This window comes from Staurois parvus, unplaced genomic scaffold (genome assembly GCF_062004578.1).
Source record: "Staurois parvus isolate SC_StPar_1 unplaced genomic scaffold, SC_StPar_1.0 ptg000662l, whole genome shotgun sequence".
NCBI lineage: Eukaryota > Metazoa > Chordata > Amphibia > Anura > Ranidae > Staurois > Staurois parvus.
The window spans coordinates 71446-215624 of NW_028318458.1; the positions used below are offsets into that span (position 1 = coordinate 71446).

Consider the following 144179-nt stretch of genomic DNA (forward strand, 5'->3'; position numbering starts at 1 on the left):
CCAGGTTAAAAGGGAAAGGCGGTATTTGAGCTATGCAATTTGGGTCATAAAAGGAGGTGAGAGTAAATATATATATATATATATATATATATATGTCTCTGGTGGAGGAGCACCTATAGGAATATATGTGGATATAAGCAATAAAGAGCACCTGTTTTGTGAACAAATTATAAAGGCACAGATCAAGCTCTGATTGTGGACTTTTAGGTTATATTCAGTGTATTCACCGTTTTGGCATAATAACATGGTTTGGATGCTTTAATACAACTTTATTCTAGTTTTTTTTCTACACGTACTGTAAAAATGCTAATAAAATGCTAACACTTGGAAAAGGTACTAAAACGCTAATACAAGCCGGCACAAAAATGCTATTATCAGCATTTTTCATCCAGCTTTTTTATCTAGCATTTTTTGAGCTTATAAAAAATACAAGTGTTCATGGAGCCCTATAAAGGCTCAATTGTAGGGATATAGCCAGTGGTGAAGATTTTGGCCAGAGGGTGTCCTACTTCAATAAGTAAGTAGTTTGGGGGTGAACTTCTAGGTCAGAAAGTCTAAGCATGATGGGTAAGTGTTTTTTTGAAAGTACATATTCCCTTCAAATAACGATTTCCTCTTTTCTTTCAGGACAGATAGGAATAACTTTTTGGTAGTGTCCTTTACTGGCTCAGGCACCCACTATGAGTGCTGTCCAAAACATATGAGTGGCTGACCTACAGAGTTACATGTGAAAGGATGCATACTCACAAGTGTCCGATGAAGAATTACACTTTTACATTGGTCAGATATGATTTCATGTATTAGGTGCATAGAAAAGCATTAGTCACTCTAAGCCACATGTGTCAAACAATAAGCCTGCAGGCTAAATTTGGCACCCCAGGCCATTTCATGTTCTCTTGCAGCTGTGGCACTCCCCTGGTCCTTCCCACCACCTTGTCTCAGCAGTAGGCAGCAGAGGAGGAAAGTACCCCTCTGCTAGATCCTGCGCATATCCGTGCACTCACAGAGAGGCTTGTCTCTCCCCCCCCCACCCATCTCAGCAGTTAGCAGCAGAGAGGAGGACAGGACTCCTCTTACAGATCCTGTGCAGCCGCAGCACCCCCTCATGTCCACCTTCCCTGGTCTCAGCATTCAGCATACTCCAGCAGCTGACTCCAGTCCTCTGCTGGTCCTCCTCCAGACCTTGTACTGTCTACTTCCTAGCTCCACCCCTAGCTTCTTCCCAGCAGCACAAGATAAGGGGGATGCACTGTAATGTAAGGGAGGATGGGGGACTCTTGACTTCTGATGGTGGGGGAGACTCTTGACATCTGATGTGGGGAGGGGGGGTGCTCTGAACATCGTCTTACAGATACATCTGGCCCTTTGAGGGCAACTATAATGCTCATGCAGCCCACTATGAAATGTGACACCACTGCTATAAACTAACTACCTGGAGCCAGTCTTCCCAGCCACTATGCAAGGAAGCATGTCCAGAGGACAGTCAAGCAGGAGCTTCCTTCTCCCGGGTTATTTTACATGTCCCTGTAACCCGGAAGCCTATAAACAGTTTTTGTGGTACTTAGAAGTCAGTGGGCACTCTCTTCTAGGATTTGGCAGTCTCTAAGCTCCTCAGTCCCTGGAAAATATCTTTTTGTAACTTGGTAGTGTCTATGTCATTTGCAGAGCTTTGTTTTTGGCAATTAAAACTTGGCATGGTTGATTTTGGCATGGAAGTATGTGTGCTAAAAAAATTGTTACATTAATTTCTGGCACCAACAAAATTGTCACTTACATATGTCTAGTGTTGATGCTTTTACCATATGTGATCTTAGCTCTCAGAGCAGAACAAGCTACATTGAATGAAATTGATCCTGCAACTTGGCAGTCTCTAGGCATTCTGTGGAAAGCTAATTAGGCAGTCTAGAAGTTTATCTATAATAATACAAATCTATATTATATAAATCTATACCTGGGTATATATAGATATTATTAGAGACACCTCTAGATGAGTGTTGCAGCAAAGTCCACTTGCAGGGGCCCCTGAGGATGATCATTGATGTGACATTCATCTTGGTGTTGGAGACCTGAAGATAGGATGTGCAGTGATGATAAGAACCTTCAACAATTATCCAAAAAGCCTGGAATGTAGTTTCTCACCTGCAGAAACTGTGGTGTGGCAATGGAAATCAGAGTCACCTATCTACCCTGCATCTTAGTCCCCCCTAGCAATTTCTAATTTGTCATGCAACCAGACCTCTAACTACCAGAACATGACTAACCTGGCTCTAGTCAATGCTGGCTATTTTGCCCTAAGGTAAAGCTAGCTATAGAATCCAAGACAAGATGGGACAGGGTTAACTAAAATATCAGAAGCTGTATATAAACTCTATTGCAATAAACAGGTTCACCTGCTAATATACTGGAAGGTGACCAATTCATACAGTAGCACAGACCTAGTTATCTGGCACTGTGCATATAAGATAATAACAACAGGGCAGAGATGCTTCTATCACCAGTATATAGATATACAGTATATATAAATACACCCATAAACTATGGGTAACAATAGCAAACTATTAAACATAGGAGCACTTGCCTAATATTCTCTGCATTCTGGTCTGGGTTCAGCAAAAATTCTCTAATGGAGAGAATACATGTATCAGACTTACTCTCTCTCCATATCCTCCTTTTGTGTTTTTTTTTGTAACCAACAACCCAGAGACGGGATATGCATACATAACATATTTACTGGCATTTACAAATACAGACAGTAGAGGGCAACAGATCCATACAGCCTGTAAACACATCCCTCTGATGAAAATGTGCCCAATAAAATCATAATTGGTTTTTTAAAGAACCATGCGGTTTTCATGTTTTGTAAAACATAGCAAATGGCTTACATCTTATCAAGGGTGAAAAAAGTTATAGGGTACTGGATACAAACTCTGCAGACTGGGTTTGGGGGAATAAGTGGGTTACAATTGGAGTTGGTTGCAGGACTGCAGAAGCAGAACCGCACAATGCTGGCTGTTTCTTGCCACTCTGGCCTTAAAGTGGTAGGTACTGGGTTACAAGCCCACCAAGGACATTGCGTAAATAAAATGTATATGCCCTTTCCTCTTTTGTGTGTGTTTTTATTAGGGACCAAATCATTGAGTTCAGGTTTTGGCTTTGCAAAAACAATAAATAAACTGACATACAAAACATTGATTTTCAGGACCTATCTAGAATGGGCAGTCAAGAAGCAATTAGACTCCCTGAAATAACACAACAGGACATAGTATGGCTGAATTCATGATCATGTTTTTGCACCTATTGGACAGATATAGCAAAACTATTTTAATGTAATATGTAAAGTGGTACTAAAGGAAAAAGCAAAAAATTACATAAAATGCAGTCTGTCACTAGCACTAACAAAACAGTCTTTGTTTTTCTGAGTCTCCCTGTAAATTAAAGTTCTACATTGTAGTCACTCACCTGGTGAGGCAATCTTGAAGGCTGTGACCTGGTGTTGGTTTGCAGAAAAAAATAAACTGGGACCACTAAGGTTCCATGCTTATTTCCTCCATGAGAAGCTCTGGTGAAGATCAGCTGCCACTTGGATTCCATGCCTTTTCTCATCCCACCTTCCTGCTGGGGGCACCATATCCTTATTCTATTGCAAGAGTTACAAACGATCCCTATTACCAAAGTACACATTACACGTAATGTAAATCAATCCCCCACCTACCACCTCACAATGTCTTGCTTGGTAGCCTGCATTAAATTACTGGGAATTGGCTTGATCTTTTCAATGCAGGTACTCTAAAACTTAAAAAAGGCCATCAAATTCAGCAAACTTCATATAATGTGTGTTTACCGGTAAACTATATCTTATCTGGAGTTCTCTTTAAAGAAAAGATGTCAGACAAGTCTATATAGGTTTAAGAAGGTCTTTGGTCATTTTCTTTTATGTAGAACACCATTTCTTTTATTTTTGTTCTCTAAATTAATTTATGCAAGCAGTTTTTCTGTGTTTATCTGTGCAAGTAACATATTCCTATGAGGAGCAATAATTTTTACGCTCAATCCATTTTAATGGACCGACTGTTGACGTTTCCCGTGATTATATTTTCTGAGTAGAGCACAAATACAAGTCTCCACAGACTGATAAACTGTTACTGCTGTGTGTAAGTATGGTAGGTCATGTTTTATTCATAAGCGTCAGAAAGACCCTCTTATCATTGCTCAGAGGTGATGAACAGTATAGCTTCCACCCTTCCCTATTTTGTGAAGACAATCTGTGGGGTCCTTTTGAAGGACCCCATCGGGATTTCTCCACTCAGAAGGTCCTCACAGAGGGCTTCAGGGGTAAGTTGGAAATGTAAATCACCAAAGCACAAATTAGGTCTCTTACCCCCTACCTGGTAGTCACCCCACCATGTTGAGTGACTATGTGGTCCCATTTCTAATCCCTATTACGTGCTGATTTCATACCCTTGCACACAAGTTCTGTTATAGTGCTCTCTGAAGATGAGGAATCCTGCCACTGCTCCATGCTTTAAAACAATACTGCAGCTTGGATGGTAGAAGAGATATTATACCTATCCAAAGATCAGGCACATACTAAAACATAGCAAAACAATGTTTCAACAGCATTCTCGTCTGGGTCATTGTAAATCATAGGTTGGTGTAAGCTTTGCAATATAATATAAAGCAAAGTCTCTCAGGATTCCTTTGGATCACCCAACAGCAATCCTTGGGGAAACCCATTAGGGGGAGTCTCTCCACTGTTCACATGACTGGCCTAATTGTATCAGGCATCCGGAAATGAAAGTCTTCTATCTTTGACTGCCTCTTCATAACTCCTTTCAGATGCAGCAACCAGCGTCTTTCCTCCAAAACAGGAGGAACATTTAATCCAATTTAGGAGGTCTAAGATACTGTGAGATACTTTGTAGGGAAATAACTGATGGGAATGCTTTGGTGCTTCTTTAAAAAGTGCTGCAAAAAGGTTTAAGTGCCATACAATCAGTAAATACATGAATGACTGTGAAATATACACAATCACAGACTTTGAGAGATGGATACATACAAGTTGTGTTTGTGGTTGGGTTGCTACTTACACTTTAGAGGAGATAGCTTCAATCGTATTAATGGGATTCTGTAGGAGCCCAAGAAGGGTGGAGATCAGGCTCCAGCAATTTCTGGTCACTAGGCATACTCTTGAGTTGCCTCTCTGAAGACTACAGTCACATTGTGACCTCTCCCAGGTGGAGAAATAGGTATACACAACAGCCATGGTCACTTCAAGTTAGGTGGACACTGTCGAGAACCATTCTGTAAAACGTCTTGGGTCCATTCACACTTGTGAATTGTGAGTACAACCCACCATGCAAAGCAGCACACCACAACATGCTGTGTGTTGTGGTGCACTGCTGTGTTTTTGATTTTTTGTTGTGTATGAGTAGGCTGACTTAACACAATGCACATTAAAATATGGAATATTGCGTGTTAATGTACATGCATTATTGCATCACAGCAGATCGTAGTGCGAATCAGCTCTTAGAATTATAACTGTCATTGTGGATAAAAACTTGCTTGATTTATTTAGTAACCATATCCACATGAACTGTAGCTTACTGTAACGATATAGGTTTTTTGCTTAGTAATTTATCTTTGATTCTCACTTGCGGGGCGGTGGTTACCTGTCTTCATTCTGCTTCCCTGCTGCACATTTTGTGGAGCTGGTGTTTTGATCACCTGGAGAGATTCTAACATTTCTATTTTTTATCTTTTCTCTTTAAATTTTAAATGGTTGGCTGTTAAGGGCTGGCTCAGTGACCCCGAGGCCTTACTAAAGCTGGATCAGAGCATTACTCCAGTTTCTGGTTCCATGAAAGTACCTCATTCTTATTTCAATGGGTTTATTATCTTTTAGTAAAAAGTCATATAAACATAAATCTTTGCAGTCGTACTTCTATAGCACTTATCTCATAAAGTAGAAGTAAAATATAAATGCATATAATAGAGGCAGAATGAAAGGCTATAAAACAGAACTGGGGTCTAGAAGAAGGGGAATGTGCCATACAGTTGTGTAGGAAAAAAAAACAAAATAATGCGTAGATCCAGATCTATCATGTTAGTGGTGGTATTGTAGACTCAAAATTAGTATATAGAAAACTAGAATATACAGTGTATACAGAAAGTATTCACAGGGCTTAACTTTGGCCACATTTTGTTATGTTACAGCCTTATTCCAAAATGGATTAAATTAATTTTTTTCCTCAACATTCTACAAACAATACCCCATAATGACAACATGAAAGAAGGTTGTTTTGAAATATTTGCAATTTATTAAAAAAAAAAACAAAAAAAAACGCATGTACATAAGTATTCACAGCCTTTGCCATGACACTCAAAATTGAGCTCTGGTGCATCCTGTTCCCACTGATCATCCTTGAGATGTTTCCACAACTTGATTGGAGTCCACCTGTGGGAAATTCAGTTGATTGGACATGATTAGGAAAGGCAATAAAGCTGTCTATATAAGGCAGGATTGTATCAAGACACAGATCTGGGAAAGGATACAGAAAAATTTATGCAGCATTGAAGGTCCCAGTGAGCACAATGGCCTCCATCATATGTAAATGGAAGAAGTTTGGAACCACCAGGAATCTTCCTAGAGCGGGCCAAAATGAGAGATCGAGGGAGAAGGGCCTTAGCCAGGGAGGTAACCAAGCACCTGATGGTCCAGCACCAGCGTTTCTCTGTGGAGAGAGGAGAACCTTCCAGAAGAACAACCATCTCTGCAGCACTCCACTCATCAGGTCTGTATGGTAGAGTGGCCAGTTGGAAGCCACTCCTCTGTAAAAGGCAAATGGCAGCCCGCCTGGAGTTTGCCAAAAGGCACTTGAGGGACTCTCAGACCATGAGAAACAAAACTCTCTGGTCTGATGAAACAAACATTGAACTCTTTGGCCTTAATGCCAAGCGTCATGTCTGGAGGAAACCAGGCACCAATTACTACCTGACCAATACCATCCCTACAGTGAAGCATGGTGATGGCAGCATCATGCTGTGGGGATGTTTGTCAGCGGCAAAAGGAAAGATGAATGCAGCAATGTACAGAGACATCCTTGATGAAAACCTGTTCCAGAGCGCTCTGGACCTTAGACTGGGGCGACGGTTCATCTTTCAACATGACAACGACCCTAAGCACACAGCCCACATAACAAAGGAGTGACTACGGGCCAACTCTGTGAATGTTCTGGAGTGGCTCATCCAGAGCCCAGAGAGATCTGGAGGGATCTGAAAATGACTGTGCACTGATGCTCCCCATCCAACCTGATGGTGCTTAAGAGGTACTGCAAAGAAGAATGGGAGGAATTGCCCAAAAATAGGTATGCCAAGCTTGTGGCATCATACTCAAAACGACTTGAGGCTGGAATTGGTGCTAAAGGTGCTTCAACAAAGTATTGAGCAAAGGCTGTGAATAGCTATGTACATGTGTTATTTTTTTTCATTTTTTATCTTTAATAAATAGCAAAAATTCCAAAACAAACTTCTTTCACGTTGTCATTATGGGGTATTGTTTGTAGAATGTTGAGGAAAAAAATGTATTTAATCCATTTTGGAATAAGGCTGTAACATAACAAACTTTTACAAAACTTAAGCGTTGTGAATACTTTCTGGATGCACTGTACATTACCAAGTACAATACGTAGCCTTGGACGTTGTGAGGGACATGTAGATGAAGACACTGCATAAGCATTTCCATAAAACCATTTATTATACATAAAATTTAAAACCACGTATAGTACATGTCCATTCTAGGGGTTCACGCAATTTTTCATCCAATAATCAACATGTAGACTTAACGTGATTCAAATGATCATCCTCAGGAACACTTGTGAATGATATCAATATAATGAAACCCAATCTCTTAACATTGAAAGGTATACATAATCTGTGGGAACCAACTGAATGTGAGAAATCTTTTTTAAAAAGGAGGGTGACCAAGGAGAGACAAAATATCAAGGAGCATCAAAACCTTACCATGTTGTGCTGTCATAAGTACACAGCCAAGTGTACAAAGTACAGTACAAAGTGACTTTTCCATTTATCTAACAGTCAACTAGTAGCACAAGGTTTCCCATAGGAGATCCAAGGTACTCCAAGCAAATAACTCAATAAAGAAGTAGCAAGTCATCCAGCATGTCCAGTCAGTATTCCACAGTGGGCTCGAACTAGGGATGAGTTTCTGTCAATGATTTCACAAGTATCTCTTCCCCTTTGTGTATGTACAACTGTGGGTCAGGGATTCCTCCACCTGCAACTTGTTAGCCCAGCACTGACAGCTCCCCCCAGATTTGGCCAGAACCTGGAGATCCTTACTCGAAAATCATCCAAAATACATTTATTAATATTGCCTTCATAATAAGCAAACTTTCCAGCCAGGAAACTAACCCAAACCCCCTTCAGTATTGGGCTTAATTGGGAGACTGTATGTAATGTATCTACTAGTTCCAGACTCTCTCAAGCATCCCTTACCGGCCCTGGAGGAAACTAATCATTGTTTCATTAGGCATGATCAAAGAGATCTTATTTTTGTTGTGCTAATATCAACCACAGAAGATTTCCAAACCTTAGCGTTGGATATTTTTGTTTCCAAAAATATATAAAAGATGAGTGTCTGGAAATGTTAGCAATTGGCTCATTTAAGGAAAGTTCTTCATTCCTATTGCCAGTTTTGTGTGATTACTATGAAAAACAGTGAAGGTATATAGCTATTGTTTAAGCATTATATCCAAAACACAACCTGTTTCCATGACAACATAATCGACATCTACTGCAAAAAAAAGTAGTGTCATGCACACTGGCAGTGTATGTGTGTGTTTTTGGATTGGGTTGCTACAACAGCTCTCTGTGCTGTAGCTATCATTTGCGTACATTTCATAAAATAACCTTTTATTAAAGGAATTATTTGGCAGCACTACCGTCTGCAATGTTTCAGCATTAATTATAAAAGGCATGCTACACTGGTCTGTGTGATGAGCAAAGACAAAATGACTGGCCTACACAACATATGCTGCTTATAGATACCATAGCTTAACATGATTTATAAAAAAAAATGGTTTTTGGTCTATATAGGTACAAGACTGAACAATAAGCACATTCAGTGCTATACAGTATATGTGGCTCGGATGTCATTATTTACTTTTTCATTATTACATTCAAGTGGTCTCATTGGAGAACATTTTATTATGGTCTGATTCATTACTGTCAGTACACAATGCTTTTGATTAGGCGTATTCAATAAAGAAGGGAGCTCTGTGTCAATGTACTGTCTCCAAAAACCACCAGTTAGAAATAAACGATGAATTAGGTTATATCATTTACTGCATATTGCTATTTGCTGTGTTGAAAAAAGAAAATAAAAAAAATGAAAAAAAAACAGGTTTTTGTTTTAAAGTATGGAGCTATTGAGATAACAGAATATATCCACAATTTTTTTTGTATTTATTTCCTGCGCAATGGAAGAACAGCTGGTATGCAGTCCGTGAGCTAACACCCAATAATTTTAATATCTGTCATGGGAGTGTAGTCAGCATCCCTACATATGGACCAAAATCGTAGTAGTAAAATAATAAAGAAAAAAATCATATTGTAGAATTAAATGGTTGTGGCACTTTCATCGGTTTACCAAATTATAAAATTCAAATATTGAACATCATAAATAAACTACAAGAAAAGCTGCTAGAAAAATTGGATATATTTACTTTAACTAGTAATCACAATGCAGGTCAATAAAATAATAAAAATTACAACAAATGAAGACACTTTTGTCCACCTATCTCGAGTGACACACCACATAAAATTACAGTGACAATGGAAAGGGGGGAGGGTGGTGAGCTTACTGATGTGCTGTCAATCTCCATCTGTCAATTATAATGGTCCTACAGCTCTTTAAATACCCCTGAGCATGCAAACAGGACTTTTGCTAGAGGGATGTTGAAGTGAAACTATATGCAAAAATAAAAAATTACATTGTGTGTGTGTATATACAGTATATATATATATATATATATATATATATATATACAGTGGGGCAAAAAAGTATTTAGTCAGCCACCAATTGTGCAAGTTCTCCCACTTAAAAAGATGAGAGAGGCCTGTAATTGGCATCATAGGTAGACCTCAACTATGAGAGACAAAATGAGAAAAAAAATCCAGACAATCACATTGGCTGATTTGGAAAGAATTTATTTGCAAATTATGGTGCAAAATAAGTATTTGGTCAATATCAAAAGATCATCTCGATACTTTGTTATATATCCTTTGTTGGCAATGACAGAGGTCAAACGTTTCCTGTAAGTCTTTACAAGGTTAGCACACACTGTTGCTGGTCCGTTGGCCCATCCTCCATGCAGATCTCCTCTAGAGCAGTGATGTTTTGGGGCTGTCGCTGGGCAACACAGACTTTCAACTCCCTCCAAAGGTTTTCTATGGGGTTGAGATCTGGAGACTGGCTAGGCCACTCCAGGACCTTGAAATGCTTCTTACGAAGCCACTCCTTCGTTGCCCGGGCGGTATGTTTGGGATCATTGTCATGTTGGAAGACCCAGCCATGTTTCATCTTCAATGCCCTTGCTGATGGAAGCAGGTTTGCACTCAAAACCTCACTGTCAGGAATGGACTTGCCAATAGTGGTGGGACTCACCTGCCTTGTGGGCTGTAGTACCAGGGCTGGCCAGCGGGTGTACCACGCTGCCACCACTGTTACCGACCCGGCCTGCCTGACGCTGCTCTTGTGACCTCCTCACATCAGACTCTCACCTGCTATACACCTCCAACGGTGCTTCTACCACAGCTGGGTGAACTCAGGGGCCGCGACCTGGTCTCGGCCTGCTCCAAGTCCATCCCCACCATCAGGGGCCCTGGTGAACAAGCAGGTAGGGACTTAGATTCCGCGCCTTGGGGGAATCCGGTCTGTGGAGTGCTAGAGGCTACCGCTGTAGGATCCCTGACAGTTAGCTTGTTTGCACTGTGTTTGTTTATTTGTGCAGCTAATAATAAATATTATTATTATACCATACCTGAAGTCTGCGTTTCCCTGTGTCCGTCCACACACCTCTGGTCATACCCGGATCCCTAACACTCACGATACATGGCCCCATTCATTCTGTCCTGTACATGGATCAGCCGCCCTGGTCCCTTTGCGGAGAAACAGCCCCAAACCATGATGTTGCCACCCCCATGCTTCACAGTAGGTATGGTGTTCTTTGGATGCAACACAGCATTCTCTCTCCTCCGAACACGACGAGTTGTGTTTCTACCAAACAGTTCTATTTTGGTTTCATCTGACATTCTCCCAATCCTCTTCTGGATCATCCAAATGCTCTCTAGCAAACTTCAGATGGGCCAGGACATGTACTGGCTTAAGCAGGGGGACACATCTGGCACTGCAGGATCCCTGGCGGCGTAGTGTGTTACTGATGGTAGTCTTTGTTACGTTGGTCCCTGCTCTCTGCAGGTCATTCACTAGGTCCCCCCGTGTGGTCCTGGGATTTTTGCTCACCGTTCTTGTTATCATTTTGACCCCACGGGGTGAGATCTTGCGAGGAGCCCCAGATCGAAGGAGATTATCAGTGGTCTTGTATGTCTTCCATTTTCTAATTATTGCTCCCACAGTTGATTTGTTCACACCAAGCTGCTTGCCTATTGCAGATTCAGTCTTCCCAGCCTGGTGCAGGTCTACAATTTTTGTTTCTGGTGTCCTTCGACAGCTCTTTGGTCTTCACCATAGTGGAGTTTGGAGTGTGACTGTTTGAGGTTGTGGACAGGCATCTTTTATACTGATAACAAGTATTACAGGCCTCTCTCATCTTTTTAAGTGGGAGAACTTGCACAATTGTTGGCAGACTAAATACTTTTTTGCCCCACTGTATATATATATATATATATATATATATATGCTTTATATATATATATATATATATAAATATATATACTGTATATATATATATATATACACATACACACAGGGGCGAACTGACCATTTGGGAACTCGGGCACTGCCCGAGGGCCTGGGGTCAGAAGGGGGCCCCATTAGATGCCCCTGGTACCTTTCATAGGCTTTTTTGGGTGTGGTTTGAGTTTGGGGGAGGACACAGGGACCCCATGATCCCTTACTGCCCGGGGGCCCCATGATTTGTCAGTCCACCCCTGTATATACACTACTGTGCAAAAGTTTTATCCCCATGTGAAAAAATGCTGTAAATTAAGAATGCTTTCAGAAATAGAAGTGTTAATAGTTAATAGTTTAGTTTTATCAATTAACAAAATGGAAAGTAAATTAGCAGAAGAGAAATTCAAATAAAATCAATATTTGGTGTGACCACCCTTTAAAACGGCATAAATTCTTCTAGGTACACATGCACACAGTTTTTGAAGGAACACAGCAGGTAGGTTGTGTGAGATGGGGAAACAGCTATCATTGTTTGAACACTGATTGTGTGGAAGTAAATTAATGTTTTGGTTGACATTCTGCGGTTTAACCACAAGATGTCACTGTTTTGCTAACAAAGCCTCAGACTGCATAGATATTTGTATATTCATGAAGAGGTGGAGTTTTCACACAGAGTTGGAGTGAACAGGAAGAGGAGACTGCAGCCATGTTTTGAATGGTGCTGAATGAAGGGGCCGTGTGAGCTGAGAATCAGATGACATCCAGGTGTGGGAGCTTCCCTCGGTAACCAGAGCTGCAGCTAAGTGAAGCTGATCATGTCCAAGACCCTGATATGGTTCAGAGAAAGGAAGATTGCTGCCAGTAATGCTGATGAGAGCAGAGGAACAAAGCAACATACACTGCGATACCACAGCTTGTTGGAGAGACATTTGTTCTGTTTAGAGTCACCAGCGGAGGCAAAGTAGACCTGGGTCGGTAAGATCGTGCATGCACCTCATTTCAGTGTTGGCACCTATAGACTGGGTCCAGACCTATAGTTAGTTAGTTAGGGTCTCTGTTTGTGTCAGGCCACAAGTGTTGTTACTGATTATTGGAAGGACTCCACAACTTAAAGTGACATTTCACATTGGAGAGCTGATAAAATCCTACAAACTCAAGCCAGACTGGCGTTTTGCTCAGAAGGAATACTCAGGCACGTGCTACAGGACCAGTTATGGGAGGGGGAATACTGTAGATTTGTGTAAGATTGTAAGCTGTTGTACTGCACCGCAGGCTAGCCCATACCATACACCCCTACACTGATTCCTGCTCTCTTAGGGTAATAACAGGTAAGGTGTGGCAGCTTAATTGTGCCCGCCAGTAGGTAAATTACTACACTTTCTACCTTCATCCATCCGAAGGCGCCGAGCTGTGCAGCACAAGGGTCTCAGCCTCTGGGCTGGGTGTGTGTAAATTTATTGTATGTTCCCACATGTTGTGGTTGTGTTTACTTGCCACATCTAAGTAAAATTCTGTTGTGGCAAAAGCTGGTGTTGTGGTTGCTTTCCTCGTTCTTGACTTTACTGTATCCTGGGGAGCCCACCCCGATACATGGCACACAGTTGTTTCAAACATCTTGAAGAACTAACCACAGACCTGCTGTGGTTGTAGACTGCTTCAAATCCTTCTGTCTATTCATGTAAACCCAGACAGACCTGATGATGTTGAGATCAAGGTTCTGTGGGGGCCAAACCATCACTTCCAGGATCACATGTCTCCCTGATGGTATGGCATGATGGATATGACAGCCCCAAAATTGCAAGGAATCTCCACCATGCTTCCCTGTTGCCTGCAGACATTCATTACTGTACTGCTATCCAGCCCTTTGGTGAACATACTGCCTCCTGCTACAGCCAAATATTTCAAATTTGACTCATCAGTCCAGAGCACCTGCTGCCATTTTTCTGCACCTCGGTTCCTATGCTTTTTGCATAGTGGAGTCACTTAGCCTTGTTTATGCATTAGAGGTATGGCTTTTTGGCCCCAATTCTGCCATGAAGACCACTTCTGGCTAGACTTCTCTGGACAGTAGATGGTTGTACCTGGATCCTACTGGTTTTGTCCAGTTCTTTGCTGATGGCACTGGTGGACATCTTCTTATGACGAAGGGAAGTAAGCATGATGTGTCTTTCCTTGGCTGGTCACTACGTCTACGGTCCTCAACATTGCCCGTTTCTGTGCACTTCTTAAAAGAGCTTGATGAAGTGAATTGCAGACCTCAATGATTAAGCCCATGAGGGGGTTAAAAACGTTTGAGGAGCTTGGCTTGGGAGGAGGCAGAGCTGAAGCCTTTCTGATACAATTAGAACTGGTCAGCTGCTCAGTTGCGCTGCCACTTTTCATTTTCATAGGTTTATAACCTGTTATTTTTGCAAGTAAGTCTGCTATTTTTCATCTTTTTTAAACAGATCAAGCAGTCCAACAAATGTAGTAGACAAGATAACGAATTGGGACAAACCATATACCCAGGGCTTTTTTTTCAGCGGGAAGGTGGGGGAACGCAGTTCCGGCACCTCCCACACTGAATTTATGTAATGGCAAGGAGTGCTGGGGTGCTGCAGAGTCTATTAATGCTGGCTGCTGGGGGATCTATTGTTGCTGGGGGATATCTTGATGAAGGAAGGTCTATTGTTGCTGAAGGATCAAATGCTGCTGGGAGGGATCTACTGTTGGGGGAGGGGTCTGTTGTTGCTGGCTGCTGATAGATCTATTGTTGCTGGTGGGGGTCAATTGTTGCTGGGGTGGGTCTATTGTTGTTGGGGGTTCTTTTGTTGCTGGTAGCTGGGTATCTTTTTTTTTACTGCTTTTTATGTTTTCTTTAGCAAATTCCATACAAATTACTTAACACCACAAAATTATACTTGATTCTGTATTCACTAAAAGGGATAGTACTGGTAGGTGGGTAGGCAGTGGAACCAAAGGATGGTGCTCATAGGCAGGGGGCAGAGACAAGGGTTGACTCAGAAGGAGGGAGTTCCTGCACCTATTCTCTGAGAAGAAAACCCTGCATGTACCACTGACAAGGATGCTTACAATGGTCAGCTTTTATTCATATAGTTGAAAAATGCTATCCTAATGAGAAATGAAAACCTTTTGCTATCACTGCCTAAAACGCATTAGCTGGAGTTAGGATTTAAAGCCCAACTCTTGGAAATACAAAAAACTACCTGTGTAATGGGGCCCTCCCACATTACAAGGGTTAAATGCTTGTTAACTCTAGGGGATGAAGAATCAAGTGTACTACTTACCTTACTCCTTGCTTCAAAAGGGTCCATCTTTGTGACCAGCTCTCTAAAGGCTAATATAAAGGTCTCCAGGCCAAGGTCACACAATGATGTCATCAAGTACAATGCAGGGTCAGCAGCCACTGCTTTTGCAGCTTGGTGGTGGTGGGGCCTAAAAATGCAGCTCAGCCAGCAGTTTTTAACACCCCCCAAAGCAAAAGTGTAAACAAGGTCTAAGACAGTAGACCAGGAGGCAACATATCACCTCCTCACAGCCTGTCAACAATTCACCACAAATCACCTTTCAGAGGTGTGGCAGTCCTTGTCGCATATATAAACAAGGTCCTACAGTACCTGCTAAGTCATTAACCACATAGCGTTCCATATGTACCAGATTGGAGGCTAAAAGTCTTCAGAAAAATTGTGTGAACTGGTGTTTGCTCTGAATTTAATTTTGGTTATGTAACTTTAGATAAAAATAATTCTTAAATTACTAAAAGGGTACATTTCAAGGAAAAATGCACTCCTAATTCTCAAGTATAAGAATGCAGAATTCAACTTCAAAGATCTGTGACCTACAGCAAATTACTGATATGGTCATGGATTTCCTAATGTTGCTATATTTCATGCTAAGGAGTGCATTATCCCACATGATGGTTTAATAATGTATATGAATAGAGGCTGGTGTATCTGGACACAATAATAAAGTATTGTCAAGGCGCAATGACTGCTTATAAGAAATTACATGTCAACAAGCATTAGATCACTGTTTCAAATGATCTGCACGGCACCGGCCTTATTAGGAGAGCAGTCTCTCAGAACAATGGTAGCCATTCTACTGGGGCAAAGATGCCCCTCCAAAATTTGTACCTTACCTATAATTTTTTCTACCCTCTAAATATGACAAATTCTGTAAAAAAAATTACACTTGTATAAATAAAATTAATCTTTTAAATAGCCACTTGCCTGCTGACTGCATAAGAGGACATACAGAATGTAATATTGGTTGTGTCGCCATTGGATTTGGTCGCACATTCACAGTTTGTGGCGGAGTCCTCCCCTAGTGGCCTGGGTCATTGTATATTTACTGAGACTGATTGTCATGGTAGACACAAGCACCTTTTACTTTTTGTTTTAAAACAAGAGAATGCTAAAATTTTGTGGTGCGCTGCTAGAATAGCTACATACACATCTGGCATAGTGCATGTTAATGCACTGCAACAGTGTGAATGGGCCCTAAAGCGGCACTTAAGCAAAAAAAATAACAAAATATGAGAGCAGGAAGGGTTTTTATTGCAGAAAAGACATACAATGTCTCCTTTGCATTAAATATGTCTTTATTACTGTTCAAAAGATTCTTTAGCATGTACATTGAGCAAGGATGAGGTTCGCAATCGCTGTTATCAGGCAAATCCAGGGGGATCGAGATTCACAGTCCCTACAAATTTATGGGCAGATTTGCCTGGTAGATTTCTTTTTAAATAAAAATGCACTGCATGGCCCTTGAATTGTGGCCTGCAGGCTTAGAAGGACCAATAAGGGGTCTTTTGGCTAAGCCAACCCCTTACTGTATAAGATGGGGGGGCACAGAGCAGCCATGATGTTAACTCATTAGATGTCCTGTACTGAAAGTGTAGGAAAAGCTGACAAAATGCATAGGGAGAGGTTAGGGTCAGTTAAGACAATGTCATTTAATTCTGATCGCTTGCTCTTTGGGCAGTCAGTCCCTTTTCTGCCGGCTCTGTTCTATTGTTGGAGCACAGCATTTACTTGTTACTGACCATGTGTTCATGGAGCTGTCTTTTGTTTACAGCACGCAGCTGCACCTTTAAAAGAAAAATAAAATTAAGTGCAAGAACAAGGCACAACTAAACCATGTCACATTACATCAGTCAAGAGATTCAGGGGGGATATGATCAACATATCAGTGGTTCATATAGTGAACTTGGTGTAGAGCTATTCACCCTGAGCTCATCACAGAGGACATGGGGGCACTCTTTACGTCTGGAGGAAAAGAAATTTAATCTCCAAACAGGGAAAGGTTTCTTCACAGTGAGAGCTGTGAAATGTGGAATAGACTCCCTCAAGTGTTGGTTCTGGCCAGCTCAGTGGATTGCTTCAAAAAAGGCCTGGATTCTTTCCTAGATACACAGAATATAACTGGATACTAACATTTATAGGTAAAGTTGATCCGATTGCCTCTCAGGGGATCAGGAAGGAATTTATTTTCCCAGCAGGAGCAAATTGGATTGTGCTTTGCTGGGGTTTTTTTGCCTTCCTCTGGATCAACTGTGGGAAGAGGATTATAACTTTTTTCTCTATGGTTGAACTGGATGGACTTTTGTCTTTTTTCAGCCAGATTAACTGTGTAACTATGTAACATTCACCCTACCCCATATTCCCATAGTAAAAATAAAAGTTAGGTATTCACTGGTTAGGCCTGTGATTGAAACTGTCATGCTGCTGGTCAATTTTATACTGCTGTATCCTCTGCAATATCTTAATTCGTGTAGAAAAGCCCTAGCCTGTGCTCTTTATTGCTAGTACGTTTGGGCCCAGCTTTGCTCATTAAAATTGCTGGCCAGTGGTACACTGTTATATCCACTATAGTATTTTAATTCCTATAGTAAAACACATGCTTCTAATTTTTCTCTCTAGTACAATTTGGCCGTTTCTCTCTCAGGAAATGTTCTTTTGCTGGGCATCGTTATACCACTTTATCATTTTCAGGCTTCTAATTCCTGGTGGTAAGACAGTTCTGCAACAGTGAGAACAGCCTCAGCAAACTCCTGGCCAATTTCTATCTGCTGATCAAAGCAGCTTATTAATGCTTAACGAAAAAACATGTTTTGCTACAAAAACTACCTTAAAAAAGCATTTTTTTTTTAAACTTAAACTAAATACAATGCTAAACAACATTCTATTGCACAGACAAGTATGTGCTACCAGTGTACTCAATTGATGAGACCAATGCAAATGAAAATTGTACTGTTCTGTAACACCACATAGTGTTAGGTCATCCTCCAAGCATGTTATTTAAGCCCCATGTACACGGGACACTTCTGAATGGAGGAAACTGACTGCTGGAAAACGTAGGTTAAAAAACGTCTGTTTAGCCGCGTTTGCATACCGCGTTTATGCACGTTTATGACCGTTTGCATTTAGAAACGTTTTTTAAAGATAACCGCAGGAGACCTTCCAAAATGCCAAGAATGCACTGAAAAACAGTAAAAAAATAGAAATAGAGAGAGCAGAAGCGGAGAGACCAGTATTTGTTGAGATTAGCTGTCTTTTTTTTGGTGTTTGGATGTGTTCCAGCTCATTTCTGTGCAGAAATTATTGCAGCAGTGTCTGACATTTTACTTTTTTGCATCAGTACATAACCCCCCCCCCCCCCATCCCCTCCAATAACAGTGATTCTCCTCCCATTGGCTTCCATGGGATTCACCACTACATTTGAGCTTGTCATATTTCAAACAAGATTCTCCAAACTCTTGCCGAATTGAACCTGGACAGTATTGCTCCTGGGCAGTATTGCTAATCTGCGCAGATCAATGCGCAATATTGCCATCTGACAAGTGGGATGAATCAACTCATATGGCAGGCATGGGCGTTATGTCATCCAGGCCAATCAAGATGGCTTAAGATCCCCAACCTGGAAGAAGACCAGTTGAAAATGTCGGCACTGGTGTGAGAGCTCATGGACGTAGCATTACTAGAGGAGAAGTGAGTAGAATTGGTTCAACTTTAGTGGCTCATTGAATGAAATGGAGAGTTCCCTGCAAGGTTATTTCTGTTAACTACTGGAAAGTTAGATTCTGAGAGATTTGACAAAATCTTCTTGTATTTTGCATTCTGACTGTTCATTATTAACAATATAGTGTGGTGCCAGTTCAAACAGCAGAACATAGCTGTTTACAGATTGATATTTACCCTCTGGATCTCCTAAAAGAACAGTGCAGCTCTCTCAGGACTCACTGCTTACTGTTTCCCTTCTATAAACTGTAAAACTGTTGCATGACTGAGCCAACATTGATTGTACTGTGTTACATCCCCAGTGACTGGCCAACATTATTTTAAACATAATCTCATTGAATCTGAGTCCTAGGAGAGGTTTCATCTTACTTCCTGAAATACAGGTATTGTCGTTGTGCAGGCTACTAAATAAAATAATGCCTTAATAAAAGCCAACGAGTTTCAGCATTACTTTTGCATAATACTTTTGCATTATTGGGGCCTTTCCATTCTGTTACTGTGGGAGGCACTTATTATAGAGTTTGTTTGAAAGCCAATCCCTCATTCTTCTTTGGAATGGCTGAATGATACAAAGCCTAATATTTGCATTTAGTCAATGGTGGGATCACAGTGAGTCCTGTGCTCACTAGATTTGCACATATGAAGGAAGACCGAGGGCTGGGCCCACAGATTCAGAGGGTACATGATGCCACACAGACAGCGGTGCTTTTAAAACAATTATGTTTACTGAACAGTTATAGTGATCATGTAGTTGAGCATACGTAAACAGAATGATAACAGCACATAACCATACAGTAAGAATAATACTGTCTAACACTAACCCCGTACTTGCGGACTTTTCCCCAATGTCCAGAAAGCAGCCTGGCTGCCCCCTAATGTTCCTTAGCAAGATATAACGTTGGGGTGCACCCTAAGTATTGCGCAATACTATTTGTAATCCAAAGGAAAGTGGAGTGTGTCTCTTGTAACTTTCTGGTATATCCAAAATGTCACTGACCACGTGTGGTGCGATGTGCTGTGGCAAAGCCACACTTACAGTTCCCTGGCAGGCTCTTGGTGCTTTTTCCAGATCCACTCCAGAACCGGACCATACAGTCACTTGTTTCCTGGTCTCGTTGTGGTGAATCTTCCCTAGGTGCCATCGCCAGATTCCACTGTGAGCCGTAAATCCTCTTCCAGGCCCCACACAGATTCTCCAGACGTCCTCAGCATACATCAGCCAGACCCAGACTCTCTGTCACTTCCTCCTCTGCACCAGAACTCCTCCCCTTCCCATAGTGTTTGTGATGCAGTAAGTCATTTCTTAATTGCAGCCTCAAACCTGCATTTACAGTTCACTATGACCCTTCTGAGGGTCCTACTCGGCCCCTAAATTAGTATTCATTAAACTTTATAGGGTAAATGAGCATTTATCTTGTCTTAGCAAAAGCCACTGCAAAATCGATTGCCATCTACTGACCAAAGAGCATATTGCAGGCATATTACAGTTTAACATTACACATAAGTATTTCATGCCTCCACACCCTTACACATACAGGATACCAAAGCAAACCTTAGGGCTTAATGTGAACCTGGACATTGCCTATAAAAGGGAAAACAGCGGGTTCACTCGTGTTCTTCCCCTTCCCTCCGCACATACTTACTTACCTTTACTTTCTCATTGCTTCTCGAATTAAAACATCTTGTTGGTTCTTTTGGGCTTAGGGAACCGTGTGACTGTCCTCTTCCTCCCAAGATGCAGCACTGGGTGACCCTGGGGCCCATAAACAGGAATGAGTGCTATCAATGTGGAGGTGAATTAGGAGTCTTTAACCATGTCAAGGACTGATCAGTTTGACTGAGAGCTTACACAGGTCTTCTTTCAATAGTAACCCTGAATTTCTGGTTTTATTTAGCAAACTATTTCTTGAGTCACCAGTTTTTATATAAAACCACACAAAGAATCAGCAAGCGCTCAGGGAACCAATTGCGCCAGCCGCATATACACTGAAAAAAAGGAACCCTTATGCCTATTCTCGTCTGCAGCGCTGGCTGGTGTAGTATATCGAGGGAGCCGTCTATGGTATAGTGGCGCAGTGCACGCTGGGATACCCCCGCCTAGTCCTCCCAGTTTGTGCTGCCTGAGGTCCGAGTCTTGTAGCAAGATGGCGGAGCTGGGCTCAGGGTGACAAGAACAGAAAGAAGCGGCCAGCTGTTGTCCTCCTCTCGTTGGACACGTCGTGAGGCCATGCACGGCTGTAGCTGAGCATAGCTCCCCCCACCTAGGCTGCTGTCAGCATGACACCTTGTAGTAGGAGGGTGCCCCGTGCCACACTCATTCATATAGGCAATTGGTGCAGCCTGGATGCGTGTATGGCCCGGGGGCCCCCCATGCTGGACTAGTTGTGTTACTGCTGGATTGTGCCGGGTTCTCGCATGAGTTCCCACAGACCAGAGGTGGTGTCAGGAGAGAGAGGGAGTCCCGGAGCCCGAGAACAGGACACACAGCCCCTGCAGCAGCCCGGAGAACAGCCCCGGGGGACACAGATCACCAGGAGATCCTAATTCTGAAAACCTAGAAAATAGCCGAATGACCCCAGTGGAAGCATGGTTGCAGAGGAGGCTTGTGTCCAGAGGAGGGATCCTGGTTCCATGCTGTCTGTCAGATCCATTTAAAGGGGGCTTCCTGCAAATTCTTGTTCAAGATATTGCGCTTTAATTATGCACATCTGGTGAGTGCGCTTTTCTTACAATCTTCTGCACGGATAAAGCCACACGGAATTATTGGATACCACTTGTGCATTAGGCCCTGTTTGGAGCACTGTATGCTGACCTGATTGTGTCAAGCCTTCGCTATTTCATGAACACTTTTTTGTTATAAGACTTTTCATAGTTTCACATACTTTTTTGCGCCCATCATAACGCTTTTTTCTGAGTTTTTGATATGTCATCGGCTAAAATTCTTTGGAGGGTTCTCCAAACCACAGCCCACTCCAAGATTTTATCCAGCCTTCTGATATAAGAAAGAACTCTGATGGGGACCCTGATGTAGGGGGGAAATATGATGTAAGGGGGATATATGGGGTGCTCTGTCGTAAGGGTGGACTTTGATGGGGCATCTGATATAAAGGGGCTTTGATGGGAATTTTGATGAGGACTCTGTACGGGGGGCTCTGATATAAAGGGGTCTCTAATGTAAGGAAGGAGTTTGATGGGAACTCTGATGTACGGGGGTGGGAGGAACTTTGATTGGATTCAGGTTTATTTGGGATTGCTTTGCTTTGTTTTACTTACATTTTTTTTCTGAATCATATCATGTGCATTACAAAATAACTCAAAGTAAATCTTATTCATTCATTTGAATTTGAGTCATTCATTTATAAAATTGTTTTTAATCTGGCTCACAAATATTTGTAAAATATCAAATGTGGCCCTTGTTGTCACAGTCAGGGGTCATGCTCAGTTACCAGAGGCTTTAGCAGTAGAGAGACTCCCACCGACCAGCAGCATAGGTACAGAAGCAGGTCACCCTGGAGGATTACACAGGCTTACCCGAGGTGTGGGGTCTAAGCACTAATTGGAATTTACCAGAGTTCCTGATTGTGGAGATGGGTTTTGTTGTACCAGGTTGCCATCCTCAGGATCGCCCCACCAGGAGATGAGGAAGCTGGGGTCCAGTAGCAGATATAGGGATCAAGCTGAAGCGTCATCAGTAAAAAGGCAAATGTTGGTAACAAGTGGCTCCAGGTACGGATCAAGCAAAAGCATAGTCAAGGAACAGTCTGAGGTTGGTAGTGAATGATTGCAGGTTGGGATTAAGCAGAAGTGTAGTCGAGGAACAAGCTAAGGTCAGTAATGAGTGGTAATGAAGATATGGATGGCAGCAGGACTGAAAGGAGCAAGATATTAGCTGGAGATGACCACAATAATCTGGCAAACAGTACAGAAATATGGCATAAATCAGAAAGTCCATGGGAGGAGCAAATAGTTCAAGTGTCACTAGAAACAAGACTCAAGGCAAGATTGTCCTAAGGGATTAGACAAGGAGCTGTCTAGCAACTCAAGCGGCACAGCGAGATGTGAAATAGCCAGACACTGTACAGGTCTCAGGTTCAGATCCAGACCCTGACACCTGCACTGAAAAGTTTGGAAACCATTGGTCAAGGCCATATAGATGGATTTGTCTAGGTGATTTCCATATAGATGTGATGGGGAGCAAAAGGAAGGTGACTATAGGTAACAGGGGCCAAAGCAAAGGTTTACTTAACTATACTATATGCAGGGGTTACCCTTTTTAATGGAATCCTAATTTGCAATACACCGAGTTCCATCTTCTGCCAGTGAGGTGGTTGTCGACAAAGAGGTTAACCTCAGACTACTACATGAATCAAAATTTCAATTCTGTATTCATTATAGGGCTTCAGTTCAGCCCTAGGTTTGTAACAGGGAAAATATAAAGAAAATGATATGTCAAGTGCTGGTCTCTTGAGGAAACTTAATACACTGCAGGCAGTTGTAATTTCCCCAGCAGAGGACAATTAATGCCTTGAAGGTGGCTGTAATTAGGGATACTGTCATGATGAAGAAAAATACTCGTATAAAGCTACAGCAATCACAATAAATATATGTTACGTTTTAGCCAATGACATAACAAAACCCTGATAACTCCATATGAAATAATAAGCTAAATAAAAGAAAATTTTGGGTTACTACTTAAAAGAGATACTAGACGGGAAAATTAGACTTGCAGGTTGCCAATGATTAATGTTATAGATGGAGATATGTATTCTAATCTTTGTCAGATGTGCTAAATATGTTTTGTGCATCCTCCTCCTCCAGCTTTGCTAGTGGGGATAATGTGCAGTTACTAAAACAGAAATGATAGGGAGGAATTCTATAGACCAGGCAGCTGGAGTTTATTGCGGGCAATGACAAAGTGACTAGCCTGTAGTAAGGAACGTAAGGGAAGCTCTCTCTGTAAAAAAGAGAATCTATCTCTGTTTCACATATAAACTTAGCTTTGCTAAGAAGAACATTTTAAAACACTGCAATGCATTTCAAAGAATGTGTCTTTTCTTCAGCAGTCACTGTAAAAGGATGCAATGTCCAAAACGCAATGCAGTGTTTTAAACCTACCTTTCTACTTGATCAAGATGGACTTACCTGATCAGAAATTCACCTCAGCGGGTGAGCTGGTAAATGTTTGGCTTTGTACTGTAAACTCCCTTTGTATTGCTTTTAGTTGTAACTAACATTATTGGGTATAGAAGTCTGACAAACTATTTAAAGCAGTGGTGGTCAGCTTTCTTGATTTGCGGGTCCTCAAGTAAAATTCAGTGAATATTCTTTATCAGAGACAGCAGACACTCAATAGGATATAGTGAAAGACTATGGGAATGATACATGAGATGACCAGAGACTGTGGATATTATACACAAGATGGTCAGAAAATGTAGACATGGTACAAGGGATGGTCAGTGAATGTGGACATAGTACAAGAGATGGTCAGAGAATGTGGACATGGCACAAGAGATGTTCAGTGAATGTGGACATGGTACAAGAGAAGATGGTCAGAGAATGTGGACATGGTGCAAGTGATGTTCAGTGAATGTGGACATAGTACAAGAGATGGTCAGAGAATGTGGACATGGCGCAAGAAATGGTCAGAGAATGTGGACATGGCGCAAGAGATGGTCAGAGAATGTGGCCATGGCGCAAGAGATGGTCAGAGAATGTGGCCATGGCGCAAGAGATGGTCAGAGAATGTGGACATGGCGCAAGAGATGGTCAGAGAATGTGGACATGGCGCAAGAAATGGTCAGAGAATGTGGCCATGGCACAAGAGATTGTCAGGGACTGTGAACATGCCATACGAGTTGCTGGAGACTGGGGACATGCTTCAGGAGACAGTCATAGACTGAAAGGCTGAGATTAGGAGAGGCTGATAGAAATCACTACTAAAACAGGAAACACAGATTAGTGTCTCGAGGGATCTTGAGGGCCACACAAAAGGTGTTGAAGGGACACATGAGACCCACAGATTGCCGGTTAGGCACCAGAGATTTAAAGTGTACCTGTCACCGGTTATATTTTTTATTCTAAGCACAGGCATAAGTAATGTGTGAGAAATGTGTAAACCTGGCCATACACCAATAGAATTTCATTTGAAAAACTTAATAACTTATTAGTTGTTGGGGTTAAATCAACAATTATTTTTAACCATAGGAACAAGGAAAACCGTGTTGGTTTTGAAGATATTGTTGTAATCAGGTGTGTTTAAAGTAAAGCAATTGTGAATTAGAACTTCTTTTTTTCACTGAATAGACTGCAATTGTCCAGGTAGTGTAAGCAACAGTAGGACACAGGTCCTCTTCTTTTATCAGGAACTATGGAATTTGGGAACTCCTCCATATTATTGCATAAAAGCCAGATTCAAAGCCAAATTGATGTGCACATTTGTCTTTTCATGGAAACCCACTTTAGATTTTAGGCCAGGGCAAAATAACAATATGCAGTACATCTCTCCAATGTATGAACATTTTCCTATGTTTTAATCACCTCCCGCCCGCCATAGAGTAATATGACGTACTCAAGGTGGTTCTCTTGTTCTGGGAGGACATCATATGACATCCTCCCGTTCCAACCGCGCATGAGTGGCTCCTGGAGCGCGCAGAGCGGCAATCGGCGGTGCGCTGTGTCCCTCGGACACAGCGGATCACCGATCAATGGAAAGAGCTGAAGATGTTGGCTCGGTCATGTGACCAGCTGTGTCCAATCACAGCTGATCACATGTAAACAGGGAAATGCCGCTTATCAGCATTTCTCTCCCCAGGAGCTATCACGCTGACAGTTTGTGAGGAGAGGAGAGCCAGTAATCGGCATTCCTCGGAGGGGACATGTACACAGATTAACAATGCACTGATGATCAGTGTGCCCTGATGATCTGTGTAGCCCCAGCAGCGCCACCCGTCAGTGTCCATCAGTGCCAGCTTTCAGTGCTCATCCATGCCACCTGCCAGTGCCCATCAATGCCACATCAATGCCACATTTCAGTGCACATCAATGCCACATATCAGTACCCATCTGAGCTGCCTTTCAGTGTCACCCATCAGTGCCACTTATCAATGCCAGTCAGTGCCACCTATCAGTGCTGCCAATCAGTGCCACTTATCAACCAGTCAGTGCCGCCTATCAGTGCAGTGCTGCTTATCAGTGCCATATGAGTGCTGCCTTTCAGTGCCCATCAGTGATGCCTGTTAATGCCCATCAGTGCCACCTACCAGTGCCTCCTCATCAGTGCCCATCACTGCCACCTATCAGTGTCCATCAGTGCAGCCTATCAGTGCCCATCACTGCAGCCTCATTAGCGCACATCAGTGAAGGCGCAAAATCACTTATTTACAAAATTTTATAACAAAAACTAAGAAAAAAACTTTTTTTTCAAAATGTTTTGGTGGTTTTTGGTTTGTTTAAGAAAAAATAAAAAAACCCAGAGGTGATTAAATACCACCAAAATATGCTCTATCTGTCACAAAAAAATGATAAAATTTTCATATGGGTACAGTGTTGCATGACCGCACAATTGTCATTCAAAGTGCAACAGCGCTGAAAGCTGGAAATCGGCCTGGGCAGGAAGGGGGTATAAGTGCCCTGTAGGCTAGTGGTTAAAGACCCTGTAAGAACAGAAATATACCTGTTAATCTTCCAGACTTTTGTGGACTGAATGGTGTCTGCCTATACAGTTGTCTGTCTTTTGCAAAACTAATAATCCCCTACCACTCTCAGATCTCTACAATATAGACACCAAATCTGGCCATAGATGGCTCAAATTTTGGCCGGTTCACTGGGGATCGGCTGAGATTCTAATAATTTATGGGCAGGCTGATTGTACCCAATTTGATTGTTGTATGACTTGGATACAACCAGCATGTTGTATTTTTACACGCAATTATTGCCAGCGGCTATAGCTGCTAACAATTTTCACTGTGTTCTCCCAGCAGGGTCATACCCCCCCCCCCCAACACCTCCCTGACGGGAGATTACAATAGCTCCACGTTAGGAATTCCCCCATCAACACTAACTGTGTTGATGAGGGAACTGAGCAATTTTTTCCTGCACAATTGCATCATCTATTACCTGCCTAACTATTCTAGATAAGAATTGCGAGGGCTAATTAAAGTGTGCACAGGTGCCAGGGGCGGACTGACCATTTGGAAACTTGGGCAGTGCCCGAGGGCCTGGGGTCAGTAGGGGGCCCCATGAGATGCCCCTGGTACCTTTTTCATAGGCTTTTTTGAGTTTGGGCAAGAACACAGGGGCCCCATGACCCCCTATTGCCCGGGGGCCTCATGAGTTGTCAGTCCGCCCCTGACAGGTGCTATTAACATTATGCCAGCCTTCAGAAAGATCATGCCAGCTGTACCTTACCCTGTTATTGACCTAGCTTTTGTCTGAACTGCTGATGGATTATCCTTGTCTGTCTATGTTTGCACCTCTTCTGGACTTTTGACCATGACTTACCTATCAACTCTGTACCTCGCTGCAGGTATATTGCCAACCTCTGATTTTTCCTGATCTTGATCCTGCCTATGATTGGGAGCCTTCCTGATCAACTGTTACTGAACTAGGCTTTTGACTCACTCATACCTGAAATTGGTGTATTGTGGGTGCCCCACCGACTGTACTTCTGCTTGTCTGATACCAGTACTGTCAAGTTCCAGTTTTTAGTTCCATCTCCCTGGCACCAGAGCCCTTCCATTGCCCTTGCAGATCCTGTTTCAAATTCCACGGTTGCTCAGACGGAAATTGTTTAAGAGGTCACCCTTGTCATCTCAGGTACGTCATACAGGTACAGCACAACAGGGCACAGGATAGTTCTGAATTTCTTTAATGATCAGCAGGCATTTTTTGCACTTGAAAAGATATAACAAAAACTTTCAATGGAACGTTTAACAAACCAAAAGTGAGCAAACAAGAGAAGTTCATTGTTAGGGTCTACAAGCACTTTAAACTCAGATGTCCACACTAGTAAGTAACGTTTACATTCACCCGATGTTCACCATGTCTAGCTCTCATGCTGAAAGCCACATTTCACTTATAACTTCCAGCAGGCGAATCAAATATATGTTTTCCCTAGTCACTTACATGTAATATCACTAGATAAGAAGAGTATGATTAGATATACTTTTTGGTTTACTTTTATAAATGCTCCCAGCTGTGTCATTAGACAACACCAGCAGTTTTTGAGATCCCTGGCTGTGCCGCCAAATGTAACACTGACCGGATGATGACAGGAACGCGGCTCCAGGGGGTTTTGTCACTCCACATCATAACTTGCCATTTTATGAAGCTGGAACATTTTCACTGCTCCTGGGAAGATATTGCAAGAATTTCGCATCAGTGAAACTCCTATAAGACCAATAACAGATATAAATTCTGTTTGCCAGATCAATTCCTGAAAAACAAGCAGTTATAGCCCATTTTAGTTCTGCATCCAAATGATAAACAGAATATTATAGTCTAAATGTGAGCTACTAAACCTTAAAGGGAAATGATAGTGTAGTTTTACCATGGAAGTGTTTGATGTGAATGATGCAAAGTTTATGGGAAAGTAATTTTGGCTATGACATACACATGGTACTTGAATGCTGATGTACAATGGTATTTAATCGACATATTTGTAGTTCTCTCTAATGTCTATTTGTTTGTCAAATTGGGCAATCAGCTCTGATATAGAGAAAATCAGTAGTGTAAGCCTACACTAATATGGGTGTAGATAGGTTCCTGTGTTCAGAAATGGTTAAGTGCCATCTCTGGGCATGACAACACTCTGTGCTATGGCTGCATACAAACTGGCCAGTAGCTGCGACCTGTACGTATGCAGCAAAAATTCTGTTGAAATGCAGAAAAGGGTCGTCCGAGGTTCCATTTGCATGCAACTGTTCATATATATATATATATATATATATATATATATATCTATATATATATATATATCTATAATTATATTTTTTCTACAGCTCCCTCGGTCACTTTTGTAATTCTATTTGATGCTTGCAACAAACTTTTAGCACAGGCGTGAGTCAGTCAACTCCAAGAGTCCATTCAGACCACTGCATAAGATGTGCAGAAAGCGTACTTGAGTTCATGTGCTTTGGCATCTGTTTTTCTACGCATTGATTTGTATATTGTTCACCTGTTGGATTGATGTGTGGGCTTTTTTGTTCACATCATTAGCCAAAATATATTACTTTTCTTAACATATGTTGCAGTATGCTGTGTTGTGTTGCAGAGAATTTTGCTGTGTTTATATACAGCATGCTCCATTTTCTCCCAAAACACACCAATGCAGAGCATTGGACTTTGGCTTAGACTTCTGACCAAGATTCTGCCTCCTGACTTGGTACCTGCTGCTAGTATGTTACCGACTCATGCATGTTCCTGACCTTGAACTTGATCTTGACCCTGCACCTGTTTGCCTGGCTGCTGCTGAACATACACTATATTGCCAAAAGCATTTGGACCCCCCTACAAATCATTGGATTCAGGTGTTCCAATTGCCTCCATGGCCACAGGTGTATAAAAATCAAGCACCTAGGCATGCAGACTGCTTCTACAAACATTTGAGAAAGAATGGGTTGCTCTCAGGAGCTCAATGAATTCAAGTGTGGTACCATGACAGGTTGCCACCTGTCCATCTGTGAAATTTCCTGGCTACTAAAGATTCCACGGTCAACCGTTAGTGGTATTATAACAAAGTAGAAGCAACTGGGAACAACAGCAACTCAGCCGTGCATTGGCATGCCACGTAAAATGACAGAGCGGGGTCAGCCAATGCTGAAGCGCACAGTGCGCAGAAGTCGACAACTGTAGCTAAAGACCTCCAAAGTTTGTGCGGCCTTCATATTATCACAACAACAGTGTGTATAAAGCTTTATGGAATGGATTTCCATGGCTGATCAGCTGCATCCAAGCCTTACATCACCAAGTGCAATGCAAAGCATTGGATGCAATGGTGTAAAGCACGCCACCACTAGACTCTAGAGCAGTGGAGATGTGACAAATAATGCTTCTCTGTCTGGTGATCCTATGGACGTGTCTGGGTTTGGTGGTTGCCAGGAGAATGGTACTTGCCTGACTGCAATGTGCCAAGTGTAAAGTTTGGTAGAAGGGGAATTATGGTTGTCTTTCAGCAGTTAGGTTTGAAAGGAACTCTTAAAGCATCAACATACTAAGACATTTTGAACAATTTCATGCTCCCAACTTTGTGGGAACAGTTTGGGAATGGCCCCTTCCTGTTCCAACATGATTGTGCACCAGTGCACAAAGCAAGGTCCATAAAGACATGGATGAGTTTGGGGTGGAGGAACTTGATTGGCCTGCACAGAGTCCTGACCTCAAGCTGATAGAAAACCTTTGGGATGAATTAGAGCGGAGACTGTGAGCTAGGCCTTCTCGTCCAACATCAGTACCTGACCTCACAAATGCACTACTGGAAGAATGGTCAAATATTCCCATAGACACATTCCTAAACCTTGTGGACAGCCTTCCCAGAAGAGCTGAAGCTGTTATAGCTGCAAAGGGTGGGCCAACTCAATATTGAACCCTACGGACGTGACTGGGATGCCAATAAAGTTCATGTGCATGTAAAGGCAGGTGTCCCAATACTTTTGGCAATATAGTATAGCTTTTAACCAGACTCCATACTGCTACTAGAAGGACTGTGTTTCCAAGCTCTGGTTCACTACTCCAGCTTATAGTCACCTGTGCCCTTCTACTGCCATAGCAGTCCCAGTCTCCACTCCCAGGGGATCTTGGACAGGAATTGTGCAATAGGCCATCCTCATCATCTTGGGCTCCACAGTCATTTATGTGACACTTATTCTGTGCAGTTTTAAATCCTTTTTGTATCCCCTGTGACCTTTTTTTTAAAATGATAACATGCTCTTCTTGCTACCAGAGGTGATGGAAAAAATTGAAGAAGCTGCCAAGCATCACTTCGACCTTTCTTCTCCCCAAAATATGTGGACAGCATTAGGCTATGTTGGCCCAATGCTCAACAAGGTGACAGCACTCTGGTGATTTCACTGCAGGGAAATTTGTGCTGTCACCCTACAAAGGGAAATGCCTGGCACCTGTAGGCTCACCTAAAAACACAGAAAAGGCTATTTGCCTTCTGATATTATGATGTATCACTGGATCATTTAACAAATTACCTATAGTTCTTTTTACTTACTGTACTCAGAAATTAAAGCATAGAACAAATTAGCTCTTGGAGACAAAAATTAAATCATTTAATACTGCTTTTTGTTTCATAAATTTTACTCTAAATTGTTGACTCATCAAAGCAGCCTTCTTTTGTAGACATGGCAGCTGAAAACACTTTTGGCATTTTTTCTACTGAAATCAAATGTTGTTCGAAAAGCTCTTCCCAGCACTTTAACAGTTCCCTCAAATGTGTTGCACATAGGTTGCTTTGTTTTCACATTTCTTTCCAGGTCATCCCAAACTAGCTCAATCGGCTTTGGAGACAGTGCTAGCCTTTCCATAATTTGAAGTCTTCTATCTTGAATTAGTCTGGAGGTATGTTTTGGGTCATTAGTTTGCTGTTTGTGAGCCCAAGGTGTAAACCAGGGGGATTGCATGGCACTGAAAAATTATGTGCCAGTGACCAAGCAAAATAACTCATGACCATCATGCTACTTCCTCCAAGTTTTGAGTTGAGGAGCACTATTTTCACTACTCGACAATGTTCAAACATTTTTTTGTGATGAACTGAAGATATTATCATATTTTGATTTAATTGTTCAAAAAGATGTTCTAGTTTTCAGTAGTTCCCTGGCAGTTGTTACTGGTGCAGGAAAGGCTCCTGGATACCCAGTATATATATCCTACAGCTGAAATCTGATGCTTACATCCTTACGTCAGATACCTTTCCAACTCTTGGGAGCAATGAACGAATCTAGATTGTATAGGGCCATCTTCCAAGTGTCTCTAGTCTTGGATAATAGACCTCTAAAAGACTTTAAAGATTTGCCTCTGATCAAGTCAAAGTTCCACATCAAGTTGAGGAAAAACTGAAACAATTGTGATGATATACATTGCATAGGTGTACAATAAGTTTTTTCTTCCCACACATTCTGTACTCTTTTTGATATTGATTGGTTCCAGGAATTGACTTAATAGGGTCTTTCCCAGCAATTTTTCTTATAATAAAACATTGAGGCTCATCATCCATTTATAACAGTTACACCTTCCCACTAAGTACATAGGAAGTAGGAAGGAATTTGAACACATACATGAGTTTCAACAGAACAGAGTAAGTTTTAGGGGTTACTAAAAGGAGTTTCTTCTACAAAAGAGAAATAAAGGTCTAAAGCAATGAACCAGCAAACACAAATGCTCCTGCGCTTGGGGATGGACTCGATACAGGCTACAACCAAGAAGAATGTCCTGGAACATGCACACCTTGCTGCCCTCAAATGGACCGGGGGAATCCAAATATACTGAATGAGGAAAGAACAAAGAGAGGGTGCACAGGCCTAGTGCATCACCATAAAAAATGATTAATAAGAAATAAAATAGGTGTTGTACACACAAACGACAATAAAGTCAAGGCACATCATAAAAGAACAGCTGGGTCAACACCGCGCTGAGTAACAGTCCGCAATGGGGAGTGTAGACATCCAATAGTCTGACGCGTTTCGAGGACTTGCCTCTTCCTCGGAGCCACTGGCCCATTGCGGACTGTTTCTCAGCGCGGTGTTGACCCAGCTGTTCTTTTATGATGTGCCTTGACTTTATTCTCGTTTGTGAGTACAACACCTATTCTATTTCTTATTAAACATTTTTTATGGCAATGCACTAGGCCTGTGCGCCCTATCTTTGTTCTTTCCTCAAAGGTCTAAAGCAGCCTACTCTAACCAATGATCAGACTATGTGTGAGATAGGGAAACAGCTCTCATTGTTTGAACACTGTTTGTGTGGAAGTAAATTAATGTTTTGACTGACATTCTGCTGTTTAGCCACAAGATGTCACTTTTTTTAACACAGGCTCAGACTGCATAGATATTTGTATATTCATGAAGAGGTGGGGTTTTGCTCTCAGAGTTGGAGTTTAGTGAACAGGAAGAGGAGACTGCAGCCATGTTTTGAATGATGCTGAATGAAGGGGTCGTGTGAGCTGAGAATCCGATGACATCCAGGTGTGAATGCGTCCCTCAGTAACTGCAGCTGAGTGAAGCTGATGAGATTGCTGCCAGGAAGCTGATGAGATTGCTGCCAGGAATGCTGATGAGATTGCTGCCAGGAATGCTGATGAGATTGCTGCCAGGAAGCTGATGAGATTGCTGCCAGGAATGCTGATGAGATTGCTGCCAGGAATGCTGATGAGATTGCTGCCAGGAAGGCTGATGAGAGCAGAGGAACTAAGCAACATATACGGCAAGACCGCATGCTTGTTGGAGAGACATTTGTTCTGTTCAGAATCACCAGCGGATACAAAGCAGACCCGGGTCGGTAAGATCGTGCACGCACCTCATTTCACTGTTGGCGCCTTGAGACTGAGTCCAGGCCTATAGTTAGTTAGTTAGGGTCTCTGTTTGTGTCAGGCCACAAGTGTTGTTACTGATCATTGGAAGGACTCCACAACTTAAAGAGAAATTTCACATTGGAGAGCTGATCAAATCTTACAAACTCAAGCCAGACTGGCGTTTTGCTCAGAAGGAATACTCATGCACGTGCTACAGGACCAGTTATAGGAGAGGGAATACTGTAGATTTGTGTAAGATTGTAAGCTGTTGTGCTGCACCGCAGGCTAGCCCATACCGTACACCCATACACTGATTCCTGCTCTTTTAGGGTAATAACAGGTAAGGTGTGGCAGCTTAGTTGTGCCCGCCAGTAGGTAAATTACTTCACTTTCTACCTTCATCCATCAGAAGGCGCCGTGCTGTGCAGCACAAGGGTCTCAGCCTTTGGGCTGGGTGTATGTAAATTTATTATATATGTTTCCAGCATTTGTAGTTGTGTATATTTGCCACATCTAAGTAAAATTCTGTTTTGGCAAAAGCTGGTGTTGGGGTTGTTTTCCTCGTTCATGACTTCACTGTATCCTGGGGAACCCACCCCAGTACACGGCTTACATGTGTATGACATGGATGCTCAACCTGTGGCCCTCCAGCTGTTACAGAACTACAAATCCCATCATGCCTCTGCCTTTGGGAGTCATGCTTGTAACTGTCAGCAGTGTAATGCCTCATGGGATTTGTAGTTCTGCAACACCTGGAGGGCCACAGGTTGAGCACCAATGGTGTATGAGTTTCCTAATGGTGCCCAAAGACATGAGATGTCAACCAAGGGAATCAATTAAAAAATAAATTTCTTATCAAAACAATTGTAGCTAAACATGCATGCTATTGTAACCTATGCATGTATGTTTGTGCTCTAACCAGATGTCCATGATACCAGCATTATCCTAAGGTAATCATTTTTGACTGTCTAGGAAAATTCAGCAGGGCCAATCTTCGAAGTCTACCATCAGTATACAACGGTAAAGCCCTTTAATTTGGATGATATAAAAGTGATCGACTATATGTAAAAAATACCTGCTTTGTAGGGGAAAGCTTGTTCTTTCTGTTTATTGGGGTTAAAAACATTGTTTCTAATGAAATACAATTAGTAAATCAATTGAGTCATTTTATTCCCCCTTTACTTATTTAGAGTGTGCAGTAAACATCTACATGTTTTTTAGCAAGGACCCAAATTTATGTCAGTGAACCAGAGACGCAGCCCAAGCCATGGTATCTCATTATTAATGTATATCTCTTTAATCACTTTAAAATTGTGACTAAGCTCCCTAAAGTAATGCTGCAGCCTTTTTGACCCTGTCTGCTATACCTGTGGGTGTTTTTGGTCCCTGCTGTTCAACAAGCTCTTTGAAATGCTAACTCTTCCCCTTAATGAGTTCTCTTGCTGCATTGACCGCTAGCTTTTGTTGCTCTATAGGGAAACACTGTCTAGCCTCTGTTATAGTTGCTGCCTGTAGAATGTATTTGACCAAGAGCTAAACATTTCTGTGTGCAATGATTACATTTGATATCAAAAGAATTTGATATTCCACTGTTTAATTGATCCATGTAACATTTCTTGTAGTGACTTGCTGTATTTGTTGCCTTTGCTTCCAAGGTGTGACCAAGAAAAAACAGATCCATTGGTCATTTCAGAAAAGTGGGCAAGGCAATTATTCTTATATATACCTAGAGGCCAGGGTCACATAAAGCAAATCTCTGGGGTGAAATCAAAATCAAAATTTCCTTCCCAACCCACTCTCCTTTAACTAGTCTACAGGTCTTGTTAAAGAATAAAAAACAGCATGCAGATTCCCGGTACCAAATTAGTCCATAGATACAGCCTCCAGCAAGATAGTCCAGTATTCGGTCAAAAAGGCTCCCTCTCCTCTTAGCTCACAGATCCTTCCCCACACGGGGAGATCGTCCACCCAAGGCTCCAGAATATTTAATGGAAACCCTGCCAACATCTGGGTACACCTTCTGAGAGATTGGGCAGGCACGAATAAATATTCAGGCCAGGTATTTGAATTTTCCCTTCTTAAGCTCTAGAAGCAATCAAACTCCCAACTTGTAGAGCCTTGAACAGACCCAAGTAAACAATCCCTGCTCCTGTGGTTATAACAGAAGCCCAAAACTAAATGTACCTAACAACCTAATGGGGAGGGCATTACACAACAGTACACAAATAGAAATCAAATACACTGGGATAAACAAAAAACAAACAAAGACAAAGAACGCTTAATAAAATAAAATAAACTAACCTACCCTATATACACCTCCCCCCCTTAAAAAAAATACGTTACATCAGAATACATTTTTGAAAAATGGACCAGTAAATGGGAGTTTCTGCTTCAGCAAACTTCGACCAAAATTGCTTATCCCTTGCATTAAGCAAAACATACAGTTTTCTATGCAAACACTATAGTAAAGTGGAGCCTTGCTAAAACAGAAGGTATTCGCATTTCTCAATCCATCACATATCTTATAAATAGGAAGATTATTTCTTGTTTGAGTACAGTGGACAGAGTCATGCAAATCCTTACTTTTTGCACATACAGATCCAGCCACTAAATTACACTGCTCAAAAAAAGGAAAGGAACACTTTGAAAACACATCAGATCTCAATGGGGAAAAATATCATGCTGGATATCTATACTGATATGGATGGGTAATGTGTTAGGAACGTAAGGATGACCCATCGTTTGATGGAAATGAAAATTATCAACCTACAGAGGACCGAATTCAAAGACACCCCGAAAATCAAAGTGAAAAATGATGCATCAAGCTAGTCCATTTTGCTGAAATTTTATTGCAGCAACTCAAAATGGTAATCAGTAGTTTGTATGGCCCCCACATGCCTGTATGCATTCCTGATAACATTGGAGCATGCTCCTAATGAGACGAGGAAGATTGGGGCTGCTCTGTGCAAAACCATTGCACAAAGCAGGCAAGTATGGCATGTTTATTAACTGCTTCCCAAGAAATACTGCTACAGGGCATCACGGGTGCACAAAATAATGTATATATATGTGATTTTGCATTTCTGGGTAGGGTGGCGCGTGTGAGACATGTGCACGTTCTACCCACACTGCCATTCGCGGCCACGGCTGTCAATCACCGGGTCCCAGCGGGTGATTACCCGCTGGCACCCTGTGATTACTGAGCATCTCCAACAGGGAGGAGCGTTGTTTTGTTTACTAACAGTTCTCCTCCCTGTCAGCTCAGGCACACTGCTTTGGATGGCTGTGCACAGCACAGCCATCCAAAGTAGTGTGCTTACAGAGAAGCACACTTACACGGCCCCCTAGTAAAACACTCCCAGCACACAGTTAACCCTTTGATCGCCCCTCATGTTAACCCCTTCCTGTCCAGTGCCACTAGTACAGTGTCAGTGCTTTTTTAGCACTGATCACTGTATTGGTGTCACTGGGGATGTCAGTGACACCAAGGCAGTTCTCCCCAGTGTAAGAATGTCCGCTGCAGTCCCGTTATAATTCGCTGATCACCGCCATTATAAGTAAAAAAAAATTCCATTATGTATACTGCCATTTGTAAATGCTATGACTTCCACGTAAACCAATTTACACGTATTGGGATTTTTTTTAGCAAAGACATGCAGCAGAATACATTTTGGCCTCATTTATGATGAAATTTAATTTTTTATTTTTTTTACTGGACATGTTTAATAGCAAAAAGTAAAAAAAATTGTTTTATTTCTCAAAATTGTCGGTCTTTTTTTTTTTTTATAGCGCAAAAAATAAATAACACACAGGCAAATACTCCGAAAAGAAAGCTCAATTTGTGGGAAAATAGATATGTAAATTTCATTTGGGTGCAGCGTTGCGCAACTGTCAGTTAAGGTAATGCAGTGCCGTAACACAAAAAATGGCCTGGTCAGCAAGGGGGGTAAATCCTCAGGAAGTTAATGAGAAAAAAAAAGCACAAAGGTTTACAATCACTTTAAGCAGCAGGGGAGCGAAGTGAAGGTGAGTATGTACTGTGGCAGTTAAGTGAACTTGTTATTTTTCCTTGTGTGGGACAAACACAGTTTCACTTTAAAAGAAGCTACAGAAACTCAGAGTCTTGAACATGACATTTTTTAGATATTCTTTGTGGCAGTGAATACAATTTAAGAGGCTTATAAATTAAAAAACAAAAATCACCCATGCGCTGCCTCTGCTACAAAATAACTAAATAACTAAATCAAACATGAGCTGCTGCATACATCCTAATGTGTTCCCACATCAATTAAGAACAAAATATATGTAAATCAGTGTTGCGCTACTCCTAAACCAGCACACATAACATAGAGTACCATTATTGTGGGGAAATTCGTCATCAGACACTGAAAACGATTTTGCGACTTTGCTCAGCGATGTGCGAATTTGCCTCTGTATTTCAAATTTCAGTGTTTTTGGTTTGATTATATTATTGAATTAAATATATTATTATTATATTATTATTTTTTATGATTATTTATTAAATTATAATTTATGATTTCGTGTTTCAAGTTTTATCATATCCGGAATATTTACTAGACTCTTGTTCAGACAGATTTCAGTGAGTTATTCCTAAAAATTACAGCCTACAATAAAAAACTACATATTTCCATGCAAAAAAATGGTACCGCTTTCAGCACAAAAAAATCGGAAATAATCATACCGCCAAGGAGGTTAATGGTAACAAAAAGCAGTAAAATTGATCCCCTACCGCCAGCAACAAAAGCACCTACAGCAACAATAGACCCACTCCAGCAACAATACACCCCCGCCAGCAACAATAGATCTCCCAGCAGCCAGCAACAAGAGACCCCTCCCTCAACAGTAGATTCCTCCCAGCAACAATTGACCTTTTAGCAACAATAGACCCCTCCTTCATCAAGAAATCCCCCCCCACCCAGCAACAATAGATTCCCCCAGAAGCCAGCATTAGTAGACCCCCCCAGCATCCCTTGCCATTTCATACATTCAGTGTTGGAAGTGTGTGTTTCCACTGAAAAAAAAGCCCCGGTCATATGTGCTTGGGAATATCCATTTGCAACGGTTTTGGATATTCACCTGTACAATTGGTATATAAGTGCACTTGTAGTATTATATGTTTACTCCTTATTACTTATAGTTTATTATTGTTGGATTTATGGCACTGTGAATTTAAGAAGATTGTTTATTAACCACTTGAGGCCTGGGCACCATTTTAAAATGGTGTAGGACAGTGACTTTTTGCCCCAGCACTGTTTTAAAATGGCACGCAGACTTGGCGGCACCCCACTGCCAAGGGTCCACAGGAGCTGAAACTATCAGCTCTTGGGCTTCTGATGCTTCTACATATTGCTACATAGAAGCATGTTCTAAAAGCAAAAGCTTCCACATGTTTACATGGGGAAGGTAGTGGCTTCATGAGTGATGTGACAGCACTTCCTGTCAGTGATGAGGCTCAGGTAGAGCTGTTGCAGGTCTGTACATCCTTTTCCTACAGCAATAGATCATGACATTAATGCTGCATTGAGGTCTGGATCTGCTCTCCACTGACTAGATCCAAACTCCACATGAACAAAAAAAAAGCCTTGATGTAAAATTTTCTGGATAACATTTGTGTTGACCATTTGGAAGCTCAGGCACTGCCCGAGAGCCCGGGGTCAGTAGGGGGCCCCATGAGATGCCCCTGGTACCTTTTTCATAGGCTTTTTTGAGTTTGTGCAAGGACACAGGGGCCCCATGATCCCCTATTGCGCGGGGGCCCCATGAGTTGTCAGTCCGCCCCTGGTGTTGACTACACAAGCATCAAATGCTCACGTATATAAACTTAACGTCATTTGATATTATTTTAATCAGCAGTATTTCTTAATTATATTCTGCCATAAATCTAAGGAAGTGCACCAAATACATCAACATTGCAAAAAAAATAAAGAAGAATATATAGTTGCCCAAATTTTTTCTATTTATTCTCAATAAATACCAAGGAAATAAAAATATAAGTATTTGCTACTAAATTAAAACCCAATTGCTCCTTCCCAAAAATGTGGTGTACTACATTAGGGTGGACTGCAAAATCTAAAATATGTAATTTGCAGAACCGAGACCGATTGTTGAAATGAACAAAATGCTCTGGAACTCGGGATTTAGGGAGGGAAAGGCTCTGAGACTCAAGTGATTAACATAGTTGAAGGAAATTTACAAGATAGTTAAAGAAAATGTCTCATTAGTTTCTGTGTTAAATTTCCTGTTTATATTTCAGCAATTTGCTCACACAAGACTTTCGATTCTTGGCCTCCCTGCAAACACACTGTTTATTTAAGGATCATACACGCCAATATATTCGGCATGTAGTATCCAATTCCAGTTGGAGATTGCATTGTAAATAACTGTAGTCCAGGCCTAAAATTTGTGCCAGTAGGTATTTGGATCTTGAAGATTTCAGCTGTTCAAATATGTATCTATGCCTGGGGTGCCACAGCTGCTTCGATAATATACAGCTCTAGCTTCCTGAAGGTTCATGTTCTGGATCTAGAAACTCTGCATCACAATACTTTAACAAATGCAGCATCTCAAACCTCCTAACAGTTAAAAGGGCCATAAGATGCCACTTGTGGTCCAATTGTGTCAACAATTTGGTCAGCTGTTCTCCTTGTTGCAAACAGCAGCTGTGAAGAAGATACAGGGGGAGATTTACTAAAACTGGAGCATTCAGAATCTGGTGCAGCTGTGCATGGTAGCCAATAAGCTCATAACTTCAGCTTGTTCGATTTAGCTTTGGCAATAAAACCTGGAAGCTGATTGGTTTCTATGCAGAATTGCACCAGATTTTGCACACTCCTGTTTAGTATGTAACCCCCAAAGTGTTTGATGATCCATGACTCTTTTTATGCAAACAAGCGATGCTCACCTATTTGTAATTTAAAATTCCTTGTTAAATTAAAGTCCGACTCTTGGCGAATTTTCTTTTTAAAGGCATTGAATACTTTCAAATGTTTTTGTTGTTAGATTGTAAAGGAGAAGTGTGCGGATCAAAAAACCCCAAAAAACATCCATAGTCACCTCTATGGCTTCAGCATCGGTGTGATAAAGTTGTCCCCTGCTGGCTCTAAGCCCGAGAATTGAGCGATCACTTGAGTGCTGATCATTCAGTTCTGAGCAGAAAGCGGTGACATTCAGTCCCCAGCTCTCTGTTCTGCCCCTCCTGCGCTCACTTGAGCTCTGGGCTGGAGAGGGAGCGGAGCGGCTCGCTCAGGCTCTCAGTATTGTCAGGATCTTTCCTGATCCTGGAATGACTCTGTGACATCAGCCATCAGCTGACTTTAGCCCGCTGTCAACTGATTCTGGGGGACAAACGTAAGTGTACACCAGTGATCCAGAATAGAAGTATGACCAAAACCATTGATGTACTTATATTCTCTGTGTCATTTGTTTGCCTCATTTGTAATGATGTTCTTACATGTTGTGCCTGCAGTTTGTAGTGTCATGCTTGTTTGGTGCCCCTATGGCCATGTATTGGTACAGCTACCCTGTCCCTATTCACCAGAGGGACAGGCATCTTCTGCTTTTGGGTCACACATTACATGCATAGCCATGTCCTCTATGTGCTAATGTGATGAAAACACATCTCTTCCAGCACTGTGAGAGTATTATATACAGGATTTATATAACACCAACCAGAGACGTAACTTGAAGCTTGTGGGTCCTGATGCAAAAGTTGACCTGGATCCCCCCAGCTACCACCCACTGTTTCCACCGCACCCCAAGATACTTCCACCACAGAATGAAGTGCACTGCTATGATCCCCAGAAGTAGGGCCAAAAGAGCTTTGGCCCTACATCACCTTTAATCCATATCCTTTGGCCTGTCACATGTAAAAGGTAAATGCAACCTGAGGTGCTAAATCCTGACACAATTTTTGAGACCACCCCTATTTTGGTTGTAGCACCTCATGAAACAGATTTTTAATTTGTGGTATGATACTTTGTGGGCTTCTTTTCCAGTGCATAAAGAAATGCAGTTGGCTCTCCATTTGCAGGAAGGAAAGATCCTGCTGTTTGCACTCTGTTTGAAAAATTGACATGGTAGATTAAAATGTTTTCTCAGAAAAGAAAAACAATAATGTTCATTAAAATCCTTACAATGTATACAAAAAAGGATTTTTGTCAACTGAGTTTAAGTTTAATTTAACTGTATCTTTTGTTTCAAAGTTAAAAAAGCTAGTTTATGCTGTGAAGGAATTTTTTGGCATGTATAGTTCTAATGAATCAGTAACTCTGCCCAAGAGACCGGCTGTAGGGTTATAAGCATTTGGAATGGAGACAGTCTCTGAATAAAGGCCATAAACTCTGACCAGAATGGCCCCAATGAATCCTTTATTGCTGCACAGTCAAAACACGCATCTTGGCACAGCGCAATACAGCCAAACAAGTTCCGCTGAAGGTCTGCACCTTTGACACTGTGCCAATGTGTGTATTTTTACTGATGAAGACTATAAAAATTAATCCAGGGCTATGATTCTGATGTATTCAGGCCTTAGAGTCATCAATCCACACATGAGCTAGATTCTGTCAAAAGAAGAAAGATATAATATTGCATTATTCACTTTGGATCCTGAATGGCGGTTGTTGGAATATAAAGACAGATCATATTACCGATATGAAGCCCATTGTGATGGGACCCAAGAAAAATATACTGTGACAAGGTGATGGGGCCAGCTAAAATGCTAGCTAAACACTCTTGAAAATGTGCAATAGACTTTAACTGAATTGTTAGAGGAAGCACTAAAAGCTGCAGGCTGACCTGGCTTAACTCCCCACTAAGCTTCTTGTTTCAGTAAATCTTCAGATACTGCTGGATTTCCAATGTAAATGTAGAAAGATGCACCAGGCCAAAAAACAGATGAAAGAGTCCAAGATATTTAATTGATGGACTATATTACTGCTCAGAAACTGGTACATCATGAGGACAGCTTAATACTGGTTCTAATATACTGTAGATTAGTTGAGGTCGGTCCAAATTTTATCCTGTTGGGCCCTGATGAAGGGGAAGTGGTGTTGTCCTGAAAAACACATTGTTGGGTTTTATGACATATTTACAAACAATTAAAATGATCTTGGACTCATTTTTGTTCTGGTTGCCCTGTCTTTATTTCTATGGTTTGGGTTACTGTGAAGAGCCCATTGAGGGAAGCTTTGCTGTGTAAGAGCCAACTTTCCAGGGGCTTGTTTTACATTTTTCTTCATTTTACTGCACTTAAAAGTTTGAAAGTTCCCAAAACCTCTTTAAATATGTTGTTCTGGATTCCATAGTAAACATGTCATCTACTCATACTACAGCCAGCCATTTAATGACACACAGCACAAGAAATAGGTACTGTATATCAACATAATCCTGCCAACTTTCCTTGTGTGGGTAGCAGAGCCCCACCGCTGAGCTGCTGCCAGACATACAAGGTTTTACCATGTCTTTTCCAAATCACCTGAGTGAGAAGTGCAAGCAGCCAATCAGCCTAAAACTGAATCTCATAACTAGACTTTCATGATACCACGTGTGAATTACTCATTGTCTGAGGAAGCTGCCAGCTCATACACCTTTGTTGAAATGATGGACTGAAATGGATTGTGTTATGAAATGTTTTGGGGCCCCTGGCTTGCAACTTTGCCTCTGCTAGCCATATTATTAAAGCATATCTAAAAAACATAATATATTTCTGCTTACTCGCTCTGTGTTATAGTGGCTGCCTTTCTATTTTTCGGCTTATTTCCCTTATTTTTATCTGGTGATCCTGCCAGTAACACACTTCTAACCCAAGGGCAACTTTTCTCAATCTTTTTACTCCAGAGGAAGCCCTAGAATAATGCTTAGGTCTTGGTGAACCCTTACTAAAACCAGTTAATTGGGGGTGAGTGGGTAAAATGCCCCTATATCTTGGTGATGAGTTGGAAAAATGTTCCCCTTACAGTGGTGGTCAGAATTCCACCCCGTAAGCGATCATTGGTGTCTTGCTGTTGGCTTTGCCAAGTGGTTTTGATCCTGGAACTATCCTGAACCATCAATGAGAGGTTAAGCAGACACAGCTTAAGGAACCTCTAACAAATTCTGAAGGAAACCAAGGGTTCCTGGGAACCCTGGTTGGGAGTGGCTGCCCTAGGGTGACAATACCTGCTAACCATACTCTTATCTAAAGAGATGAAGAGTTGTCATCCTAGGACTGGACAGGGGATACGCTCAGGTCAAAGGCTGAGTGTGCAAATGATGGCAGAACACTTGAACATGAACATGGAAACAGTGCAACAGATTCTATTGGAGAATTTGGCAGTGAGAAAGATTTCCACAATCTTGACAGAAGATCAGAAAGAACGTCGTCTTCAAATTTAATCTAGCATATAGATAAGCAAGCATTTTTTACAGCCTATGCCAGGAATTAAATTGTCATACCTCATACACTGTAAAGGTTGACTTGCACTTTAAATGTATTTTTATAGAAGCAGGAAAGTATTGGATGCAGAAAAAGCCTTATGTAAATGTTAACAGGAGCAGACTTTCTGCATCTGTCACATTTCCTCTTCTTATACATATAATTTAAAACATACGACTGCCTTTTTATTTGACAGTTAACAAGAGCTGTGCGATGGTAAAACTGCTAGGCTATTAAACTTGCCCTGACTCCGGCCATTGTAAATAGCCTAATGAAAAGACGGATGATTACAGAAGTTTAGGATTCAGTAAGCTTCCAACGATCCAATATGGCAATATGGTATTTTATATTCCATTCATTAGCATTTACCAGATGACACATCCTCAACATGATAACAGACAGAATCAGAATTTTAAACCAGGCACATCAAATTAAATCAAAAGGCAGGAATAAAAAGGATCATCCCATAAGAACCACGTTAGTTCTGTTGAGGGTTGCACTCAAAAATGACTGCATTACAATGAAGATGAATTTATCAGCTTTACCGTATAATCAAACATTTTACATATTTAGTCATTGATTTTGTGTATTAAATTATTGCTACTTGTAAAATTTTTATCTCAATAAAGATGTGAGAAAACATTCTGTGAACTACTCAGCTGCAAAATTATGTTAGGAAGTGTAGCTTTAAAAACCATTGCATAATTTTTGGACTGTATCCAATGTAAACTCTTCACAGAGGTGTCATTTCTTCACATAAGTGTGTGTGGGCTAGATCCTATAGATGACATCTCCGACAGATGTATGAAAACACGATTTAATGCTCTTATGTATTCATTAGAAAATAATTAAATATGATTACAACTGCTAAACAGAGGTGGAGAAAACGGTGAATAGCATCCTTTTTTCCTTAACTCCGTGCTATGAAAAGGCAATGTAGTAATAGAATCTTACAAATTACTCTGTACAATGGAAAGTCTCAAAATTATAAAAGGGACAAGCGAAACAATGTTACTCCGTCATCAGACTTATTCCTTATCACTTCTTTCTTAAATAATTATTCACTCCTGGCCAGTCTGACCTCACAAATGCCTCCTTGGATGAATAGGGTCTTATTTCACTTTGGACACTTGGTGGATGACAGAACTAAAATTCTGTGCTCATTTACAGATCTCCAAGATCAGTTTACCGTTCCTAAACATGCATTCTATGCATGTATGCATATCTAGCATTATGCCTAGACAATCTCTAAACACTTACATTCTTTAAATTGGCCCAATATCAGCAAATATCAGACCCCTCCATCAAAAGACTGATCTCAAATATTTATCCAAAATATTAAATACACTTCCCCTACAATTCCCATTTAAGCACCCCTATTTGAACAATTGGGAGAAGATTCTGGGAAATTACCACTGGAGACTTAGCAGATTAAATGGTTAAAAGTTTCTAAAGGCTCCATTTGTACTCTATACAAAGAAAGGCAATACAAATTACTTTTCCACACCCTGGAAATCCTTCGTAAAATGTAACAGCTGTAGACAGGTGCTGGAAATGTAAAAAAAAAGACCTCTGCTTTCTGCAACACATACAGTGGCGTCCCTAGGGTTGGTGTCACCCAGTGATTTAACACTTGATGACACCCCCTCCGACGATCCCCGCAGGATGGATCAGATCTGCGGACTGAGCATAATGGAGCGGTGTTCGATCCATTATCCTCCCCAATCCGCAGATCCGATCCATCCTGCGGGGATCGTCAGCTTGCAACGTATACGGGGTTAACTGATCTCTCCACGAGCTCCACAAAAAGGTATGTTTTAAAGCAAGCCCCCCTCTCTCACCCCCCTCTCTCTGCCTTCTCTCCTCTCTCTCTGCCCTCTTTCTCCCCCCCCCCCTCTCCCCCCTACCTACTACATGAAGCTGCAGTGCTGTCACCAGGGTCTGGGGATTACACACTGACCTGCTGCATACTCTGCCCGCCCCTCCAGCATCTCTGACTTCAGCACCTGTGGCAGGGATGTGGACCCGCTTCTCTGCTCAAACTCAGAGTAGGAGAGGTGTCCGAAGTGCCTGCCTCACTGTCCGTCCCCTCAATGCCTGCTTATTTCAGAAGCGGCACATACAGGGATGGACTGAGCCTCTCATGGGGCCCTGCAGTGACCCCGGGCCCTTGGTCAGTCCGCCCCTGGTGGAGTGGGTCCAGTGTCACCCCGTGGAAAAGGTGTCACCCGGTGCGGCGCGCACCCCATTCACCTGCCTAGAGACGCCCCTGAACACATATACTGGCAATGCTCACTCATTAAAATGTACTGGGAAACTGTTCATGTCTTGATCCACTAAGTATTTGACACTTGGATCCCTTTCTCTCCTAAAACATTTTGGTCTACCACCAAAAGACTTTCTTAAACCAGGCAAGAAATTATTAGCTCACATATTCAAAGTGACAAGGTGTCCAGTAGTCCTTAAATGGAAAACTGTTTAACCCCCCCCCCCCCATCCATCGTAGAGTTACACATTATGGGAGTTGTGGCATCCTATAGAAATTTTGAAAGAACCCTCTGCACACTGCTTTATACCCTGAAGAAGGGGCATGCCCTGAAATTTGTAGTCGTGCAAGCAACCTGCTTTCTAATCCTCTTCTTGTGTCATTTGGTTTCTCAGCCTGCTATATCCCCAACCTGTTTACAGTAACTCTGGGCTCCCGAAGTGGCTTTGTGCCAGGACCGTGACATCACATCCGGCAGTCCAGCTGATTCATTGGCTAAGTCTTGTGACCACACGGTAAGGACATATCCTCTTCTGCCAACATCACTTTTCCATCCATGGCTTGCTGCTAGACCTTTAACGCACTTTATTTATTTGGAGAACTTGGATAGGATATAAAGTGAGCCTTGGGAAACTCCAGAACTAGTGCAAACTTTAACTGAGGACACTCTCTAGTAGTATTATTATTATATGGCTTGTGCAGCGCTTTACAACATGAGGAGAGACTGTACAGTTACAATACAATTTAATACGGGAGAAATCAGAGGGCCTGGCTCCTTAGTGCTTACAAACTAGTAGTACTTAACCTCTTCAAAGTAGGCCTCTAGTGTAAGAGGATGTGGACATACATCTTCAGGCCTTAGCCAGCAAAAATATGGAGGTTTCTCAAAAAGAGGTCAAACAGCAACAGTCTCTCTCTTGGGCCTCTACTCACTGTGTCTCTGAGTACATGGATACCTCCTTCCAGTACCAGCCAGACTCTGTACTGTGAGCCTCCAGTACAGATCCCTAGCAGACTTTCTCCAGACTGTTTTCTACAACTTCAGCAATAGTTTCCCCAGCTCTCCCTGAGCTGTGACCTAAATGAACCTCCTGCAGTCTTCAGCTAGGTAGTCCAGAAGGGCAGACAGCCCTTCCTGGTTGGGTCTCTCTCCACTAGGGCAAGGAACCTGTTGTTCCAGGCCCTAGGCTATTTATACGCTGCTGGTCACCCTCTCGACCAGGGATTGGATGAGGCTGCATAAATATACAGCCCAAGGTCCGCCTCTCCCAACCCCCCATATTCTTGAACTAACTGGAATGCAGGGGGAAGTAGTTGATCCTGCACCCAGCGGAAACCAGAGCATCCAAAAACAATCAAATCCCGCTCCACTGGCTAGAGAGTAGCCAAAATATAAACTTACCTAAACCTGTTAGCAACCTAAGTACAAGGGTGCTACACATTGATTGAAATTCAGACGGTGCCTGCTAAACTAAACTTTGATCCATGTATGGCCAGCTTTACTCTGAGCCAATTAGACTTTTCTGCATACACATGTACTGATCTCATGCTGAGAGTAGAGATGAGATTAATATTCTTCTATTGCTCATTCACTGTCCAGTTATTGGCTGGGACCAAACAAGTGTTCAAATTGCATTGCTCAACTACAGTAATGAAAAGGTGAGGTCAGCAACCTTGCTTTGCTGACTAGCAGGACTATGGGAATCACTGGACCTTCTAGATTACAAATATGTTAAAATTTTAAATAGCTCCCATATATACAACCCCCATATACGTATTTTTAACAGTTTTTTCCTGGAGCTTTAACAATCTTTTCCTGAAAAGGGGGTTGGTACCGTACACCCATTAGCTGGACCTTGAAGTTTTAACCACTTGCCCTCCTGAGGATTTACCCCCCTTAATGACCAGGCCTTTTTTGCTGTTTGGCGCTGCACTAATTCAAATGATAATTGCACGGTCATGCAATGCTGTACCCAAACAAAATTTACGTCCTTTTTTTCACACAAATAGAGCTTTCTTTTGATGGTATTTTATCATCTGGTCGCTTTTTATTTTTTGCGCTATAAACAAAAAAAACACGAAAATTTTGAAAAAAACCAATATTTTCTACTTTCAGCTATAAAAAATATATTGTAAACTCAAAGTTAGTCATAAATTTAAGCCAAAATGTATTCTTCTACATGTTTTTGGTAAAAAAAATCCTGTGCATTAGCAGGCAAACTGGCGCTATATGGGAGGGGCGCTAACACTATCGGTAGTCACCAGTGACACTAATACAGTGATCAGTAAAAATCTCTTCACTGTAATCAATGACACTGGTGACAGGGCAGTGAAGGGGTTAACTGGGGGGGGGGGGGGCGATCAAGGGGTAAATGGGATTACTGGTGTACTGGCGGGCAAACTGGCGCTATCTGGGAGGGGTGCTAACACTATTGGAAGTCACCAGCGACACTGATACAGTGATCAGTAAAAATCTTTTTTTTAAAAGGACTCGTGAGCCAATATAGTGACTTTCACCTTCAAAATGTGTAACAAAATACTATTTTTTAAAAAAATGAATAAAAACTTAAAATAAACCAAAAATAAAAACAATATGTGGTTCGCAAACACTTCACACCCAACTTATATAATAGTGTATATAATAGTAAATAAATAAATTATTGTGCTGCGCTCCCTAAAAACAAAAACAGCATGTGCATATACAGTGGGGCAAAAAAGTATTTAGTCAGCCACCAATTGTGCAAGTTCTCCCACTTAAAAAGATGAGAGAGGCCTGTAATTGGCATCATAGGTAGACCTCAACTATGAGAGACAAAATGAGAAAAAAAATCCAGACAATCACATTGGCTGATTTGGAAAGAATTTATTTGCAAATTATGGTGGAAAATAAGTATTTGGTCAATATCAAAAGTTCATGTCAATACTTTGTTATATATCCTTTGTTGGCAATGACAGAGATCAAACATTTCCTGTAAGTCCTCACAAGGTTGGCACACACTGTTGCTGGTATGTTGGCCCATTCCTCCATGCAGATCTCCTCTAGAGCAGTGATGTTTTGGGGCTGTCGCTGGGCAACACGGACTTTCAACTCCCTCCAAAGGTTTTCTATGGGGTTGAGATCTGGAGACTGGCTAGGCCACTCCAGGACCTTGAAATGGTTCTTACGAAGCCACTCCTTCGTTGCCCGGGCGGTATGTTTGGGATCATTGTCATGTTGGAAGACCCAGCCACGTTTCATCTTCAATGCCCTTGCTGATGGAAAGAGGTTTGCCCTCAAAATCTCACGATACATGGCCCCATTCATTCTGTCCTGTACATGGATCAGTCGTCCTGGTCCCTTTGCGGAGAAACAGCCCCAAAGCATGATGTTGCCACCCCCATGCTTCACAGTAGGTATGGTGTTCTTTGGATGCAACTCAGCATTCTCTCTCCTCCAAACACGACGAGTTGTGTTTCTACCAAAATTGTGTTTCTATTTTGGTTTCATCTGACCATATGACATTCTCCCAATCCTCTTCTGGATCATCCAAATGCTCTCTAGTAAACTTCAGACGGGCCCGGACATGTACTGGCTTAAGCAGGGGGACACATCTGGAACTGCAGGATCTGAGTCCCTGGCAGCGTTGTGTGTTACTGATGGTAGCCTTTGTTACGTTGGTCCCAGCTCTCTGCAGGTCATTCACTAGGTTCCCCCGTGTCATCCTGAGATTTTTGCACACCGTTCTTGTGATCATTTTGACCCCACAGGGTGAGATCTTGCGTGGAGCCCCAGATCGAGGGAGATTATCAGTGGCCTTGTATGTCTTCCATTTTCTAATTATTGCTCCCACAGTTGATTTGTTCTCACCAAGCTGCTTGCCTATTGCAGATTCAGTCTTCCCAGCCTGGTGCAGGTCTACAGTTTTGTTTCTGGTGTCCTTCGACAGCTCTTTGGTCTTCACCATAGTGGAGTTTGGAGTGTGATTGTTTGAGGTTGTGGACAGGTGTCTTTTATACTGATAACAAGTTCAAACAGGTGCCATTGATACAGGTAATGAGTGCAGGATAGAGGAGCTTCTTAAAGAAGAAGGTACAGGTCTGTGAGAGTCAGAAATCTTGCTTGTTTGTAGGTGACCAAATACTTATTTTCCACCATAATTTGCAAATAAATTCTTTCCAAATCAGCCAATGTGATTGTCTGGATTTGTTTTCTCATTTTGTCTCTCATAGTTGAGGTCTACCTATGATGCCAATTACAGGCCTCTCTCATCTTTTTAAGTGGGAGAACTTGCACAATTGGTGGCTGACTAAATACATTTTTGCCCCACTGTATATCAATTTTCAGAAACATGCAATAACCCTCTTAATTGTATTCCACTAAAAATCCACCCATGCAGCAAAAACATCCCAATATAATACACAAAAAATCCTTATAAAAAAATCACCCATGCATCAAAAAACATCCCAGTGTAATAAATAAAAGTCCTCTTTCCCATAAATCAGCTTCAATCAAATGGATTAATTCCAGGTTTCCAAGTTCCTCATAGCAACACTGCTGCTCTATTATGCGCTCACCTCAATTCATAGCCTATCAGGCTAATAAACGCAGTTTATCCCACATGAGGATGAAGGATCCCTTGGATGACCACCACCTTCTTTGGATCTCTCCACACTTCAGTGTTCCTGATTAACCACCTGGACACTTAATCCTCTTCTATGGACATGCGGATAAATGGATATAATATGCCTCTTCCACCCCTCCTGGGGAATGAACCTCCTAAAGATTACTCCAGCAATCTCCACATGTATGGTAATAAAGGGAAATAAAGAATAGTGCTTTATCCTTTTAAAACACTTTATTGCAAAACTAAGTTTGCCACACTCACATTGTAACAGATAAAAACCAGCCCATCAGGAAAAATAGCCATCAGTGTGTATCACACTCTCTCTCAGTACTCGCCGTATCACAGCAAAGCCGATCGAACGCGGTGACGTCAGAGCCCCTCCCCTACGCGCTACGCCTCTGGTCACGTGGCTTCATCAGGGGGGAAAATCTGTTCACTGATCAATGACACTGGTGACAGGGCAGTGAAGGGATTAACTGGGGGGGGGGGGCGATCAAGGGGTTAAACGGGATTATTGGTGTACTGGCGGGCAATCTGACACTATCTGGGAGGGGCGCTAACACTATCGGAAGTCGCCAGCGACACTGATACAGTGATCAGTAAAAATCGGTTCACTGATCAGTGACACTGGTGACAGGGCAGTGAAGGGGTTAACTGGGGGGGGGCGATCAAGGGGTTAAACGGGATTATTGGTGTACTGGCGGGCAATGTGGAGCTATCTGGGAGGGGCGCTAACACTATCAGAAGTCGCCAGCGACACTGGTACAGTGATCAGTAAAAATCGATTCACTGATCAGTGACACTGTTGACAGGGCAGTGAAGGGGTTAACTGGGGGGGGGCGATCAGGGGGTTAAATGTGTCCTAGGTGTGTTCTAACTGTGGGTATGTGCTGTTTTACTCACTGTTTGGATGTCTTCTTCTCTGTCTGGAACGGAATGTGTCCAGGCAGAGAAGAATGACATCATATCCTGTCCTGTGTAAATGTCAACACAGGACAGGATAGGACAGGGACCGATCATCTGATTTCAGCCAGACATCACTGGCTGAAATCGAATGATTGATCCCTCCGGGATCGAATGGTGTCACCCGTGAGTCGGTGGGAGCGCGCGCGCCCCCTGCCGGCGAAAACGTCAGGAGCGCGGAGCCCATTTTTAAACGTGGTTTTGCGCCCCAGTGCCGCCCTGCACACGTATATATACCGTAGCAGGGCGGCAAGTGCTTAAAGTTGGACCCTATCTGGAAACTTGTATTCAGTGTTAAGAATAACCACTGTAAAAAAATGCTGTTTTTAGGTTTATTTTTAACCTTTTACTGCCAGCATAAGGCTTGTTGGTGTCAGCTCAGCTTTTAGACGCAGTGGGGTGGATTTACTAAAGGTAAATAGACTGTGCACTTTGCAAATGCAGTTGCACTAATTCTATCATTGAATCAAGTGCAAGAAAAAATGCTGTTTTTTATTTTATTGTATTTTACTTGCACCTGATTGGGTGTTCTTTACAAAGTTAAGCATCACCACATTGCCTATGCTCTTGAGAAAATGAGTGTATCTGCACTTCCAAATTTGCCTTGAGCAAATCCATCGCAATGTAGGTGTTGATTTACTAAAACTGGAAAGTACAAAATCTGGTGCAGCTGTGCATGGTAGCCAATGAGCTTCTAACTTCAGCTTGTTTAATTAAAGTGTTACTAGACCCAGGACCCTGCATTCACAATAACCGGTCTCCCACAGTACACAGAACATGGAAATGCAAAAATTTTAGTAAATATAAACTGCTAAATACCTTTTCTCATCAGCAGTTAGACTAGTCTTGTGACTTCTATCAGTGTCCAGCAAAGCACTGGTAAAAGTTTGTAAGAGGAGTTTTCATTCTCCCCTCTGAGACTGCAGGAACCCTGACCCTCTGCCTGGACAGTGCTGATTGACCCTGTGCTGATCACATGCACTCTCCAAGAAAGAAAAAAAACCTCTCTAGCAATACACACCAAACTGAGCATGTGCAGAGTGACTTCACATTATACGTCTTATTAGGAGATAAAAGGGGGACACTGGAAGAAGGGGAGGATCAAACAGCCTTTTTACTGCTCCACAATGTGGAGAATTAACCCCTTAGGTTCTACAGTGAGTATAACAAGCATGCTTTACTGCATATACAGACTGATTTTACTATTGTGGGTTTAGTAACACTTTATAGCGGGGTTCCAGTGAAAAAAACAAATAAATAAGAGTCAGCAGCTACAAAAACTATAGCTGCTCACTTTTAAAAAATGGACACTTACCTGTCCCTCAGTCCTGCAGTGTCGTCCCCCCCCCGCGGCCAATATCCCCGGCCGCCTTGTGTTCCTGGTGCTGGCATCTCCAGTGTGGGCACCCGGCTGTGACAGCTTGAAGCTTCAACTTGCAACTTTGTGAATGGTCCCTTAGTCTCCTGGGACCTGTCACATGTCCCAGAAGACTATGGGGGGGGGGGGTGGACAACGTCCGCATCCAATCGTCTAGGTGATCTCAGCAGAAGAGGGATCAGGTACCTGTCAATTTTGGGTAAACACCCCCCCCCCACTCCCCAAAGGTGGCAATCCTTAACGGGGAGCAGGGGACCAGTCCTTGAAGCAGAACTTCCCCTTTTAGGTGGAGCTCCACTTTAAGCTTTGACAAAAAAAATCTCGAAGCTGATTGGTTTCTTTGCACAGATAGACAAGATTTTACACAGTCCAGTTTTAGTAAATCAACTCCTGTATGTGTACTTAAATAACTAGCTGGCTGACTTTCTTGTAGAAGTGATTCCGGTGGCTGTAAAGCTGTCTGATCACTGCCTCCTATGTAATAGCAATACAGTTAAGTGAAAAAAAAAAAAGAAAGGTACACCAAATCAATAAAACCTCCACCAAAATGTTTTTTAAATCCCCGACCCCACGTACATACACATATGAACAGGTGGCCCTACGTACTAAAACAATTGCAGTACAAAACGTTGACACACATATTAGATATTGTTGCATTCATAGGAATGAAAGCAACAATTCTAGGGCCATCATTCATGGTTAATTCTGAACTAATGACCAGGGGCGGACTGAAAACTCATGGGGCCCCCGGGCAATAGGGGATCATTGGGCCCGTGTCCTTGCCCAAACTCAAAAAAGCCTATGAAAAAGGTACCAAGGGCATCTCATGGGGCCCCCTACTGACCCCGGGCCCTCGGGCAGTGCCCGAGTTTCCAAATGGTCAGTCCGCCCCTGCTGATGACCTGTAGGGGCTTTCAAAGCGTTGCCTGTGGACGATTTTGAGTACCCCAGTTTTCCAGTGTTTTATGACACATACAATTTTAAGCCTTGACATGTTTGGTATCTAATTACGCGACGCAACAAACATTTTACTAAAAAATTGGGTAATATTGTGTTTGTGGACACTAAAATTACCTATATGTTTTACGGAAAATATTGCTTTGACAAACCGATAATATCATGAGACACAAAAAAATCACAACTACCACCATTTTATTTTGTTTGAAGGTTACTAATCCCAAGGCCTAATATGTCCATTTTAACACATGCAAGAAATGTAGAAACGGCTCTGCCAGCAAACAGGTTATAAATAATTGACCAATAATCTAAAAAAGGGGTCTCAGCAATCAACACATTGAACTACATGAAGGCTAGCATGGTTGGTTCAGATTTATCCGGCAAAAGCTGGCAAAAATTCCCTACTTTGAGCGTACATTTAATCCATTCCTATTTAGCCAGTTTCCATGCCAGCAGTTTTATGGAACACAAAAGCTCCTTTACATGACAATACCTCTTTGCTTCCATAGGCCTTCTATTCTCTGTCTATATGGAAAAAAAATCACACCTTACAAAGGAGCCTGTCTGGTCTTTAGACATTTTCTCTAGTCTCAGCTTCATCCCTACTATACAGTCAAGAAAGTAATCTAATTATGACATTCTTTGAAAGCAAAAAAGCTAATTGCTTGGTAACAATTTAAACCAATCTACAATCTCCGAAGCACTGAATGCTTTCATATTTTTTTCAGTATATGTATAGAACATTTTTCTCTTTTGTTTCCGAGGTAGAGGGGAAGGTTTAGAACCCCTGTTAGGTTTTTATTGCTGTCTGCATCACTGCTGAGAAGATTCACTCTCTTTCTCTGTTCTCACTCCTCACTCCCTTTCCTAGGGTGAGAGTGCTGCTCAGTATGGATATCACCCAGCATGTGAATTAATGGCAGGATTACCAAGTTAAAATAAATAAAAATAAAAAAAAGTATAAAAAAAACTAATGCAGCCAGCATCTAAGCAGTGGAAAACTGCAATACTTTCAGTTATTGTTGTTGAGTTGAAATACACTTTAAAGATCTTAAAGCAGTATTAAACCCAAAATCAAAAATGTATTATATTGCAGCGTTCCAATTCTAAGCCCGGGTTCACACTGATGCGGTGCGGCACATCTCATATGATTCGCACAGGCACTGCACTGCATTCCTGTGCAAATCACATGCGATTTCTGTGCGGTGCAATTTGAGCCATACATTTTGTATGGCTCACATTGCACCACATCCGCACAAAAATAGTTCAGGACCCTTTTTTTTTTAGTCCTAGAATCGGATCACATGGGTATTCACACCCATGCGATCCGATTCTGCACATAGCACCACGTTTTGTGAACAAATTTCCGAGGTGTTATTAACTTAACATACACCACCGCAGCAGTTCACATTAACGGGGTGTGATCATGATGCAGTGCGAAAATTGCACAGAAACTGTTGCGAATTCTGCACCACATCGATGTGAACCCGGACTTAGATATGATGTCTGCATTAGTTTTCACTTTTAGGCTTTCTTTCTTCTATTTTCATCTGGTGATTTAGCCAGTAAATCTGTTGTTTTCCAAAAGAACAAACTCTCTTCTAGATGTATCAGTTTACAGGGATGGGACTTACCATGCAACACTGACGGGGGGGCCTAAAATAACTAGCTTTTGTTCATTAAGTTACAACCTTTATCCCAAAAGAAAAAAATATTTAACAAAAAATTGATTATAGAGTATTAGTTGGAGTTGGGCCTTAATTTGTTCATGTATTTAAATCTGCTGGTACATTTAGGGGATTTACTAGAACTGGAGCACTCAGAATCTGGTGCAGCTGTACATGGTAGCCAATCAGCTTCTAACTTCAGCTTGTTTAATTAAGCTCTGACAATAAACCTGGAAGCTGATTGGTTTCTATGCAGAGCTGCACCAGATTTTGCACCATGCAACTTTAGTAAAACACCTCCTTAATATTTTTTGTGTTAGATTCTCTTTATTGAAATTTTGTGCAACAAGAAACATTACAAAACAGAGCCTCTGGGCATTCCCCAGCTCAGATTAGAAAACAAGAAATACAACATACAAAATAACAACAGAACAATAGCTCACTCTCACCAGCTAACTAATAACCTCATAAGAGCCAGCATAAGCTGCCTCAAGAACAAATGAGGAGTTTGTGTCATCAGAAATTAGCCAATTATGGGCATGAGTGAATAAAGCAGCTAAAAAAATACATGTAGAAATCCAGACAAACAGCCACCTTGGGTCCATGGCCTACGGAGAATTAGTTTGCTAAATTTAGGTGGATGGGACTGCCAAGGAAGGAACCAATAAGGGAGTGTAATTGATTGAAAAAATGTTTTGCTATCCATACCAGAGAGAGTCTAAGCACATATAAAAGTACTGGAAGTACTTTCATTTTGATCAGATTGATCCTACCAATTACATTTAATTGAAGATTATACCAGCCTCTGCCTAATGGTCTGGACCAGTGGGAGCAAATTTAGAGAGCAATAGTAACTAGTTGAAATAACGATGCCTAAATAGCGCATCGAAGAGACCCATTTTAACGGATGAGCTGAGTCTTCCGCCCCCCTCTCTTCTGGGTCTACCTGAGACTTTTCACAGTTAGTGCGTAGGCCAGAAATTTCGGCAAATGAAGACAGGATGTTCAGAGCAGCAGAGAGAAATGGATCCGGGTCATTAAGAAATAATAACAGATCATCAGCATACAGAGCTAATGTTTCAGTAATTGATCCAACCATAATACCAATCACATTATCGGCCTGTCTCAAAGTTGCCGCTAAAGGTTCCATAGCCAACGCGAACAGGGCAGGGGACAAGGGGCATCCCTGCCTCGTGGCACGCTGAACAGGGAAAGGAGAGGACAAAGCTTCCCCCAACCTAATACAAGCCATTGGAGCTTTATATAGTACATGGAACCATCTGCAGAAGGATGGACCAAATCCGAACACTTCCAGGACCAGGTTCATATAATGCCAGCCAACTTAATCAAAAGCTTTTTCTATATCCAGTGCAACCAAGACTCTGGTAGTGAGACCCTCTCTGGGGAGTTGCAAATGAGTAAATACCCTACGCAGATTTATATCAGTAGATTTGTCGGGCATAAAGTCTGTTTAGTCTATTTTAATCAGAGATGGAAGGACCTTCATTAGCCTAGCCGCCAGAACCTTAGCAAGGATTTTCAGATCGTAGTTAAGGAAAGAGGTGGGCCTATAAGACGCACATATAAATAAATATATAACCTCTTCCACTTCAAACCCCTCAAAAAGTCATACTTTCTCCCTAGAAAGTGTAATAATCATATATTCTAACCTTTTTGTGATACAATAATAATACAATTAAACCTTAAAGTGTCATATATAATCACCAGGGGTGTGACGTCAAGGCGCACGTACGCAGACCAGAAGTGTCGCCGCGGCCATTTTGTTGGTTGTTCACACATGGCTTACTGCATTTGTTTGTTAGAACTTGCATAGGAGCCATGTTTGGAGCTGGAAATTTGGAATTTTAAATGTAAGTGGCTATTAAAATTTTCCCTATACTTTGAATATGAGTCTTGAGACCCTTCTTGTCTTTTGAGGACCTTGGAAAATATCTTTGAAGAGGAAATGGAAGATCTCTGATTTAATGCTGATGAGCTGATTATATATATACAGAGGGTAATAGTATGTAATACTATTGGTGTTGGTGGTTGCACAGTGTTGCAGTGTTCACGGAGTGCTCACAGTTTAATTTGTAGTTGATATGTGCACTATATATAATTATTAATTAATTATTAATTTAATCTAAAAAGTTTTTGCACATTTTTATAGGTTGTGTTTTTGCACGGAGTGAATATATTTTTTATATAAGGGTAATACACTAGAGTATCTATATATTTTTTTCTTTGAGGTTATCACGGGATGGAATAGGATTGAATTCTTCCTATTGGATGATAAAGTTTGGAAATCTGGGACTTTTTTGAACACTGGACTTTTCGTTGGATTTTTCTTTTTTCTTTTTGGACAATTTATGAGGGTTTTTGGTGATTATATATGACACTTTAAGGTTTAACTATAAGACGCACAGTACGTAATATCTTTACCTGTCTTTGGGAGCAGGACTACATGAGCTTGGTACATTGAGGGCGGTAAAGCGCCCTGTTCCAGGCATACAGAAAATAAATCTCTAAGTTTGGTAGCCAATTCAGGACCATGGTGCTTATACCATTCCCCCCCAAAAGGCCATCCGGGCCTGGAGTCGTGTTATTTGGTAAGGAATGCATAGCAACCTCAATTTCTAATGACGATATAGGGCCTCTAGGTTCTCCCTATCCTCAGGGGAAAGTGTCAGGGTCCTGTCCACGGCAGAAGTTCTGGAAGATCTGGCATTTCTGCCAGTACCCTGCATGTCCGCAGAAGCACGCATTATCCTCAGTTTGGTGCCAGACGGCCTTTATAAGGAGGCTCATCACTTCCTCAAGTTGCTGGATGACCTATAGCTCCCCGTGCCTTGTTCCTGCTTCCTGTTTCCTGTGATTGTGACCTGTGATTTCCTGTTACTGACTCGGCTTGCTCCTGGACTTGTCTACTCTGCTTTACCCCTGATCTGACCTCGGCTGGGCTTACGGATACTCTCTCTCTCACTCCTCTGTGTATGACCTAGGCTATCCCACCTGACATCTAAATCCCGGAAGGGCTTGCATACCACGCACAGGTGCCTCCTGTATGCAGAACTATCTCTGTTCACCAGCTGTGCTTTTGAATGGACCACCAACCAGCACTCCTACAGGTGACCTGTGCAACTTTGGGCCTGACTCCCGCGATCCCACTCTCAGGGGAGTCCAGAACTTAGCCGTAAGGGAAGCCCTCTCTCCATTGGCCTCCATCACCAGGTACGTGATAGTGGGCAATGAAGCCCAGGCTAATACCTCTGAAGTCACAGCATCAGGGACGGACTCTAAGCGCTCATATAAAGAAGTATAATACATAGTAAATTCCTGCAGAATATCTCACATAGAGGAATATATCTCAGGATTCACTGTTTGATAGCAGGGCTCCACAACGAAGTTAGTAAGGAGTTTCCCGTTTCTATCCCCAGATTCAAAAAGTTTCCCCACAAGGGCTCGGGAGTCAGAGTGGACAATATCAGTAAGATGTACCTTAATATCGCGCCTGGCCTGTTCCAGGAGGGAGAAGTTATCCGTGGTGGCCGAGGTAGCAAAGGCAGCCTTAGCCTCAGCTTTCCTATCCTCAAGCTGGGTAGTGCAGGAGGTACCCTCCAATCGTACCGCTTTAATTGCAGATATACAGTTGTGTTCAAAATAATAGCAGTCAGACATCACTAACCTGATCAATCACTGTTTTTGGTAGAAATGATATTTCTACATGGCAATTAATTTACTAGCAGGTGTAGTAGAGTAATAGAAATCCAACAGACCCAACAGTCATGACATGCATGCTGCTGATTTTGTGTAATTGAATCACTAATTGAAAGGGGCATGTTCAAAATAATAGCAGTGTGGAGTTCTATTAGTGAGCTCATTCATTATTTGAAAAAACGGATGGCAATTATTGCCCTTATTGAAGGAAGGAAGGCAGCAAATGTTGTACATGCTCGTTACAATGCATTTCTCTCTGAAATTCTGAGGAAAATGGGTCATTCCAGACATTGTTCAGAAGAACAGCGTACCTTGATTAAAAAGTTGTTTGGAGAGGGGAAAACATATAAAGAAGTTCAGAAAATGATAGGCTGCTCAGCTAAAATGATCACAAATGCTTTAAAATGGCAACCAAAACCTGAAGACATGGAAGAAAGTGAAAAACTACCATTCGAATGGATAGAAGAATAGCCAAAATGGCAAGGACTCAGCCAACAATCAACTCCAGGAAGATCAAAGAAGGTCTAAAGACGCTTATGTGAAGCCAAGCTATCTGCAAGAAGCCCCCGCAAAGTCCCACTGTTGAAAAAAAGACATGTGCTGAAGAGGTTACAATTTGACAAAGAGCACATTGACTGGCCTAAAGAGAAATGGCGCAACATTTTGTGGACTGATGAAAGTAAGATTGTTCTTTTTGGGTCGAGTGGCCGGGCAGATGACCCCCAAACACTGAATTCAAGCCACAGTACACTCTGAAGACAGTGAAGCATGGTTGCGCAAGCATCATGATATGGGGATGTTTCTCATACTGCGGTGTTGGGCCTATTTATCGCATACCAGGGATCAGTTTGAATACATCAGAATACTTGAAGAGGTCATGCTGCCTTATGCTGAAGAGGAAATGCCCTTGAAATGGATGTTCCAACAAGACAACGACCCCAAACACACCAGTAAACGTGCAACATCTTGGTTCCAGACCAACAAGATTGACGTTATGGAGTGGCCAGCCCAATCCCCGGATCTTAATCCAATAGAAAACTTGTGGGGTGACATCAAAAATGCAGTTTCTGAGGCAAAACCAAGAAATAGAGAAGAACTGTGGAATGTAGTCCAATCACCCTGGGCTGGAATACCTGTTCTCAGGTGCCAGAAGTTGGTTGACTCCATGCAACACAGATGTACAGCAGTTCTCAGAAACAGTGCGACTACAACTAAATATTCATTAAGTGATTCAAAGGAAAGCAAAATCTTCAAACATTTTTCACTTTATATAGTGAATGTTTGAGTTTGTAAAGAAGAATACAAACACTGCTATTTTTTTGAACAGTCTAATATTCACTTTTCTTCAAGTTTTTTAGAGGAACAACACAAATTTGATCTATTTTTCTTCATGTTTTGATTTGGAATAGAATGTGTAGTGTTCCCAATGCATTTGTGTGTATGGAAATAAAAGCTATTAGAAGGATTTTGAGCTTTATTCACTTTTTTCAACACACTGCTATTATTTTGAACACAACTGTACATTCTCCTCTAGCAGTGTCCTTGTACGCCTTACAAACCGTAAGCGAGGATGCAGATCCCTCATTAAATGACCAGTAATCAGATAAATTCTTATCAACTAATTCCTTAACCTTAGAATTTTGAATCCAGACAGGGGCCAATCTCCAGCAACCCGGGTCCTGCCGACCACCCACCCCCAGAACAAGTTCAAGAGGAGAGCAGTCAGATAGGCCAGCCGGCAAATAAGACACAGATTCTGTGAATGGCAACATCATACTGGGGTACATCATACTATAAGGGATGTTCTTGTTGTGGTGTCTCTTCCGAATATCTGCAAAGGATTTCCACTTCTCCTGCACTTCAGCCCAAAAATCAGGGTAGAGGTGAACCGTGGTGTTATCATATGGTAGCACAGGATGTTTCCGGGCCTCACCAAGAACACGGTCCTGGTCCCTGTAGTTGAGGAAACAAACCAAAAAGGGAGGTGCACCAGGCATTCTCTTCCCCGTAGGGACCCTGTGAGCCTGTTCTATCACATACATGGGCGATACTTCTTTCAACTGCGAGAGATCTTTAAAAAAGGTCTCCACAAACTCAGCAGGCCGTGCACCCTTTGCACCCTCCGGCAGGCCCAGCACTCTTACATTGTTGCAGCAGAGCCTATTTTCTGCATCATCCATTTTGGCTTTACCATGGTCTGAAGGGTTTGCAAAAGTTCAGTTGTGCCGTTCTGTCTTCCGTAGCAGAGATATGATCCTCTGTGTTGAAGAGGCGGCCTCTAATTTTATCCAAGCCATTTCGAATGAGGTTGCATTTTTCAGCCACCCGATCAATTCTGACCAGCAGGGAGGTTTTAGAATGCTCTATAGCCCAGAGGATAAACCTAGTGTTGTCATCTCCCCCCTGCAAAGAAGGCGACACTGCGCCCCCCGGATCTGCCGCCATCTCCAGCTCAGCGAGGAGTGTGTGGAGCTTCCCAGCCAAGATGGCGTCTGCTCTGGCAGCCTGAACAGGTGGTTTGTTCTTCTCGGCCAGAGTGTTGGGCGCCTTCTGACGGGATGCCAAGGAGTTAGCCAAGCTCATGGTGCAAACAGCCACTACAAAGCCCCATACAGGCAATCAGGATAGTTCAGGATGGCAGGAGCTTCTCAAGCTAGCATCCACTCGGCTCTACATCCAGCCACGCCCCCCAGCCCCCTTAATATTACCCTCCTCCCAGACTGCCAATACTTCTGTCTGCTGTGTCCTCTGTGCTCCTTTATCCAGAGTGGAGGCACACTAATGCTGGAGGTGTGTTACTGGCCAGTTCACTAGGTGAAAACTGAGGGGAAAAAAAAACCTAAAATAATAAAACTAATGCAGCCACCACATCGAATGATTGATAAGCTGCAATATATTAATTTGTTTGGTTTTGGGTTTAATACCGCTTTAACAAAGATTTTGAAGTGAGGTTTCAGTCTTTTTCAACAGCTTAAGCTGGCTGTACATAATTTGAAATTCAGACGTTTAGCAGGGACCAACCACATTTCAATTCATCTATGGTTGTTTTTGCTATAGAGAAGTAAATCTGATGATCAGCTTCCCTTGAATAGGAATGTTGGAAATTTTTTGTTCGATCAGTACTGCGGCCAATCAGCTGCAACACTGGTCAGTGTATTCTGACAGCAGAAGAGTCCCCGTAGCGGAGAAGCATCAATATGAATAGCACATGACTGTGCTTTATATATGTGCATTTTGCTAAAGAAATTGCTTTTTTTTAACATGTATACAGTAGTGACTAGTGAATTAATTTGCAAATCCAGCTAAATGGAAAATTGTGCAGTTTATTATTGGCCTGAACTAATATACAGTAGGTGTGTAGAATTTCCAATCTGCGGAGAGACATCCAATTCATGAATAACCGCTGTTGTAAACTGTACAACAGATCTGTATGTCAATATTCAGGCAAATTAAAAATGTAGGAATCCTGACTAGTAAATGGGGTGAATATGGTCCAGAGTGGCCAGTCTGGCTAACCTGGTTTAACGTATTATCTCAGAGAAGCAGACAAGGCCTGAGGGAAAAGCTGGAAGGCAGTATAATAAATAAGAAGAAAAATGGAAACAGAGAGTAGGAGGTTACAGCGAGGGGCGAGAAGAGATAATATTGATTACAAGCAGACATCAATTAAAGTAGTCTCCTGAGACAGACAATATTGGCTTCTCATTATGGTTTGTTATATATGACATTGATTTGGTTATATTAGAGATCTACAACTAATACTCCCCGGGGAACTTCATTTATGTGCCATCAGTGTAATAAAGTGGGGTGCTAACAAAAGGCTGTGCCAGCCCTTGAAGCCGTACATATAGTTGTTGAATAAAGCTGAACTCTAAGCCAACAGCTAAATACATACTGTATATGAGAAAAAGGTGAAATACATAAATGCGGCCTGTTTTGCTTTTATTTTTCTGTCCAGCCAGTCTTGAGATTTACACAGCCCCACACACAGCACAGCCAGGTGGAGGAGACCACTTTCTCTGTGGGGCCTCCTTTACACTTGTAGTTGTGGGAGGTGGGGGACACCCCACAACCAATCCTATTAAGTTGCAAAGGCAGCGTGCAGGTGTGTAAAAATGATTCACTCTGTTGTGCTCAACAATCAGTACTGCCCCCCTATTCTCTTGAATGGGGCAGCACTGTAACCCCTAAACTGTAACCATATAATGCCTGCTCACCACCCGTCAAACATCTGTAAAGAGTTATCCAATACATGGGTACTTCAACTGTACTTGCACCCTTACAGTTATAGAATGTAGAAAGGATACCTGCTGACTGTACAGTATGTAGCACTCCACCCCCTAAAGGGCCCATTGTTTTGGTCCCAAAGGTTTTTTCCCCAGTAGGTACACTAGCAACCAGGCACACAGTCTCAGTCACTATTCTGGCTTAAATTAGTCTAGGGATATTATTTTTGATGCTTTATTGTAAACGTGAACTTGAATGGGTGCAAAGTAACAGGAATACTTCAATATTGTTAAAGTGTTACTAAACCCACAACAGTAAAATCAGTCTGTATATGCAGTAAAGCATACTTGTTATACTCACTGTGGAACCTAAGGGGTTAATCTTCTGCATAAAAAGACTGTTTGATCCTTTCTTCTCTGCCCCTCCTCTTGTTGAAATGACCACCTGATACAGAATTAACCCGTGGTCACAAGCACATGCTCAGTTTGGTGTGTATTGCTAGAGGGTTTTTTTTTTTTCTTGGGAGGGTGCATGTGATCAGCACAGGGCCAATCAGCACTGTCCAGACAGAGGTCAGGGGATTTCCATCCTCCTAGAGCAGAAAGAAAACTCCTCTTACAAGCTTTAACCAGTGCTCTGCTGAAGTCACAAGACTGCTCTAACTGCTGATGAGGAAAGGTATTTAGCAGTTTATATTTACTAAAATAATTGCATTTCCTTGTTCTGTGTACCGTGGGAGACCAGATATAGTGAATACAGGGTTCTGGGTATAGTAACACTTTAAGAACTTGAGGACACCTATCTCCTTCTCAAAGTTTCCTAGCTCAGTCCTTGCGGAAACTAAAAATGGGCTGAGCTACATAGAGCCACCATGAGCTATGTCCACTTTTAAGCACAAGCAAAGGGATAGCCACAGCACGCAGTCACTGGGATCTCACATACCGATCTGTACTCACTAATGTACTTGGATAGTTGGATGCCTCCTTCCAATATCTGCAAGACATATCTCCTGTAAGCTCTTCAGACCAGATCTCTAAAAAGAAATTCCTCGATTAGTTCCAGCAGAGTTCAACAGAATAGCCCCCCCCCCCAGCTAGTATAGCTGGGACCTCTTTGAGCAAATGAAGAAGTGCAGCTGGACTGCCCAGAGGGGCAGTGGCCCTTCAGGCTGGGATCTCCTCCTCCTCCTAGACAAGAACCCATCTGCTCCAGGCCTCAAGCTATTAATGCTCCCTCCCTATTGGTGAATTTACCTAACCTGGCACCTAACTAGGAGTCTGATACAAGTAAGATAAACACTAAGAGACTAATAAGGTCATCCGCCTGCTCACTCTGCACTCTCCTCTTCTAAACATTTTGCTTGTCAGCACATTTGCACGTACCAAGCCTGATTGGCCTCAAGTTCTGTTCAACTTCCAGTCTAAACTCTGCTGTACAGGTACTGCAAGAGGCTGATACCAGGTTAAATCCAGGTACACTGATTGCATTAAAAAAAAAATAATAATTTTTGGTGTATAAATGAATACAGAACCACAAAAATGTATGTATTTTATATCTGCTTTAAGTTCAGCTTTGGGGTCTGATCAGGCATTATGTTAGAAAATGCATGAAGCATTTCATGTTTAATATGATTTTATTATTTTTTTTTAGAGAAAGAATGTACAGTTCACAATAGAACAGAGAATTGTCACAAATTGATACAAAAAGAAGCAGTAAATAACTTGTAGTTTAACATTAACAAGGATGCATAACCAATGTTTGCTGTGAGGTCTCCTGAAATGCTATGTGAGAAAGCAATTGTACATTGTTAATAAAAGCACAAATAAGGAACTTTAGATATATACCATTGCATCTCTGTAACAACATACCACTGAAATATGCTTACCCAGATTATGGTTCCTCTGAGTAAAACAACATCAATGCCATTCAATCTCAAGAAGAGGTGAAAGTTGAAAATACTGAGGATTACAGGATTATAGTTATAAGTGATTAATACCATAGAAACTCGAGTTCCTGGAAGGGTGCCAGAGGTATGTGTAGGAACAGGAGAGCAGGAGGAAGCAAAGGAAAAAAGAAAGAATAAAAAAGGGAAAAAAGGTAGATGATGTTCAGAAGAGGAGAAGAGGGCTCCTCTCCCAGGACTCAAACACCACCTCCTGCACCACATATCACAACCTTGTTAGAGGACCAGGGATCATGCACAGCAGACGTCACTCACAAGTATGTCAAAAAGTCAGAGGAACGTCTGAAGTAAGCTCAAACAGTTCAGGTGATCTTATGAGCTTCCATTTTTACATTTTCCCAGAAGACCATATGCTCTAGCTCAGGGGTCTCCAAACTTTCTAAACAAAGAGCCAGTGGGGGTCTGTAGGAGTTAAAGAAATGCATAGCACCTGTGGACAGTAGGAGGGGAATTAGTGTCCTATCATTGGTATTAGTGGGAGGAATAGTGTTCCATCATTGTTATTAGTGGGAGGAATAGTACAATGTTACTGGTGTCAATGAGAGGAATAGTGCCCAATCATTTATGACAGTGGAAGGAATGGTGCCTCATTGTTGGTATCAGTGGAAGGAATAGTGTCCCATCGTTGGAATCAGTAGGAGGAATAGTGCCCCACTGTTGGTATCAGTAGGAGGAATAGTGCCCCATTGTTGTTGTCAGTGGAAGAAAAAATGCCCTATTGTTGGTGTCAGTGGGAGAAATAGTGCCTCACAATTGGTGTCAGTAGGAGGAACAGAGCCACACTCTTGGTGTCAGTGGAGGAACAGTGCCTCATCTTCGGTGCCAGAGGGAGGAATAGTGCCTCATATCAGTGGGAGGAACAGTGCCTGAAGGGCTGGAGAAAGGCAAGCAAAGGGCCATGTCTGGCGCACTGGCCCACTGGCCATAGTTTGGAGACCACTGCTCTAGATGGCATAAGGGGTTTATTTACTAAAGCTGGAGAGTGCAAAATAAGGCTCACTTCTGCTTAGTAACCAATCAGCTTTAAGGTATATTGCCAAAGCTTTATTGAACAAGTTGAGGTTAGAAGTTGATTGGTTTCTATGCAGAAGTGAGCCTTATTTTACACTCTCCAGCTTTAGTAAACAAACCCCAAGGAGTTCATTTCACATGCCCAATGAGTTAATGAGGGGTGTAAGGCTTAATGATCCTGTATCTTGCAAGCTTTAATATAGCTGTAAAGTTTTATCCCAGAAAGGGAGAATCAGGGGACACGTCCCCCAGACATGCAGTATGGTTCCAGGAGCTTTCAGGCAGCGATAAAGCATATAAAACAGCAGTGTGTTTCTGTGTGGCCACCAGAACTGCACCCTTCAGCTCTGGGAACAACAGTGCCACCAGCAGGTAATCCAAGTCCTGACACAAGTCCTGATAGCAGTACTTCCCAGACCTATCCTGTGTACTCCTTTCTCATTTGATTGACATGTGCAACAAGTGGTTTATTTGTATTGGGATGGGAGCAGGTGAGAGAAAGGGATGGATAGGACTGCCCTAGTACACATCTGGTCCTCTGACAGCAAATTAAAATAATTGCTACAAAATACTTCCTATAAAGCTGGCCATATACAAGTAGATTTTTGAAAAACAAATATTACAAATATTTGTACGAACATTCATTCCAACATTCTCATTAGTACATCTGATGACATAATGAATGTAGTTTGAAAGGACTTTAAAAACATTTCAATTAACATTTGATTTTGGAGTGAATAGACTTTCCCAAAAAAAACCCACATCCACTGTTAGAAATATGTGAGTTGAAGAAAAATGTATATCCTGCTCCGTCAAATTTGCTTGTCACTGCAGTCGAAACCAAACATCAATTTGACCCCATTAACCACTGGAAAATGTAATGGACGTTCTTAAAATGAAAATTTTCTAAAGTCTACTAGTTTATGGCCAGTTTAGGGGAATAATTACATCACTTGGTATCATCAGCCTCGCTGCCTCCCTCTAATGCAGAGAAAATATTTTGCCTGGTGCTCAGTGAAACTCAGAGGAGTACCAGCATGACCATGGTATGCGGAAGAGGTGGAGTTGTACAGGATTTTGGTGCCAAATTGTATGAAGATAAATGAACGTTTACCTGCCTGTGAGCTGTGTCCATGCCTGAGCCTGTATCCTGTGCCCTTTTTCCAGTACCCTGTATCTTCCTCTTGTTCCCAGTTCCAGTTCTGATTCTGCCCTGTTCATGTGAGCACCCTCCATTTTTGCACATAGCGTTTGCTAGTTAGATTGTTCTTCTAGGTTTGCTGCACTTGTTAGTGTTAGTTTGTTAGTGTTGAAAAGGGTGTTTTTTATGTTAACAAACTTTATTGAATTATACTTGGTCTGATTCCTGATTCCTGTCCCACTGATCTTGCCATCCAGATACCTGCATTCAGTATTGCCTAGAACAACTCTGTTCTGTACACTAATGTTCTCTATCCCTTATGCAAATACATTTTATAGCCAAAAACTATTGGGACACCCCTCCATATCATTGGATTCAGGTGTTCCAATCACCTCCATGGCTGCAGGTGTATAAAATCAAAGACCTAGGCATGCAGACTGCTTCTACAAACATTTGTAAAAGAATAGGTCGCTCTCAGGAGCTCAGTGACTCCAAGCGTGGTACCATGATAGGTTGCCACCTGTGCAATAAGTCCATCCATGAAATTTCCTGGCTACTAAATATTCCACAGTCAACTGTTAGTGGTATTATAACAAAGTGAAAGTATGGGAACAACAGTAACTCAGCCACAAAGTGGTAGGCCACGTAAAATGACAGAGCGGGATTCGGGCATGCTGAAGCGCACAGATCGCAGAAGTCACCAACTGTCTGCAGAGTAAATAGCTAAATACCTCCAAATGTCATGTGGCCTTCAGATTAGCACAACAACAGTGCATAGAGAGCTTCACGGAATGGGTTTCCATGGCCGAGCAGCTGCATCCAAGCCTTACATCACCAAGTGCATTGCAAAGTCCACTGGACTCTAGAGCAGTGGAGAAAATTTCTCTGGAATCATAAATCATTCAGTCCGTCCATCTGGCAATTCAATAGACGTGTCTGGGTTTGGTGGTTGCTAGGAGAATGACATTTGCCTGACTGCATTGTGCCAAGCGTAAAGTTTGGTGGAGAGGGGATTGTGGTGTGAGGTTGTTTTTCATGGGTTGGGCTTGGCTCCTTAGTTCTAGTGAAGGGAACTCTTAAGGCATCAGCATACCAAGACATTTTGGACAATTTCATGCTCCCAACTTTGTGGGAACAGTTTGGGGATGGCCCCTTCCTGTTCCAACATGACTACTCACCAGTGCACAAAGCAAGGTCCATAAAGACATGGATGAGCGAGTTTGGGGTGGAGGAACTTGATTGGCCTCAACCCTATAGAACACCTTTGGGATGAATTAGAGAGGTGACTGTGAACCAGGCCTTCTCGCCCAACATCAGTGCCTGACCTCACAAATGTGCTTCTGGAAGAATGGTCAAACATTCCCATAGACACCCTCCTAAACCTTGTGCACAACCTTCCCAGAAGAGTTGAAGCTGTTATAGCTGTAAAGGGCGGGGCCAACTCAATATTGAACCCTACGGACTAAGACTGGGATTCCATTAAAGTTCATGTGCGTGTAAAGGCAGACTTCCCAATACTTTTGGCAACATAGTGTATAAGAGCATATATAAGAGCATAGTGTGGAAAGCCTATGACCTTTGAGCTATGCAGCCAGCAGACTTGAAACCAAGAGATCACTGAGAAGCTTAGGTCCTGTTTTGTGCCTGCAGCAGCTGGGAGATCTTCTAGAAAAGCCACACAACACTTAGGGGTATTGTTTAAAAACATAAAAATGCAGAACTTTTCATCCTGAGAAACTGCAAATCTGTTTATTGTGAATGAGGCCAAAATCAAATGGTACTAAGCTATTTTCTTTTCAGGCTGAATGTTATTCAGTCATAAAGAATAAAATGAAGCATAAAAATAGTGCATTATGGTCACTAGATGGAGCTGATGGCCATGAAAAATGAATACATATTTCCTATGATGGTCAGCTCCATCTAGTGGCAATAATGCAGTACTTTCCCACACCACTCTAGTTTTAATGAATAACTAACATTCAACCTGGTGAGGAAATAACCCAATTGCATTTGATTTTGTCCTATTCACACAGAACAAATGTACTTGCAGTTTCACAGAATGAATAGCTCTGCTAATATTTTATAAATACACCCTATACTGTTGCACCTGTGCATGCATGCACTATTTTAACTTGAAATTTTAGAGTAAAAAAGTTATTGTTTTTTCATGTTACGCAGACATGAAACAGTAAACAAAACTGTGTATCTTCACATAAGCACCTTCAGTTCTTTCATCAACTACATCTCACACAGTCGATGCACTGTATTCACGGACATTGCACACGCTACACCCATAAAGACAAATTGGGCTAAACCAGCTGAATGAGACTTGAAAATATTGTAGTTGAAAGCTTGTGGAGATGCAGACGGATTATTTAATATCTGTACAGGAACAAGTCACACTTGAATACTGCCAATCTGATTCACCACTGAAGCCAGACTGGCTGTGATGAAAGCACGGCAGGTAGACTGGAACAAAGGTTATTAGAGACAGGGAGACGGCGGTGGGAGAAGAGCGTGCCGGCAAAAGCCACACAGGCAGGATTTGTGTAATAGACAAAGCCTCATGTATCTCAATCGCAAGCCTGTGCATTCACTGCTGCGGATTAGTACTTGCTAAGGCTCTATGCAATCAGAGGATACTGCTTCAGAGCATGAAGATGTTTCCAGATAAATTAGCATGCATGAGGTGCGACTACCACCACTGTGCAGTGCGCTACCATTTTTCCCATGTTCCAGCATTTTTTTTTTCTTTTTAAAGGAGGAGAAAATCTGTATGCTTAGCCTGTAATGTTACAGTGCATGACCTATTCACAGGATCTGGATGCTTTATAAAGAAGATTGGCAGGCAAAATGTAAAGACAATTTAGTCCATATAAACATTAAAGTGAAACTATTTGGTCAACTGTCATTTTTACAGACACTTGACTACATTCCTGAATTATACAGGGTGCAAGTGCACATTTTCACAAAGATCAAACCTCTGTAAAAGCCAAGTAAGAATGCCAGGCAAATGTAAAGACAAATAATCCATATGAATGTTAAAGTATACAGTATACTATGTGGTCAACTGTCATTTATACAGACTTAACTACTTTCCTGGATTTTACAACATGCAAGTGCATATTTGTACAAATGACAAACCTTTGGTATAGCCAAGGTTTACTTGTAAAGGATGCCAGGCAAATGTAAAAACAAATAATGTATATAAATGTTGCTACTCCTGTAGGAGCTGCAAGAATACTGTCTTTAGTGTAGCACAGACATTTTCCCTTGTAGTACACACACACAAGCGGTGCCCCTGCTATCCCCAGGCAGACCTCACTGGTGCTCCTGCTCCCATGCCCTGAATTAACTCTTTCCCTGTCACTCACTTGTTGGAAATACTTCTGCACTGGTAAGAGTCTTTAGTGCAGCACAGATATTTTCAACTGTGACACAACAGTTCTTTACACCAATTGCCATCCCGCAATCCACACAGTAACATTGAACAGTCTCTTTTACTCTTTTCCTCAGGCCATTGCCCATAGCAACAGGTGCAGTATTTCAAATCCTGGGCAAGCCCCCAAATATAGCGCTACTCCCATAGGAGCTGCAAAAATACTGTCTAGGTCAGCAATGGGCAAACTACGGCCCGCGGGCCGTATACGGCCCGGCGGACCTTTTAATCCGGCCCGGCGGACCTTTTAATCCGGCCCGCGGAGCTAGGCTCCCGCAAGGCCAGTGGTCGGCAAGCCGCGGCTCTTTACAAATTTAGATGCGGCTCTCCTGTGTGCCGGGCGCCCGCTCCCCTCCCTCCTCTCCTCCTCTCCCCTCCCTCCTCTCCTCCTCTCCCCTCCTCTCCTCTCGGATGGCCGCCCCCCCTCTCGGATGGCCGCCCCTCTCCCTCCTCTCGGACGTCAGGACTCTGCAGCTGTCAGGATGTAGGCGGGGCAGCCAGGATGTAGGCGGGGCAGCGTGACAAACTCCTCTCACAGTCCTCCCTGAAGACCAGAACGGCGCGGGAATACGAGAGGAACGCGCGGACCAAAGGTAAGTGAATTGACACAGGGGGGGGACTTACTATATGGGGGATGAATTACTATATGGGGGACTTACTATATGGGGAATGAATTACTATATGGAGGACTTACTATATGGGGAATGAATTACTATATGGGGGACTTACTATATGGGGAATGAATTACTATATGGGGGACTTACTATATGGGGAATTAATTACTATATGGGGGACTTACTATATGGGGAATTAATTACTATATGGAGGACTTACTATATGGGGAATTAATTACTATATGGAGGACTTACTATATGGGGAATGAATTACTATATGGGGGACTTACTATATGGGGAATTAATTACTATATGGGGGACTTACTATATGGGGAATGAATTACTATATGGAGGACTTACTATATGGGGAATGAATTACTATATGGGGGACTTACTATATGGGGAATGAATTACTATATGGGGGACTTACTATATGGGGAATTAATTACTATATGGAGGACTTACTATATGGGGAATGAATTACTATATGGGGGACTTACTATATGGGGAATGAATTACTATATGGGGGACTTACTATATGGGGGATGAATTACTATATGGGGGATGAATTAATATGGGGGATGAATTAATATGGGGGATGAATTACTATGTGGGGGATGAATTACTATGTGGGGGATGAATTACTATGGGGGATGAATTACTATATGGGGGATGAATTACTATGGGGGATGAATTACTATAGGGGGGATGAATTACTATGGGGGACGAATTACTATATGGGGGACGAATTACTATATGGGGGACGAATTACTATATGGGGGATGAATTACTATGGGGGATGAATTACTATATGGGGGATGAATTACTATGGGGGATGAATTACTATATGGGGGATGAATTACTATATGGGGGATTAATTACTATGGGGGATTAATTACTATGCTTACTATGGGGGAATATTACTATACTTACTATGGATGACACATACACATCATTCATCTACTCTTGGTCCGGCCCCCGGGTCCAATATATGAACCCATTGCGGCCCTCAAGTCAAAAAGTTTGCCCACCCCTGGTCTAGGTCCTCCTCAATACTTTGCCCCACAGCCATGCACACAGGCTCATTCACTCATTTCTACAATAATCAAATCAGGGGTGTTGTTTTTATATTTGTAGAATGGAGATAGGGATGAGGGAAATGAGTGGGATGCTCCAGATTAGGAACTATATACACTGAAGACTTTCTCTAATCTTCAGAACAAGCTATATCTGAGTTTGTGCTTGAATCACACAGTGGAAGTACAGCTTTAAGCAGTAGCATCAAGTAGTAATTTCTTACAGCTTCAGAGCAGTGCAGCATTTAATTAGTAGTGGGCAGATGGACAAAGCTCTTTGAAATACCAGCTGGTATTCCCTTTGCTAACCCTGCATCTAACTTCCTAGTACCAGAGGGGAGTTAACAGCAAACAGTCTCTAAGATCCTAATGCAGGCCATAGAGGGGTCGAAAACCGGACGTTATTTAAAAAAAAAAAAAAAACATCGGTCATTCAATAGGCCAACGTTACCACTAGAGATGAGCGAATCGAACTAGGCGAACCGGAATTCGAGTCGAATTTCAGGAAATATTCGATTCGTGTCGAAACCGAAATTTTGCCTACTTCGGGTGCGCGAATCGAACATTTCCCGATCAGCCGGCAAAAGTGTCCCTGCAGTGAGCTCCGCTATTTCTGACAGTTCTCTGACAGAAGGAACACATGTTTAGCGGTTGAAACATTGTATCTATTAGTTTACATTTAGGATACAGATGTTTCAACCACTGTACATGTGAAGAAGTTGTGAGAGAACTGTCAGAAATAGAGGAACTCTGCACATACACTTTTTGCCGGCTTGGAATTATTCTTCTTTTCATCCTACTTCTTCTTCTTCTTCATCCTCAGAAGAAGAGGATGAGGATGAGGATGAAGAAGAAGAAGAAGAAGAAGAAGAAGAAGAAGAAGAAGTAGGATGAAAAGAAGAATAATTCCAAGCCGGCAAAAAGTGTATGTGCAGAGTTCCTCTATTTCTGACAGTTCTCTCACAGCTTCTTCACATGTACAGCGGTTGAAACATCTGTATCCTAAATGGAAACTAATAGATACAATTTGTATCTATTAGTTTCCATTTAGGATACAGATATTTCAACCGCTGTACATGTGAAGAAGCTGTGAGAGAACTGTCAGAAATAGAGGAACTCTGCACATACACTTTTTGCCGGCTTGGAATTATTCTTCTTTTCATTCTTCTTCTTCTTCCTCATCCTCATCCTCATCCTCTTCTTCTGAGGATGAGGATGAAGAAGAAGAAGAAGTAGGATGAAAAGAAGAATAATTCCAAGCCGGCAAAAAGTGTATGTGCAGAGTTCCTCTATTCTGCAGATACACTTAGAGGAGCTCTGCAGATACACTTAGAGGAGCTCTGCACATACACTTTTTGCCGGCTTGGAATTAATCTTATTTTCATCCTACTTCTTCTTCTTCTTCTTCTTCTTCTTCATCCTCATCCTCAGAAGAAGAAGAGGATGAGGATGAGGATGAAGAAGAAGAAGAAGAAGTAGGATGAAAATAAGAATAATTCCAAACCGGAAAAAAGTGTATGTGCAGAGCTCCTCTAAGTGTATCTGCAGAGCTCCTCTAAGTGTATCTGCAGAATAGAGGAACTCTGCACATACACTTTTTGCCGGAAACCGCTGTATGGAGTGAATGTCCCAGAACTGTCAGAAATAGACTATTTATGACAGTTCTGGGACATTCACTGCATACAGCTGTTTTAACCGCTGTATGGAGGGAATGTCATGGAACTGTCAGAAATAGACTATTAATGACAGTTCTGGGACTGTCCTTCAATGCAGCGGTTGAAACATTGTATGTATTTGTTTCCATAAATGGATCCATTTATGGAAACAAATACATACAATGTTTCAACCGCTGTATGGAAGGACAGTCCCACAACTGTCATTAATAGTCTATTTCTGACAGTTCCATGACATTCCCTCCATACAGCGGTTAAAACAGCTGTATGGAGTGAATGTCCCAGATCTATCAGAAATAGACTATTTATGACAGTTCTGGGACATTCACTGCATACAGCTGTTTTAACCGCTGTATGGAGGGAATGTCATGGAACTGTCAGAAATAGACTATTAATGACAGTTCTGGGACTGTCCTTCAATGCAGCGGTTGAAACATTGTATGTATTTGTTTCCATAAATGGATCCATTTATGGAAACAAATACATACAATGTTTCAACCGCTGCATGGAAGGACAGTCCCAGAACTGTCATTAATAGTCTATTTCTGACAGTTCCATGACATTCCCTCCATACAGCGGTTAAAACAGCTGTATGGAGTGAATGTCCCAGATCTATCAGAAATAGACTATTTATGACAGTTCTGGGACATTCACTGCATACAGCTGTTTTAACCGCTGTATGGAGGGAATGTCATGGAACTGTCAGAAATAGACTATTAATGACAGTTCTGGGACTGTCCTTCCATGCAGCGGTTGAAACATTGTATGTATTTGTTTCCATAAATGGATCCATTTATGGAAACAAATACATACAATGTTTCAACCGCTGTATGGAAGGACAGTCCCACAACTGTCATTAATAGTCTATTTCTGACAGTTCCATGACATTCCCTCCATACAGCGGTTAAAACAGCTGTATGGAGTGAATGTCCCAGATCTATCAGAAATAGACTATTTATGACAGTTCTGGGACATTCACTGCATACAGCTGTTTTAACCGCTGTATGGAGGGAATGTCATGGAACTGTCAGAAATAGACTATTAATGACAGTTCTGGGACTGTCCTTCAATGCAGCGGTTGAAACATTGTATGTATTTGTTTCCATAAATGGATCCATTTATGGAAACAAATACATACAATGTTTCAACCGCTGCATGGAAGGACAGTCCCAGAACTGTCATTAATAGTCTATTTCTGACAGTTCCATGACATTCCCTCCATACAGCGGTTAAAACAGCTGTATGGAGTGAATGTCCCAGATCTATCAGAAATAGACTATTTATGACAGTTCTGGGACATTCACTGCATACAGCTGTTTTAACCGCTGTATGGAGGGAATGTCATGGAACTGTCAGAAATAGACTATTAATGACAGTTCTGGGACTGTCCTTCAATGCAGCGGTTGAAACATTGTATGTATTTGTTTCCATAAATGGATCCATTTATGGAAACAAATACATACAATGTTTCAACCGCTGCATGGAAGGACAGTCCCAGAACTGTCATTAATAGTCTATTTCTGACAGTTCCATGACATTCCCTCCATACAGCGGTTAAAACAGCTGTATGGAGTGAATGTCCCAGATCTATCAGAAATAGACTATTTATGACAGTTCTGGGACATTCACTGCATACAGCTGTTTTAACCGCTGTATGGAGGGAATGTCATGGAACTGTCAGAAATAGACTATTAATGACAGTTCTGGGACTGTCCTTCAATGCAGCGGTTGAAACATTGTATGTATTTGTTTCCATAAATGGATCCATTTATGGAAACAAATACATACAATGTTTCAACCGCTGCATGGAAGGACAGTCCCAGAACTGTCATTAATAGTCTATTTCTGACAGTTCCATGACATTCCCTCCATACAGCGGTTAAAACAGCTGTATGGAGTGAATGTCCCAGATCTATCAGAAATAGACTATTTATGACAGTTCTGGGACATTCACTGCATACAGCTGTTTTAACCGCTGTATGGAGGGAATGTCATGGAACTGTCAGAAATAGACTATTAATGACAGTTCTGGGACTGTCCTTCAATGCAGCGGTTGAAACATTGTATGTATTTGTTTCCATAAATGGATCCATTTATGGAAACAAATACATACAATGTTTCAACCGCTGCATGGAAGGACAGTCCCAGAACTGTCATTAATAGTCTATTTCTGACAGTTCCATGACATTCCCTCCATACAGCGGTTAAAACAGCTGTATGGAGTGAATGTCCCAGATCTATCAGAAATAGACTATTTATGACAGTTCTGGGACATTCACTGCATACAGCTGTTTTAACCGCTGTATGGAGGGAATGTCATGGAACTGTCAGAAATAGACTATTAATGACAGTTCTGGGACTGTCCTTCCATGCAGCGGTTGAAACATTGTATGTATTTGTTTCCATAAATGGATCCATTTATGGAAACAAATACATACAATGTTTCAACCGCTGCATGGAAGGACAGTCCCAGAACTGTCATTAATAGTCTATTTCTGACAGTTCTATGACATTCCCTCCATACAGCGGTTGAAACCGCTGTATGGAGTGAATGTCCCAGAACTGTCAGAAATAGACAGAAACTGTCACAGAACTGTCCTTCTTCTCATCCTTCTCCTTCTTCTCATCCTTCTTCTCATCCTTCTTCTCATCCTTCTCCTTCTTCTCATCCTTCTCCTTCTTCTCATCCTTCTCCTTCTGCTCATCCTTCTTCTCATCCTTCTCCTTCTTCTCATCCTTCTCCTTCTCCTTCTTCTCATCCTTCTCCTTCTTCTCATCCTTCTCCTTCTCATCCTTCTCCTTCTCCTTCTCATCCTTCTCCTTCTTCTCATCCTTCTCCTTCTTCTCATCCTTCTCCTTCTCCTTCTTCTCATCCTTCTCCTTCTCCTTCTCATCCTTCTCCTTCTTCTCATCCTTCTCCTTCTCCTCATCCTTTTTCTTCTCATCCTTCTCCTTCTCCTTCTTCTCATCCTTCTCCTTCTTCTCATCCTTCTCCTTCTTCTCATCCTTCTCCTTCTTCTCATCCTTCTCCTTCTTCTCCTTCTTCTCATCATTCTCCTTCTTCTCATCCTTCTCCTTCTTCTCATCCTTCTCATCCTTCTTCTCATCCTTCTTCTTCTCATCCTTCTCCTTCTTCTCATCCTTCTCCTTCTCCTTCTTCTCATCCTTCTCCTTCTTCTCATCCTTCTCCTTCTTCTCATCCTTCTCCTTCTCATCCTTCTCCTTCTTCTCTTCCTTCTCCTTCTTCTCATCCTTCTCCTTCTTCTCATCCTTCTTCTTCTCATCCTTCTCCTCCTTCTTCTCATCCTTCTTCTCATCCTTCTTCTTCTCATCCTTCTCCTTCTTCTCATCCTTCTCCTTCTCCTTCTTCTCATCCTTCTCCTTCTTCTCATCCTTCTCCTTCTTCTCATCCTTCTCCTTCTTCTCATCCTTCTCCTTCTTCTCATCCTTCTCCTTCTCCTTCTTCTCTTCCTTCTCCTTCTTATCATCCTTCTCCTTCTTCTCATCATTCTCCTTCTTCTCATCCTTCTCCTTCTTCTCATCCTTCTTCTTCTCATCCTTTTCCTTCTTCTCATCCTTCTTCTTCTCATCCTTCTTCTTCTCATCCTTCTCCTTCTCATCCTTCTCTTTCTTCTCATCCTTCTCCTTCTCCTTCTTCTCATCCTTCTCCTTCTTCTCATCCTTCTCCTTCTCCTTCTTCTCATCCTTCTCCTTATTCTCAGCCTTCTTCTTCTCATCCTTCTCCTTCTCATCCTTCTCCTTCTCATCCTTCTCCTTCTTCTCATCCTTCTCCTTCTTCTCATCCTTCTCCTTCTCCTTCTTCTCATCCTTCTCCTTCTCCTTCTTCTCATCCTTCTCCTTCTCCTTCTTCTCATCCTTCTCCTTCTTCTCATCCTTCTCCTTCTTCTCATCCTTCTCCTTCTCCTTCTTCTCATCCTTCTCCTTCTCCTTCTTCTCATCCTTCTCCTTCTCCTTCTCCTTCCTCATCTCCAAGGGCATTTAAATTAAAGGTACAGTGTTCTGCACTAATTTAAAGGCTCTCTGAAGCCTAGAAACCCTTTAAATAAGTCATCTTCGTAGCGGAGAAATTCGCATCGAATCGAATTTCACACTGGAATTCGCCGAATCAGCCGAATCGAATTTTTCATTTCTTCGCTCATCTCTAGTTACCACCAATGGTAAGAAAAAAAAAAAATCGGCATATTTTCGTCCCATCTACGGCCAGCATTTATTTACTTCTGTCCCTGCAGAGAGCTCCGCTATCATATTTGACATGAAAAAGTATTGCGGTTGCAACAATGTATCCATTTGTATCCATTTCAGATACAAATGTTTTTATTCGGATACAAATAGATATATTGTTGCAATCGCAATACTTTTTCATGTCAAATATAATAGCAGACTGGAATTCTTATTCTTCTTTTTCTTCTTCTTTTTCTTTTTCCTCTTCTTTTTCCTCTTTTTCTTCTTCTTTTCTTTTTTCTTCTTCTTGCAGGCCACGGCTCATGCGCAGATTTTTTATCGGTCAAAAGATCGGCCGATTTGCCCATCATTGCCCGGAAAATTGGCTGATCGGCAAAATCAGCCGATTTTTTTCCAACTTCACCGATAAAAAAAATGTGCCAAAACCCCGAAAAATGGGCAACCATTAATGGTGCGAAAATCAGCTGATTTTTTTTTTGGCTGAAAAATCAGCCGATTTTCAACCCGTCTATGGCCTGCATTAAGGATATCTGTACTCACAAGGCCCAAGAGCAACTGGACACCTTTCTCTGTGATACCAGACCAGATGCTTAGGAGGCAGCCCCTCAGTCAGCATAGCAGAACATGGGTCTCGCAATTCAGACCCCCAGGTAGCCCACCTGAAGTCTAAGGCAGCAACTGCCTGGGAGGGCAACGTGTCCTCTTCCAGGCTTGGGCAATTCCAGCCAGGAAATACCCAGAGCTTTGTGTGTTTACTGAATATATACAGCTACCCAGCATACCTTGGAGCCCATCGCTCTGGTATAGGCTGAGGTTGTATCAGTATTCATGCTGCTATCTGCATAGCTCCACACCTATCATCCAGAAACGTCTTCAGTCTCCCGGATACAGAGGACGCTGGGCAGACTAGCAGCACCTGAGCACACAGAGCAGACCTCACTAAATCACAGCTCTCTCAGTACAGTGAGCTAACTATTCTTTTACCTAACAACAATTAGAGTCGCTTTGCCTAAAGAGTGACAACTAAATGTACCTATCAAAAACATATCTAATCCTATCTACCTAATTCTAGCACCTATTAAGGAGGGTACTACATCAACATTAAAGTGAAGCTATTTGGACAACTATCATTTTTACAGAGACCCAACTACATTCCTTAATTATACAGGATGCAAGAGCACATTTGTACTTGTTAAAACAAAGGTTTAATTTAAAAACCATTAGCACATATAAAGATTAAAGTGAACCTGTTCAATGAGCTGTCAGTTTTACTTGACTACATCCCTGGAATATACAGGATGCAAGTATACATTTGTACATATAGCAAACCTTTGTTAAAGTGAAGGTTTGCCTTTTCATTTTAAATGCCCTCTAGTGTGGAATTAGAGATTGGCATACAAAATGAAGGAGTAAGCAAGGAAGTGTTTCAAGATGTAGAGGAGAGAGTGCAGATCCAGGGCCAGGATGGATGCGGACCTCTTCACAGGTCAATAAACTAGAAGAAACCAAGACAATGAGTTTGGGACAGTATGGCACGCATCAGCCCCTTCTATGTCACTCTCATTGGATGAGACCAGTTATGAAATGTGAGTTCTTCCATAGGTATGGGCTTTATCCATATGTTTGAATTTAACAAGAATTTGGGACAAGACTTTGGGACAGGAAATTTTGGGCAATTTGGGATTAAATGCACCAAATGTTGCTCTGAAACTATATACTGTTTCATTGTTATGAATTATAACTATTATTATACAGGATTTGTATAGCGCCAACAGTTTGCTCAGCGCTTTACATTAAGGTGGAAGACAATACACGAGACAGTATAGTAACAATATGATTCAATACACGGAGGGGTTTGAGGGCCCTGCTCCTTGGAGCTTACAATCTAAGAGGATGAATAATTCTGTACTGTAAAAGAAAGAAGAAAGTCACTTTGTGTCCTTGTGATAATGAGTGTGGTTAATAGCAGATAGAGTGGGCGCCATTGCTTAAAGACTGCTGGCAGCTGGGCATCAGTAAAGCCCCACTACGACCCATTGACACTCAGGCCCAGTTTGGGGAGTAAGTGATCAATTCTGTGGGTCAATGAAAGCAGTGACTGGGGCAGTGGCTAAAATGTCTGGGCACCTATGTTGTACTGGCCCCAGCTGAAGCCTTGACCAAATGTTAATTGCATCTAGACCACTGTAGCAAATGAGACCTCTGTGGTAAAATGTGAAGCACTCCTATCAAGGCCAATGGAATACAAGGACAACCAATGGGGGACTGTACTGGAAACCAGGAGACTTGGCTGTACCATGGCACAATTGTCCACTGAGTGAGAAGTCTCTTTAGTTCCTGAAATTGGCCCAACAACCTGGACACTAGGGGGCCCTCCCATCATGTTTATTAGGTAGCCCAACCCCCATCCCAAATAAAATAAAAACACTTGGTAAAAAAGAGAAAAAATTTTAGGAAAAAAATACCTACCTTTATCTTGACTTCTGGTGCACTTGCCTAGGTGAGGGTGATGCTATTGGGCCTTCCCTGAGAATCTTGAGAGATCCCAAATCCCATAATAATACAAGCACTTTCTTTTCATGAGAATGTTCTCATGTTATTAGAAATTAGTGATAAGCTTGCTATTTGGTCTGAGCACAGCCTCAAACTCAATTTTTGGGGCAACACCATCTTCTGATGCCATTGGTGTACTTACTTTTAATACGTACACCCTTACATCCATTGATACTTTTGTTAAATAGATGATTGAAAAGGCACATTTTCCTAGTTTTTCTTTACTATAGCATATCACTTTTACTTGTAGGCACTGTTTAATTGAAGATATAATGATTGATGTAATGCAAGATAACACACTCACCCTCTTTTTTGACCCCAATGCATTCCATCTGTTATTAATAACTAAATATAACCTGTGTTGGCTGGAAATCTTTTGGGTAGTATTTTCCTTTCTCATTTAGGTGTTATACAATGACTATTGACTGCCTGATTTAACCTAAACCTGTTAAAAACACAGCAGGTCCAAAGTGATGCTGGAGATGTCAATTTTTATATTCATTGAGCAATGGCAGGAATGTAAAGGAGACAGTCATCCTTTGCTACTGCATAAATTTGTTTCAGATTATTTTAAGCAGGAAATGACTGACAGGAGGGAAAGAAAAGGGAAAATAGGCTGGATTTAAAGAGGAAACTGTAAAAGTAAGAGCATAGGCACCAATGTAAAGATGGCTGTTTTATGTCCCAAGCCCAGGACATGAACTAGATGGTAGGATGATAAATCAGCACCAATAGAGCAAAGGCCGCACCACCAAATGCAGTAATAACTGAGCTATGCCATTTTCCTGATCATGTATAAACTGTTGTTCCTCCCTCCTGCTTGGAAGGAATACTCATAATTTTTACGATGTGTTATCTTCAGCAGTCAGTGACAAAAACAAATGTTGCATTACCTCCCCACTGCAAGGTTTGATAATTATTTTGGTAGCATCCTCTTGTGTACATAGTTTATAATGTAGTTAGAGGCTTGTTAGAAGCCAGGGTGTGAGTCAGTGGGTTCAGTGTGAGATCAGACTGGAGGGCTCTAAAGGTCAGGCCTCTGGTACCTCCCTCTGGTTCCTGAAGCTTGGAAAATTTTCTAGAAGCTAGTGCGTGGAGGCAAGAAGGTGCTGATCTGCATATTCATGGGAGTCTGACCAATCCCAGACAGGAAGCCTGGCAGTGTGACAGACAGGTCCATAAATACAAGAGAGCCTGGCCAATAGGGGAGTGGGATGGAAGATGGAGTGCTGAGGTATGCTGCTGTGTAGCCTGGGAGGGGACCCCGGAGAAGGGGTGCTCTGCCTCCAGGCTGGAGGTTGGAAGGATGGGAGAAGGAAGTAGACAGAGGGAGCTCTATTGCCCTGTAGTCCACTGAGGAAGGGCAGCCAGTTAGCCTGGAAGAAAACTAACCCAGCAGAAAGCTGAAAGCAGTTTACCCATGCTACAGGACATAAGGACAGTGTGAGTACCTCTACACCCCAGGGCCTACAAAAGAGAGGGCTGCTAGGTGCTATACCCAACCAGATCTCCCTGGAACAGGGCTTCAAGTCAGTCCCAGAATCTCTTGCTCCAGGATACTCTTTACAGACAGCCAGGTGGATGGGTAGTTTCTAGCTGGGGTTTGAAGAGGTTCACTTAGAGGGGACCAAGTGCTGTGTAGAGAGACTGTGTTACTGATCTGTCAAAAGACTGTTGCCACTTAGGAGGGATTAGAAATTTCAATAACCATCATTTTTATATAGAATTTAGGACATTTGTCCTCAGAGTATTGGTTTCAAGTCAAGTTGGGCATCCCATATACCCCTAGGTCCTATCCAAGTTGTTTACCCCAAATAAAACAACGAAAACAAGCCCATGGACTGGCTAGTGACTGTGAATGAAAGTTGGAAAATGCATGTTGCCTGGCAGTGCAGGAAAATATAGACCCAAAACCAGTGGCTCTCAGGGGGGTAGCACTACATTTAGTCTAGGGACGTACCGATAAGGAGAAGGACTTACCTTACTTCTTGCTCTGGCAGGCTCCCTCAATCCATGCAACAGGTCTCCTTCAGCTTAGTCTCTAAGGTGCTTTAGGCTTCAGTGACATGCTCGGCCTCACCACATACAGTACAAGGTAAATAGCCCTTCATTGCGCATGATGATGTCAAGTCCCTACCCACATACCAGATTGTCAGGAGGAGTCCTAGAACAAGGATTCAGGTGAGTAATAAAGCCTAATTCAACTCCCACTATCTTATTCGCGTTTTTAACCCTTGCAGTTCGAGGCAAGGCCCTCATTCCTGTTCAAGGAATTCATTCCTGTTCAGCTTTAAGAATCATCAGGTGTCATTTTTATACCAGGACATGATTGTTTAGGGGCAAAGAAACATGGGTATAAAAGCAATGTGGATAGGTAGTTCTCAGAAATAGCAAACAGAAACTTTCTAGATTACGGCTGCAAGGAAAATCAAGTAGATTTTTCTTTTCCAATTTTCTTATCTTTATCCAGTTAAACAATAGGAGCAGCAAAGCACACTCACTTTGTTACACTAGCAAGCATAAAGGACACTACTAATATTATATAATATGGGCTGCCACACATGAGAGCAAGCCCAATAATAATAAAAAAAATGACCACTGAAAGGTTTGTCTCAAATGTCTGACACTTTTTCTGGACATCTTGTCTGTTTAGGGATGTTGAGAAATAACAGACTAGCTGACTGGATCACCAGGTGAAAATAAAGAAAAAAACTAAAAAAGGAAACTGATGCAGCAACCACATCAGTAAACTGCAATATATGACATGTTTGGTTTAGGGTTTAATAATGCTTTAGTACTGATTCACACCTGTGTGGTTTCACAGCTAATTGCCACAGTTGTTGTTCAGAAGCGGTTCAGGTCAGGTTTAGATCAGGTTCAGGACAGGTTTAGATCAGGTTCAGGTCCATATTTTATTCTGTTCACAGCTGATGACATGCGGTTTAGAAATGGTTCCCATAGAAGTCTATAGCCTGTAATCTGCATCTGAACCGGGCCGCACTGCTCAGAAATCGGACAGGACTCTTTTTCAATCCCTTCTGAATCCACACTACTAGTGCACTGGACATACTGTATGTGAACAGGCACCATAGGAAGCAATGTTATTTCACATGTTATGTGGATTGGATGTGGTTCAAACCACATCCAATCCGCATATATGTGAACTGGCACTTAGGAAACCATATACAATTGCGGGAAGTAATATAAACTTATATATATTGTTTCACAAACTCACAGCCAATATTGCAAAAACATTTTATTGATTAATTAAAAAAAAACAAAAAACAAAGCCATTCCTTTACCATGGATAAAGAAAAGGATCTACTGCTCAAAGGCAAATATGTGGTCATGACATATCCTATCCAATATGACAGCACACATACTCAAAATATATTATTTTCTACAATCCTATATGAAATCCCATTAATCTTCAGAACAGGTTAGGGCTCATGTAGACAGGCCTCCTTGTGAAAAGCATGCTTTTTCCTTCAAACACAACCCTGCTCAAATGCATATTTGCAAAGCAAAAGCAGCCTTTGACTTTCTTTGGGTTCAGTTAAGTACATTGACAAGCATCGTGTGAAGAAACACACGGCAAAGCAGATCAAATGCAACCTCTGAACTGTCATCTACACTACTCCTTTGAAGTCAATATGAATTTGCTCAACTGCATTTGACATGCATTTCAATACATCAAATGTAGGAAAACAACACTGATCTACAAACATCCTTATAGTGTTAGTATCAGTAATGGTTTCAAAATGAGGTGGTGGAGACCAAGATTGAGCTCAGGTGTGTTCAGATCCTTGTCCGAATTTACCTGAGCTATTCCACCAGGGAGCTGTCACTGTGCACCGCCAATCATAAGTGACCTTATAATCTGCACCCCACACAGTAAACTGCAGGGTAGTTCTGGTGATACAGGCAAACAACTGGAGGCATCCAAGGCCCATGGGCCACCCCACTTGAACTGAGGTACTCTGGTGTCAAATGGAAAGGGGATCCCCATAATAGCCAGGTCTTCTAAAGGAGATGCATACAAGTAGGATGTGGCCCGGTTGCCAGCACGCCGATTCTGACAGTGGAAAGTCTCTCACCTGGCTGAAGATCACTTGCTCAGCTACCTCTGCCTCATTAGGTGTGGCCTCTCTGAGCTACTGAGAGAGAAAAATAGGGATGTTTATCCTTTCTGGGCATGTCCAGTAGTTGTGGGAAATGGAGTTAGGGGCCAACATTTGCATCTGAGCATGACAAAAAAACTAGCAAAGTATACAGTATCTAAAGCTACTACGTTTTTCTTTTTCAGAAAGACTTTGAAAAGGTTAGAACCTCTGCCAGGCTTTAGTTGCTGTCTGTGTACCCACTGGGAAGATACCTCTTTTATACCAACCCTAATGACCATTGACCAGAAAGTGATGGAAAAATCAACTGTGTCGTAACAGGATAGGAATCCTGTTACCTTTTTTTTTGCTGTCTGGGTCACATTGAAGAAATTTGACTTAACTTCCTGTCTTGAAGGCAAACAAACTAGGAAATCGGAAGTCTTTCCAAAGTAAAGGGAGATCATGTCATTATAGCAAGGGTATCCACCACCACTATCAATGATGATCCTTGTCAATGAGACAGAAAGTGATGGAAAATCCAAAATTTTACAGTTGTCACTGAAACAGGAATGGAAGGACATTTTCCATTGGAATCCCTGGCTATAGTGACATGATTTCCCTTTACTTTGAAAGCATTTCCTTCCACTTCATAGTTTGTTTGTTTTCAAGACAGGACGTTAAGGCAAATTTCCTCAACAGGACCCAGACAGAGAAAAACACAAAAAATAGGATTCCTATCCTATCCAGGGAATCACCAAATATCTACTGTGGTGAAATAAATATGAATAATAGGAAGATCAGATAAAACAAATTTTTGAATGATTTAAAAGAAAGGATACACTCAATTACTTTTTCTTAGCAAAAGGTGTAAACACCTTTTTTTTTTAAATTTTTTTAATCTATTTTATTGATTTTGCATAAGAGCACAAAACAAACATATTCAGGCAGAGCACACGCTCACAGGAGCCATTGCCTCAATACAAAAATAGAAAAACATAACATACAGTAGCAGCTTAAACAGCAAACACAGTATATAGTATGGTGTAAGATTCTTGTGAAGACATGAGAGATAAACAGGGGTATCCAGACCCAAACGGGAGCCCATGGGAACCTGATAATCACAAATAGTCATCTTGGTATCCAAAGGGGTGGCCATATAGGGGTTATCCACCAGCATGACCAAACCTTGTTAAATGTATTAGGGAACCCTCTGTTCTGATAGGTATTCTGATAAAGGGGCAAGGTAGAATTAACTAACTTTTTCCAAAAACTAATAGGGGTGGGGGGGATGGGGACTTCGTCTAACATAATGTTATGGCTTTATGTGCATAGAAAAGTAATAGGCTCAATATGGTTCTCAAGGCCACAATTGAAGCTAGTTCCTCCACTCTAGTAAGCAGTAACTAGGTGTCATTTCAATGGGGATCAGCACCACAGAATGGATAACATCAAGCACACCTTTCCAGTATGAAGCTATTTTGGGGCATAGTCAGAATATATGGATAAAATCACCTTGCGTGCACCTTCAACAGGATGGGAAGATAGTGGGATTCATCTTATTGAGTCTGTATGCTGTGAAATATGTCCTGTGGAGAATCTTGAATTGAATCAATTTGTTTCTAACAGATACCAGAAGGGTAAAGGGAGATTTCCATAACTCATCATCGTCAAACTCAGGGACATCATTTTTCTATTCCTGCTTAAGGGAAGACAACTCAGGTAATGCTGCCATAACAAGATAGTGATATAGCACCGAGGATGGCTTTTCCATATCTGGCACACATAACACACGTAGACTCCAGTTCTGAAGGAACCATCTGGTTTAGTCACTTATACATTGGTTGCCATGGAGCATGCAGGTTGGGTTGGGCTGTTTTCTTTAGACTGCCTAGCATCCCCTGCAAATTGAATGTCATGGATGTATCCAGCAATACTTGTTTACAAGAGGATGAGCATTTTACAATGAATTGAAAAAAAACACAATTGATTTTTAAACAAGTGTGTGTTTGGATAAAAAGGTCAACTACAGCTGGCTAAAAATGCATTGACTTTTACCTTTAAAAAAAACCTTTTTAAAGTATACTTAACAGTATGTCACACTGTAACACATGAAACATAATAAAATCCAGGTAATGTAGTAGTACCTCTACAAGCATCTGTCTAACACAGACCTTAAGAAACAAACCTATGTAAATATTATCCAATAGCAATGATAAACTGAGAGGTGAAGATTTCCTTATATAAATGCGTATGTGTACATATAGATTACACAGATCCCTCAGTAATACTCGCACTGCTTCTATATCACCAGGAGCTTAATATATTTTCAAGGTCTTTGAAATTTCCTCCAAGCATCTTCTTTCAGATGTGGATTTTTCCTTTCCAGATAATAACCCCAGATCACTGGTGTTAACAGGAATTGACAGCAGCTGATCTGGCCCTGATTTGCATTGTAAATAACGGGGAGAGACGCTAAGAATATTAGATCAGAATCAAGGTAATTTTCATAAGGTATAAGGGAGCTTCTGCCCTTGAAATTCAAGCTCTTAGCTCAAAGTAGTCTATTATCACGTTCTCCACGATTCCTGCATCATCTGTCAGTTTTTTTCTACCTTTTTTAATCAAAACCTGTTATATTTTATCATCAGGAATTTTCTTTGTTATCTTACACAGGTTTTTTTTTCTTCCAATCAAGTGAGTATATTGTTTGTTCAGCAAATGTCTTCAGAAGAACCATTCCCTCGGGGAAGCTACATTTTCACAAAAGACTTCATTTGTAAGAAAATGAATACCATCCAAAGCAGAATTGGACACACTTCACAAATCCAAGGATGAAAAGATAAGGGGGCGAGATAAATAGATAGTAGATAGATAGATAGATAGATAGATAGATAGATAGATCCTGGGGCACCTTGAAGCAAACAGATAGTTCAAAGCCATATATATTTACTGTTTTACCTTTCAGAGGATTCTGTTTAGCTAGTCTTGTGATTCATAGACATGTAGTGCCCTGCCAAGAGTAAAGCAAAATTTTGTTTTTTTGACTGTACTCAATGGAGAAATTATCTGTTCTTGGTCTGGCTAGGTTTCCCTAAGGTCAGAGGTTGATTCCTCCTGTCTGTTTTTGGGAGAAGCTTCCAGGAAATGGAATAGGAGGGTCAACCACTGATTTATTAATATTTATCAGACCTCAGCCAATCCATGGCAGGTGGCACCCAAAGGTGGCTGAGGAAGGTAATAAATGTTTGGGAGGCCTGCTTAGAGCACTCTTGTCCTGGGGCTGCTGCCCCTGGGATGCAGCTAGTGTACTGGAGTGGCTGTTTGGATGAGGTTCCAGAAGAGATTTGACTAAAGAAGTTTGCTGGAGGGCATTTTCTTGGAACACTGGTCTGGAGTAGTATAATTTTTCTTCCCTCACTGAAAGCTGGATGGCAGACTGTACATGGACTGTGTGAGTAAAGGCCTAGATTTGATATCCTAGAGGTGCATATGCCCTAGCATCCCCTTCCCCTAGGAAGTAAGAACCAGAAGTTGCTGTGAAGGAAGGAACGGCTTCTATAGATTTTCAGACTGGCCATTCTCTATTGCATCCATTCAAGGCTGTTTCAAGAGGATTTTGTAAGAAGACTGTCCTCCTGTTAACTTTTGCTATTGTTTTGGAGTATTCTGAATCCATAAGTCTCCTCCTGATCAAATTTCTGCAAATAAAATCCACAAAAGGACATCCCCCTAGACTGAGTCTGTGTTGTCAGAGTGCTTTGAATTGTGTCTGTGGCAGGCAGCCCTTGTACTAGCACCTGGGCATTTTCTCAATAGCCCCTCTGGAACCCCTCCATTTTGCACAGTGCATAGCCAGACACTTGTAGTTCCAAATTAGGGATGACCACAAGTTCAACCAAAATCCAAGATGTTTGTAGCTTGGCAAACAGGAGAACTAAATGGACAAATTTGGGCAATTCACCTGCGCACCCAAACCCATTGCCTGTTCGTAGGTTTGTTTCAAATGGCAAAGAAGCAAGTGGGCACCCCAGGTGACATCATTGACCAAATATGGTCATGAATTTATTTGGTCAATTACATGAGCCAGCATCATCGGCTGGTTTATTCAGACATGAGAATATGGCAAGGAAGGATTGATGGCACAGGTCGTTGTGTCTGTGTTGGTGGGTCATCGTTCATTGTGATTGACGAATCAACACAATGTAAAAATTAAAAAATAATAATAAATTAAATAAAACACACCATACACACTGCTGAAAATGTATATTATTCAAAAAACAAAAATGCAACATAATTCACATGACCAGCAATGTAAATCCATAAACTAGTGACTTGACGACAACTGTCAAAAAGAGTTTACCACACTTTGCAGAGATTTCCTTATAATTTCTTTTGGACTTTCTGGGAAAGGAAGAAAAAGAAATCTATTCAATGGGACGCTCTGCAACAAAATGACAGGGTTATAATACTGCATTTTTCAAAACTGAAAAAAAAGTTATGGCTAAAGATAAACTGTAAAAATAAAATGCCTGAATTAGATTTTTATGATTCCCACTTGGTGGTTTATTAAAGAAGTACATTATATTTTCACTTAGCCAAATTAATCTGTTTCTTGTTGAACACCCAACCATGCAGATGAATGTAAAAAAAATAGGCATTTCTTTTGTACTTGATTCGATGGCTGAAACAAATACAACTTCACTAAATGAAAAATGTACTGCTTCAGTAATCCAACCTTTGTGGACTAAAGAAATAGCATTATCACATTGTCTAATCCTACCTTAAAGGAAACTATAGTCTTTTTAGTCAGATAGGTATGTGATTGTGATCAACATTAATGTGGCTGTAAAGGCAGGTTATATTTTACCTTAATACATTCCTTGCATTAAAGTAAAAATTGTTCCACCTGTTGTATTGCCCCCTAAACCCCCTCCCCCCTCCACACCCTTACACTTACCTGAGTCCTATTTCAATGCAGTGCTGTGGGTGTCTGCAGTGGCTCTCCCCTCTCTCTCAATCCTTACAGAACCTGAAGGCAGCAGAGGGAGCCATTGGCTCCTGCTGCTGTCACTCAAATCCTGTGAGGAGAGAGCAGAGGACAGAGCCAAGATGCATGTGCATCAATGGATGCACACAGCTCAACACAGGAGCGACTTCTTATGGTGGCACGCTGAGAAGAGGAGTAGTCTAGAGTGCTGATAGGAACCCTAGAAGAGGAGATTCAGGGCCACTCTGTGCAATACGATTGCACAGAGCAGGTAAGTATGACGTTCATTATTTAAAAAACAAAAATATTGTTTACAACCACTTTAACCACTTGCCCTCCAGGGGATTTACCCCCTTCCTGACCATTCCATTTTTTGCGATACAGCGCTGCTTTACTTTAACTGGCAATTGCACAGTCATGCAACGCCGCACCCAAATGAAATTTATGTCCTTTTTTCCCACAAATAGAGCTTTCTTTTGGTGGTATTTGATTGCCTCTGCATTTTTTATTGTTTGCGCTTTAAGCAAAAAAAGATCGAGAATTATGAAAGAAAAACAATATTTATAACATTTTGCTATACAACATATCCATTAAAAAAATTAAAAAAATCTAATTTTGTCATAAATTTAGACCAAAATGTATTCACCTACATGTCTTTTCTAAAAAAAAATACCAATACATGTAAATTATATGGTTTACGTGAAAGTTATAGCGTCTACAAATGGCGGTATATATACTGGATTTTAATTTTTTTAATACTAGTAATGGCAGCAATCAGCAACATGTAGTGGGACTGTGGCGGGCATTCTAACACTGAGGGGGGTAGGGGGGACTTGCTAACTGCCACTAACATCTCAGTGACACTAATACAGTGATAAGTGCTAATAAAAAGCACTGACTGTTGTAATGACACTGGGCAGGAAGGGGTTAACATCTTGGGTGATCAAAGGGTTAACTGTGTGCTGTTTTACTATTTTGTCTGTGTGCTGTTCTGTGTGTGTGCTTTACTGTGTAAGCAGCGTGCTGGTGCTGACAGGGGAGAGATCTTTATTGTTTACATACTGACCTCTCCTCTGTCAGTGTTCCTCGGCAATCAAAGGGTGCCGTCAGGGAATCACCGGCTGGGACCCGATGATCGACAGGTATAGCCGCCAAGAGCGGTGCGTGAGTGCGCTCCACCTACCCTCAAACAGCAAGTAAAGTATGTGTAGTGCCCTCCTCTGGTTAGGTTGCTAGGCGAAATTCAGTTTTTGGCCTTACTGTAGTCAGTGGAGCAGTGGTCTGTTGTTTTTGCCTGGTGAGGGTTTCCTAGGCTGAGTATTTGATTTATTCTACCTGCTTCTGGAAGAAGCTTCCAAAAAAAAAGGGCAAAGGGAAAGTCAGGTGTCAATTTAGGAATATTTATCATGCCTCAGCCAATCCCTGAAAGGAGGCATCCAATAGGTGACTGCTGGGGTGATAAATATTTGGAAGGCTGTTCCAGAATGTTTTTTCTTTTCAGCGAAGGTTCCAGTTCTCCTGGGGCTACTATCTCTGGTAGGCTTCTAGTGTGAGAGACATTTTGCCATTTTTGGCCTCAGCAGCTGCTGAGCTGAGGGCCTAGAGAAGATACGCTAATTAATTTCTGCCGGAAGGCATTGCCAGGGACTCTGGAGAAGGATCTTTTGTTTCACTCACTGTCATGTGGAAGCTGGGTGGCAGTGAGCTCTTGAGACATTGTGAGTAAGACCTAGTTTTGGGACTTTGTGTGACTGCATCTATAAGGATTTGTGCTATAAAGGTTTTGCTTCTACTGTTTATGCTATTTATGTTTGGAGCATCCTGAACCCCTAAATTCCCTTTTTTTCAAGCGCAGTAAATTTACATGAAGAACATCCCCTAGACTGAGCCTGTATTGTCAGTGTGCATGGAACTGTGCCTTTGGTAGGCTGCTTCTGTACTAGCAAGGGAGACCCGGGCACATTCTCAGCAGCCCCATTGGGGTGAGCACTACATATGAAAGTAAAGTGAAAAATAACTTTTACCCTTTTTACTCTTCCAGTAATAAGAGAGCAGAGGGAAATGACACTTAGTGCGTTAGAGAGGTAAGTAAACACTATTGAAATATGTGCTTTGTTCAGATTTTATGTCTGAAGTTTACAGTCATTTTAAGGTGTGTGAGTTGCCCATGTGGCTATGAAAGCCAAGGAATGTTCCTGACACTCTTTTGAACAGGAAGACATTTGGATGATTGGTAGAACATCTCCAACATTAATACACCAATCTAGTTGAATGTGAATAAATACTACCAGCCTTCTGAGATTATTTTCTAGGTAAACTCAATAGAAAGCCCTTACAGCACCCTCACTACTTCATCAGGATAGCAGAAGTCTATATAGGCATCTTGATCCCATGGATACTTGCCCTATTGTTGCTACTGAGTGGGTTTTCATAAAATATACAATTATAAAAATGGATGCATTATACCATCAGTATACACTCACCAGCCACTTCATTAAGTACACCTGTTCAATTGCTCAGTAACACAAATTGCTAATCAGCCAATCACATGACAGCAACTCAATGCATTTAGGCATCTAGATGTGGTGAAGACAACTAGTTGAAGTTCAAACTGAGCATCAGAATGGGGAAGAAAGGGCATTTAAGTGACTTTGAATGTGGCATGGTTGTCGGTGCCAGCTGGGCTGGGCTGAGTATTTCAAAAACTGCTGATATACTGAGATTTTCGCACACAACCATCTCTAGGGTTTACAGAGAATGGTCCAAAAAAGAGAAAATCTCCAGGTCAGAGGAAAAAGGGCAGATTGGTTTGAGATGATAGAAAGGCAACAATAACTCAAATAACCACTCGTTACAACCAAGGAATGCAGAATACCACATCTGAATGCACAACTCATCGAATCTTGAAGCAGATGGGCTACAGCAACAGAAGACCACACCGGGTGCCACTGTTGTCAATTAAACACAGATAACAGAGGCTACAATTCACACAGGTTCAACAGAATTGGACAATAGAAGATTGGAAAAACAGTGCCTGGTCTGATGAGTCTTGATTTCAGCTGTGGCATTCAGATGGTAGGGTCAGAATTGGACGTAAGCAATATGAAAGCATGGATCCATCCTGCCTTGTATCAACGGTTCAGGCTGGTGGTGTAATGGCTGGTGATTGTATATTTTTAAGCATTAAACCACACAAACATAAGGAGAAAATACACGTTCTTTTTAAATACTGTCCAAATGGAGAATGAAACCAATGACCCAAGATAAAACTGCTTACACCTAACCACCATCTTTTCTTTTATTACTGATTATTGCAAGGAGGATTGGTTGCCTTCTTTGGTGCTCTAGCTGCTTGTGCACTTTTGTTTGTAGCGCTCGCTATACTTTTTCCACACATTTTTAACCACCATCTTGGTCACAGCAGACCTATTTGTTTGTAAACCTACTTTTTGTTCTCTATAAATTCTAACATACATACTCATACTTTAAGGTCAGGTCTAAACCAGTACATTCTACCTACTTTTCTATGAAAGTAACAATTGGTTCATCTGTCATATTCAATTTAAAATGCATGTTTGCAATCAACCAACACATTCTGGGTTAATTTAGTCAGAAAGTAAGTGGGATATTCTGAACCTGGCAAATGTCACCTTACTGATATAGGTCATGTTATCAAGTCCAATTGCAATTAACCTTTGAACTTATGTAAAAATGTGACCCCATTATCAATTCATTACAGCTCCATAATAACTTCAAGTGGTTTTCTGTTTCATATCCCAAGACACCTACACTGAGGAACTCTCTCAGTGAATATAAATGACTATGGTCTGTGTAAAATTAGTGGGAGTGAAAAGAACTTAGCTTAGATAAAGGTTAAAGCAGAACGAAGCACAAAGATTTAACTTTTTACCAAAACAGATACAAGGCATGCCCATACCTCCCAGCAGTCCCAGATTCCGCATGACTGAATCCTGTAAGATCTGGACTTTGTCCCACTACTACAGTCAGGTCCATAAATATTGGGACATTGACACGATTCTAACATTTTTGGCTCTATACACCACAATGGATTTGAAATGAAACGAACAAGATGTGCTTTAACTGCAGACTGTCAGCTTTAATTTGAGGGTATTTACATCCAAATCAGGTGAACGGCGTAGGAATTACAACAGTTTGCATATGTGCCTCCCACTTGTTAAGGGACCAAAAGTAATGGGACAGAATAATAATCATAAATCAAACTTTCACTTTTTATTACTTGATTGCAAATCCTTTGCAGTCAATTACAGCCTGAAATCTGGAACGCATAGACATCACCAGACGCTGGGTTTCAACCCTGGTGATGCTCTGCCAGGCCTCTACTGCAACTGTCTTCAGTTCCTGCTTGTTCTTGGGGCATTTTCCCTTCAGTTTTGTCTTCAGCAAGTGAAATGCATGCTCAATCGGATTCAGGTCAGGTGATTGACTTGGCCATTGCATAACATTCCACTTCTTTCCCTTAAAAAACTCTTTGGTTGCTTTTGCAGTATGCTTTGGGTCATTGTCCATCTGCACTGTGAAGCGGCGTCCAATGAGTTGTGAAGCATTTGGCTGAATATGAGCAGATAATATTGCCCAAAACACTTCAGAATTCATCTTGCTGCTTCTGTCAGCAGTCACATCATCAATAAATACAAGAGAACCAGTTCCATTGGCAGCCATACATGCCCACGCCATGACACTACCACCACCATGCTTCACTGATGAGGTGGTATGCTTAGGATCATGAGCAGTTCCTTTCCTTCTCCATACTCTTCTCTTCCCATCACTCTGGTACAAGTTGATCTTGGTCTCATCTGTCCATAGGATGTTGTTCCAGAACTGTGAAGGCTTTTTTAGATGTCGTTTGGCAAACTCTAATCTGGCCTTCCTGTTTTTGAGGCTCACCAATGGTTTCCATCTTGTGGTGAACCCTCTGTATTCACTCTGGTGAAGTCTTCACTTGATTGTTGACTTTGACACACATACACCTACCTCCTGGAGAGTATTCTTGATCTGGCCAACTGTTGTGAAGGGTGTTTTCTTCACCAGGAAAAGAATTCTTCGGTCATCCACCACAGTTGTTTTCCGTGGTCTTCAAGGTCTTTAGGTGTTGCTGAGCTCACCGGTGCGTTCCTTCTTTTTAAGAATGTTCCAAACAGTTGTTTTGGCCACGCCTAATGTTTTTGCTATCTCTCTGATGGGTTTGTTTTGTTTTTTCAGCCTAATGATGACTTGCTTCACTGATAGTGACAGCTCTTTGGATCTCATCTTGAGAGTTGACAGCAACAGAGTCCAAATGCAAATAGCACACTTGAAATGAACTCTGGACCTTTTATCTGCTCATTGTAATTGGGATAATGAGGGAATAACACACACCTGGCCATGGAACAGCTGAGAAGCCAACTGTCCCATTACTTTTGGTCCCTTAACAAGTGGGAGGCACATATGCAAACTGTTGTAATTCCTACACCGTTCACCTGATTTGGATGTAAATACCCTCACATTAAGCTGACAGTCTGCAGTTAAAGCACATCTTGTTCGTTTCATTTTAAATCCATTGTGGTGGTGTATAGAGCCAAAAATGTTAGAATTGTGTCGATGTCCCAATATTTATGGACCTGACTGTAGCTAGGTGAGAGAATGTTTATTACTGTTCTGTTGGGTGGAGTGATCTCTTGCTTGCCATGAACCATCCAGTTTGTCAGAGGGAGGCAATGGCATAGGATGAAGGGTATGGACAGCTAAGTAATGATTACCACTGGTTGCATAGAGATACAGCACATGGAAACCAGGACACACTTCCTACACAGCATAGGAGCTGTCCAGCCATTACATAGGGGACCCTGCAACTCCACACAGGGGGTCACCCCTCATGGAAGGTAGGAGCTGCTGTGAGGATTACGCTGAGAAGTTTGAGTGGGAAAGCGGCCTGCTTCTGTCAAGGGTTGTATGCCTGCTTTACCCAGGGGAGCTTGTGATGTATCAAATACACACCTTGATATATTATTATCCTCAACTATACATACTAAAATGTGATCTTTATTCTGCTGTGGAACCATATATCCTAGCATGCCACTGGCAACTACCCGGCCACTGACTGCTAATGGTCGAGGCATTCAATAAAAGATGTTTCTGCAATTGGTATATAGCTCTTCCTATTTGTTTGTCTTTCTTTCAGTGTGTAACCCAGACAGCCAACAAAGTGCAACTGCTCCTCCGTCTTGGTTTTAGTGTTACATGCTTGCCAGTTAGCTCTGACCCGAGTCTGATTTCCAGGCACAGTGCCAGGGCTTGAAGACTGGTCCCTTGGAATAGAATTTACTGCTGATCAAGCAATTAAACCCTCTTTTTTTACAGCCGAGGAATCGTCTTAGCCTCTGTTTGATCTCCAGTTGCCATGGTGCTGCACATGTAATGAGTTATGACACCAGCTATTTGATGGCCTGACAGTTTGGTTGAGAGCACAAGCAACTGTAACAGTTATCATTCACAGCATGCCTTGTATGTAACTGTTTCAGAGAAAGAAGCAAATCAGTGGGTTTAGTTCCACTTTAAAGTGTACACAAACCCTCACAGAGAATAAAAATCATAATTTTAGACTATATTTAATCATGGTTCCTTTTGGCCATACAGAATTCCCAGCACAATTTAGTTATGCCCGCTGTTCACCACGGCAGTCTCCGCGTGTTACTCCTTTTCTTTTTTGCAAGTTGTTCCTCTTTCTCAAATTTTACTGTTTGGAGGAAATTGTCACATTGCTAATGTGGTTATTTCAGCTGTAAACCTAACAATCAGGCCCTACAATATCTAGTATCATAGATGATCACGTGTACCATCATGACAACTATAGAACTAAACAAATGCTTAAACAGCACCCTCTTCGGCTGTGAAGGATAGGAAGGTATAGTTCCACTTTAAAATTACATAACAGAAGTCTTGCATGCAAGTTGTGAAGGAGCTCAGAGTTGACAAATACAATCCTAACTGCAGAGGTGGTTTACTCTAATATTTCTGAGTGTTTTAAAGTATGACACTTACCCTTGGGCCAAAAAAAGGTTTTTATTTTTTTTACCAAAGGTGTAAAGCTCTTTACTGCTTATGTGATATTTAACTCAGACTGAAGACTTGGTCAAATTGCTTTTTAAACAATCAAACTGTGAAAAACTGGATAAAAAAACTTGGGTTACTGTTCCGGTTCCTGTATCCAAGTTCGGTGGACTTCACTGTGGGTGCCAGCTTAGTGTGAAGAGCCTGTCCCAGCTCTGTGTAATCAAACAGGAAAGGGGAAAGTCCCAAACACCACTCTCCAAAATAACATCGGTAATACTAGTTGAAGCAGCCTCAGTCAACCCCTGTCCTAGCCATGCCCCCAACACAAGGCTTAGTTATTTAGGTCCTTGGAGGTCCTCCCCCACTAATATGTTACAAGATGACCCCCCACCCCTAAACTGCCTCCACCCCCGACAGGATTTAAGTGTTCTCCCCAGCAGCAGCTATCAATTTTGAATTTTGTTCTTGTTTAAACCACAAGTCCTGTCTGCTACCACAGCAGATGGACTATTATTTATTAATGTGGCCAGTACCGCACTCATAGTCCATTGACACTTCCTCCAGCTCTGTAACCGAAACTCCATACCTCAGTATAGACAAGGAGCTAATTTCATAATAATTTAGTCCAGATTCATTGAAATTTGTTACTATTATGATTTGGAAATTTGGATACATGAGATTCTCCAAATAACGAAATCTTCATTCGAATTTCGATTTGTAACAAAAAGAATTGCATATGTCTAACTGCAAAATCATGGACAATAATTTGAAGCTACTCCTAACATACATTGCAGTTCTAACAAACTCCACTGTTCTAGGAAGGCCTGCCACAAGATTTGAGTTTGTCTATAGGAATGTGTGCCCATTCAGTCAAAAGAGAATTTGCGAGGTCAGGATGGTGCGGAAGTTGGAAGAAAAGACCTAGATCACAATCAGTGTCTAATTCAGCAGGGTGTAGGTCAAGGCTCCTTGCAGGCCACTCATGTTCCTCCACACTAAACTTATCACACAATGTCTTAATAAGCTTGATTTGAACTAGGGGCATGCTCATGCTGGAACAGAAAATGAAAAGAATTGCATATGTCTAATAGCAAAATAATGGACAATAATTTGAAGCTACTCCTAACATACATTGCAGTTCTAACAAACTCCACTCTTCTAGGAAGGCCTGCCACAAGATTTGAGTGTTTCTATATGAATTTGTGCCCATTCAGGCAAAAGAGAATTTGTGATGTCAGGATGGTGCTGATGTTAGAAGAGAAGACCCAGCTCACAATCAGTGTCTAATTCAGCAGGGTGAAGGTCAAGGCTCCTTGCAGGCCACTCATGTTCCTCCACACTAAATGTATCACACAATGTCTTAATAAGCTTGACTTGAACATAGGGGTATGCTCAAGCTGGAACAGAAAATGGCCTTCCACAAACTGTTAACACAAGGTTGAAAGCACACAAATGTCTTTGTATACTGTAGTGTTAAGAGCACACGTTAATAGAAACACCTGAATGCAAACATTTAGAGGGATGATCAGGAGATGGCCCCATAAAAGTCTATGAGAAGATACTGGCCAAGCACAACTACCACATGAAAACAATTTGAAACTGGATTTAAACAGTGAAGTCTCTGGCCAACATTTTCTGTCTACATTGCTCTTATATGAACCGAATCCTATGTATACAAGGCATCAGAACCTCTTGGACCCCAAAGCTCAAATAGGATGACGGACATTGGGCGAAGCCAGAACCTGGCGACATAATCACACTCTTTGAGACTGCACACATGTGACTTGGAAGTGGTGTGGATCTCATACAAGACTGGTAATTTGATCCTCAGTGCCGAATGAGAGCACTATAGAGTATACGTTTGATTTTTATCAGTATAATATTGGTTTTAAATAAAAAATATCTGCACCATGAGCTTCTGCCTCCCCTCTTTTTTAATATGCTGGAGGTTTTATGTGATTTGTGGGCAGCACAGTGGCTAAACGGTTAGCACTTCCGCCTGGCAGTAATTATGGTTGTTGGTTTGAATCCCAGCCACGGCACCACCTGCCTGGAGTTTGCATGTTCTCTCTGTGCCTGTGTGGGTTTCCTCCAGGTACTCCAGTTTCCTTCCACACTCCAAAGACATGCTAGTAGGTAAATTGGCTCCTGTCTAAATTGGCCCTAGTGTATGTATGTATGAATGTGAGTTAGGGACCTTAGATTGTACACCCCTTGAGGGTTAGGGACTGATGTGAATATATATATGTAAAGTGCTGTGTAAATGGACTGTGCTAGATAAGTACCTGAAATAAATATTCATCTTTTGTGAGAGTACCTATTGTAGTCGGAGGTATATATGAACTTCTGCTTTGTTTGACCATTTTATTAAGTTAATTGGTCAACAACAGAGGTGAGTTTATCACCACCTGTTTACCATAGGAGAGAAAATCTGTTGATTTTTAAGAATGGGATTGAGGGTTTGTTTACTTTTACTGGCACTTACTTCTGTGCTGGACTTTGCACTTTGTGAATATTGTGATGCACTTTATACAGTATCTCACCATAACACTTTGTAGAGGTTATAGGCATTAGGTTTATGGATTGTAATTGTATGTTTTATTTATTTTTGGATTTTTGTTGTTTTGTTTTGTTTTTTTAATTCATTTTCCCCACACAATTTATTTGGATATATACAGTTGTATTCAAAATAATAGCAGTGTGTTGAAAAAATTGGATAAAGCTCAAAATCCTTCTAATAGCTTTTATTTCCATACACACAAATGCATTGGGAACACTACACATTCTATTCCAAATCAAAACATGAAGAAAAATAGATCAAATTTGTGTTGTTCCGCTAAACTAAATTGAAGAAAAGTGAATATTAGACTGTTCAAAAAAATAGCAGTGTTTGTATTCTTCTTTACAAACTCAAACATTCACTATATAAACTGAAAAATGTTTGAAGATTTTGCTTTCCTTTGAATCACTTAATGAATATTTAGTTGTAGTCGCACTGTTTCTGAGAACTGCTGTACATCTGTGTTGCATGGAGTCAACCAACTTCTGGCACCTGTGAACAGGTATTCCAGCCCAGGATGATTGGACTACATTCCACAGTTCTTCTGTATTTCTTGGTTTTGCCTCAAACTGCATTTTTGATGTCACCCCACAAGTTTTCTATTGGATTAAGATCCGGGGATTGGGCTGGCCACTCCATAACGTCAATCTTGTTGGTCTGGAACCAAGATGTTGCACGTTTACTGGTGTGTTTGGGGTCGTTGTCTTGTTGGAACACCCATTTCAAGGGCATTTCCTCTTCAGCATAAGGCAGCATGACCTCTTCAAATATTCTGATGTATTCAAACTGATCCATGATCCCTGGTATGCGATAAATAGGCCCAACACCGTAGTATGAGAAACATCCCCATATCGTGATGCTTGCACCACCATGCTTCACTGTCTTCACAGTGTACTGTGTCTTGAATTCAGTGTTTGGGGGTCGTCTGACAAACTGTCTCCGTCCACTAGACCCAAAAAGAACAATCTTACTTTCATCAGTCCACAAAATGTTGCGCCATTTCTCTTTAGGCCAGTCAATGTGCTCTTTGGCAAATTGTAACCTCTTCAGCACATGTCTTTTTTTCAACAGTGGGACTTTGGGGGGGCTTCTTGCAGATAGCTTGGCTTCACATAGGTGTCTTCTAATTGTAACAGTACTCACAGGGAACGTCACACCTTCTTTCATCTTCCTGGAGCTGATTATTGGCTGAGTCCTTGCCATTTTGGCTATTCTTCTATCCATTCGAATGGTAGTTTTTAACTTTCCTCCACGTCTTTCAGGTTTTGGTTGCCATTTTAAAGCATTTGCGATCATTTTAGCTGAGCAGCCTATCATTTTCTGCACTTCTTTATATGTTTTCCCCTCTCCAATCAACTTTTTAATCAAGGTACGCTGTTCTTCTGAACAATGTCTGGAACGACCCATTTTCCTCACAATTTCAGAGAGAAATGCACTGTAACCAGCATGTACAACATTTGCTGCCTTCCTTCCTTAAATAAGGGCAATAATTGCCACCTGTTTTTCAAAGAATGAATGACCTCACTAATAGAACTCCACACTGCTATTATTTTGAACACGCCCCTTTCAACTAGTGATTCAATGACACAAAATCAGCAGCATGCATGTCATGACTGTTGGGTCTGTTGGATTTCTATTACTCTACTACACCTGCTAGTAAATTATTTGCCATGTAGAAATATCATTTCTACCAAAAACAGTGATTGATCAGGTTTGTGATGTCTGACTGCTATTATTTTGAACACAACTGTATATTCTATGTTATTATATAACTGTGATTTAATTATATTTTTGTTGGGGGTAGTTCTTTTTTTATTATCATTTATTTTTAATATCAATTTTGATATTCATACATCACCTGGTTTGTTTTTTTTTTGGCACTGTAGCCTAGTGCCTGAGTATAGGCAGTTGAAGTCAAAAGTATCAAGGCTCCTCTATGGTTTTCTGTGTCACTGGAGAAGCTACTGTATGTGTTTGGATACTGCCACCCTCTGTAACTCTGGGGTCAGGCAGAGTCTATTTTGGCAAGCATTTTGCGAGTGGGCAGTGTAGGGACAGGTCACCTGTCTGTCAGGGAAAGTGAATAACATTAGGGAAAGGTTCTGGACAAGTAGGGACAGGATAGGGACATGCCATCCCCTCTCAAATCCTCCCATTTGGGTACAGACCTGCCAGGCTGCATTCCGCCCTCTGAAACAGACACTGTCGGCACGTCCAAGACCTGCTCTGTTCCACATTACCATTACAACCTGTTAGAGTTCCCGGTTGCATGCTTTCCCGCCAGGCTGTTTGTAAAGATGAACTTTGAGTTTAATACAGGCTGTATCTGTGTATTACTGCCAAGCTGCACCTCCCAACATGAGTTTTTATCAGATTTGGAGGGATATCACCTGCATCATTTTGAGGGGTGTTAGTACCATACACATCATATTGTGAAAGCCTGTAACAATTATATACTGCAGCCTTTCTCAGCCTTTTTTAACAATGAGAAACCCTTAAATAACTTTTGGGTCTCAGGGAACAACTACCAATAATTACTATATCTACAACTCATGGTACATTAATGTGACGATCACTGGGAAGAATGTGGTCATTGGGAAGAATCCCGCCCAGGGGCGGACTGACCATTTGGAAACTCGGGCACTGCCCAGGGTCAGTAGGGGGCCCCATGAGATGCCCCTGGTACCTTTTTCATAGGCTTTTTTGAGTGTGGGCAAGGACACAGGGGCCCCATGATCCCCTATTGCCCAGGGGCCCCATGAGTTGTCAGTCTGCCCCTGATCCCGCCCTTACAGATAGCTTAAAAGATCATTGATATCAATGATTACTTATCTGACAGAGAGAAAGTGCTCATTGCTCAAGGAAACCCTAGCAACATTTGGAAGAACCCTAGGGTTGCATGGAACCCTGGATGACAAAGGATAATATAGTAGATTTCAGAAAGCTGGAAAGTTAGAAAGAGAAACTGAATCGCTGTGTCAATATATCATAAGATGTTGCTACAGAACTACTGATCACAGATCAGAACTTTGACATTTTCGTGGCTTACCTCTATGGATTACTCAGCTAGTCTGAAAATAGGTACCTCTTGAATTTGACAGAATTTATTTAATGTTACTAGTCTGGAATTGTTGAGCAGTTGTCAGTGAAAATAACTAAAGATGACAAAGTTTTTCTATTCATCACTACATATATACTGTATATTAATTTCCCTAAATTTTCTTTTTTTAATTTTAAACATTCTCTGGCTGTTAGTTGGGATAAATTTTACTATTGGCAGATGGACTGCATTTTCAAAACTATTTTCCTCCTAGACAGGGAACAATCACGCCATGCCTCCCTAATTAATGACATCCATGTCTTGCCAACAAAAACCTAAGTTATATAACTGCGCCTTTCACCACATCTTTGAGGCTGTAGGTCGGGTGGTGAAATTATGAGATCTGTACATGGTATTCATTGCCTATCTCATGCCCTATAAAATCTGTCAAAATATTTATGGTGCACAACGGAAAACTATTAAATTTTTCTGAACATCATGTTATGTATTTGCAAACATTCAGTTGCCAGCTGTAGATGACTGCGGACAGCTGTGGACCGACAATGTAGATATCAAGCAAAATGTGAACATTTGATATTATGCATTCCAGATAATTTCAATTTCTGTACAAACATAAGGAAACAGGAGACATTAATAAACCTAACACTTATATAAACATACATAGTTCTGTCCTACAAGTCTGCAGTTTGGGATTAATGATCAATCCTCTCAAAACATATTTTTCTGCTTTCTAAGTGCTGAAGATTTAAAATAGCACTTAAGGCAAAACTTAAAAAAAAATCATTTGGACCTAGTAAGTGAGGTTTATATCCTCTGCTTTCTGTTTCCCACTGGGGAGACTTTCCTTCACTTCCTGTCCTATAGCCACAACAGGCAGTGACAAGGAATTCCTTCATAGTGAGGGAATTCCTAGTTGTCACCAGCATCACCAGAACTAGTTCCCCATTGGAAGATTCCCCTCAAATTCCTGTTCTGGTGACAACCCAAAATTTGGGATTTTCTTTCATTTTCATTATTTGTGAAAATGGTAAGCGGCACAATTATAAAGGGTGAATCTCCCTAATGGGATCACAAACCCTGCACACCTATCAAACTAGGAAGATCAGCTGTTTTCATGCAGCTGCTGTAACCTAATAGACTTGAATTCACTGCCTGTGGGCAGCAGCTGGAACCTAGAGATGCAGAAAAAAATGATCTGTTCATGGTATATGGGCCTCTGCATCAGTGTGAACAAGGACTATTAATTGTCCATTAAGCCTGGACAGCATTTCTTAGGTCAGGAACTGATGTTGGAAAAGCAAACCTGGCTCACCATCAACATTCCAATCCATTTCAAATGTGTTCATTAGTATTCAGGTCACGGCTTTGTTTAGGCCACTCAAGTTCTTTCAAACCAACCTTATACAGTCATGGCCAAAAATATTAACACCCCTGCATTCCTGTCAGATAACGCACCACTTCGCCCAGAAAACTGTTGCAATTACAAATGTTTAGGTATTCTTATGTTTATTACTTTTGTTTGTATTGGTATTAAAAAAAAAAAAGTGGAGGAACAAAAAGTCAAATTGACACATTCCACTCAAAAGCCCCAAAATGGACTGGCACCCTCCATGTAATATTTGTTAGCACACCCCTTGGAAAAAATAACTGAAATCAATTACTTCCTATTACATAAATGAGTTTCTTACACCTCTCTACTGGAATTTTGGATCACTCTTCTTTCGCCAACTGCTCCAGGTCTCTCAGATTGGAAGGATTGGAATTTGTCAGATTTGGCTTTTTGTTCCTGCACATTTTTGTATCATACCAATACAAACAAAAGAAATAAACATGAGAATGCCTTAACATTTGTAATTGCAACAATTTTCTGGGCAAAGCCGGCATTTACACATTGCTGGCCAGGGAAGAAGGTGACAAGGGGCAGGACCAATTGGAACTACTGCATGTGCACCCGCAGCGGTCTATAATTAACCTGAATTATACACCGCTGTGGATGCACATGCAGTAGTTCCAGTTGGTCCTGCCCCTTGCCACCTTTTTTCCCCGGTTGGCACTGTATAAATACCTGCTATTTCCCTATGAACGGGTTGTCTTTAAAATGGGGTGGTGTCCCTGAAACACATATCGGCCCCGCTCATCCCTGACATCACAGGTTGGACTTGACAGCTGCATATTCTCTCTCATTGCAGCTATACTCCCACTGGCTTGTCGCCAATCCCTGGCTGTACTAGATGTTCACACTGCTGCAGGTCCTGCTTGGCTGCACTCATTTGTTATCCATCTGATGCCGGAATTCTTGCCTTGGCTCCTGTATGCTGCTAATCAAGATTTTAGAACGTAAGTGTATGTTTAATTGGTGTCTTTGTGGTTTAACTAACTACTGAACCTTGCACTCTGTATGTAACGCATCCCTGAATTGTAGACTCTGTATGCAACGCACACCTGAGCTTTGCACTCTGTTTGTAACGCACTCCTGAACCTTGCATTCAGTTCGGAACGCGCTCCTGAACCTTGCACTCTGTTCGTAACGTACTCCTGAACCCTGCACTCTGTATGTAATGCACCCCTGAACCTGGCACTCTGTTCGTAACGCACTCCTGAAACTTGCACTCTGTTCGTAACACACTCCTGAAACTTGCACTCTGTTCGTAACACACTCCTGAACCTTGCACTCTGTAACGCACCCCTGTACCCTGCATTCTGTATTTAATGCACACCTGAGCTTTGCACTCTGTTTGAAACGCATTCCTGAACCTTGCACTCTGTTCATAACGCACTCTTGAACCTTGCACTCTGTTCATAACGCACTCTTGAACCTTGCACTCTGTTCGTAACGCACCCCTGAACCTGGCACTCTGTTCGTAACGCACCCCTGAACCTGGCACTCTGTTCATAACACACTCCTGAACCTTGCACTCTGTTTGTAAAGCACTCCTGAACCTTGCACTCTGTTTGTAACGCACTCCTGAACCATGCGCTCTATTTGTAATGCACTCCTGAACCTTGCACTCTGTTTCTAATGCACTCCTGAACCTTGCACTCTGTTTCTAATGCACTCCTGAACCTTGCACTCTGTTTGTAACACACTTCTGAATCCTGCACTCTGTGCATAATGCATTCCTGAATCCTTCCATACTTTGTGTAACGCACTGTTCCACAGTTTGTGCAAAACCATTTGTAATGGAAGCTTTTAATTCTTTTTTTTAAAGGATTGTGCTGGGGGTTGTGTCCATAAGACTCTAGCTTGTGGCACAGCAGTCAAAGCATATTTTATAGGTACAAAGAAGCCCGACTATTGTGTAACCACGCCCTTTAGGCCCCTCCCACTGTTAAGCATTTGGTCACACCCATTTTTGCCACAGCATGCTACGCACGCCACAGGTCATTCCTCCCTCAAATGTCCCTCATTCTGAAGTTCAAAAGTTGAGAGGTATGTGGAGTAAATAACAACAAAGTTCTTTTACTGAAGTAATTAATCATAACAAATGAACAGTTCTCAGAGTCATCTTCCATTCACATTACTGTACAACGTGCTCTAGGTGTCCTTTAGTCGTGCCCCTTTGCCCCATGAGATAGTCATACCTTAGATAGGTGAAAAAGTATTGTAGTCCACTAGCCCATTTCAGCAGCAGAAGTCCATATCCCTTGGAACTCTGACTCCCACAAGGGGTGGTTAAGCAGCAAGGTAGCTCCTACATTTTCAGCAGCACGCTCCTTCTCTTCCCGTACTAAGAGTATGCAAGGGGACCTCTGACTTAGATACAGTTTCCCTTTTATATGCTTTGCCCAGCAGAGGGTGATACTTGTCTGAAAAGCCAGGGAAAACCTGGCCAGCAGTATTAATCTTTACCTCTCAGGTAGCATCATTTCATCTGGGCAACACTGACAAAACAGTGAGATTTAACACAGCAGCAAATACCCTTAACCCAGAAAGATATTTAACACGGCAACACAATACCTTATTAAGACCTGCTTACATGTGGATACTACAAGATGTAAGAATGACATTTTTTTTTTTTACATTTTGTTTTCTTTGATGGTTGGATTTACTGGCCCATACCATCTACTCTCACCAGCCACTATATTTGGTACACCTTGCTAGTGCACGAAAATATCCCCCACACCATTACCAGCACCACCACCAGCCTGAGCCGTTGTTACAAGGCAGGATGGATCCATGCTTTTATGCTGTTTATGCCAAATTCTGACCCAACCATCTGAATGTCACAGTCTGCCCATTCTCCTCTGACCTCTGATATCAACAAGACATTTTCGGCCACACAACTGCCGCTCACTGGATAGTTTCTCTTTTTCAGACCACTTTCTGTAAACCCTAGAGATGGTTGTGCATGAAAATCCCAGTAGATCAGATGTTTTGAAATACTCAGACCAGCCCATCTGGCACCAACAACCATGCCACATTGAAAGTCACTTAAATCCCCTTTCTTCCCCTTTCTGATACGGGGTTTGAACTTCAGCAAGTCGTCTTCGCCACATATAGATGCCTAAATGCATTGAGTTACTGCCATGTGATTGGCTGATTAGCAAATTGTGTTACCAAGCAATTGAACAAGTGTACCTAATAAAGTGGCCGGTGAGTGTATACTTTCCCTATTTTCGTTTTTGGCTTTTCTTAAATGAAGTATATAAAATAAAAATAATAAAATTAGCTTTGTGCTATTCGCCCAGATAAAATATAATAAGACATAAAGCTTAGCTGGTGGCATAGCAGGAAATGAAAGGATATCTCTCCAAAATGTAGATAAATCCTTATTAAAGGCCAGTTCACACCATAGAAATGCAGTCTGAATGCATTTCTGTATGCACGTTTTTAACGCCTTCCGATGCATTTTTTTATGCGTTTTTCGTGCGTTCTGGTTACTTTTTTCCACCTCTCTTTTTCTTCAACTTAAATAAGGACATGTGCATTCCGATGCATTTTTTATGTGTTTAGGTGCATTCCAGGGTGTTTTTAATGCATTTTTTATGCATTTTACTACATTACAATACAGTTCAGTGCAGAAAAAATGCAGCATGTTCTACTTTTTTTTTCTGGAACTGGAAAGCACTAGAACTGACTGCACTGGTGTGAACCATGCCATTGGAAACCATGTAACCTGCTATCAATGTGTTTTTGATGCAAAAAAAAACCACACTGGACTGCATGTGGTGTGAACTGTTGACCACGACACAGTTGACCACCCCCTCCTCCTTAATAAACTACTCTCCCTTGGCATCAGAGATACTGCTCTCTCTTGGTTCTCATCCTACCTATCCCGACGCTCCTTCAGTGTCACCTACAATGGTGCCACCTCCCCCTCCCTCCCCCTCTCTGTTGGGGTGCCCCAAGGCTCTGTCCTTGGACCCCTTCTCTTCTCCATCTACACCTCCTCCCTGGGCAAACTCATACACTCTCACGGCTTCAACTATCACCTCTACGCTGACGACACCCAAATCTACCTCTCCACCCCTCTCCTCACTCCCACTATCTCCGCCCGCATCACTCACCTCCTAAATGACATCTCAGACTGGATGTCGCTACATTTCCTCAAGCTCAACCTCTCCAAAACCGAGCTCCTCGTCTTTCCCCCTGCCAACACCCCCCCCCCCATCCTATCCATCATCACCAACAACTCCACTATCACTCCCGCCCCGCAAGCCAAAGTCCTTGGTGTCATTCTTGACTCGAACCTCTCCTTCCAACCACATGTCAAATCACTCACAAACACATGCAGGCTCCATCTTTGCAACATTGCCAAGATACGTACCTTCCTCACCCTTGACACCACCAAACTCCTAGTACACTCCCTCATCATCTCACGCCTTGACTACTGTAATTCTCTTCTCACCGGCCTACCCAAGTGCAGGCTCTCCCCGCTCCAGACCATCCTGAACTCAGCGGCCAGACTCATCCACCTCACCACCCGCTCCACCTCTGCCACCCCCCTCTGCCTCTCCCTCCACTGGCTCCCGATTGCCCAACGCATCAAATTTAAACTCCTAACCCTGACCTACAAAGCCGTTCACAACACTGCCCCTGACTACCTCACCAACCTGATCCCCAAGTACCGCCCTACCCGTACCCTTCGCTGCTCACAGGACCTCCTTCTATCCTGCTCCCTGGTCTCCTCCTCCCATGCACGACTGCAGGACTTCTCCAGGTCCTCCCCCATCCTCTGGAACTTACTGCCCCAATCCATCAGACTGTCGCCTTCCCTCTTCACATTCAGGCACTCCCTCAAAACCCATCTCTTCAGGGAAGCCTACCCCACCCTCACCTAACGGCCATTCTCCCTCTTTCCTCCCACCCCTCATTCCCCTCAGCCACTTCCTACTGTACCTTTACCCCCTCCCTCCTAGATTGTAAGCTCGAAAGAGTAGGGCCCTCTTACCCCTCGTACGTTGTTTGTTGTTGTTGTACTGTGCCATGTATTGTCCCCCCCTCTATTGTACAGCGCTGAGCAAACCCTTTGGCGCTATATAAACTCGAAGTAATAATAATAATAATAATAATAACTGGCCCTTAGACAGTTGCCATTGTTCCATTGAAAGGTTTTCTATATATTCCAGTGAAAATGTTCACATTTTGATTTTCCATCATTTTCTGTCCCACTGGCAGTGGTTATCAGGACAAATAGATGCCAGTCATGTTTAAAAGCTTAGTTTTGACCTGAAGATTACTTAACACCCCCCAAAAAAATACATTATTTTATTCTGTTTGCAGAGGGATAAGAGAAAATAAAATTAAAGTAATTGCACATTTTTATGTTGCACAATGTTATCTCAACTGTTTATCAAATATATATTTTCAGAGAAAATATACTCAAATAAATTATAGTTCACACAAACACAATATAATCCCAAATTTTGATAAAATATAAAAGATTGTGATGAGTAAATACTAAATAGGTCAAATACTAACAATTGCAATCACCAAATATGTAATGCCTAGAATTATTCCAGTGAGCATGACAATACTTAATGTGTATACATGAGTGCAGGAGACTTTCAACATTTTGTAGGGGTGTTTTTGTGTTCACTTTCTTTTTCTTCCTGAAATCAGCAGATGGAATGGAAGTTCTGGGCATCAACAAGAGACAGGTAAGCCATATAGCAGGAGGGAGGGAGCACCACACTTAGGGTACTGTAGAAATCAAAGCAGCCCTTCACCCATGGACATGAACATTTCCCATATGTCAATTGCCTTTGATGCTTGTTCAACCAGGATAAACATACTTAGAATCTCGGAGAATACTTTCCTTTTCTCCCCCACCGTTCTTCTGCTGCATGTCCCATCCCACATTGCCATCTTTGTTTTCTTCATCATCTGTCTCTTTCTTTTTCATGCAACCAGCCCTTTAATGACCCAGCACCAGTTCTCAGGATGGCAATAACTTTAGGCTGCATTTACAACTGAGCGGAGCGATTTTCAGGTGTATATTTTTGTATAATTTGGTGCACTTTTGCATTTTTTTTTTTTGTTATATAAGCATTTTAGAAGCATATTTCAAGCATTTTACAAGTGTATTCAAGTTTCAGATATTTTTGTTTGAGCCAATGAAAAGCCCAGAGCCCAGTTGTTACAGGCTAAAAACACCTGAAAAAAAAATGTGTGCATATTATGCATTTTGAGGCATTCCCATTCAAGTCGATGGGGCCCAAAACATCCAGTTCTGCCTCAAAAATAGCTTGTGTAGCTTCTGGAGCATCAGGTGTTGAGCTACAGGTGCCAGAGTGCTCATATGTGAACAGCCACCATTGAAATACATGGTATTCTGGCAGGTGAGTGGCTTGGAGCTTTGAGTTCCAAAACACTCAGGTATGAATGGGGCTAATTTGCAATGAGGGAGTCTACTGAGAAAAGCCAGAAAATAAGCCAACTGATTTTGTGTAAAAAAACTTGTGATTTTAAAATGTATTTATTTGTTACAGACATTTATAAAATAATCTTTGATCTGGGTCAGTAAGAGGGCAGTAGAAGCTTGTGTAGCGCTTAACCCCAAAAGGGCCCGCTGAGAAGTCCCAAGGTTCTTTTCCTAACTAGTGTATCCACAGCCAGACACTCAAACTCTCCTCTGGCTCAGTAGACAGTCTAGGGGTATCCTTTTTTTGATGCTTTATTAAAGCTGAACTTGGACAGGGTCTAGGGAAGTGGTGGAATACTGCAGTAGCTCAAAAAAACAGTAACATGAGGACACTTCTTAATCTTTGTAAAGCTTTGTAGCACAGTCCTTGGAGCAGCAACTATGGAAATGAGCTACATTCGACACCATAGGAAACGTACAAATTTTGTGCAAGAGCTGATGCTGACTCATGAGGGATAGTAGCAGCACACAGTCACTAGGATCCTTCAGAAAGGTCTGTACTCACAAATGTCCCTGGATACTTGGATGCCTCTTTCAAATATCAGCCAGACATTTATCCCATCTGCAAACTAGATCCTCAATAGAATCCTTCAGTCTGTGCCACCCAAGTTCAGTAGAATAGGCCCCACAACTTAAGCATAGCTGGGAACTCGATGAGCAAAGCAGAAATGCAGTTAGACTGCCCAGAAGGGCAGCAGAACTTCAGGCTAGGAATTTCTCCTCCTGGACAAGAACGCTGCTGTTCCAAGTTTCAGGTTATTTATGCACTCCATAACCACCTACTTGGCACACCCCCCAGGGATTGGCTGGGACCACATGAATATTCAGGCTGCTTATTTTACTCTCCCAGCCCACTACATTCCAGAACCCTCCAGAAGGCAGGGGAAAGCAGTCAAATCTGCAACCAATAAAACACACAAAATCCCCAAATAATCATAAGCTACTTAACTGATTATAGGAGAGCTACAGGCACTAACCCACGAACCTAGCTTGCAGTCTATCTAGGAGCATGCTACAGGTTCTCTCTGAGATATGTGCCATATAATATCCTCTCTTTTTCTGCTTCATGCATCACCAATTGCTTTCAAACTTCAAAGATTTGTTTGAGTTTGAATGGTGGCTGTGAGCAACTTTTTAGTACCAACATTTTTTAAATAAGTAGCTTTCAAGAGGTGAAAGAGTAAGGAGTGCATTCTAGGATCAAAAGCAGATTTATTCCAAGATCATCAGTTTAGGAGACAAAATAGGGTAAACTGGTGTACTACAGTAATGCTTGGGTGAAAGACTGAAGTATTAAGCCTATAGGGCTCCCTGTGTTCATTGTAAGGTTTCATTTTCAGTATGAAAGAGAAACTTTCATTCCTGGAGAGAAATTTTAATTCCTTCAGTACACAGGGATGTGTGCCATCTAGGCCAGGTGCTTTATCTTTATTTTGGTAGAACATAACATCACTTCTTATTGTGTTAGTTAGGTAAGTGATTTTAAATGGGAAGCATCTGCTGTATTTCCCCACCATATTGCCTGGTTCTAAAATCTCAGTGAAGAAAAACTAAGACAATTCTTTAAGAGATCAGCCTATCCTTTGCCTTCAATAGATATACAGTCAGATCCATAAATATTGGGACATCAACACAATTCTAACATTTTTGGCTCTATACACCACCACAATGGATTTGAAATGAAATGAACAAGATGTGCTTTAACTGCAGACTGTCAGCTTTAATTTGAGGGTATTTACATCCAGATCAGGTGAACGGTGTAGGAATTACAACAGTTTGCATATGTGCCTCCCACTTGTTAAGGGACCAAAAATAATGGGACAGAATAATAATCATAAATCAGACTTTCACTTTTTAATACTTGGTTGCAAATCCTTTGCAGTCAATTACAACCTGAAGTCTGGAACGCATAGACATCACCAGACGCTGGGTTTCATCCCTGGTGATGCTCTGCCAGGCCTCTACTGCAACTGTCTTCAGTTCCTGCTTGTTCTTGGGGCAATTTCCCTTCAGTTTTGTCTTCAGCAAGTGAAATGCATGCTCAATCGGATTCAGGTCAGGTGATTGATTTGGCCATTGCATAACATTCCACTTCTTTCCCTTAAAAAACTCTTTGGTTGCTTTTGCAGTATGCTTTGGGTCATTGTCCATCTGCACTGTGAAGCGGCGTCCAATGAGTTGTGAAGCATTTGGCTGAATATGAGCAGATAATATTGCCCGAAACACTTCAGAATTCATCCTGCTGCTTTTGTCAGCAATCACATCATCAATAAATACAAGAGAACCAGTTCCATTGGCAGCCATACATGCCCACGCCATGACACTACCACCACCATGCTTCACTGATGAGGTGGTATGCTTAGGATCATGAGCAGTTCCTTTCCTTCTCCGTACTCTTCTCTTCCCATCACTCTGGTACAAGTTGATCTTGGTCTCATCTGTCCATAGGATGTTGTTCCAGAACTGTGAAGGCTTTTTTAGATGTCGTTTGGCAAACTCTAATCTGGCCTTCCTGTTTTTGAGGCTCACCAATGGTTTACATCTTGTGGTGAACCCTCTGTATTCACTCTGGTGAAGTCTTCTCTTGATTGTTGACTTTGACACACATACACCTACCTCCTGGAGAGTGTTCTTGATCTGGCCAACTGTTGTGAAGGGTGTTTTCTTCACCAGGGAAAGAATTCTTCGGTCATCCACCACAGTTGTTTTCCGTGGTCTTCCGGGTCTTTTGGTGTTACTGAGCTCACCGGTGCGTTCCTTCTTTTTAAGAATGTTCCAAACAGTTGTTTTGGCCACGCCTAATGTTTTTGCTATCTCTCTGATGGGTTTGTTTTGTTTTTTTAGACTAATGATGGCTTGCTTCACTGATAGTGACAGCTCTTTGGATCTCATCTTGAGAGTTGACAGCAACAGATTCGAAATACAAATAGCACACTTGAAATGAACTCTAGACCTTTTATCTGCTCATTGTAATTGGGATAATGAGGGAAAAAACACACACCTGGCCATGGAACAGCTGAGAAGCCAATTGTCCCATTACTTTTGGTCCCTTAACAAGTGGGAGGCACATATGCAAACTGTTATAATTCCTACACCGTTCACCTGATTTGGATGTAAATACCCTCAAATTAAAGCTGACAGTCTGCAGTTAAAGCACATCTTGTTCGTTTCATTTCAAATCCATTGTGGTGGTGTATAGAGCCAAAAATGTTAGAATTGTGTCAATGTCCCAATATTTATGGACCTGACTGTATTTAATGCTTTAGTTTGTAACCTTCAACACTGGATAGATTGGAATGAGTAAGCAATTTATCTTTTTGGAAAAAAAAATACTAGCAGTTAAATTTCATATTATCAACAATTGTTCTCAGCTTTAGTCCTTTGCTATTTTTTTTTGCATTGCTCCCATTTTCATATAATTACATTTCAAACTTCACATGATTCAGCATTATCAAATTGCCATACAATACACTGAAAGGAAAAGTGACAATGTTAGAGGTTTCACTAGAAGAATTAGGAGACCACACATGATAGAGCAGTGTAAAATTGATTAGCACAAAAATTTTATTGAGCAAGGTTAGGCCAAAATTTACTAGAGACAAAGAGCACAAGCTGGGGTTTTAACTACAAGCATTAAGACATTGCAGATGATACAGAAATGAAAACCTATTAAGCAGCAGAACAGTTTTAAGCAGGGATAACAGCCTAAATAGTATATGCCTTACTTTTAATTTAAAAGGAGCATCATTTGAGATGATTTAGGTGCACACTGTTCTTGCATTTAGTTTTGTTTTTTTTTTCTTTCAAATGATGCAAGTGCTGGAAACAAAAGGCATCTCCAATTATTCAGTAACAAGTGAATGCTGTGCTTTAACCACTTGCCAACGTCCGGCAACATACTGTGGACAGGCAGCAGCTACAGGCAAAGCTATTTGCAAAGGGGGGCGCTGCGTGCCCGAGTGGGACACAGTGGAATGAAGATCACATGATCACAATGCGATCACATGATCACAATGTAAGCAAAGCTGTTATGAATCAATCTGATTCATAACAGCTCTGCTTCTGTTCCTGTGATTGTCTCACAGCTGTCACATGATACATGTTGCCAATCACAGCACCTTGTACCATGTGACCAGCGCTAGTCAAACACAGATCACTATTATTTTGAACTGTCATAAATCTAACTCATTCATGACAGTTCAAAACAAGCTTTGCATTGCTTGATTACATGATCTTCATTGCTCATATAATGCAAACTGTAGAAAAAAAAACAATCCCTGATCACCCCCCCCCCCCTCAAAGTAGTGCAATGTTACTATGGTAACATTGTATACATACACTGTGGGGGCCGGTATGTGGATAGGCTGCCAAAATGTCTCTCATGTGTGGTATCCCCATACTCAGAAGCAGTAGCAGAATGTGTTTTGTAGTGTTATTCCACATATAGCCATGGCATACGTGAGCATTATATCATTTAAGTCACAATTTCAAAAATTTCTGGCAAAAAAATTAAATCTTCCATGGACTTAACATGTCTCTCAGCAAATTCCTCAGGGTGTCTACTTTCCAAAAAGGGATTATTTGGGGGGTGTTTGTATTGCCCTGGCATTTTAGCACCTCAAAATATGTGATACGCAGTCAGAAAGTAAAAGCTGTCTAAATTCCAGTATATATACCATAGTTTGTAGACGCTATAACTTTCACACAAACAAATTAATATACACGTATTGGGATTTTGTTTTACTAAAAACATGTAGCAGAATCCATTTTAGCCTAAATGTAGGACTAACTTTGAGCTTATTGGACAATATATTTTTTTTTTCAAAATGTTCGGTATTTTTTTGTTCATATCACAAAAAAAAAAACAGTAGGAGCACGATCAACTTAGTTGATGTACTCCATGGCTCACGAACACTAGCTCTATTGCTAAGTTTAGATGCCCAGAAGGCATTTGACAGGTTGGGTAGGCCCTATATGTTTGAATTACAGTGACGTGGGAATACACGGGCCTTTTTTAAAAGCTATTACGGCGCTGTATTCACGGCCTATCGCACAGGTTATGCCACATCCAATATTTTTCCCATGCTCAACGGAACTAGAGAGGGATGCCCTCTGTCCCCGCTCCTATTTGGGTTATGTCTTGAACCATTAGCAGTAGCGATCAGAGTGCACCCTGACATAGGGGGAGTGATTGTGAGGGGGAAGGAATATAAACTCTCACTTTTTGCAGAATATGTTCTATTGACTATAACTAAACCTCACTTGTCATTACTTGCATTGCATAAACTTTTACAAACTTTTAGTGATTTATCTGGCTATAAAATAAACACTTCAAAGATGGAAGCTTTGCCCCTTAATATCCCATCCCAAGATCTCTCACTGCTGCAACAAAATTACTTATACCACTGGTGTATGTCATCTATAGAGATGAGCGAATTATTCAAAAATTCGATTCGGCTGATTCGCCGAATTTGCGGGAGAAATTTGATTCGATGCAAATTTATTCGCTGCGAATTTAACTTATTAAAAGGGTTTCTAGGCTTCAGAGAGCCTTTATATTAGTGCAGAACACTGTACCTTTAATTTAAATGCCCTTGGAGTCTGCTGGGGAAGAGAAATAATACTGTCAGTCAGTATGACATTCAGATGAGTGCCGTCGATCTTAGAATCACCGCACACTTCACTCATTTGGGCAGTCACAGGGCACGACGAAGAAGAAGAAGAAGAAGAAGAAGAAGAAGAAGAAGAATGAAAAGAAGAATGAAAAGAAGAAGAAGAAGAATGAAAAGAAGAAGAATGAAAAGAAGAAGAAGAAGAAGAATGAAAAGAAGAATGAGAAGAAGAATGAAAAGAAGAATGAGAAGAATGAAAAGAAGAATGAAAAGTAGAAGAAGAAGAATGAAAAGAAGAAGAAGAAGAATGAAAAGAAGAATGAGAAGAAGAATGAAAAGAAGAATGAGAAGAATGAAAAGAAGAATGAAAAGAAGAAGAAGAATGAAAAGAAGAAGAAGAAGAATGAAAAGAAGAATGAAAAGAAGAAGAAGAAGAATGAAAAGAAGAAGAAGAAGAATGAAAAGAAGAAGAAGAAGAAGAATGAAAAGAAGAAGAAGAAGAATGAAAAGAAGAATGAGAAGAAGAATGAAAAGAAGAATGAAAAGAAGAATGAGAAGAATGAAAAGAAGAAGAAGAAGAATGAAAAGAAGAAGAAGAAGAATGAAAAGAAGAATGAAAAGAAGAAGAAGAAGAATGAAAAGAAGAAGAAGAATGAAAAGAAGAATGAAAAGAAGCAGAAGAAGAATGAAAAGAAGAAGAAGAATGAAAAAAAGAATGAAAAGAAGAGGAAGAAGAATGAAAAGAAGAAGAAGAAGAATGAAAAGAAGAAGAAGAAGAATGAAAAGAAGAATGAAAAGAAGAAGAAGAAGAATGAAAAGAAGAAGAAGAAGAATGAAAAGAAGAATGAAAAGAAGAATGAAAAGAAGAAGAAGAATGAAAAGAAGAAGAAGAAGAATGAAAAGAAGAAGAAGAAGAATGAAAAGAAGAATGAGAAGAAGAATGAAAAGAAGAATGAAAAGAAGAATGAGAAGAATGAAAAGAAGAAGAATGAAAAGAAGAAGAAGAATGAAAAGAAGAATGAGAAGAAGAATGAAAAGAAGAATGAAAAGAAGAAGAAGAAGAATGAAAAGAAGAATGAGAAGAATGAAAAGAAGAATGAAAAGAAGAAGAAGAGGAATGAAAAGAAGAAGAAGAAGAATGAAAAGAAGAAGAAGAAGAATGAAAAGAAGAATGAAAAGAAGAAGAAGAAGAATGAAAAGAAGAATGAAAAGAAGAAGAAGAAGAATGAAAAGAAGAAGAAGAATGAAAAGAAGAAGAAGAATGAAAAGAAGAAGAAGAAGAATGAAAAGAAGAAGAAGAAGAAGAAGAAGAAGAATGAAAAGAAGAAGAATTCCAGTACAGCAAAAAGTGTATCTGCAGAGAGCTCCGCTATTTCTGACAGTTCTCTGACAGTTCCTTCACATTTACAGCGGTTGAAACATTGTATCTATTTATTTCCGAATAAAAACATCTGTATCCTAAATGGAAACAAATAGATACAATGTTTCAAAAGCTGTAAATGTGAAGGAACTGTCAGAGAACTGTCAGAAATAGCGGAGCTCTCTGCAGTGACACTTTTTGCCGGCTGATCGGCAAAAATTCGATTCGTGCATCCGAAGTTTGCTAAAATTCGGATTCGGTGCGAATCAAATTTTTCCTAATATTCGAAACGAATTCCACTTCGCCAAGTTCGATTCGCTCATCTCTAGTCGGGAAATCTATGCTCTCCTAAATCAGTGGGATGCCTATAAGATATCTTTCTTGGGTAGAATAAATGTATTAAAGATGTAAATTTTTCCAAAGCTACTTTACCTTTTTGAGACTCTACCAATCGCGATCCCACAAGCTCAACTGCAAACTCTACAACGAGCATTTTTTATTTGGCATGCCAGAAAGCCCTGAATAGCGAGAATGGTTCTATTGACATCTAAAAATAACGGAGGCTTAGGGGTACCAGATATTACCAAATACTATTTAGCCACTCATCTGAGACAAACGCTGTCATGGTTCATCCAAAAACCTCAGAACAGATAGGATTGAGATTGAATTAGGCTTTATTTATCCAATCCACACATGTTCATTGTTATGCCCTTTTCATTATGGATTCCCCCCCCCCCCTTTAGCTCAAATCCATTACATTTACCCTCAAAGTCCATGTTAAAAGTTTTATATAATCCGGAGCTCCCAGAAAATCTGTCCTACCCACAGATAAGCCCTTGGGCATTTAATGGGATATTTCAACTTTGTCATCTGATCAATCTGGTGTCATGCAGGATTTGGTCATTTGAGGAGATTAGGGCGTGGAAATCCACAATACCTGTATCAGCCAGACACACCTATTTACAGTTCCGTCATTTCTTCCATTCCTTGAATTCCCCTTTAACACTAGATCGCCCACAGATTTCGAGAGGATAGCCATTAAAGGTCCCACCCAACAACATCTTATCACCTCTTTATATAAACTACTTCTCAATAAAGGTTTTCTTATTGATAATCCTTACCGTTATATGAAGAGATGGGAGGATGAACTCCAATGCTCAATCTCTTTGAAATATTGGCAGGTGATTTGGGAATCTTTTGCTAAGACCTCTCGTTGTGTTGTGTATAAAGAAAACGTATATAAAATATTGATGCATTGGTACAAGACCCCTGTAGTGCTTCATGCGATCAACCCGAATCTGTCTGACAAGTCCTGGAGGTGCATGGGAGGAGTAGGCACCTTGGCACACATCTTTTGGTTTTATCCACAGATTGAGGGTTATTGAGCTATGGTTAGAATGGTCTTGGAGCAAGTACTCAATGTTACCCAGGTCACTTTCACTCTATTTGGAAACTATGGGATCATTCTCCCTTTGGTAGACTTCCTTCCTCTCCCCCTCCCCCCCCCCCTTATATAGTCCAGACACCTCTTTATATACCGTGCCTCTGACAAATAATGTAACCCAGTGATGTGCAGGCTTATGTTGATTTGTGCCTTTGTATTGTGCAGATTACTATGCTGTCTAATTATGTTCATCTTTCTTCTGTTTTTGTTTTCTTTTATACTGATGGTGGTTTTCTTTCATTGCAACGTGTACACCTAAAGTGTTGTTGTAACTGTGTTCTGAAAAAATGGGCTTTGCCAATTAATAAAAATTTACAATAATAAAAAAAAAACACACACAAAATTTTCTTGAGCAAATCTGCACATAAATTTTCTGCGACCATGGGCACTAACCTGGAAGAGAGTCAATGTCTAATCAGGGCTGGTGCTATGGCTAGGTGAACTAGGTAGCTGCCTAGGGCTCAGCCACAGTGACTGATGTCCTTCTTCCGTCCCCCTGACTATTGCCGCTCTCTCTTGCTCCCCCTGGTTTGCCATGTACCATCTTTCTTCTGCCTCTCCATCACCTTGTTAGCTGCCTCTGGCCACAGTGAGACCCCAAAACTACAGCGCTGCTCCCTGTATACACACTTGTGTAGAACTAATACCAAGTAGAACTGCATAACTACATGATCTACCTCTCATCTCCAGCTGGGCCAGTCCAGGAAAGTTGGGAAGCTGGATCGCTGCAGTGCAGGTACACCCTGAACGTCATCTCTCAGAGGAAAAGAGCTGGTGGACTGGCCCAGCATGAAGGAGGTGGCGCCGGGCATCTTCCACAGGAGTGGGATCTGGAGGAGGAAACAGGTGCTGGACCGGTTCTTCTCCTCCTCCCAGCCCAACCTCTGCTGCTCTGGGGCTGACTCCTTACCCTCCAGCACCCCTTGTAATAGCACCGGCAGCATCACCAGTACCCTGTAGCTCAGCTCCACTCTGCACCACCTCCAGGATCACCTCCCACCCTACAACCGGAGTTGGGACATCCAGGATGGAGAGAGACAGCAAGGACCAGACTGGGAGGCTGCCAGACGACACCAACTGTCCCATCAAAAGAACCCTGCCTGGCAATGAGTACATCAACCAGCTACTGCACCCCATCAGCACCAAGGACAGCGGGCCGGCCAAGGAGAGGGAGAGCCGACAGCAGACTGTGAGACTGTGAGTGATTGCGGGGGGAAGATGGGGGGCGGTAATCAAAATCAGCATCCCAGGGGAGAGTTTACCATCGTTGTGGGTGCACTTCACTGCTCCCCCTCTGAAATGTCTGGGAAAGTGTGCTTTGTCCTTTATCTGCAGTCAGTACAGGACACACAGACAGGGAGCATCCCATCAGGGGCTCTCCTTGTCTACCCCAGACCACCGACACATGCCATTGCAAGGGTTGAAGCTTTTTAAAATTTTGAAGGTTTTTTTTTTGGGGGGGGGGAGGGGCTGCAAGTAGCTGGTCTTGCCTAGGGCGTAAAGTAGTCCAGCACCGGTCATGTGTCTAATATGTATAGTGCTCTTCTTCAGCTAATCCTAGAGCCAGCAGAAGTAGACATATTCAGTCCCTTGATGTAATCAGCACTATCCATCTAATGCACATAAATCTTTATCCCTTTCCTGCTACACATACAGCCAACTTGCATACAGTACCATCAGTTGTAAATATGCTGCTTCTGTGGAGATGAAAATATATTGTATGTGAGGACCTTTGACAAATAACAACAGTGCCTCAAAAGATTAACCAAAATCTATTGGTCATTCCCACCTAAAACTAAAGTCATTGCTATCATACTGTTCCTTATCATCATTTGCTTGCTCCAATTATACCACAAAGGAACTCGTCATCCACTTGACCTCCTCCCACTATTATGATATGGATCCAGATGTTTGAAAAGGCTGGATATTAATCATATAAAGTTGTTTTTTAAATACTATCTTGTACAGAAGCCTGCTCTATCACACTAATCATAAAGCACATTCTCTGTTCTGCTGATAATACTCATTTCACAGTTAATGTTACTTGATTCCTTACAAACAAATGTCTTATTTCTGCTTCATTTACCAGCGATGATTCGCGCTGTAATTTTGCAGAAACACTCAATGGTTTGATGTCATTCGGAAGCTCGCAGCTAGAATAGGGAGATTTTGTGCATCACGGCACCACTAAGTCAACATGGGCCACATCGCGATTGCTTGCAATTAACTCAACAGCTTCTGTTAAAAATAAATAAGAATCCCAGGATAGAACATATGCAAATGATACCATTATTTTCCTCGTTAGTTCGGCCGGCGCTGGCAATTAAAGAAATTAGACGGATTTAAACAGGGGCCCAATCTTTCCTGTGTAAATTGTATCAACTGAAACTAATTTGATTTTGTCGAAGGCCTTTCTGAAAATTGATTTTTTTCCCCCTTTATTAAAAGTGAACTTGCGATTAAACAAGCTCAGCTATCTCGACATTTTCTCTGCAAATTCTAGAGAGCTTTGCTCAATATGACTAATAGATTTTTGGGGTTGAGATGACTTGCTGAAAATATGTAGATTTTATCAGACTGTATTTCCAGAGGATTATTACATGACTGTGGTATGAATACTAAATCACAGTTAATGATGCTAATATCAAGACACAAGCTAAGTGCAAATACTCAAGATAAGAGATACACTGCTCACTGAAAAGGAATGTAAAGTGGTTTTGTACATCATTTATTTTTTTATTATGGTGAAGACTAAAAACTAAAAATAAATTATATTTACTGTATACACTATATTGCCAAAAGTATTGGGACACCCCTCGAAATCATTGGATTCAGGTGTTCCAATCACCTCCATGGCCACAGGTGTATAAAATGAAGCACCTAGGCATACAGACTGCTTCTACAAACATTTGTGAAAGAATGGGTCGCTCTCAGGAGCTCAGCGAATTCAAGCATGGTACCGTGATAGGTTGTCACCTGTGCAATAAGTCCATCCGTGAAATTTCCCTACTAAATATTCCACGGTCAGCTTTTAGTGGTATTATAACAAAGTGGAAAGAAACTCAGCCACGAAGTGGTAGTCCACGCAAAATGACAGAGCGGGCTCAGCGCATGCTGAAGCGCACAGTGCGCAGAAGTCGACAACTGTCTGCAGAGTCAATAGCTAAAGACCTCCATACTTCATGTGGCCTTCAGATTAGCACAACAACAGTGCACAGAGAGCTTCATGGAATGGGTTTCCATGGCCGAGCAGCTGCATCCAAGCCTTGCATGACCAAGTGCAATGCAAAGCATCGGATGCTGTGGTGTGAAACATGCCGCCACTGGACTCTAGAGCAGTGGAGACATGTTCTCTGGAGTGATGAATCTGGCAATTCATCTATCTGACAATCCGATAGATGTGTCTGGATTTGGCAGTTGCCAGGAGAACAGTACTTGCCTGACTGCATTGTTCCAAATGTAAAGTTTGGTGGAGGGGTGATTATGGTGGGGGTTGTTTTTCAGGGGTTGGGCTTGGCCTCTTAGTTCCAGTGAAGGAAACTCTTAAGGCGTCAGCATAAAAAGACATTTTGGACAATTTCATGCTCCCAACTTTGTGGGAACAATTTGGGGATGGCCCCTGTTCCAACATGACTGTGCGCCAGTGCACAAAACATGGATGAGCGAGCTTGGGGTGGAGGAACTTGACTGGCCTGACCTCCACCCTATAGAACACCTTGGGGATGAATTAGAGCAGAGACTGTGAGCCAGGCCTTCTTGTCCGACCTCACAAATACGCTTCTGGAAGAATGGTCAAACCTTCCCATAGACACACTCCTAAACCTTGTGGACGGCCTTCCTAGAAGAGTTGAAGCTGTTATAGCTGCAAAGGATGGGCCAACTCAATATTGAACCCTATGCACTGAGACTGGGATGCCATGAAAGTTCATGTGCGCGTAAAGGCAGGCGGCCCAATACTTTTGGCAATATAGTGTATATATATATATATATATATATATATATATATATATATATACACAGTGGATATAAAAAGTCTACACACCCTTGTTAAAATGTCAGGTTTCTTTGATGTAAAAAAAAAAAAAATGAGACAAAGGAAAATAATTTCAGAACTTTTTCCACCTTAATGCTATAAACTGTACAACTCAATTGAAAAATAAACTGAAATATTTTAGGGTGGGGGGAAGTAAACATAAAAAACTAAAATAATGTGGTTGCATAAGTGTGCACACCCTCTTATAACTGGGGATGTAGCTTTGTTCATAATTAAGCAATCACATTCAAAATCATGTTGAATAGGAGTCTGTACACACCTGCCATCATTTAAAGTGCCTCTGATTAACCCCAAATAAAGTTCTAGTAGGTCTTTCCTGACATTTTCTTAGTCACATCCTACAGCAAAAGCTATGGTCCACGGAAAGCTTCAAAAGCATCAGAGTGATCTCATTGTTAAAAGGTATCAGTCAGGAGAAGGGTACAAAAGAATTTCCAAGGCATTAGATATACCATGGAACACAGTGGAGACAGTCATCAAGTGGGGAAAATATGGCGCAACAGTGACATTACCAAGAAATGGATGTCCCTCCAAAATTGATGAAAAGACGAGAAGAAAACTGGTCTGGGAGGCTGCCAAAAGGCCTACAGCAACATTAAAGGAGCTGCAGGAACACCTGGCAAGTTCTGGCTGTGTGGTCCATGTGACAACAATCTCCCGTATTCTTCATATGTCTGGGCTATGGGGTAGAGAGAGTGGCAAGATGGAAGCCTTTTTTACGAAGAAAAACATCAAAACCTGGCTAAATTTCGCAAAAATACATCTGAAGTCTCCCAAAAGCATGTGGGAAAATGTGTTATGGTCTGATGAAACCAAGGTTGAACTTTTTGGCCATAATTCCAAAACATTTGCACAAAAACAACACTTCACATAACCAAAAGAACACCTTGCCCACGGTGAAGCATGGTGGTGGCAGCATCATGATTTGGGGCTGTTTTTCTTCAGCTGGAACTGGGGCCTTAGTCAAGGTAGAGGAGATTATGAACAGTTCCAAATACCAGTCAATTTTGTGCACAAAACCTTCAGGCTTCTGCTAGAAAGCTGAACATGAAGATGAACTTCATCTTTCAGCATGACAACGACCCAAAGCATGCATCCAAATCAACAAAGGAATGGCTTCACCAGAAGATTACAGTTTTGCAATGGCCCATTGACATCCCAGACCTGAATCCAATGGAAAATTTGTTGGGAATGATCCGAAGAGTGCTGTGCACAGGAGATGCCCTCCCAATCTGACAGATTTGAAGTGTTTTTGCAAGGAAGAGCAGGCAAATATTACCAAGTCAAGATGTGCCATGCTGATAGATTCGTACCCAAAAAAGACTGAGTGCGGAATCACATCAAAAGGTGCTTCAACAAAGTATTAGTTTAAGGGTGTGCACACTTATGCAATCTTATTATTTTAGTTTTTTATTTTTACTTCCCTCCACCTAAAAGATTTCAGTTTGTTGTTCAACTGAGTTGTACAGTTTATAGGTCACATTAAAGGTGGAAAAAGTTCTGAAATGATTTATCTTTGTCTAATTTTTTTACATCACAGAAACCTAACATTTTAATAGGGGTGTGTACACTTTTTATATCCACTGTATATAGAAAGAGAGAGAGAGAAAATAAGTAAGATAAAAGAACTCCAAAAAAGGGTGAATACACAACCTTAAAATTACCAATCTTTCATTAACATCAATGTTCATTAAAACTTTATACATCAATCCATACCATGTGGGATCAAAACAACTGTGTGAAAATTCCTGTTTACAACTATTATACAGATACAACTAACAGCTAAAGTTGTTCAATGAATAGAGAGCATGAGCTTACCAGCTTGCAGAGATATCGGTCTGACTCAGCAGGGATATGTCAGACCTCTGCAGAGAGACTGCTGCTTCCACACAGAGAACAAGGCTCCTTCCCTACAGCATGCTGGCAGGAGAAAGACTTTTCTGTGTCTTCTTTCTAAAGAAAATAACCTGTAAGATTTTACACACCTTCTATTTTGATGCAACTGGAATTTATTTAGCTGATTTAAACTGAAAGTTCAATGGGGCTTTAACCTTTAACATGAACTTTGCTATCATAGCCCCACTTAGTGCTGGGGTGTGGACATGTACAGAATTGTAATATAATGTAATTTAAATACAGTTTTTCATTCATGTCTATACAGCAGACAGGATTGATTTTAAAGGAGTTCTCTAGAAAACCAATCCATCTGAGAAAGTAGTTCCCCGACCTCTATCAATCATATACATTTGGATGAATGAAGAAAGCAATCTATTCTTCTGTTTTGGCTGCTGTTGTATAAATGACTATACTAAAGGGGAAGGGGAAGCACAGGGTCAACATTTTTCTGAGAGTTGGACACTGGATTACATGTTAGCTGCGCTTCAATTTCCAAAAAGATAAAACAATATTTTTTGTTCAGACTGCAATTTTGAAAGAAATTTCAAAGAAATTGGGTGCGAAAAGAAAAATGTAATCACCTGCAAACCCAGGAACACAGTGAATCAGGATCCTATACAGTACAATTGCTTACAGTGACTATCTCCATTATTTTTCCTGATTTTGTGACAGTGCTCTTTCATGTGATTTGATGGTATGAAGGACACTTTGTTATACATGAATGGCAAATGTGTCTTAAAGGATAAGTTCACCTTCGGGAACATGTTACATGTTCCACTCGTTGTTCGGGTGGAACATGTAACATGTTCCCACTGCTGCAGCGGCTCAGTGATCCAAGCCCTCTGTGTGACAACAGTACGGGCAGAAGTTCCCCATACCAGCTGTCACTTTTTGAAAAGACATGCGGGGTTCCGCTGACAGGGCCAAGTCATTTATTCACAGAGTTCTATGAATTAGTCAGACATAAGTACCGGCATCCTTTGCAGATGTCAGCTAGAAGTTCTTAATGAACTACCATGGTATTGTTGAGCGCTCTATTAGTTCATTTATTCTTGATTGATCCTGTCAGTGTGAAACCGCCTGCCTGTACAAGCAGACAGATAAACTGGCAATCTGCAGGAGTCCTGCATGGCACCAGTGATCTGCTAATCTCTGGTGCAATGCTTTTCAGGCTTCTAAAAAAAAAAATATTAAATGTACATTTTTGTACCTGCAAAAAATGTGCAATTATCATTTTTTTAAGGTGAACTTATACTTTAATATCTCAGAGACACTTTCACTTCAAAGAGACCTACGTATCGGGTACCATCAGGGAAGATTTTATCCTGATACATTGCCCTTTCTGCATACCTCTCAATCACCATTATTTCGGACAATCCTAGATTTTCTCTCTAATCCTCCCACTTTTGATTTATATGATCCCTCTCAATTCTAAAAGAGAGAGAAAAAGAGATATGGGGAGAGAGGTATACTGTATGTGGAGAGAGAGATAGGGAGAGAGAGCTAGATATGGATAGAAAGGGAGATATAGAGAGAGAGATATGAAGAGAGCGATATGAGGAGAGAGAGAGCTATGGTGACAGAGATATGGAGAGAGACATGGGGAGATAGGAAGATTTGGAGAGAGAATGGTATAGAAAGAGAGGTTGGGAGAGAAAGCTATGGAAAGAGATATAGGGAGGGCCACCCAGTGACATCACGAGTGCGGCCCCACCTCCTTGTGATATCATTGACCCAGCATGCCCTGGTTGATGATGTCTCAAGGGTCAGGGTCACACATGTGATGTCCCTAGGTGGCCCCGCCCCTTACATATTTAAGAACTGTCAAGCCAGCGGAGCAGTCAGACGGCCGGGAGCCAGCGTCAGGAGCGGCGCCTTTTTTTTTCAGGTAGCAGCAGTGGTGGGCATCGTGATTGACGTTGGATCTACTTCAGAGGACATTCTTTTATTTTTCTTGTTTTAATAAAGGACTTGTCAAAGACTTTCTCCTGTCTTTGTTTCACACTACACTTATTTTTGTGTGAATGGGTAGCAGTACCATGTAATCCATACTCATTCACATAAAGGGGGGCGGGATCTGGGGGCCCCCTTGCTACAGGGGGCTTCCAGATTCCGATAATCCCCCCACCCGCAGACCACCACAACCACCAGCCAGAGTTGTGGGGAAGAGGCCCTTGTCCCCATCAACATGGTGGGGATAAGGTGCTTTGGAGGGGGGAGCCTCCTCTGCCCCAAAGCACCCCCCATGTTGAAGGCATGTGGCCTGGTATGATTCAAGAGGGGGGCGCTCACTTGCCCCCCCCCCCCCTTTCCTGACCTGCCGGGCTGCATGCTCGGATAAGGGTCTGGTATGGATTTGGAGGGGACACCCCACACCATTTTTTTTTTCATTTTGGCATGGGGATCCCCTCAAAATCTATAAAAGACCCAAAGGGCTTGGTATGGATGGTGGGGAGTCCCCACACCGTTTTTTAAATAATTTTTTTAATTGCCGGCAATTCTTTCTTTTACATTCAGCTGTCAGTGGGGAACCCCTCTGCCAGCTGAAACATTAACGCATGGTTTTCACTACTAAAATACCGTATGAATTGATAAAATAACTCATGCGATTGTTTAGTAGCATTTTTTGGTGAATTGAAACCTTTTTTTTTTAAATGCTATGCGGTATCCTACAGCATACTAGGATGCGGTAAGATACCGCTTAGTGAATTGTGCCCAGTGAGCCTCTTACCGGGCCCCCTACTGACCCCGGGCCCTCAGGCAATGCCCAAATGGTCAGTCCACCCCTGCTTCCTCACCATCCACTACTGTGATTGAAGAGAATTTCTTGGTACTTTTGGATCTAAGGATCATATGACTCTTTCCCCTCCTCTCATGAGACATTGCTGCTGTTTGGTAATTGGCTTAGTCTGCATTTTTGCATGAGCTGCAATTGGAACCCTACAACATCTTACACAGGACTTCTTTTCTGGAAGAGGGTAAATATTAGATGCTGTAGGGGCTAGCTTTAAAGTAAACCTGTGGCTTTTTCTTGTTTCTGTTTAGTGCCATTTATATGTACAGTAGGTGTTGAGTAGGTAACCATTGAGGAATTGAGAGCATGGTAATCTGTTAGTGCAGCTAAATTCATGGGTGTTGAGATGAGTTTTCCTAGAAAATTGCCAAAAGCAACATATTACAGCAGTAAATATCAATGCCATTATGTCTAGCCTCAGTGAAAACTTTGTTCAGAAGGCACCAATCACAGGTGTAAGAAGAATTGTCCACACCCCTGAGAGATGTCATAAAAACAACTTCATACTACATATGCTAGAACCTGGGCTTCAAGCATGTTCCTGTATTTTGAAAAAGGATGGACTTATTTTCAGTTTATTTATTGATATAAGAATTACTTTTGGGTGCTCATATAGTTTAGATAAGGACCACACTTTGCAAAGATACCTTGATGTGGTGGCATGGCCTCCTACATATTTTCAAATTAATTCAACAGAGACTTTTGTTTGTAATCTAAATATTACAGTAAACCAGACAGATTATGGTAAGGCTGGCTAAAATGAACCAAAAAGCCATCCACTAAACAAGTGTAAATAACAGTAGAGGCTTCCTAAAATAAAAGTCATGTGTATGTTTCACTTCTATTACATAGTTACATAATTAGTCTGGCCAAAAAAACACAAAAGTCCATCCAGTTCAACCATTAAAAAAAAAAAAGTTATAATCCTGTTCGCACAGTTGATCCAAAGGAAGGCAAAAAAACCCCAGCAAAGCATGATCCAATTTGCTCCTGCTGGGAAAAAAAATTCCTTTCAGATCCCCCGAGAGGCAATTGGATATTCCCCGGATCAACTTTACCTATAAATATTAGTATCCAGTTATATTCCGTGCATCCAAGAAAGAATCCAGGCCTTTTTTAAAGCAATCCACTAAACTGGCCAGAACCAACTCTTGAGGGAGTCTATTCCACATTTTCACAGCTCTCACTGTGAAGAAACCTTTCCGTGTTTGGAGATTAAATTTCTTTTCCTCCAGATGTAAGGAGTGCCCCCTTGTCCTCTGTGATGATCTCAGGGTGAATAACTCTACACCGAGTTCACTATATGAACCACTGATGTATTTATACATTTTGATCATATCCCCCCTTATGTATTATACATATTGATCATATCCCCCCTTATGTATTATACATGGTGATCATATCTCCCCTTATGTATTATACATTTTGATCATATCCCCCCTTATGTATTATACATGGAGATCATATCCCCCTTATGTATTATACATGGTGATCATATCCCCCATTATGTATTATACATGGAGATCATATCCCCCCTTATGTATTGTACATGGCGATCATATCCCCCCTTATGTATTATACATGGTGATCATATCCCCCCTTATGTATTATACATGGTGATCATACCCCCCCTTATGTATTATACATGGTGATCATATCCCCCCTTATGTATTATACATGGAGATCATATCCCCCCTTATGTATTATACATGGTGATCATATCCCCCCTTATGTATTATACATGGTGATCATATCCCCCCTTATGTATTATACATGGAGATCATATCCCCCCTTATGTATTATACATGGTGATCATATCCCCCCTTATGTATTATACATGGTGATCATATCCCCCATTATGTATTATACATGGAGATCATATCCCCCCTTATGTATTGTACATGGCGATCATATCCCCCCTTATGTATTATACATGGTGATCATATCCCCCCTTATGTATTATACATGGTGATCATATCCCCCCTTATGTATTATACATGGTGATCATATCCCCCCTTATGTATTATACATGGTGATCATATCCCCCCTTATGTATTATACATGGTGATCATATACCCCCTTATGTATTATACATGGAGATCATATCCCCCTTATGTATTATACATGGTGATCATACCCCCCCCTTATGTATTATACATGGTGATCATATACCCCCTTATGTATTATACATGTAGATCATATCCCCCTTATGTATTATACATGGTGATCATATCCCCCCTTATGTATTATACATGGAGATCATATCCCCCCTTATGTATTATACATGGAGATCATATCCCCCCTTATGTATTTATACATGTTGATCATATCCCCCCTTATGTATTATACATGGAGATCATATCCCCCCTTATGTATTATACATGGAGATCATATCCCCCTTATGTATTATACATGGAGATCATATCCCCCCTTATGTATTGTACATGGTGATCATATCCCCCCTTATGTATTATTCATGGAGATCATATCCCCCTTATGTATTATACATGGTGATCATATCCCCCCTTATGTATTATACATGGAGATCATATCCCCCCTTAATCTCCTCTTCTCAAGAGAGAATAAATTCAGTTCCTCTAATCTTTCCTCATAGCTGAGCTCCTCCATGCCTCTTATCAGTTTGGTTGCCCTTCTCTGTACTTTCTCCAGTTCCCCAATGTTCTCTTTGTGAATTGGTGCAAATAAAATGAACTGCATATTCCAGATGAGGTGTTACTAATGATTTGTACAGGAGGTAATATGATATCTCTCTCTGGAGTCTATACCTCGTTTAATACAAGAGAGGATTTTGCTCGCTTTAGAAACCGCAGCTTGGCATTGCATGCCATTATTAAACTTGTGATCTACCAGAACCCCCAGATCCTTCTCCACCATTGATTCCCCCAGTTGTACCCCCCCCTAGTATGTATGATGCATGAATATTCTTAGCCCCCAAGTGCACAACCTTACATTTATCAACATTAAACCTCATTTGCCACATAGTTGCCCAATTAAACAGTGCATTGAGGTCAGCTTGTAAGTTGGAGACATCCTGTAAGGACATCTATTGCAAATGCAAACAATATGAAGCATATGGCTTAATTAAGGACAGTAGATGGAGCCATGCAGATGTATCTAGTACTATGTATCTAGAACTGCTGGTTAATTAAACAGACACAGTGTAACATTATAGAGCCAGTTTATTGAAAAAAAAACAAAAAACTGCATATTGCTCTTTCAGGCTTGCTGGCTATCAACAGCGCAGTGAATGGAAACCATGGCTTCTGTGGTGTATTACTTGAGGATCAGAAAGACAGTATAATCCAACAGGTTATGGCCAATTGGGTAGCAACCAAAAATCCTTCCACTAAGGCAGTAATGAGAAAGATCCACTAATGGTTTCATTTCTGATGCAGTGAAGGACAGAGGATGCTGCACTACAAAGTCCTTATAGCCTCTGACCCCCAAGAACAATGCTGGGTTTTTTTTAAACAGAGTTGCTTTAGATCCCAACTAATTCATAAAGGGTTTTTTTGTACTCAGTGTTTGTAGATACAGTCGTAAAATGGAAGAAAAGGAAAGGAGATGGGCATTCTTTGCTGATCTGTTTTTTTTTTATTATGTGTTTCATTTACATCCAGAAGCTATGCAAACGATTTGACCACCAATAACCATTCCACATGGCATTGAAAAACAGATGCTAAATGCGACACGCAAAATGGTCTTTGGCGGCTGGAACTAATGTATATAATTTGAATGTAAATATATCATACAGTTAAAATACTGATTATCGTAGGCTGCCCTATGCTATTCCCTTTCCTCGATAAACAATTTATGGTTTGATGTTCTCTAGAGCTGATCAGAATATCAAAACGCTTGGATGACCAAGCTGTCGGGCTGAAATGCATGTGGCCACAAGTAAATGGACTGTCATCCAGCCTCAGGTGTACACAAGCTTGGGGAATAAAATTTTCAAATTTGTAGCCTGTATTTGCAAGTCTTCTTCTGGGAAATCGTTAACCTTGAAACACAGCTCGTAAGTACCATCCAAACTCTTATAAAAAGGGCGCCAGACTCTAAGTGGAGCCATGGAGAGAATAAATGATTTCTTCAGTTTAATGTTTTCTATGGAGAATGAAAGAGTTTACATTTTAATCATGTTGACGCTTTATTGTTTATTGTTGCGGCGTCCCCGTAGCAGCTGTTCTCCAGAAGGAGACAGACAACCCTTAATGTTCTTGTTTAAACGTGCTGTTCTGAATATCATGTTTCATAGATTCCTGTATGTAGATACAGCAGCACTTATATAAAGTGTGTGGGGCCCTTTCATAGTCTTATAAAGAGCTTGTTGAGCACTGGGGATCCACAACTCAATGTGAAATGATTAAATAAATCCAGGTTTAGTATTTAAAGAGCTTAAAGTGGAGTTCTGCCCCCACCTACCCCAAAAAAAAAATTAAAAGTCAGGAGCTACAAATACTGTGGCTGCTGACTTTCAATAGTAGGGCCCTTATCGGTCCATGGATCCAACAGTGTCCTCACCCTGAGCTGATTCTTCAATCAGAAGTTGGGTGCTGGTGCCGCCATCTTGATGAAGGGAAACTGGCAGTGAAGCTTCGCGGCTTCACCGGCGGTCTCCTACTACGCATGCGCAAAGCATGCTGTGCTTTGTGAATGGGCTGCAGTCCTCTGGGACCTTGGAAGTGTTCAGGGGGGCTGCGGGGGGTGCCAAACGTCTGGCTCAGTTCACTGCAGCGAACTCAGCTGGAAGTGGGAGCGGGTACCTGTCAAAATCAGGTACCTGCTCCCCCCAAAAGGTGCCAAATGTGGCAGCGGAGGGGGGAGGAGGAGGAGGAAAGGCAAAGCTTCCACTTTTGGGTAGAACTCTGCTTTAAAGTATAACTAAAAACAAACCCTTTTTTTCATTTTGGATAGAGAGGAGAGGAATTAGAACATCAGGTGCTGTCTGTGCCCCCATTAGGGAGATTGACCTTCTGTAATTGTCATGTTTATCATTATTACTGAGAAGTAAAAGTGAAGGAAAATCCCAAATTTTGGGGAAACTTTTCAATGGGGACACTAGTTCTGGTGACAAACACTTACTTCCTCACTTTGGAGGGATTTCTTATCACTTCCTGTTTTGGCTATTGGAAGGGGAGTGAATTTCTCCAATGAGACACAGAGATGACAAAAAAACACCTGACAGGAGGTTATAACTTACTCTATCCAAAATGAAAAAAACTTTTTCTTTTAGTTCTACTTAAAATCGTTCTGTGATTGTCATTTGTCATAAGAGAATGGCATCGAAACCAAGTCTATTATTCAAAATGACTGAATTCCTTATGGCGCCAGTGATTAAATGTATGTGGGAGCAGCCATGGCAAGTAGAGTAGTGATTCTTGGTGCAGTGGTTGGAGTACTTGTGCAGTGGCAGCAAGTAAAGAACAATATATAAAATGTAATTGTAAAGCGTAAATATATGCAACAATAAAATATATATATATATAAATGGATATAAGTCCATGTGGAAGAGTACAAGCTTGGCATCAAAGTCCCATGTGAAATACAGCTGCAGAGCAGCTCCGGACCCAGAGGAGGGAGATCCTTTCCAGACTGCACACCCATTCCACCTTAAAGGGGACCTATGGCAGATTACCTCATTTACAGTATATAAACTGCGTATTTAAAATGCGCATCTGGTGAGTGTTTCCCATATTCCTTGCACTTCATCGAACGGAATAATTATCACATGGAATGTATTTGAGATCACCTGAGCACGGGATCTTCAGTTAAAATCACCAATTGATGACAGAATATTACTTACACATGGACTTTTATCTATTTATATATATATTTTATTGTCGCATATATTTACGCTTTACAATTACACTTTATATATGGTTTTATGCACTATATGAACTATTTGCACTATCATTGGTTTTATAATAATATTACTCTTGGGTACGACATTTAATTTACAGCGCTGCACTTTTTGAATATATATGCTATTGAAGGTTTCTGGTTCCCTTGTAGTGCATTTGCTGCTGGGTTCATCTTAAGCGTCACTGATTTCTCGCATGAAGTAAAGAACAATGGTTTGGTGCCTTAGCAGTGAGATAAGTGCCATTGGGGCAGTAGCAGTAAGTCAAGGTGTGTGCGTCAGTGCAGTGACAGCTAGGGAAGAACTGTGGGCTTGTGTGGTGACCTAGGAAAGAAGGAGTGTGCGTTGGTGTAGTGCCAATGGGTGGAGTCATGAGCACTGGTGCAGTGGTGGGTGAGGTCCTGCACATTGGTGTAATGTCAGTGGGTGGGGTCATGTGCATCAGTGTCTTTGTTTCAATTTACTACACTATAGAAGAAGTGGTGGCTACTTGGTTGCAACTGTCAGTGCCTCCTATCCCAAGGTCCACACAGAGACACAGAAATGACAGTGGATGCCTTCGATGTTGTATATCACTTATCTTTATAAACATAGTACCCAGGGGCGGACTGGCCATTCGAGCACTCGGGCACTGCCCGAGGGCCCGGGGTCAGTAAGGGGCCCCATAAAATGCCCCTGGTACCTTTTTAAAGGCTTTTTTGGGTGTGTTTTGAGTGTGGGCAAGGACACAGGGGCCCCATGATCCCCAATTGCCCGGGGGCCCCATGAGTTGTCAGTTCGCCCTTGATAGTACCCCTACTCATTCACAAACAAAAGTAACAATAAAAATGCATGCACACCGTTTTTGACAATTCCTAATTAAAAACAAAAATGTCCCACAATGTAAATCACGTTGTACAGTGATGCAAATCCATGTCAATCATGATGAAAGATGTCCACTGAACTGCTGAATGAAAAAAACTGATAACCAATGTCACATCCAATCCCGTTGCTTCCCTCACGCTGAATAACATCTCCGTTCCCCTCTGCTAAAATAAACAAAGGGGTGGGGTCTCTCCAACGATATCATTGACCATGAAAATAGGGTGTGCAGCGCTATACAAATAAAACACACTGTCTAAAGTATGACAAAATATGACAGAAATGGAAAAAATCCCATAAACTGAATGTTAAACAGTCCAAGGTAATATAATATCAGTCCAAAAAGGTATATTCCAGTGATGGAGTATAAATGACTTCAATCCAAATGGGTATATTCCAGCATCCTAACATGAAGGTGTAGAAAAATTGCCCACTCACCGGAAGTGCAATTTAATGTGCACATAGAAATTCCATGAAGCCGAAGGTCCCATGAAGGTATAGCCTGATGATAAAGGTGCCCTCTGGTGGTAAATGGGGTGACGGCTGCCAGAGAAGTTGATCTGGACCAATATCCCAAATTGTCCTGCCTGGGTGGACTCCTAGAATGCTGGGCTGAGATGTGGAGGCTCAGTGCCAGGTAATAGAGATGAAAACGCTCATGGTGTAGTATTATGAAAAGTATTTATTGAGTATATATCATTAAGATAAAACAGTAAACGTACAGGGTTAGAGTACCTATACAGGTATAGTGTGAATGAGCTCTTTAAATGCACTGACCAGTGAATAAAAATGATGGCCACCGGACCTCCTAATCCGGTGGCGTAACGTCAAGGCGTGCAGAGGCTCCTCCTAGACGCGCTTCGTGTAATAACACGTCTCCTGTAGGGGCGATATCATTGACCAGCATGGAGCTGGCTCTATCAACCAGAAGCCCTGAATAGGAATCTTTTACATTTAGCAGAGGTAGCTGCTAAATGTGGCAGTTCCTGCTGCAGCTGGAGGTTCGGCTCAGCCAAAAACCCATTGGTTTGGCAAATACTGAACCTCCCAAACAGTGAATGAACCTGCAGCTCATAAACACTATACACAGTGCAGAGATCTCATATGAATTCCCTTTCTGGTTGATCATGCTTAGCCTATAGTGTTAGTCTATTTTCTTTTTTCTATAAGAATCAAATGTTAGGGAATGTTACAACCACCCTGCAAAAGGCAAAACAATCGGACATTTCACACATATTACAAACATTACAGGAATTATTTGTGATCTTTGTGAGAATGTAGAACCTTTTTAACATAGAACCCCAAGAGTGGGAAGAATATTATAAAGATTTATCAATCAGATCACAAAGAGGAGCAATGATGGAGACAATTGTAGCCACCCTGCTCTAAGCAGGTGTGTTTAGTTAAATTTAGTGGTGCTGTGCTGCAGTCAGCTTAGCTGAATTGATATCTCAACCTTCTTTGGGTTCTCCTTGGCTCTGGTTAGGTGTCACTGGTGCCTCTGGCAATAATGTGAGAGGCTGCACTAATCAGGGCTATGAATATACTGTATATCTCTCCCTGGCCAACCAATAGGAGGTTTATTACCAGTGGTGCATGCTGGGAGAGTGTATAAATATTCAGAGTGTGATCTTGAGAAGTGAGCTTTCCTCTGGACCTCCTGTCTAGGGGTGGGATGCGATTGGATGTTGAACCCTCCTAGGCCTGCTGTCTGAGGAGGGTGATCATGTGGCTGGAGCAAGGACTGAGTTTGAGGCCTAGCTTGGGGATTGAGGAGTCATGGGAAAACTCCAGGTGTCTTAAGGGGTTGGCAAAAGTTGGGAATTGAACCTTGGACCTCATTGGAGTATGTTGTTTTCTCCACTGGGTGTCGTCAGTTGAACTGACATGTACTTTACAGTTAGGAGCTACTCCGAATCAGAGTGCTGGAGCAGTTTTAAGCTTCTCCCTCTGTGAATACAGTAAATAATTTGTTCCCTTTTCTGGAGCCTTCTAGTCACTGGGTGTCCTGTGCCTTTACCCTCTCTCCCTGGTGTATTGAGTCTGACAACTATACCCTGAGGTGAAATGCTAGCCAACCCTGTCACTCTAGCTCTTGGAGGTCAGGGGTGTGCTACTCAAGAAAAAGAGAAACCCAGATATAGAGGAGGGACCTTGAAATCTGTATGGAGAACATGGGGTTGAAAAAACAGCCTCTGCCACTAGAGCTGCCAAAAGATTAGAAATTCAAAAATAGTAGTAATTTAATATACAGTAAGCTGCATAGAATTTTGATACTGTAAGACTTCCCGCTACCAAGTGCTGTTATTGCAGGTCTGAACTTGAAGCAGATAGCTATATAACTTCCAACAGCTGTCACTGGATTGCTCTCTAACTGAGATCTCAATTTAAAACTACCAGCCCATCATAGAATATTAATATAGACATGTGAGGCAAATGCCCCGTAGTCTGGTCTTCCACTGATTAGGTTAGATTAAACTCTCCAGTAGCCATAAAAACTAAAAATATTAGTTTACAGTGGACTGACCCTTTATTCCAGTATAAGCCAGAGAATGTATGATTTCCTAGCTTGACTGCGGCAGGATTGTTACTGGGATTCAGCAGACAGTTTACATTAAATTTCCAGGCAGACGTTTAATAGACCTCGTAAAACGCATAACATGTCTGACAGATTAGTTGCGCTCATAAAGCTAATGAAAGGGACCTATCAGTGCTACTTTAATGCTCGCCATCTAGCCAAACAACCAAAGGCACCACAATGTTTAGAGAACACATCACTCACATGGCTTCTATGAAGATATAAATATATATTATTTAAAATAAAATATATGTACCAGAGATGCTTACCAGTAAAATGGGGCAAGAGATGCAGTGCCACAATATAATCAGGGAAGGAACAGAATAAAAAATTATTTTATTACATATTTATTCATGTTTCTCGTTAGAGCTAGTAATTATATTACAAAACCATTGCAAAATTTTACTATTGGGTAAATCTGCAGAAAAAAATCAGGAAACATTATTTAAAAAGATGAAAAATTTCTTGTTGCATTCGAACCAATCATCATCTCTGTTTTCAAACTTTGATTCAGAAATGGCAGTTAGAAGCCAACTGACATCTATGGGCATCAAGACGAACTAAACCCCCTTATCCTTTACAGCTAAAGATGATGCCATATTAACCATTGTTTGATCTGCAGTTCCTATGGTGTTGCACATGTGATGAGCTATGACACCAGTTAAATAATTACTTACAGTGGGGCAAAAAAGTATTTAGTCAGCCACCAATTGTGCAAGTTCTCCCACTTAAAAAGATGAGAGAGGCCTGTAATTGGCATCATAGGTAGACCTCAACTATGAGAGACAAAATGAGAAAGAAAATCCAGACAATCACATTGGCTGATTTGGAAAGAATGTATTTGCAAATTATGGTGGAAAATAAGTATTTGGTCACCTACAAACAAGCAAGATTTCTGGCTCTCACAGACCTGTACCTTCTTCTTTAAGAGGCTCCTCTGTCCTGCACTCATTACCTGTATCAATGGCACCTGTTTGAACTTGTTATCGGTATAAAAGACACCTGTCCACAACCTCAAACAGTCACACTCCAAATTCCACTATGGTGAAGACCAAAGAGCTGTCGAAGGACACCAGAAACAAAACTGTAGACCTGCACCAGGCTGGGAAGACTGAATCTGCAATAGGCAAGCAGCTTGGTGTGAACAAATCAACTGTGGGAGCAATAATTAGAAAATGGAAGACATACAAGACCACTGATAATCTCCCTCGATCTGGGGCTCCACGTAAGATCTCACCCCGTGGGGTCAAAATGATCACAAGAACGGTGAGCAAAAATCCCAGGACCACACAGGGGTACCTAGTGAATGACCTGCAGAGAGCTGGGACCAACGTAGCAAAGGCTACCATCAGTAACACACTACGCCGCCAGGGACTCAGATCCTGCAGTGCCAGATGTGTCCCCCTGCTTAAGCCAGTACATGTCCGGGCCCATCTGAAGTTTGCTAGAGAGCATTTGGATGATCCAGAAGAGGATTGGGAGAATGTCATATGGTCAGATGAAACCAAAATATAACTGTTTGTTAGAAACACAACTCGTCGTGTTTGGAGGAGAGAGAATGCTGAGTTGCATCCAAAGAACACCATACCTACTGTGAAGCATGGGAGTGGCAACATCATGCTTTGGGGCTGTTTCTCCGCAAAGGGACCATGACGACTGATCCATGTACAGGACAGAATAAATGGGGCCATGTATCGTGAGATTTTGAGTGCAAACCTCCTTCCATCAGCAAGGGCATTGAAGATGAAACGTGGCTGGGTCTTCCAACATGACAATGATCCCAAACATACCGCCCGGGCAACAAAGGAGTGGCTTCTTAAGAAGCATTTCAAGGTCCTGGAGTGGCCTAGCCAGTCTCCAGATCTCAACCCCATAGAAAACCTTTGGAGGGAGTTGAAAGTCCGTGTTGCCCAGCGACAGCCCCAAAACATCACTGCTCTAGAGGAGATCTGCATGGAGGATGGGCCAACATACCAGCAACAGTGTGTGCCAACCTTGTGAAGACTTACAGGAAACGTTTGACCTCTGTCATTGCCAACAAAGGATATATAACAAAGTATTGAGATGAACTTTTGATAATGACCAAATACTTATTTTCCACCATAATTTGCAAATAAATTCTTTCCAAATCAGCCAATGTGATTGTCTGGATTTTGTTTCTCATTTTGTCTCTCATAGTTGAGGTCTACCTATGATGCCAATTACAGGCCTCTCTCATCTTTTTAAGTGGGAGAACTTGCACAATTGGTGGCTGACTAAATACTTTTTTGCCCCACTGTAGTTAGTCTGACTGAAAAAAGACAAAAGTCCATCCAGTTCAACCATTAAAAAAAAAAGTTATAATCCTATGCCCACAGTTGATCCAGAGGAAGGCAAACAAAAAACAACCCAGCAAAGCATAATACAATTTGCTCTTGCAGGGAAAAAAATTCCTTCCTGATCCTCCGAGAGGCAATCAGATATTCCCTGGATCAATGTGACCTATAAATGTTAGTATCCAGTTATATTCTGTGTATGCAAGAAAGAATCCAGGACTTTTTTAAAGCAATCTACTGAGCTGGCCAGAACCAACTCACGAGGGAGTCTATTCCACATTTTCACAGCTCTCACTGTGAAGAAACCTTTCCGTGTTTGGAGATTATATTTCTTTTCCTCCAGATGTAAAGAGTGCCCCCTTGTCCTCTGTGATGACCTCAGGGTGAATAGCTCTACACCGAGTTCACTATATAAACCACTGATGTATTTATACATGGAGATCATATCCCCCCTTATGTATTATACATGTTGATCATATCCCCACTTAATCTCCTCTTCTCAAGACAGAATGAATTCAGTTCCTCTAATCTTTCCTCATAGCTGAGCTCCTCCATGCCTCTTATCAGTTTGGTTGCCCTTCTCTGTACTTTCTCCAGTTCCCCAATGTTCTTTTTGTGAATTGGTGCCCAAAACTGAACTGCATATTCCAGATGAGGTCTTACTAATGATTTGTACCGGGGTAATATGATATCTCTCTCTCTGGAGTCTATACCTCTTTTAATGCAAGAGAGGATTTTGCTTGCTTTAGAAACCGCAGCTTGGCATTGCATGTCATTATTAAGCTTGTGATCTACCAAAACTCCCAGATCCTTTTCCACCATTGATTCCCACAATCGTACCCCCCTAGTATGTATGATGCATGCATATTCTTAGCCCCCAAGTGCATAACCTTACATTTATCAACATTAAACCTCATTTGCCACATAGTTGCCCATTTAACAGTGCATTGAGGTCAGCTTGTAAGTTGGAGACATCCTGTAAGGACATTATTCCACTGCACAGTTTGGTGTCATCTGCAAAGACTGAAATGGGATTTTTATTCCCACACCCTGTATCGTTTATAAATATATTAAAAAGTAAGAGTCCCAACACTGAACCTTGGGGTACACCACTGATGACCCTAGATCATTCAGAGTATGAATCATTAACCGCTACTCTGAATACGATCTTTTAGCCCATAGACTTTACCTTACACATTAGCCATGTGTGGGGAACTGTGTAAAACGCTTTTGTAAAATCCAAGTATACCACGTCCACCGCCAACCCTCTGTTCAAGGTTTTGCTCACCTCCTCATAAAAAGAAATCAGATTTGTTTGACAACTTCTGTCTTTCATGAATCCATGCTGTCTGTTGCTTACAATATTGTTTTCCACTAAGAACTCATCTATGTGGTCTTTTATTAAACTCTCCAGTATCTTCCCAACATTAGAAGTTAAACGAACAGGTCTATAATTACTTGGTAAAGATTTTGACCCTTTTTAAATATTGGCACCATATTGGCCTTACGCCAATCCAGTGGTACTATGCCAGTCATTAAAGAGTCCCTAAAAAGTAGAAACAATGGCTTTGAAATGACAGAGCCATTTGGTCCAGGTGCTTTATTCACCTTTATTCTGTCTAAATATTTTTGGATGTTATCAGTTGTGAGCCAATGTGGATCATCTGGATCTGTGGCAATACCATACCCATTATGGACAAGAGCTCCCCCATGCTCCTTTGTATACACAGAGCTGAAGAAGGTATTTAATACATTTGCCTTCTCTTTGTCCTCAGTCACCCATTCTAGATTATTTTGTAAGGGGCCTACATGCTCGGACCGGACCTTTTTACTATTAATATATTTGAAGAATTTTTGGGGGTTGGTCCCGATATCTTTTGCAATCTGCCATTCGTTTTCAATTTTTGCGGCCTTTATTTCTTTTTTGCATATTCTGTTATATTCTTTGTAATGTTTAAACAATGATATTGCTCCTTTATTTTTAATAACATTTATTTTCTTATTATCTATAACCTTTTTAACTTTGACCGTAAGTTTGATTTTTAGCCTTTTAAACTTGTTGCCCATGGGAATATATTTTGAAGTGTGTTCACATACAGTTTTTATGAAGAATTCCCATTTCTGTGTTGTGTTCATTGATGACAATATTCACTCTTGGAGAGCAGCTCTCAGCCTTGGAAAATTAGCTCTCTAAAAATTGAGCGTTTTTATTTTTCCCATATGTGCTTGTTGTTTACAGCTAACAATACATGAAATCATGTCATGGTCACTGCTACCCAGATGTTCTTTTATATGGACATTTGTAATAAGCTTTGCATGGTTTGAGATTACCAGGTCCAGCAGAGCATCATTCCTAGTTGGGGTCTATATGAACTGTACCATAAAATTGTCCTGTAGTAGGTTTAAAAATGTTTGCCCTTTAACTGTTCCTGCAGTACCATTACTCCAGTCAATTTGCGGGTAGTTAAAATCCCCCATTATTATCACTGTCCCAGCCTTTGCAGCCATTTCAATCTGTCCAAGATGCTGAGTTTCCACCTCCTCGTTAACACTGAGAAGCCTATAACAAACTCCAATGATTACCTTTTTAGTATGGATCCCCATGTGCAATTCCACCTATAATATTTCAGCCTCATCACACTCTCCATCAATCAGTAATTTGATGGCTTGGAAGTTCAGTTGAGAGTGAATATAAGCAGGCTAGTTACTGTAACAGTTATTATAAAAGACATGCCTTGAATTTAATTGTTTTGGGAAACCTTGGGTCAAAGACTCTGCAGACATGATGAGGTATAAGCCCTCTTTATTGTGTAGGCCTGTCCCAGAGTTGCTAGTGTTCCCTCCTGTCAATCATCTATTCTCATTAGGAGGATATAAAGCATTATAGTGGAGGAGTATGGATGGTTCAGAGCAGCTGCCATTGAAACCAGAAAATACTCAAGTTCCCGGGAAGGATGAGTACCTCATGTACCACTATGCAGTTTATCACTTTCCCCCATGGATAAAAGTACAAGACTGCCACTAATTGTCAAAAATATTTTTATACGTTGTGCTACTGTTCACCAAGAAAGTAAACTAGAGACCCTAAGCCACATGAGGGTACTTTGACTCTCCTTCTAATGCTAGTTATTCGTCACCCTGTGAAGAGTAAGATAAATGTGATGTGTTCTGAATCATGTTATTGGAAATGTTGTGTTCTGTACTGTTAAGGAAATATGTTGAATACTTTGCAGCTATGGGAATACACTGAAGATTATGCAAGTTGCAAACTAAATGTTTTTTCCAGCTAGGTATTTAGGACTGGTTTATTGTGCCTTCTGAGAAGCCAACAGTGTGGTCATCACCTAGGTAAAAAATGTGGCAGTGAACTCTGAAGTTAGTTAGTTAGTCTGTAATAGGGAAGACCTGCTGATGGTATAGAGTGTTGGAGTTTATCAACTCCTGAAAACTGGCATCTAACCATGGTCCATTGCATGTTGCAAGGTCTGAGCACTACAGCAACCTCAAGACAGTGTCCAGGGGCAACCATGATTAGAGAGGCCTCTCACCTGTACTGTGAGCTGCAAGTTATGGCTTTGATTACTAACCCTCCTATGACTGGACAATTTTGCAGGTTCCATAGGTAAGGCAAACCTGTTGGAAGAGGTGGTAACAGACAGGTAACATGATTCAAGATAGATTGCCTTTGAAGTGACCCTGCCAGCTTACCACAGAAAAGTAGAAACAAATGAAGAGCTCTTAAACTCACCAATCTGCTGGTCTGTTTCTCTTACCTCCCCTCCGTTCCCATCATGCAGTCCCAGTCACTGTCTTTGGCATTCTGTGTCTCCTACCGCACACCATGCTTTTTCCACTGATCCCTATATCCCATAGTTATGTAGAGGTCAGAGCAGGGAACCATAGAGCATGGTGAGGTATACAGACTTGGCATCCTGGAAGTGTTGAATGCAATAACATTACATTATTACATGTTATTGCTGTATAACAAACAAAAAATATGGTAGTATTATCTCACACAGAGTGCAAAGGTCTGGGTCTTTAGTTGTATGACACACTCCCCTGCATAATATTTCAACCAACAATGCTCATGCTCCTTGGACATGGTGCTTAGTATAGTGTTAGGCAAAAACCATATAGTAAAACATAAAAAGTCATCAATTAATATACAATCATGCATAATAATCAGGTTTTAAAACAAGCCTTCACTTATCTCTGTAGCTGCAGACAGTGTGGAAAATTCATCCTCAAAGCTTACTAAAAGAAGTAGTCAATTCATCCAAATCATGTCTCAGCACTCTATTCTCTCTACTTTCAGAGTAATTTCAGCGGTGACTCAGCAGCTCTGTTCACTGTACTACCCCCTCCCAGCATTGACTTGGCTACTGTCTAATAT

The 144179-nt window shown here is 41.5% G+C and overlaps 1 long non-coding RNA gene across 1 annotated transcript; it reads left to right on the plus strand.

The window, feature by feature from the left end:
• The first annotated feature begins 45579 nt into the window (after positions 1–45579).
• Positions 45580–105389, plus strand: LOC149447931 (uncharacterized). The gene is made up of 3 exons (XR_016305803.1): positions 45580–45702; positions 46554–46673; positions 105316–105389. It is a non-coding gene; the product is annotated as an uncharacterized LOC149447931 (long non-coding RNA).
• The last annotated feature ends 38790 nt before the right edge of the window (positions 105390–144179 follow it).